The sequence below is a fragment of the Lingula anatina genome, chromosome 3 (assembly GCF_051362555.1).
Source record: "Lingula anatina isolate TDL-2025a chromosome 3, LinAna3.0, whole genome shotgun sequence".
NCBI classification, from domain to species: domain Eukaryota; kingdom Metazoa; phylum Brachiopoda; class Lingulata; order Lingulida; family Lingulidae; genus Lingula; species Lingula anatina.
The window spans coordinates 16509922-16654100 of record NC_141769.1 but is presented as its reverse complement, the minus strand read 5'-3'; the positions used below and the strand labels follow the sequence as shown (position 1 = coordinate 16654100).

At 36.9% G+C, this 144179-nt stretch overlaps 10 protein-coding genes across 20 annotated transcripts in view; 8 read left to right on the top strand and 2 right to left on the bottom strand.

Annotated features, from left to right (window-relative positions):
• Positions 1–14270, top strand: part of LOC106176399 (alpha-1,6-mannosyl-glycoprotein 4-beta-N-acetylglucosaminyltransferase) — a 14479-nt gene extending 209 nt beyond the window's left edge. The window contains exons 1-5 of one of the 7 annotated variants that reach the window (XR_015333421.1): positions 7392–7556; positions 9468–9636; positions 11168–11253; positions 11500–11587; positions 12459–14270. Coding sequence is in view for 2 of the 7 variants with exons in the window: in XM_024076703.2 (XP_023932471.2) it covers positions 10896–10926; positions 11168–11253; positions 11500–11587; positions 12459–13192 (939 nt within the window). In the remaining 5 variants the exon portion in view is untranslated. Of the gene's footprint in view, positions 1–7391; positions 7557–9338; positions 9637–10638; positions 10927–11167; positions 11254–11499; positions 11588–12458 lie in introns of those variants that run through there. The other 6 variants (XR_015333419.1, XR_015333420.1, XR_002886480.2 and 3 more) reach the window with 6 other exon arrangements.
• A 24723-nt stretch (positions 14271–38993) lies between these two features.
• Positions 38994–44501, top strand: LOC106159536 (uncharacterized). The gene is made up of 3 exons (XM_013535834.3): positions 38994–39078; positions 42084–42259; positions 43627–44501. Exons 1-3 carry the CDS (start codon positions 39055–39057, stop codon positions 43787–43789), a joined length of 363 nt encoding a protein of 120 aa, XP_013391288.2. The 5' UTR covers positions 38994–39054; the 3' UTR covers positions 43790–44501.
• A 2731-nt stretch (positions 44502–47232) lies between these two features.
• LOC106159552 (carbohydrate sulfotransferase 11) lies at positions 47233–57570 on the top strand. 2 transcript variants are annotated; one of them, XM_087008360.1, is made up of 6 exons: positions 47233–47325; positions 47464–47523; positions 47691–49148; positions 49385–49700; positions 50561–50700; positions 53559–57570. In XM_087008360.1, exons 4-6 carry the CDS (start codon positions 49592–49594, stop codon positions 54492–54494), a joined length of 1185 nt encoding a protein of 394 aa, XP_086864486.1. In that variant the 5' UTR covers positions 47233–47325; positions 47464–47523; positions 47691–49148; positions 49385–49591; the 3' UTR covers positions 54495–57570. The 2 variants fall into 2 exon arrangements, with proteins under 2 accessions (XP_086864486.1, XP_013391313.2); XM_013535859.3 differs by lacking the exon at positions 47691–49148 and having other exon boundaries at positions 47234–47325.
• A 200-nt stretch (positions 57571–57770) lies between these two features.
• Positions 57771–60879, bottom strand: LOC106176406 (uncharacterized). Its single transcript, XM_013535862.3, has 5 exons — positions 60699–60879; positions 59840–60042; positions 59415–59628; positions 59046–59248; positions 57771–58388 (listed from the first exon to the last, which is right to left on the bottom strand). Exons 1-5 carry the CDS (start codon positions 60751–60753, stop codon positions 57981–57983), a joined length of 1083 nt encoding a protein of 360 aa, XP_013391316.2. The 5' UTR covers positions 60754–60879; the 3' UTR covers positions 57771–57980.
• A 4056-nt stretch (positions 60880–64935) lies between these two features.
• LOC106159507 (tumor necrosis factor receptor superfamily member 16) lies at positions 64936–70785 on the top strand. The gene is made up of 4 exons (XM_087008361.1): positions 64936–65118; positions 66925–67282; positions 67507–67659; positions 68170–70785. Exons 1-4 carry the CDS (start codon positions 65077–65079, stop codon positions 68508–68510), a joined length of 894 nt encoding a protein of 297 aa, XP_086864487.1. The 5' UTR covers positions 64936–65076; the 3' UTR covers positions 68511–70785.
• Positions 70786–71299: 514 nt separating this feature from the next.
• LOC106159508 (uncharacterized) lies at positions 71300–81138 on the top strand. Its single transcript, XM_087008358.1, has 13 exons — positions 71300–71706; positions 72305–72572; positions 72926–73116; positions 73298–73405; positions 73689–73782; positions 74116–74165; positions 75696–75777; positions 76041–76126; positions 76373–76567; positions 76915–77010; positions 79803–80060; positions 80355–80440; positions 80557–81138. The coding sequence occupies exons 1-13, from the start codon at positions 71632–71634 to the stop codon at positions 80930–80932; spliced, it is 1965 nt and encodes a 654-aa protein (XP_086864484.1). The 5' UTR covers positions 71300–71631; the 3' UTR covers positions 80933–81138.
• LOC106159509 (uncharacterized) lies at positions 81037–90045 on the bottom strand. 2 transcript variants are annotated; one of them, XM_087008359.1, is made up of 11 exons: positions 89976–90045; positions 85466–85751; positions 84680–84876; positions 83963–84070; positions 83528–83621; positions 83085–83134; positions 82758–82839; positions 82386–82471; positions 82026–82220; positions 81730–81825; positions 81037–81419 (listed from the first exon to the last, which is right to left on the bottom strand). In XM_087008359.1, exons 1-11 carry the CDS (start codon positions 89988–89990, stop codon positions 81255–81257), a joined length of 1374 nt encoding a protein of 457 aa, XP_086864485.1. In that variant the 5' UTR covers positions 89991–90045; the 3' UTR covers positions 81037–81254. The 2 variants fall into 2 exon arrangements, with proteins under 2 accessions (XP_086864485.1, XP_023932481.2); XM_024076713.2 differs by lacking the exon at positions 89976–90045 and adding an exon at positions 87344–87941.
• A 4663-nt stretch (positions 90046–94708) lies between these two features.
• Positions 94709–123909, top strand: LOC106159510 (F-BAR and double SH3 domains protein 2). Of its 3 annotated transcripts, XM_087008646.1 has the most exons (21): positions 94710–94863; positions 94963–95060; positions 98523–98568; positions 103309–103397; positions 107543–107687; positions 108045–108181; positions 108895–108958; positions 109329–109457; positions 110255–110377; positions 110749–110844; positions 111605–111763; positions 112409–112492; positions 112950–113001; positions 113216–113331; positions 113906–114070; positions 114476–114559; positions 115079–115307; positions 115771–115964; positions 116325–116460; positions 119256–119504; positions 120819–123909. In XM_087008646.1, the coding sequence occupies exons 1-21, from the start codon at positions 94843–94845 to the stop codon at positions 120965–120967; spliced, it is 2565 nt and encodes an 854-aa protein (XP_086864772.1). In that variant the 5' UTR covers positions 94710–94842; the 3' UTR covers positions 120968–123909. The 3 variants fall into 3 exon arrangements, with proteins under 3 accessions (XP_086864771.1, XP_086864772.1, XP_086864773.1); XM_087008645.1 differs by lacking the exons at positions 119256–119504; positions 120819–123909 and adding an exon at positions 116858–119249 and having other exon boundaries at positions 94709–94863; XM_087008647.1 differs by lacking the exon at positions 119256–119504.
• A 1503-nt stretch (positions 123910–125412) lies between these two features.
• LOC106159512 (uncharacterized) lies at positions 125413–131165 on the top strand. The gene is made up of 2 exons (XM_013535812.2): positions 125413–126021; positions 126648–131165. Exons 1-2 carry the CDS (start codon positions 125613–125615, stop codon positions 128210–128212), a joined length of 1974 nt encoding a protein of 657 aa, XP_013391266.2. The 5' UTR covers positions 125413–125612; the 3' UTR covers positions 128213–131165.
• Positions 131166–133752: 2587 nt separating this feature from the next.
• On the top strand, positions 133753–135324 carry LOC106159513 (uncharacterized). The gene has a single exon (XM_013535813.2). It carries the CDS (start codon positions 133821–133823, stop codon positions 135312–135314), a length of 1494 nt encoding a protein of 497 aa, XP_013391267.2. The 5' UTR covers positions 133753–133820; the 3' UTR covers positions 135315–135324.
• The last annotated feature ends 8855 nt before the right edge of the window (positions 135325–144179 follow it).

Here is a 144179-nt window from a genome sequence, read left to right as displayed (position 1 = left end):
TGGCTTTGTACTGTAACGCATTTCGTGTTCTCCAGTAGTTGGGTGAACTCTGGTAGGTCTATATTAAATGCCTCCCTCTTTTCCCTTAACGTGATGCACAGCTGCACCGGCTGCACGTTGCTCGGTACTTATATTAAATGCACAACAGGTATACTGTTGAAAATAGGTACGAAATTTATGTGAGGGTCATCAGTTTGTTCTGATTGTATAGCAGTTGTCTCCCTGCTAAAGAAACTAGGCCATTGCAATGCATTATGATAAAAAGTTAGAAAGCGTACCAGCTAGAGACCGATGCAATAAATGAGTGCTGGTTAGCGAAGTGAGGGCACTTGTTGTCTTACTGTAAAGGATTATCATCCAGATACCGAAAATTAGGTTAATGATTCAATAATGTGTCTACCTTTGAGCTGATTATAAACAATATAATCCCCTCGAAAAAATAAAATATCGGTGTTTATATTCCTCATTGCATGTATCAGCATAGGCTTATATCGTCAATTTAACACCGTATTTTGGGGCGTACTGGTAACTTCATCCCTGAATAGGATTATACCACGATAATTGGCATCATTGATCACAAGTGCATAGGCTACAAACCAGTGCCATAATTTTGGTGTAAATGCCTGTTGTTGTGGAGCTATGAGCCCCTATTTACAGATTTTCATTAAACAAAGGCCTTATTTTGCTTTGTCAACAATCAATTCTGAACTAAGGCTTTTATGAAAAATCGCAGGCAGGGTTTTGGAGTTCTAAATGGTGTCATTAAATTGGTGTTAAAACAGTGTTCATGGGTGCTCAGGTGAGGGAGAAATTTGAGAAACTGATTTTTCCATTTTTACCCCAAAATTGCAATTATGACGTCACCCCTAAGATGACATTTGCTAATTTAGTCACTGAACACTGAAGATAAATCTGTTATCCAAAATGATGTTTGTAAGGCAGTAAATAAGGAGTTTTTGACAAAAGCTTACAATATCCTTAACAGCCATAAGTCACCCAGTTGGAGCTGGAACAAGTATCTTCTCAGGCCTAAAAATGTCAGCTGCATGTCACCTTGACAGAGTTTGTCACCTAAAGCTGCACAGGGATTATAACACAGACATCATGTATGTACATATTAGCCATACCCTGCGTCTGTCGTTGCCATGCAGTTTAACATGAGCAGAAAATTGTTTTATCTATTGTTTTGACTTTAATAAGTATTTATTGAATACAATTTGAGCTCGAAAATAAGCTTTTTCAAGGGCTTTGCTTTTTTTATGCTTTTTTCAGCATAGATGCAAGACAGATAACACATTGAGTGAAAATCTGTTGACCGATTGCCTTCAAAAGGACAGGAGCAATTGTTTTTTTTTTTTTTTTGGAAGTTATGCTTATTTTTTTTGTGAAGTGTTCAACTTTCACATTATGGCATTTTTGAGCTGTGGTTTTGAATTTCCATGGGCCTGAAGGCTATTGCTAGTAACATTTCCTGAATATCCATGAAATGTATATTATATATTTTTAAAATTTAGTGATTTTGCTTTTAAGCATTATGTTATATTGCATCAAAATTGAAGAAAATGCTGTTTTGGGCACTGCTGCTATAATGATCATTTAAGGAAAGCCATGTTAGACTGGGTTCCCATACCTAGATCGATCCATCTGGATCAATCTAGCTCCCTGGGGAGTCTCACTAATTGCTGTCAACTAACCGGCTTACACGTCTGTCACGCCTACTGAATCAGCTAGGGGATAAAGATTATTACCCCCTAACAGCTTTACTAGGCATGACAGACATTTAAGTCGGTCAGGTTGAAAGCAATTAAGTGAGACTCCCCAGGGAGATAGATCGATCCAAATATCTGTGGGAATGGTCCCTTACTTATGATGCTCTAACTTATAGAAAAGATTCATAGGACTGAAATACAGTATGAATTTGAAAACCAGCCTGATTGAATTCTTTTTCTAGAAGTATTGCAATTCTTGTGCAATGTTGATTTTAATTTAATGTTAATTTTTCAGATATTGGCATTTTCAAATTTTTTGTTAATTTTTTATTTTTCAAACACCGTTTTTAAGATGTGACTTTTAACTCCCATCCACCTGGATCTGTAGTACTTAGGAATATTGTCTGTATTTTAACATAAACAATAGTAATGGTGTTTATGCTGTTAAGCATTGTTTAATATTATTTTATGCACTGTCGTTATTATTCGCATATCACTTACATACAAAAAAGGCATAACTTCATCAAACCTGAAACGATCAAGCTTACTTTTATACTTGATCTGTATATCAGTCCTATGAATCAGTCCTACAAGTATTAAAGCAAAATATGACTGTGATTTCATGGTTTATGTATAATGGTGGATAAATTATGCTGAAAACAGCAAAAAAAAAAAAAACTGTATAACTTTTGAAAAAAATGGTCTTGATCTATATTTTATTTAGATTGATCCTAGAAGTGTGTTACCAGTGTTGCATATATGCTTTAAAAAAAGCAAAGCAAAAAAAAAAAAAAAAAAGGCATAACTTTTGAAAAAAAAAATGGCCCCATCGTGCTCATTTTCAAACTTGACCTATATTTTATGAAATTATGAGTATTCATCAGTTCTGTAAGTTTGAAGAGAAAAGGTAAAAATGGTTTTCCACGTGTCATGTTATCACTAGCAGTACATGGCAACTATAGACATAGCTGACAGCTATTTGTGTCTGTACTAGCTCATAAACAGTTGTGACATGTTACATTATTTATTATTTATGAGTAGAATAGTGATCAAAATCTTCACAACACTGGTACAATCATTCAAAACATGTAATAAAACTGATATATAATTAAAGGTGAAATGCAGCAAATAAGCACAGTTAGTATCATTTTATAAATATATGTATGGTTTTAGGGAAGTGTAATTAATAGGCCAGCAAAAAGTTTTTTCACAGTAGTATTTATATTTGTTATTATATCTATTTTAAAAAAGTAAATGAAAGTTTTGAGGTGCCTGCACTACGTGAACTTTGTACAGTACTATAGTATAAAGAAATGCCCACTTCATGTGAGTAGTAAATCAGGATCCCTGCGTAGAAAAAAATTGGAAAAATTATTTTGTTTTTGTTGCTTTAAAGAGCAATGAAAAACTTTAACCGAACAATGGAGATTGATAACAGATCAAAATGGAGAAATTTGTTCCTGGGAGCACTAATACAACATATAGTAATTATTCAATGGGATTTCTTTGAAATATTCAATTCAGACTTAACAAAATGAGTCAACTATTTGATGTGCTAAATTTTATTACCAGTTACATACACGCAATTTAGATTAGATATATTAATAGACTGATAAACAAAAATAAAAGATATTAAAAAAAATGTGGGGCCCTTTGTGTGATGACCATTATACTTTTCTTTAAATCCCTGTGACATTACATAAATGCAGCAATAAACGGAGGAAATTAAATCTCTTGTATGTACGTAATAGAAAATAACTTTTATGTTACCACGATTTTTGTTCGAAAAAGTGACATTCTGTTTCTGTATTAGAATAAGGGACACAGCCACCAGTCTTGTGCTTGACAAGCTGTAAAAATGCAATCAACAAGAATTTTCAAAATATGCAAAAAATATATATAACTAAAAATGGTACAATCAAATTTAAGTTCATCGTAAGGTAGGTCAAAGGTCAATTTCAAGGTCACAGTAAATTGCCAGTATATGACTTCTTATTCAAGTTCAATAGTAACTATGGACCTATCTCGCTAGTTTTGGAGATAAAAGGGAACCAAAATTTGAAAAGTTCAATTCATGATAAAAAGTAGGTCAAAGGTCAATTTCAAGGTCACACTTAGCTTGCCAGTATATGACTCCCTATTTAAGTTCAATAGTAACTATGAACCTATCTCGCTAGTTTTGGAGATAAAAGAGAACCAAAATTTGCAAAGTTCAATTCATGATAAAAAGTAGGTCAAAGGTCAATTTCAAGGTCACATTTAGCTTGCCAGTATATGACTTCCTATTCAAGTTCAATAGTAACTATGGACCTATCTCTGCCAGCTTTGGAGATAAAAGAGAAGCAAAATTTGCAAAGTTCAGTTCATGGTGAAAAGTAGGTCAAAGGTCAATTTTAAGGTCACATTTAGATTGCCAGTATATGACTTCCTATTCAAGTTCAATAGAAACTATGGACCTATCTCTGCCAGTTTTGGAGATAAAAGGGAACTAAAATTTGCAAAGTTCAACTCATGGTGAAAAGTAGGTCAAAGGTCAATTTCAAGGTCACATTTAGATTGCCAGTATATGACTTCCCATTCAAGTCCAATAGTAACTATGGACCTATCTCTGCCAGTTTTGGAGATAAAAGGGAAGCAAAATTTGCAAAGTTCAATTCATGATGAAAAGTAGGTCAAAGGTCAATTTCAAGGTCACATTTAGATTGCCAGTATATGACTTCCTATTCAAGTTCAATAGTAACTATGGACCTATCTCTGCCAGTTTTGGATATGAAAGGGAAGCAAAATATGCAAAGTTTAGTTCATGGTGAAAAGTAGTCAGGCGGCTCAGTTCAAATTTTATCCAGAATTGTGCAAAAGATGATAACAGCATGAAATTTTCCACGATGAATGACCATTGGGTGTTTGTCAACCCCCTGATCCAAAATAGATGAACACCCAATGGTTATTCATCGGGGAAAGTTTCATGCTTTTATCATCTATTGCACAATTCTGGAAAAAATTTGGACTGAGCCACCTGACTATACCGTACTGCACATTTTGCTTTCACCACCAATATGTACTTTTTGATAGCGTAACTCGAAAACCGTTTGGAATACAAAAAAACGAAGACCACCTCAGTGTTGGGCTTTACATGCTCTACAAAATGCAAAAAAGAATGGGTCTCTAGCATTAACGGTTCCCGAATTAGAGACAGTTTTCAGTTTCGGCATCTTATGGCCGTTACTCCAGTGAAAATGCACCGATTGACCCCAAATTCACGGAGATGAAAGATGACCTGAAGGGTAACACTTTCCAATAATATTATTGGTTAAGTCTGTGTGGTGTCTGAATAACAGGGCAAAAAAAAAATTTTTTTTCATAAAAAATATTATTTTTTTGAAAATTTTGGCCCGTTTGACCTTGAAGTAAAATCCAAGGGCATATTTGAAATCTACACATATGACTTTTGGAAAGCCGTCTGTAGAAATTTTTCCCATAACCCCTTCCGTAGGGTAGATAATTAGCATTTAATTTTGCCATTTTTGGACAAGGGTGCATTGCAATGAGTGCCACACCCAGACCCCAATACCGGCAAAGCCCAAATTTTACGTGGAACGAGCTGAGATTATAGGTGACCTAAATCCAAGAGATGGGTACGGGGGCCCTTACCGTCTAGGAGGATAAGCGGTAACGGTAGCCGTTCAACTCATGGTGAAAAGTAGGTCAAAGGTCAATTTCAAGGTCACATTTAGATTGCCAGTATATGACTTCCTATTCAACTTCAAAAGTAACTATGGACCTATCTCTGCCAGTTTTGGAGATAAAAGAGAAGCAAAATTTGCAAAGTTCAATTCATGATGAAAAGTAGGTCAAAGGTCAATTTCAAGGTCACAGTAGGATTGCCAGTATATGACTTCCTATTCAAGTTCAATAGTAACTATGGACCTATCTCTGCCAGTTTTGGAGATATAAGGGACTAAATGTTATAATTTTGGGGTTACCATAATTTGCCATAAATTTCCTACAGAAAAAATTAATTAAAATAAAGAAAAGGTCATTTTGGTCAAAATTCTTGAAATGGAAGGTACTCTGAAGTTCCAGAAGTTCAAATTTGATGAAATAATGTCATTTTTGACCACAAGTTGTCTGCTTTGCCAAGCCTTATGTTTTATTTTTCCAGAGTTCAAAATTTATTATCCATTACCGTACTGCACATTTTCCTTTCACCACCAATATGTACTTTTTGATACAGCATAACTGGGAATACAAAAAAACGAAGACCACCCCCAGTGTTGGGCTTTACATGCTCTACAAAATGCAAAAAAGAATGGGTCTCTAGCATTAACGGTTCCCGAATTAGAGACAGTTTTCAGTTTCGGTATCTTATGGCCGCTACTTCTGTGAAAATGCACCGATTGACCCCAAATTCAAGGAGATGAAAGATGACCTGAAGGGTAAAACTTCCGATAATATTATTGGTTAAGTCTGTGTGGTGTCTGAATAACAGGGCAAATAATTTTTTTTTCGTTAAAAAATTCATTTTTTTGAAAATTTTGGCCCGTTTGACCTTGAAATAAAGGTCAAAGGTCAAATCCAATGGCATATTTGAAATCTACACATATGACTTTTGGAAAGCCGTCTGTAGAAAATTTTCCCATAACCCCTTCCATAGGGTAGATAATTAGCACTTAATTTTGCCATTTTTGGACAAGGGTGCATTGCAATGAGTGCCACACCTAGACCCCAATACGGACAAAGCCCAAATTTTAGTTGAGATTATAGGTGACCTAAATCCAAGAGATGGGTATGGGGGCCCTTACCGTCTAGGAGGAAAAGCGGTAACGGTAACTTGTAGGCGGAGCCGGCGGAACGATCCGGTCAGGACTAAAACCATGTGTACCGCTAGCGCTAACGCTGGTGGTACAATGAATTGGTGGGCTTATTAACTCGTGGTCTGTATATAAACATCATTGTTCGGTATGATGTATTGATTTTTCTCTAAAGCGTCTAAGACCCCATTCCCATAGATTTTAGATCGATCTATCCCTGTTGGGAGTCTCACTAGATTGTTGTCAGCTTAGCGGGCTTAAGCGTCTGTCCCGCCTACTAAAAGCTGTAAGGGGGTTATTAACTATGGTGCGCGCTCGGCTGACTGCAATTTAGCGTGAAACCCCAGGGAGTTAGGTCAATCTAAATCTCTGGATCGATCTAAATCTCTGGGATGCACCCTAAGACTAACACATTTTTGCCCTTGTTTTCGGCAGGGATTCTGATTAATTACTAACTCGCTTACCAGCACTGGTTGAAAATTCCAGCGCCTCGTTACAAATGGGTACAGAAAGCGGCCACACATATGTTCACGAGGTACCCTTATCGTTAACTGAGGCAAACGTCATGGGTTTGTTTAAGACTATAATTCCTACAAAATATTGCAATAATCTGAGTTTCGCTGCCGTTTTGGTGAACTATATTCAGAGCATTTAAATATGTCTAACAAGTTATTGCTGTCCCGTCTAAGTTGTACGACGAAGTTGATCTTGTCGATTAGTCATTCGCTCATTTAGTGTTACCTTTATATCTCGATTTTATGCTGCCATATCTTCTCCGTGATTTCGGAGTAGACATAAATAGGACCACGCCCCAGCCAATCGGGCAGTTTTCACCTGATGTTTACCGCGTATTATGTCATCAAAAATGGGGCACTTAAAACGTCATTTGTAAGATGGCGGCAAGGTAAACAAACGCGACGAGCACTGCAACGAAGGGATTTTTGTCGATTAATGCAAGATATCGCCAGCCATATTATGTTTATGGGTAGTTTAACGGGATAATGTTCATGAGAATAGGCTTTGAGTCTGTATGAGGGTGAGTAAACATTTTCAGTTCGTGTATACAGGCTTAAATTGTTTCTCTCAAAAATATTTAAAATTAGGGAGGTTTCGCAAGCGGTGTTGATACGGTTACGGGAACGGATACCAGATATAGCGGCTGTATGATTTTTTTTCACTTTCTTTTCCCAATTTCCTATAGGATCCTATAGGACTTTTTCGTAAGGGGGCAACATCTAATCACCCTGAGCTTCAGAGACAACTTGACACTAACCTCTTCACTATAGCCTATCTTCATCGTGTCAAGTTACCTCTGACCACATTCGATTGCCTCCGCCGCCCGCCAATCAAATTTAAAGCCCGCACTCAATGACTCATTGAACGATCTAGCCAATGAACGCGAACGAGTCAAAGCGCGCTTTGTTCAAATCCGGACCAATCAAAGATAAGGCTGAATATCAGGGACTTGCCGTAACCTGTGGGCAGCACGCAAAATACATCATCCCTCAGTAGATAATTATGCAGGGCATCAAACTGCTCTGGTTTCAATTCCGATATACTCCATGCTTTCTTTGTGTACGGTTATGCACTCGGAACTACTCGGATGTCTCCGCACTCGACAATAACTATGTTGTTAGTATGGAGCTTGCGGAATCAGCCGAGGATTGCCGATTGACGGTCAACCAATCAGCGTTTTCACCAAACTTTGGTGAAAAATTTTGAAACATGGATTCGATTGGCTTATATAAACTAGGTCAAACTATTTTCGTCAGAGGTAACTTGACACGATGAAGATAGGCTAATAGTGAAGAGGTTAGTGTCAAGTTATCTCTGAAGCTCAGGGTGCATCTAATATACGTACAGAGAGATTGTATAAGTCTTCAGCAATTCATGCAACCCAAAATATAAGATACTTGTGGTCATACATCGTGTGAAATAGAAGTAAAACATATCCGTTTTTCAACGGGGCCGTAGCAATAGTCCAAAGGTTCAATAGTCCGAAGGTTCATTGGTCCGAATATTCACTATAGAACCTTCGGACCAATGAACCCTTGATTAAAAAAAAGATAAATGTGTTACCATTTTTCGGACCAATGAACCTTCGGACCAATGAACCTTCAGACTATCGAGACGCCCCCTTGTCAACTACGTATATGGATGTATATATCCCGCTCAACCACTACAGATTTGACGCTACAGGTTTCAATGCCGTCAAATATACACATAAACTGATGACGTATCCGTTTCCGTATGCATATCCGCACGGCTGCAAAACCTCTCTATTGGCAGCGATCTCAGCAATTTCAGCTACTACTACTACTGGTATAATTTTTTTGGAGTGTGCTTGTGCAAAGTACAAGGTTGAAAAAAATAGCATGTTAATATTCAGAGATGGCGGTTAGTGTATGTGGTGCCGTTGGCAGGGGGAGGGGGGGATTGGGAGAGGTGTAACAGCAGTGTGACTGAATTGCGCAATACAGTGCAATACACTTGAAAAAACAAGTCCAGTTGCAAGGAAACTAGTAGAAAGGGTAATTAAAAAATAGGTTGATATAAAAGCGAAATATATTACTTATTACTTAATGTCGTTGATACAATTTAACAAATCAACACGATTTTTTCTTCGTCGGGTCAGCTGCCATATGTTAGTGAGGGGCTCTTCTTGGCAGGTAATATTTCCAAGAAGTCACGGTGCTTTTGTAGTATTCCCCCCACCCTGTAACTTTCTGTAACTTTCACTTTTCAAACAGTTTTTTACATTTTCTTGTTCATCACATACTACAAAAGTGCCGAAGTCACATTATGATTTTTTCATCAGGTCATTCGATCCCTGCATTTATCTATTAGAAGGCAAAATCCAGGAGCCACAGGCCAAGCGATGTTATTCCGATGAAGGTCACTGCCTGTGGTGGAGTCTGCTAGAACATACCCTCTGTCTGTCTTCTAGCTAGAACATGTTCCTTGTCCAACGCATGCCTAAGAGTGCCGCAGAGTTACAAGAGCTACAAGAATCCTGCGTACCTTGAGCCATTAGAAGAGACATGAATCTGTCAAGAACCTGAAGAGATTCTGACTGGAAGCTGACACCCATGATTGTAGGCTTGCGTTTTCAAGAGGTGATGTTTTAGTTACCAATTAGGAGTCAGAAATTTTGGTTCCAGACGAGAATTCTGGAGAGTCCTAGGCAACTCACCGAGTGACTGGTAGAATCCCCCAGCATGCAGTGACCGGTAGAACCCCCCCAGCATGCAGTGACCATCTTGTGTGATGTACACAACCATGAGGACTGTGTGGCAGTCAGAATGAAATTAAATTCTAGACGGGCAGTGTCAGCAGATGTTCCCATGCATTATCTAGGTTTTCTTCCAGACCAGACGCTACCAAGAGTCCAGAGGCTACTAAAGATGTTTTCATTGAAACTAAAAACTAAACACTGGTCTAAGACTTTTAAAGAGATACTTAAAGTATAATGCTACCAAAATCAGAGACTGAGTATTAAAAAAGTGCTTGCTTAACTTAAGCTCATTGTAACATTATCTTTTTATTTTTCTTTTTGTTTTTAATAAAAATTTGAACACAAAACCACTCTTGTCATTAGTTTGGGAGATCAGCATCTGCCACCGTCCCGTATCACATAGTGTCTCCCCTCCTGGGCTCAGACGGTGCCAGAGAAGGCGTGAGTTTCAATATCAATTTGGGTAATTAGTGAACTCAACAGAATTATTTTCTATATAGTAAGGTTTATATTTATTATAACTGTAGATTTTCAAAATTAAAGCAATAATAACTCTTCGTTTCGGCCAAAAAATGAATTTTCCTGGAGTAAACAACAATTTACCCATGCTTACCAATGGTTAATGAATCCATTTTTACATTCAAAGTTAGTCCCTGGTTTTTTTCTAGAAAGTTTGGTTTTTTGTTAAAATCTCTTAAGAGATTTTAACAGAGTATAGACATCAATGGAGGTCACGTGGTCTAAAGACAAGTTCAAATATCAGAATAAAAGCTATAACTGCTGTTTTTGTGGTAAAACAGAATATATTATATTTCTATGAGTTATTCACAAGGTTTTTATTGTGAAATATAGGTCTCATATGAAGAGTTATTATCCCTTTAATCAAACTCATGGAAAGTATGTTTTCTCTTGCTCCCAATGTTTACACACATTACCTCACTTTCGAGAAATTGGAATTGCCAGTCAAAGAGTAAATGTTTGATGCCTATTTGCACTGCTTACACATATTCAGCGAATATTCTAAGCAGTCTATGTAAAGACTGATTTTATAGGGATTTTTTCTTGTGAAATGGAGCTCAGATGTTAAAGCCACTATTTGACAGAAACTAGGAGCCTCTTTCAGTAACAGTCTAAGGTAATATGACATATGTTGCTTCGACAGACAAAATCAGTTAGGTGACAACATGTTTCTTGACAAAAAAAAGGCCATCAAGCAAAATATTCAAAGTCCAAAACACAAATTTGAGAGATATGATGACTTATTAAGAAAAGTTTTGATGATAACCTAGCGTGTTTGTTTACACAGCAGTGCAGTTGGCCCCTGCTGTGCACATAATTTTTAGGTGCTCTAATAATTCTTTGTAGATTGATTATATTAATTAAATGTATAGATTTCATATTTATTTTTTCAGATGAATCAGAGTTTGCCGTAAGCATAAATGACCATCAGAGAGATTTTTCAACAACCATACAGAAGTTACACCAGAGAGAAAAACAGGTAAACAGGTGGTAAACTATTGACTTTTGTATGTCTGATGTAGTGGTACTTAAAGTACCAAGTCTACATTTGTCTTGTGATTTGTATAGGTCACTAGGAGTGAATTAATTGTGCATAAATTTCGAAATGATGTTTTGGATTTATTTAGTTATAACTCATTTGCAAGTAATATTGAAATAAACGCTTAATATATATATATATATATATATATATATATATATTTTTTTTTTTTTTTCATATAAATAGAACTCTGTGGATAACTTGATACATTCACGATGGAACGTCCTTGATCTTGGAAGTGTCCAAGTTGCAGGCAGATGGAGACAGAAAAGAGGTAATTTTCCTGAAAGTTAGAAAAGTAATATAATCTTCCTGCTGCAATTGCAACACCAAGTTGTCAGTGTGAAACAGAATAGTTGCAGTCGACAGTTTAGTTCTTTCATATCCTTTATTTACATCCTCCATAGTGAAACTATACTTACCGTATATTTCCTCGTGGGCTGTTAGTTATTCACTTGAATGGTATTTGCATCCTTTTGTCACTTTGGGAGCTTCTTCCGCTGACATTTTCAACTTATTAACTGTTGTGGGGCCGCTCTCTGGTGCTTCACTTATTTGAATGGTAATGTGTAGCATCTTCAAGGTTTAAATACGTGAACTAGCACCACTCCTTACACTCAGACTGTATGAGACTTTGCAAACACAATCTTTAGGTACAGCTTGAGTTGAGCAAGGTCCCCTTAAAATATTAAAAACTAAGGCTTCCTGCTTATGATTAGGAAAATTTGGGAGACACTTAAGTTTTGGGTGAAACACTTCATTGCTCAGTTCCTCAGAATGTTTTCCTGCCAGCTACTCTAATGGCTTCTGATGAAATCTAGGGCAAGCATTTACATGCCTGTAATTTGGACCAACGTGTGCAGTTCAGCAGAATTCGGTTTCATGCAGAAATGAGACAACGCTAAACTTAAGTCAGTGGTTTCATATCCTGAAACACCTGCATGTTAGGTCGTTAAAACACTCGGCTTTTCCACTACAGCAGTTCAATTTAACAGAAAACAAGACAAAAATTTTGGCATAATATTGCTTCAGGGACTTCGATACCATTTGAATCATATGTAATGGAAAATTTGTTTCCAAATATTCTTGTCATAATTGATTTTTGTGAAATCTGATGTTAACTTATTTGAACTGTAATCTTTCAGGTTTTCTCACCATTGGTATTCCATCTATCAAACGAGCACGGGGGGCTGAGTACCTGTTGCAGACTATACAATATATTGTCAGCAGGACAACACAAAAAGAGAAAGAGAGTATTGTTCTTCTGGTGTTTTTGGCTAATTTTGATACAGACTATAATGCTGCCGTTTTGAAAAATATCAGTGCCAGATATGGTGACTACATGAACAGTGGATTTATATTAGTTATGCAAGTTCCAGAGAAATATTACCCACCATTAACAAATTTAAAAAGGAATTATAATGATCCGCCAAATCAGGTTGCATGGAGATCAAAGCAAAATGTGGACTATGCGTTCATGTTTTTCTATGGAAGAAATATTTCAGAATACTACATTCAAATAGAGGACGATGTTATGCCAGCGTTTGGATTCGTGAAAGACATACGTGCCTTTATTCTGAAAAATTACAAAAACCCATGGGTTTGTTTAGAATTTTCTCTTCTCGGATTCATAGGAAAGCTTTTCAAGTCGGGTGTCCTAGATAAACTTGCAAGATATTTGATCTTATTTTATGACGAGCAACCATGTGATTGGCTAATTAATTATTTTCTAAGTTCAGTGACTCAAACAAGGCATATTTATAACAGGAAGTCACTTTTTCAGCATAAAGGAATTTGGTCTTCTTCCAGTGAAAAATCCAAGCAGGGACCTTTCAAGGCTTACGATATATATTTTAGAGAGGGAAAGTTAAACAATTAGTAAGAGTGGCTGAAACATGGGTATTCACAGCACATAATCAAAAATGCCCAACATGGAAGAATGTGACAATCAGCTTAGCCAATGAAGATCATTCTCCAAGACAACTAAGTTACATAAGTTCAGCAATTAATAAGAGTGGATGAAACAAGGGTATTCACAGCACATAATCAAAAATGCCCAACACGGAAGAATGTGACAATCAGCTTAGCCAATGAAGATCATTCGCCATGACAACTAAGTTACATATATGATTAAGGGACCATTCCCACAGATATTTGGCTTGGTCTAACTCCCTGGGGAGTTTCACTAAAATGCTATCAACTTGGCCAGCTCAAATACCTGTTACACCAAGTAAAGCTGTTAGGGGGTAATTACCTTACCCCCTAGCTGATTCGGTAGGCGTGACAGACATTTTAGCTGGTTAAGTTGATAACAATTTAGTGAGACTCCCCAGGGAGTTAGACCAATCCAGATGGATTGATCTAGGCATGGGAACCCAGCATATAAAAGCTTCGGTGAAGGTAATGCAAGGGATAATCAAAGTGATTTATTACAGGATGGTTTGGAAGAAGAGTGTCATACCTGTTAACAAAATTTTCTTTGTGGATATTTTTATTGGGTGCTATACAACTTTTGATAGCAACACAGAGAGATATTTACAATTTTGAGAGCTTTTTATATTTATATATATATACAAGGACTCTCTTTTGTAATCAATTCAGTTTTATTGAAGTATGATATAATGTAATTGAATGTATTTAATATGATTATAATGTTATATCTTCCATATTTTATTGCACCTTTTCAAGTGCCATAGGTTTACATAGCTCTTGTATTTATGTCAAATTATTCTATATATATTATTACACCTTTTAAAGTGCCATAGGTCTACACAGCTCAGTGGACCAATACATTTTTACATGTTATAGGAGGACAGATAGAAGTGTGACGCTATGTTATAGTGTAAGATTATTTGCATTGAATGACTTCCATCAGGAAGACATATATAAGTGTGTTGCTGCCGGTATGTTATAGTGTAAGATTTTTTGCATTAAATGACTTCCATATGCAATTTTCATTTTGATTTGATATCTTGATGTCTGAGATGTGGTGTTGTGTTACAGCTATGATCCTTAACAGTGTCTTATTTGCTCCCGGCGTCCCTTGTGCATTAAGTCAGAGACACCACGTGCACAGTTCATGGCGTGCTGTAGACGCGCCTCGAGGCAGCAAATAGTATGACTCGTAGAGAGACTTACGTGCACACGGGTGCGAATGCCGGAAGCAAAGGGCCCAGATGTGGTGTAACAACGTGGTGTGACCTTCGTTTACGTGTGGGAGAGATTCAACGTGTTTTGTTCGTTTCGTATGAAATAGATACAGCGCATGTCCGGGCACTTCGTTTGTCAACTTTGCAGCCCTTGCATGTTTAGTACTCTCTATCTACCCTCTACCAGGGCGACAGATTTATTTTCCACAGATATTCACAGATATGTCTCTAGATAAATAGACAGTCATTTTGGTCTGATGTCAGATTCAGCAAAAAGTGTCCACAATATTAACTGCGGCCCTGGTAGAGGGTACCCTCTATCAGGGTCACCGATTGATTTTTCACCAGATATTCACAGATATCTGTCTCTGGCTAATTCGTGACACAATTCTCCACTTTAACCCTGTTTTGAAATCTCAAGGGTAATTACAAGGTAGGTAATTATTGGCAGGGCACGCACTGCCAGTTCGCAAGAACCATCTGAATGCAAGCACGGCAGTTAATCCGCTCAGACCTTAATTGCTTGATTTGCTGTACTCGTTCTGGGTCGTCAATAAAACTAAAAAGCACAGAAAACTAAAAAACCACACAAAGCTACCATAATGAAAAAAGGAAAAATGTTAATATCGGATATAGAACCCTTTATCTGCATTAGAGGAAGTGTAAGGACGTCGACAACACAGCTATTTCTTTAACATTTAACTTGATGATAATATCCCAACAGAATAAAACTGAAACTTGCGAAAGAAACCTTATATTCTGCCCTTTAGACTAGATCAAGCCTTGATTACATTGGCCATGCGATGTACGTACCTGTACGTTGCACGCCCATGGACACTGCCCGTAAACCCTTTTTGTGCGGCTGGGCGGAGGCAGACGGTGGCCGTGACCTCCGTAGCCTCTACAATTTTGTCAAGCTGAAACTTTTGACAAATTTTGAAAATCGTTAGCCCATAGACCGCAGTATTACCGAAGATGAGATCACACATTTCCTGAAAGGGCATTGTTCGGAATCGGTGGACTTGCGGTGATCTTGATAATGTTTGAACCTTTGTTGGGCTCTTTTTTTCCATCTTTGGTGGTTTTTCACCTTGGCGGATCCAGGATTATTTGAAAGGGGGGGGGGGTCTGCGGATGCGAAGCCGACCCCCCCCCCCTCCACACACACACACTTGGCGTGGGGTTCGGGGCCCGCTGAACGGCCCATGGTGTTTTTGAGGGCGAACGATGCCATTTCAAGATATGGTACAGTTTAGAACTATGATTCAGCAAGCCAAAATTCTAACTTTAAGAGGGGACCAGAAATCGAAGGGGGGGGGGGGGGGGGGGCAAGACTTCTGACCCCCCCCCCCTTTAAATCCGCCCCTGTTTTAGTTAACAATAGTAAAGATGGGGCTGTGCCGACAACGTATCGATCTTCAAGGAAGCCGCATGGAAGGGTAGGGCAACTGCACTGAATTCATGATAGATCTCCATACGATCATTTTCCAACCGACAACTGGATAGTCCCTACATGACTTTAAGGGTAAATGGCACGGCATACACGCGAAATCCAAATGTAGCCACTTATGATGCAGAAAAAAATCGTATACGGTTTCACCGCACGGTGCCCCTGGCAAATGCACTGTAATAAAAGTTTTAGCGGCATAAGAACCTCACTTATCGTTGTTTTTAAAAAAATATTGTCTATGGTCACGTTTGTGGGGTTTACACTAATATTTGTAATTAAAATTGTTTGCCTATCTTCTTACTATATTACTATATAATGGTTATTGGGACGATGACTTCCTACCATGCTTTGTCAAAGTTACGGTTCCCAGTGCGGGGGGAGGGGGGGGGGGGTGCAGCACACGGCGGAGTTTTTTCAATACTTTCCATTTATCCTTTAATTTCACAGGGGACTTCATAAAAATATACAGAATTGAGGAAGAGGCAGGAAGGGTAGGGGTAGTTACATAAGAGTAGACAGCTTGGGTGATATCCCACAGGGTCCTCCTCTTCAACTTTATAGACTTTTCTAGAGGCCATATCGGAAACAATAATTTTGTAAGTTGCTACAATCGCCCCCAGTGCTCAGAGATTACTTTCCAGCCAGGATGTGCACGTGGGATTTTATGGACCAATCCCTTTCTTTATTGTGAGCAGCGATTGATAAACTCACGCGATACAAAATGACGAGTTAGTTGTTCTTCGTTTACAGCTCCATTTGGTGCCAAGTTGAATGATTTTTATAATAGCTTTGAAACGAGCGATTTTTCTAATCTAAGTTCATTACAAATATCGTATGAACGATAAAACATGAGACATAATAGCATTTAGAAGAGAGACTCGAAACCCGCACAGCTGCTGTGGTTGAAAAGAATATTTTAACTGCTGCAGTAGACTGAACCCGCAAACACCCAAGATCGATATTGTTCGTTTTTATATACAGACACTGTGAGAGTCTGCATAACTTGAATTACCCTTCAGATTTGACAACAGGGTCACAGTAGACAATGAATGTCATGAATAAGCCAGAGACATACCTGTGAATAATATCTACTGAAGAAAATCTGTGACCCAGTATTAATGAATAGATATCTGAATCTGGGTGCCGCGTCATTGCCTTTTCTGTTCAACACACTTATTGTCCATCCTATAACCGTATTTTTGATTTAGTTCAAACTTAATGAGTGGCTTTGGTAAACATGCTGGTTCCTATCGAAAATCAGGATGATCGAATCATAATTTTTGGCCTAGGTTACTAAATTTTGTGGTTTTTAAAGCAATTTTGGCAACGTTTGCCCAGAAAGAGACGAGCCGTATCTTCAATAAAATATATTATTTTTAAAAAGATATATTTTATTTGGGTAAGTTGGAAATTTTAAATCAGTAGAAATTCGAACATATCGTTGCATTTTGCAACTAATTCTGTTTTTCTTTTTGTTTTCAACCACGTCGTATCGTATATTTTTTGGAAAAATAATACTAGATGTGAAATTATTCAAGATAGATTTCAAGTTATGTATCCACTTCGTTTCCTGTCTATTTGAGAATTTTTGTACATAAGTTGTAAGAAATATATATACACCAAATGATACATTTCTTGTATTTTTAGAAATACCTAAATCTGTCCTACCCAATTCCCCATATACTGGTAGCATTGCTACATATAGTTATCAATATTTACCTTCTCTTTGATTGGTTAAGATTTCCATCGAAAGCAGCCATTAGTGTTTTGATACCAATGTGAATTCCACTCTAAATATTGCTGCTGTCAGTGCCCTTAGTCACTCTACGAGCGATACTATTTAATTGGGTGGTTTTTGTAGATGCTAGATGTAGAAGCATATCCGTAAGGGTAGTGAATTCTGTATCCTGGTGGTAATATATGGACATATCGGGCGTGGTCTCTGTGTAGTATATCAAACTGAGCACAGCTCTGTAAAAGTGTGCCGACCGTTTCGTATGCCACAATAATCTGTCTGGCAGTGTCTGTCTTTTTCGCGCCATTCTGGCACAGAGTCACTATGCTGTGAAGCATTGCTACACTCAGTGTACGCAACGCAAAATCGGACACTTTTATGGAAATTTTCAAATTCTTCTATGCAGGCGTTATCGAAATATGGAGACTTTTTGGACAGAACCATGCTTCCTCAAAGCCATGCTATGACCAGCCTAAAGTGCACTACCATATTACATGTAAATCACTGCATATTACGCAATGCAACAGTGCTACAGACATGCTGGTTAATTGATTGATAGTGACACACCTGACTTATTACTTTTTCATTCACATATCTTATGTGAGATCCGGGTTTGTTGAAAAAAAAAAGAATGCATTTTTATTTAGGCATACCTTTGAAACTGAAATATTATTCCACGTTAAATGTCAAGTCTGTATTTTTATCACATACATAATTGTCATTTAAATATGCATCACTTATAGCTTATGGCACCAATGCAATTAAATGGCTTACTGAGAGGTGAACACTATTTAAAAAGGTGTGGGCAGTGTGTGATTTTTATTCAATAGAGATAACTGCCACTCACAACACGAGCAGATTAATAACAGATGAACACTGCCATTGACCAGTTATTCACATATCACAATATGAACATCAGTGCCAAGCTCAATTGCGGAATTAAAGCAGGTGCTCGAAATATCAGTTTAAGATGTTTCTGTGATAGACGGTGTGCTGTCATTAAAATATATTGTCTTAATTAGAATGCCAGTCACTTCTAACACATAAACCTGCCGCTTTCAGTGAAGTCTGAACCACTTACTAAGTACATTTGCTCACGTATTCAACCACGCGAAAATATCACGCCAAATATCAGGCTCAGCTGCCGGGAAGGGTGACTGACTGAGTTGACAATGGACTGCCATTAACAAGATGCTATACTTAATTGGAATTTGCAGTCAAAATGTGACGTGACGCTACTTGAACTTCCGCGTACAATAACAGATTATATTTTTGTAACATGTACACATTCAGAACATTCTCCAAGCAGAGGATATCATGTCTTCGAATGCAAGTTTCATTTTGGAAATATTATAGAAATTATTAATTTCAAGACCCAGGGGCACAAATTTATAGAAGACGCAAACAACCGCCTATGGGATTGCGTGACCCTGACCTAAAGTTCTTGAACAATTTTTAACCTCAATCAAGGAAAAGCGTCAAACCGAAATAACGTCCTGTTAGAAGGAAGCCAATTCGACGTTAGCTCCAAGAAACTGCTGACAATATATACATTTTTCACTTTTATATTATAAATTTTCTGTGTGCTACGTTTGATAATCGATGTCAGCGTGTATAAAAATGATTGCACCTTTTCAATATCAATATATTAAAACCCCATATTTCACAACCTTACAGAACCATGTGCACATTCATTTGGCCGAAAACATTCAGTTGATCCGTAACACTCAAAAATGAAACCTCGTTTAAATATTGCATTGTCTTTGCAGACTTTATTGCTTTCCATTGATTCTATCGATGAAGAAAATCATAATCTTAAAATTTTCATTTTTTTTACAATTTCTTCATTTTGTCCACCAGTATTACAATTTTAATTAAAAGTTGTTTGGAATGCGACCTAAAAATTATCACTTTTCTGGTACACATATCTTTCCAGCATTGACTTGATTCAAAATTCCAATCATTACAGTACTAGGGGAAAAAGATCGAGTTGATATTGTAAATCCGTTTTGGAGTAAATTAGGTCAAAATTTTTATTATCAAATAAACAGTTTCACTAATCTGTATAATTACAAGCGTTTGTCATTATATTCGTTTTACTTAAGTGCGAACTCCCTTGACCATCCCCCCTAAATTGTAGCTTCATTCTATACCCTGTCTCAAATAATGCAATCAATCGGGCGACTTGCTCTAAACCAAGCTTGAGAGAAATATGGACCACGTGCTTTAAAATGTACTTAACCCTTAAATGGACTGAAATTATAATTGCATTGGAGCTGGATAATAGAAAGGGCAGAGTCTTACTGATGGTATTAAGGTGAGTTTCCAGGAACCTTTGAAATTCAGGGCGTTGAATGCGGCCTTAAATCATCTGGCAGAGACGAAGATTAAGAAACCTTGGGCAATCATTACTGAAGATTGCAATGTGCATCCCCGTGAGTGAAGACAGATGCAGCAGTTTATCGCCCCATAGAAATTAATTGACATTGCCAGATTTCGTTCCAGGTTCACTTTTATCTGTACAATTGACTTCCATGTGGATTGTTTAAATTTGATAAGAAATAAGCTGAAAATCAACGATTGAAAGTCTGAACTTCTAGTTATAACCCAGTCACACAACCAGAAAATATCAGAGAAAATTGGAATCAAATATTAGAGCCAGTATCATTAAGGCAAAGTCCCACGCAAAAAAGCGTTTTTATAGATAGGGCACTTCTCATGAACAAGCAATTTACTATGGCGTATGCAAGTTTGCAGTACATAACATTAAGAACTTTGGTGCAATTTGTAGTCACCTTTCAGAGTCTGCCACAGCTACTGTCATACATTCTTTGGTAACTTTTAAATTGGATTATCGCAACTCTCTTTAATATGGATGTCATAAGAAACAGATAAAAAATACAACATATACAGAACATTTCCGCTAGATTATTAACTCGTACGTCTATGGAAAATAACATCACACCAGTTTTAAAAGAAATGCACTGGCTGACACTCCAAGCAACGTTTTTATTCAATTTCCTAGTTTTTGTCTATGATGCCTTTGATAAAGTGGCATCGACTAACTTAAACGAACAAGTTGTTCACCATATTAATTCCTACCATACCATCTTCCTGGTCCACTGGTTGATTTTTCACTAGATATTCACAAATTACGTCTCTGGCTAAATATGGTCAATCTTTTAACTTCGACCCTGCTCTGAAATCTCTAGGTTCATTACATGGCTGGTTATTGTTCGCATAACTTCTCAGGAATTGCCACATTACTATGCACTACTAAGTCCCCCAGACAACAATCAAGACAGTTTATATTACTCTGAATTCTAATCACTTGCTCTTTTGCGACAGATGAGAATCAGAATCCCTTCTGAATAGCTTGTTACTTCATATTGAAGCTAACTGAGGAATCTTCTGTAAGAGCTCCCTGTAGAGCGGGTACAATGTCATCTACGCACGTGCAGATTTAATTGCTTCCATCTGGCCAAAAGGAACAGGGTGGCCTGTGGAAAATGTGCCTATAATATCTGCCGCCCTGGGAGAGGTAATTCAGGCCAGCACCTTGCCATCAGTAGCTCACCTGTTACTAAAACCTGAAAATGTGCGTCTAAAACTTAAAAGGGCATCTCTTTTAAGTCAGCTGGTCCAATGGAAGTGATAAGCTACCAAATGAAATCCCCTCAATTGAAGAAAGTGATAATTTTAAAAGGAGTTTAAAAAAATGTTTTATGGAAATTTCCATATTGATGATAGAATTGGTGTAATCTGAAAATTATGCCCTTTTTTCTATACAGTATCTCAATCTTACTAAATTATTCTTTTAATTTTTACAGATCTTGGTATTTGTGTTGTTAAGTACTTGTTTTTAGGTAATGTCTGCTGAACATTAACAATGGAGTTAAGAGTTAAAAAAAATATTATTTATCATTATCATTTATTATTTTGACATCTGCACTATTCGTCATCCTCGTCATCCTTTGGCCGTAGCGTTGCACTGGCGTATAGCATGGCGTGCTCTTTTATCTCCAGACATTGCTATTCTTCATCACTGCACCTAATAAGCACACAACACTTGCGAATCAAGGATTTTTGCCCTCTGTGTGTGTGTGGCTGGAGGGGGGGGGGGGGTATGGGCCTAAGATAATTACAAGGTATTTTCGCTCCCTTCAGCAGGTATAAAATCAATTCCGATGACAATTTTACTGCACTGTTTATGGCACAAGGACGGCAAATTGCTTTTTTTTTTATTCAGTCTCGTTTTGCTCCTTTTCTTTCTTTCTTCTTGCAAAGAAGGGGGTAGTAAGGGATACATGTAGGCCTACTTCCAAAACTAATCGGGAGTGTATGACTCGTTCTACTACCCCCCCCCCAAACACACACACACACACACACACACACACACACACACACACAGAACCCGACATTACAGCAGGAGATTATCAGCCTATATATCGGTAAAAGTTAATTGACAAAGCTGTTGAATAGCTTTTCTTCAATTTCACATTATCTGTACGATTTACGTCCATCTGGACAGTGTAAATCATTTTGACATTTGCACAATAAGTAGCCGACTCTAATCAGTAAACCGTCCACAGGCGCTATGCAACAACCTGGCAAGCGATCAATCATTTCTTATTTGTCATATTTTATCAGATAAAAATGGCTTTTCATACTCCCCCAATCGTGTCCGTTTGGCTTGTTTGTGTCAATCACCGACCTGACATATTGAATTGGATAGCGGGTCCTCAATGGATCTTTCTGGAGAGGCAACGGTCGACCTTCAGCTTTTTTGCTCAATTGTTTCATTTATATCCATTTCCTGTATAACCTGGAACTCAAGATTCGTTATGGAAGGTCGACACGATATTTCCTTGGTGTTAAAACCCGGTGTGCATGTAAGGCAGAAAAAAGTAAATAAATAAAAAGATTAAAACAATTTTATTTGGAAATCACTTAAAAGACAATCAAACTCGCCGCTCTCTAAAACAGAGAGGCACGTATCTATTTTACAGCACAAAATGTTCTCAATTCAAAAATCTGGACAAAGTAGACGTCATAATCTACAACCGCGTAGAGGAAATAGATAGGGGCATGCATGAGCGACAGACGCTTATCATGATTGTATGGGCTCAGCGTCCGGAATCGACGCCACAAAACAATGTCTACAGGAACACGCACCCTCTCGTTCCTAGATAAAATGAAACGATAATGACTGGGTTTTCTGTTTGGCCTCTCTGTTAATAATTGGCATGCAAAAGTAAGCTGCCATTATGCCAGTTACTGAAAAGGCTTATGTATCAGATGTTGTATTCGAGCTAAGTCATAACTCGTTAACTGTGATCCAGTTGACCTATTAATTGAAAGAACAACACTGTTGCTAATAAAATCCCTTACCAAGCTGGCATAATGGGGGTACCATTGTAATGCCGTAAGCGAAAGTTGCCCTGGAATATTGCATGTGTTAATGTCATCAAGTCATTTTGTAATATATGGTATGCCACAGCTTTGACCCTTTTTTCGAGAAGAACCAATTGGCTGACACCAATGGAACAAAAAGGCATCCAAACAGAGCAGCATCCAGCGGCCTCGATTTCTTGTTAATTTTCTTGAAACATCTTTTTGACATTAAAACGACGAATTCGCAGACTGCTGTCACATTGGTACAGTAGGAATTTGGATTCACTTGCGAAAACCACATTTTCCAATACTCAACTGTGAAGTTTCTATATTTCCTACGTTACCTAGCCCATCCTATTCACGCGATGCTTACTCTTAAAGGTTCATACGAACCGAGCATCGGTGGAGCGTGGATTCCCAGTAACACATGTAAACCACTTCTACTAGATTCTTATATGACTCAAATAAATTCGACATGCCAAGGGATAAACTGAATAGATCATTCGATCAACCATAAAAGACCTTTAGACTGCTCCTTTCTTTAAATTTTTGGTTGTAAATTTAACCTACTTTCGTGACCTACTTTCCTGCCCCATTGACATACAGCTTAGAATGCCAGCAGAAAAATCCGTTCAAACATCATTTTCGGGTAAAATTAAACAATGCCTTTTGGTAATTCTCTTAGTTATACTACTTGAAACTATATGCTGGCATTTGGTTGGTTTTTGTGACAAAAAATTGACTTTTTATGCATCTTTAAGTTATATTTCCTAACCATCCTTCCAGCCCTTTAGCCATGTTAGAAGAGTCTTCAGTTCAAAGTTTGGGGGAGCAAATGATGTGCCTCTAATTCAGTAGCAATGGCATTGTTGATGATGATGATGATGATGCGTCAGTACGGGCGTCAGTGGCACGGAGTCGACCTGTGGATTTGTCAGAAGCCACATTGTCGCTGACAGTTCTCCTCTGGACTACTCTAATAACAGCCTTTTAACGCCGCGCAAGCCGTCTGTCAATGTCGGATTTCTTGAGGCCATGTCATTGAATGCAACTATGTGGTCCCTTAGACCAATATCATCGGTCCTGGCATGGCTTCAGCTATAGTTTGGTGGAGGTCAGATTGCATCTTTATTGCAAGGCAAAAACACCCATTGTATAGCCAACATACCATCATTTATTCGCATATCACTCACACCCTTTTGAGTTAAAAACTTAAATTTGGAGCTGCCATCAGTTAACATGTTCTCATATTTGACCTAGGTATGTCAAATGGTCATTGATCACTGTGGGGAAGACAGAATCCAAAATTTCAACATAAATATAGCTTTAGAACGTAATACATTATAAAAAATCCTATTCTCGAGAGTGTGATAACCATTTTGAGCATCAGAGTGAATTTTCAACGAGTTTAGCTTTACGTGCATCTTTATTAAAAGGGGGCGATGACTATGAACAATAACCAGCGCATCTTTAGTGATATAATTAAATCAAACACAAAATTAGGCTTGTTTTGATAACCACATAAATCCTATAAAATTCCCGATTTTGCCTAGAAGACATTAAAAGCAGCTTTGTATCTCCCCTATTGTTTCCCATGAATTACAGTGAAATCCGATACAACAAATGGCGATCTCTGGAGACGTCAGTTTTTCTACATTATCGTTCTTTAGTTCAAATCAATAAGTTCAAGGCATGTGCAGAATTTCGGAAAAACCTAACTGGGGGGAGGGGGGGGGGGAAGGTGTGAGGGTGTTGACCTTTATTTTCACGTCGAACTATCATATGCCAACATTTCTTCCAATTTCAAAATACGTTTATTGAGGGACTTGCTTTACAGTACTTAAAGGACTATGTATACATTTTACAGTGATCAATGTACCAAGAACTGCAGCGTAATGTAAACGTCGGACTCTGTAATTTTAATGATTTACGATCAGCCACAGAAAACCCTATTACGCAAATGTTTCCGCACATGCCAAGCATAAAAAATCATTACATGCAAGGGTGCAACCGCTTACATTCCCTGAAACGCATACATATTATCACGTATACTACACTACCCAAATAAAAACTCAATATTGCAATATATATATATATATATATATATAAATATTCTTTTTTTTCATATATATATATATATATATATATATATATATATATATATATATATATATATGAATAAAAAGAAAAAAAGAAAAAATAAGGATTGGTCAGCCGAGAAAGGCTTTTTATTTTTTCAGATTTCCGGTCGTAAATTTGGCCTTATTTCCTTTAAGTCTGTAGAGCACAGATGGTAAGCCAAAAATATCTGCTCAAATATCATTCTACAAGAAATAATGAAATGAAACCCTAGCTGTGTTTTTCATAACTACATGATTGGATTTGTCACAATCACTGGCTTAAGATGTATCTTTAAACAATGAGGGACTCTGGCCCGTTAGGTTACTTGTGAGACGCTAAAATAAAACAGTTATAATAATGGCAGATTGAAAGATAAAGATGAGGCCACAACTGATTTCACTTAAATTGCAAAGAGTCTAAATGAAATCAACAGACAATAACTAAGATTGTTATTATAATGTGAATCTCAAAGCTCGACCGGGTTCTATGGTCCCATTCAGAGCAGGGGACTAACAGATCCACGGATCAAATATGGCTGACCCACTTGAATGCTCGTTGCGTAATCCCCGCTGGAAGTCTATTCAGTGTCTAATCTTAAATTAAGCGACAAGCTTTTTAGTTGGTCACCATATTTGATCTGCGGATCTGTTAGTCCACTGTCTGAATGAGCTCTATGTAGTACTTTCCAACCTTGGATTTGTTTATCTAATCTGAAATTAAAATGTCATACCGGGTGATGTTTTATTAAGTTTTTTATTGCTCTCTAGGTATACACAACCAGCCTTCAGACCATCAAAAATGTATGTTCACAATGTAGTGCTAAGGGACAAACAGGCAAGACATTATAGGAATAGAAGAGGGGGGGGGGTGAGGGGGGTCTGGGCTACGCTGTTGAACATTTGACATCTACAGGAGACAGCTGATACAAACGTCACGCCTATGAATGCCCTCACTATTGCCAATAATAACCAAAAACTTACATTGTTGAATCATGAGATGTCACTAAAATTATTACGTTCGACTTCGCACAAAGAATACAATAGTTACATATATGTCCAAACGGAACCCTTGGTAATTGTTTGAATAAAGTCCAATATGACTACCACTGTATACTGTCTTTTTTTTTTTTTTTTTTTTTGAAAGTCCTTGGGGTCGGTAAATGTGTTCCTGGACAGTTTATTTATCGGGGACATAAGAACAATTCCCCTTGCCAATGACCGAGAGATATTTTATCCTTAAATTTATTGTGGGCATACTACTGGAATATTTCGTTGGCTTGCAAAAAAAAAAAAAAAAAAAAAAAAAAAAAAAACTGAGGTCCGTTAGTTTCAGCACCACTTCAAGCGTTAAGTTGGCCCATTAAATAGTACCATTATGTGTGTAAAAAACGGTGAGTAAATTTGAGAGGAATTGGCATCAAGTCACCGCAGCGAACATTGCCGGCTTTCAAAATGCTTGACTCGTGGTGTATATATGTCTCAATGGGAATCTAAGCACAATATGTCTATTCGACAGATTTCTTAGCACTATCACAAACACCGCTACGATAGAAGGCCCTCAGTTGTATAATGATTCAATTAACATTGTGAAATTGTTGTAGTGCTTGGTTCTCCACCCGCGATTCACTTTGGATATCATCATGTGTCACCAATTTTCGGAGACAACGTCTCTTCATTCTGACAATAGCATTCCTGAAATCCCTGCAGCTTACAGCGTAAAGAACAACGTTGACGCAATGGTTAAGTTTACTCAAGAGCCACAATATCTCGCGCAAGTACAGCGGAATGGTGTATGTATTTTGGGCTGTTACACCGTTCAGAAAATCCACTATTCGAACTGGTCCTACAAGCAAAAGAAACGCTATAACGTTGCTCAGTAGCAGTATATGAGTGTTCCTGTACCTACCACTTAAATTACACGTTGACAATTTTTGGTGTCCCTTAGAAACTCGTCGGAGCTTGTAAATTATGGCAATGCAAAGCATTAGTAAGACCACCCACGTGATCAAGGCAGCAATCACTTGCGACTTGTCCGCCACCGTATAAACAGAAGAGACTTCTCTGCATTTGCCCCCTTCCGGTTTGAACATCCAAAACAAGTAAATGGTGCTTAAAAATGAAACGATGATGGCTACTGCGCTCAGAATCACGGCGTTTCGTCGAATGAAGATCCTTTGACCATGAAAAGGAAAATACACAACTGCAAATCGTTCAATGGTGACTAAAAGAATAAGGGCGTATGAAAGTGACACGGTGCCAGCATTCATCCAGTTTTGTAGGTTTTTAAATACGCATTTGCTGACCGTGTTTTTGTTTTCTCGAAAAAAAGGTGTATACAAGGCACAGAAGGATGTCATCTGTAACATTGCGCTCATGTCCGCTAGCGCCAAGAATAAAATGAATATGAATGTGGAGCGATGCCGGAGTTTTTTACTAGTTGCTATGACGACTGTTGTGAACACGTTCCCCAGGGTTGACAGCACCGTGAGGGAGTAAACACTGTCGCAGTAACAGTGCTCCAGAGTTGCCCAGCAATGCGTGCTCGAGTTGTTCATTTCTTAACAATTATTCTCAGCGTTTCTCTCTCGTAGTCTTCTCTTGAAGTAATGAACTGTAAGTTATGTAACTTCCTTCACATGTGGTGTATTCTCCTGATAGCCTACCTCTTATATTGGATTAAGTGGTTTCCCTCTTAGCCCAAGACATAGGGACTGAATATACAGTTCGGCTGGACGTAAGGCATACTACCAAGACAAGCGCATAGCCACTTTTCATATAGTCAGCAGATCCAAATGTACACGTATATACAAAATAGCATCGTATGCAATCCGTAGGAAAAGCAGTCATAAACCAAATCAAGTTGTCTATTTTTCCTGATGATCGTTCTACAAATACGCTTTCCATTAAAGTCTCTAGCTACTGCAAGAAAGCCTATGCCTCCGCTTCTACGAGTTCCTAATAATTACGATGGAATAGCGAAGCCTATAAAATATTGTGCCACTTACGTTGCCGCTAATCGATTATGTTGGTTGTGAACTATGATATTCCCGCATCACAACTCTCTCAGTACGTATTAATATTCTGTTATCTTAGTGCCTTAAGTATATGGTGGCCCGCACTTTGAAAACATCTCTCATACCTAACTAGTGCATTAGTGTAAAATGAACTGACGCATCTGGATACGTAATATGTATAGCTCTTGAAGAATGAATCCGATGGTTTTTCATTGTTCATGGCCTGGCACAGGAAATAATCGCGCAGACGTTTTACATGCGAGTCCCGACACGACTGGCATTTGGGAATCTCTAAAAATTTAATGTCGTAGCACAAAGATATCTCTCGTGTTCATTAACGTGCTTTTCATCTCTCACAGGGACCCGAAGTGACAAGATACATGTAGCTCATTTACTGGCTCAAGCTGAAAGACAAATAAAGATAAAATGACGCTTTTATTTAAAGCGATACATTTTTTCCTACGTGATGTTTTTAACCGGATTTTTCTTTCTTAATAAGTCAGAAGTAAACAAATGTTAAGCAAATGGGCAAAAAAATTTTGAATAGAAATTTAAAAAAAAATAAAATAAAAATGAAATGAAATGAAATCACATATAATAAAATAAGATGAAATTGAAAATAGATAAAGATGAAACGAAAAAGGAAAGACATCAAATAGAGACAACATCAAAATGATAAAGAACGTTGTGCAATCTGAGTTGTTGTGTTGCATGTCGTGCATGTCACCAACCGCGATAGTGTCGTGTATAAACGTACGTTGCACATCGGTAAGGATTGTCATAACAACCCTAACCACCTTTTACAAAAAACTTAAAGCTGCATAAAGTAAGATTTTCCCGGAAAAAAACTCCTACTTGACAAATTTTTCCTGGGGTTAACGGTATTATGTTCTTACTTACTATATTACCTTCTTTTCTGACTCTCGCCAAAAGTCTCTAAAATTCTGGGGGGATTAAAAAGTCCTAATTATATCCTGCCACCATTTTAAGTTCTGAAATCCGAGTTGCTCGAGCTTGAAAACTGTGTCAAAAAAAAAAAAAAAACTACTCAGTATGTGTTTGATGTACTACTTTGAGCTTGCAAATGATTTGCCTTTAAATATTAATTTGATATATCATATATCATATCTTGCCACTATTTCAGATTCTGATGCCCGGGTTGCTTGTCTTTCAAAACTGTGTCAAGACAATTGGCAGGCAGTGAGATATTAGGAAGAGACGCGCATTTACAATTATCGTCATCCACTAACTAATCTCACTTCATTAATTTCTTAAATATTCGACACCGTTATCATAAGGGACATTATTTATCTTTTAAAAATATTTTTGAGTTGCCTACGGTCCTACCTGACATAGGACTTAGTTTCCAAACACCTGACACACGTGATTATCTTTAGTTTGTGATGATTTCACAACTGCGGGATGCACAAAACATTCCAAAACCAAGAAAATGGGGAAACTTCTCCGTGACATTTCTAGTTTATTTTTCTAGAAATGTGAACGTTGTTTGGTTTTCACATAGGCCCCTATCTCCCCTGTGTACATTTTTGTTCCAATTCCCAGTGGTTTTAAGAAAGAAATGTATAAATAAATAGAGATGAAACGACATAAATAACGACTATGTGTTTGATGTACTACTTTGAGATTGCAAATGATTCGTCTTTAAATATTAATTTGATATATCATATATCATATCTTGCCACTATTTCAGATTCTGATGCCCGGGTTGCGTGTGCTTCAAAACTGTGTCAAGAGAATTAGCAGGTGGTGAGATGTTAGGAAGAGACGTGCATTTAAAATTACTGTCAACCACTAACTAATCTCACTTCACTAATTTCTTAAATATTCGACATCGTTATCATAAGGGACATTATTTATCTTTTAAAAATATTTTTGAGTTGCCTACGGTCCTACCTGACATAGGACTTCGTTTCCAAACACCTGACACACGTGATTATCTTTAGTTTGTGATGATATCACAACTGCAGGATGCACAAAACATTCCAAAACAAAGAAAATGGTGAAACCTCTCCGTGACATTATCATAAATAGGTTGCGAATCTGGCGTTTTTAAGTTACACAAACAGAGTTTCTCATATCAAATGATCAAAAACAAATGTCAAATTGTGTTACGTGTGCAAAACAACGTCAATATCAACTTTCGAATTTTTTATTACCAGAAATAATTCTGTATCGTGTCTGGGGTCTGATATGTGCGGCTTTCAGATAAACAGTTCGATAGCATTCCCTTTTATTTAATTGAAAATTGTGAAATGCCATTTGGAATTGTACAAAACAAATATCAATTAACCTGTGTGTTGCATTAGTTTTGTAAATGTAATACTCTTTGTTTAACCTTCCCTATATCCCCATTTCTGCAGGCTTCCACGGCCATATCTATGCTTTTATCGTCGATACGATAGATCAGGATGAAAACGCCTGTGCAGCGGTGTCGACTTTGTTGGAGACGACTAATACAGATTTCCTTAAATAATTTCAATCTAAGGTGATATATAGACCAAACAAAATTATTATCTTCATAGTATGTTTTATATTTATTATCAGTGAATATCCTAGAAACAAAGCATAAAGGCCAATGGTTCCATAAACTTAACAGAAAAAGACGATTCGTACTTTCTGAAATGTTGTCTAGCTTTACAGAAATCAAATGAGGAAACCAAAATAAAAACTTTATATCGTCTTTATGTCGTTCAAATGTTTTCATTACATACAATTAAAATTTTTGCGAAATTCAACTTCGCTAAATATGAACATTTTGCAACACGAAGCATTTTTTAGAATATAAGAGTTAATGGATTCCTTTGGGGCAGCATGTCCTGATGCACTGTTGTATGCTTCGAGTACATATACTACTACTTTCAGAGGGAATCCCCTTAAAATAGAATAGAAAAAGTTCATTCGACCGCATTGTTTTTATGCCAACTTATGGTTTTCTTTCTGTGTGAAATTGCGATCAATTATTAGTTAATAAATAAGCCTTGCACCTATTTTATTCTTGACAATGAGAAATGACCTTCATGCAACTGGGTGATACAACCCTCCTCAGCTCCGGTGATCCCCTGACACCTTACAAATGACAACAAATGAAGCAGTCAATGGTCAACCAACAAGAAAATGACGTTAAATTCCAAGAAAACCAAGAAAATTGTCTTTATCTTCTCAAAGCCAGGCCATCATCTTTCTCTAATATATATACCTGACAAAGAAACTGAAAGGATAAAATCTGCAGTCTTTTTAGGCCTTACAATTAGGCACGAATTAACTTGGGATTAACATGTTTTCCTGATCTACACTAAAGCTAGTCATCGGATACACTCAATTACTCTCCTCAAACGAGCTGTCATACCAGTGAATGAGTTACTGAGAATTTACATGGCAATAATAAGACCAACACTGGAGGATGCATGTTAGGTTTGGCACCCTAGCCTTACCAACGTTCTTAGTGATAAACTAAAATCTGCAGTTCTTGGAAATGTATTTCAGAATATAATAATATATAAATTATATATTAATATCCAATATGTCTTTCATACAATTACCATTTTTTAAAATATGATAAATGTAGCATCCAACTTTCGGTTGCAAATAATCATTATTATTATAAGTTATACTTTTTTTATGAGCCAGCAAAAATGCAAGGTGCGGTATACCAGAAGTAGGTCTTTCTGCGGTTGCCCAAACATTTGGTTCCTTTTTTGCTCACCTACTGCAATTGTGGAAGACTGCATTACTCTTGTCAGGGAATTATATCGATTCCCTGCTCTTTTAAAGCAATTTAATCAAATGTAATGACCATATACGATGATGGACAACCATTGCAACATTTTCAAAACAAAATGCCATTCAGACACCAACGATTAAAAAGAAAATGTTAAATATGAATCCAGAGAACTAAACCTACGGTAAATTGCATACAACTTCACCGTAGGCCTATTTTTCAGATATTTTATTCACAATTTTCTTCGCCCTCAGGTACATGGTGAAGAATAGCATGTAAAAAAAAAAAAAAAAAAAAAAAAAAAAAAAAAAAAAAAAAAAAAAAAAAAAAACATCTGTCAGCATTTAAAGCAGTCAATGTGGGTTAGACCAAATTTTGGCTTTTTTTTGTTTTGTACGCATTTGACATGAATGCGAGAATGGATACACCTAACTAGAATTTTCCAAAAAAAGGCACAAGTCCATTTTTTCGATTTTTCTTAGCAAACGGCGATGCCAGCATTGCTTTAGCGTCCGTGGTTTAACCTTTATTGAGCGGTTTCCAACGCCCCTTCACTGTCAAAACAAAGACTGCCTATAAGTGCTTCTTTTCCAATCTCTTGTCACTCTCCGGGTAGCACCGCGCTCGCCAGACGATTCCCGTGTCTCCATTTTGGTGCCTAAGGGCGCATTCCCATAGATTTTAGATCGATCTATCTCCGTGGGGAGTCTCACTAGATTAATGTCAGATAATCCGACTTAAATGTCCGTCCCGCCTACCACAAGCTGTAAGAGGGTAATTAACTTTCATGCCCGACCGGCTGACAGCTATTTAGCGTGAACCCCCTGGGAGTTAGGTCGATCTAGTTGGATCGATCTAATCACTGGGAATGGGGTCTAAGACCCCATTCCCACACCTAGAAAGATCTAGCGGGATCGACCAGGGGTTTCTCGCTAAATTACATTCAGATTAAGCGGCTCTGATGTCTCGGAATGGGGTCTAATAGTAATATTAGTAATATTTCATTCATAAGTAGATTGCGACACTTGACTAAAAAAAATCGCGTTTTGCAGGCCGTAAATGGAGGTGGAAGCCGACAAATATGGGCTTATGGGCAAATTTAAAATATAAAACTCGAAAATTGATCATTGAATTTTTGCCTTCTCAACGGTTTTGCTATGGGTTGGAGGCGGGGAGACCATCGGGAATAAGCGGCATCGCTTTTGAAGTGGGGTCGGCAATATTTATGACGTGGTTGGTGAAATAGTTTCTTTGCCTGTTATTGGTATACTATAAAAGTACAAAACATATAGTTTTAGGTTTAAATAAAATGTGTTTCTTTACAAATTAATCAGTTGTTTTTATTTGTATTATTTGGTATTTAGCTTTGGCATTGTGTGCTCGTTGTCGGGGTCGACTTTAGATCTATTACGTGGTTTGTTTTGTTATTCCTATGCCTGATATTGGTGTACTATAAAAACATACAGTTTAACCTGTAAATAGAAAGTGTTTATTTTACACATAAAGCAAATGTTTTATTTGCATGATTTGGTATTTGGTCCGGCTGTTGTCCGCTCGCGCTTTTATTTCCACAGAACTGCACTGCCTCTTTACTCCAAATTGAATTCAGGATTAAGTTTCTTCTTTGAAGTCAAAAATTACTTTGTTGGTATCAACGCCTTAAATAAATAAAAATCTTAAAAACATTATAAACGCATGGAGGCTGACGGTATCTTTACCCAGTAGCCATGTAGATCACTCCTTTCATTCATCAGTCTGAGACTGTGTATGACATTACTACAAAGTTTGAGAAAATTTCATATGAGATAAATGTGACGGACACACGTAGCCATTGTAAATGTCTTAAATGAATCTATCGTCTGTTGATTTCATTTCAAATCGTCACTTTTTAGAAATTATATTTTCCACTTATATTTCGGACTGAAATCACAAAACTGACGTTTTTGACTCTCATCAAATATTTTCCACTTATATTTCGGACTGAAATCACAAAACTGACGTTTTTGACTCTCATCAATTATGATGTGGTTGGTGTAATCGTTGATTTGCCTGATAATTGTGTACTATAAAAGCATGCAGTTTAACGTGTGGATACAACATGTTTTCTTTCGCATTAAACACGTTTTCATTGTATCATTTTGTTCTATTTGTCCTGGCCATTGTGTGAGCGCGCTTTATATACGCTGCTTCTTTATTACAAATTGAATTCAAGATTAAGTTTCGTCACTGAAGTCAAACGTGCGTTTCTTGGTGTCAACATTGTAAATGAATGAAACAAAAGTACATTGCGTTTTGCGTGGAGACTGACGGTATTATTGCCCAGTACCTATGTTGACCACACTCTCCATTCATCAGTCTGAGACTGCGTATGGCATTACTACAAAATTAGAGCGAATTTCACTTTAGGGCACATTCAAACTCTTCGCCATTTCTTCATATCTTATTTTTGTGAATTAAGAGAAAAATTAAGAAAGAGAAGCCGAGAAAAATAGATCCGTCGACTTATTTACACCCCGTTAGTGGCGTAACTAAGTCGTGCGGCGTACTTTCCACGTCTAAACCGAGTACAAAGGCAAAACGCCTATTGAGTTAACACCGTGAATCAAAATTTAAATATTATTATCCTTTTAGATTTTCTTGACGGAATATGGTGATTATAAAACACGGAGGAAAATGTTTTTGGGGGGACAAACAAAGACGGGAGACGCAGGATTGCGTGACCAAGTTGTCTTCATTTATTCTAAATTCAACTTCACTGTAGTTGATTCTATCCGAAATTGACAACTTAAAGAGGCCTTATATTACGATTGGTCTAAATGTCGACTAAAACCCATAATGATGGATTTCGGCTACAATTCAATTTTTCTCACTATGGTCCGATTAAGACGAACAGTGTCGGTCACAACGCACGCGCGCCTGAAGCACTGCTGTTGTGACGACGGCGAATTACAGTTTCAAACGTTTATTAACCATATCTTTCTTTTTTGTACATATACAGGGGAACTTATCCTCTAAAATTTTTATACTGATCACGCGAACTGCAAAAATTGTCTTGTTGTTCACCATTCTCTTATTATAGAATCTCTTGAAGCATATTTTCGAGTTTTCTAAAACCAAATATCCTAAACAAGTTTGTTGAGTCTTTTTTGTTAAGTCGAGCTAACCGTAGTTATCAAATATCATGGAAAATTACTTCTTGAATGTAGAAGAAAACAATCATTAAAAACCTTTGATTTCATTGACAATTTCTATTCTTGGATAATAAAGAGCAAATTTCGTACTAGTTGACACTTAACAAAATTAAGCTACTTGCACTTAGTAACTTTTCAACTTTTATACAATTGGAATCAGTTTACTTTAATTTATTTACAATTTTTGAATTCCAAACCATTAATTTTGTCCACAGAGCTCTTTCTCGTCACAATTAACCCTATTTCGAGTAGCCTTTGTTTCTTGCTTTTAATCCGTAACGACGAGTGACTCACTTAGCAATGGCGTTACCTGGTATTGAAGTGAACTCTGTATACAGAATACAGACAGCCACCAAGTAGCAGACACACGAAGGAAAAAAACCGAAAAAAAAAACGACGGATACCAAAAATGCTGAGTGGAAGTCAAAAAGATGTGCGTATAATTAAAATCTTAAGTGTAATATGGTAGTTTGTGTCCGCCTCTAATTTTGTTTAAAAGTTTGTAAAACTTTTTAAATCTTATTTTATTTTATTTTTTGTGAAGCATTTTTTCTCGCGCGGACTTGAAAAACATACAGGTAGGTAATATTTAGAAAGGAAACTTGAAATATTACGGACGAATCTATTTGTCGAATTTGTCGAAAAAAAAAAAAAAAAAAAAAAAAAAAAAAAAAAAAAAAAAAAAAACATCTGTCAGCATTTAAAGCAGTCAATGTGGGTTAGACCAAATTTTGGCTTTTTTTGTTTTGTACGCATTTGACATGAATGCGAGAATGGATACACGTAACTAGAATTTTCCAAAAAAAGGCACAAGTCCATTTTTTCGATTTTTCTTAGCAAACGGCGATGCCAGCATTGCTTTAGCGTCCGTGGTTTAACCTTTATTGAGCGGTTTCCAACGCCCCTTCACTGTCAAAACAAAGACTGCCTAAGTGCTTCTTTTCCAATGTCTTGTCACTCTCCGGGTAGCACCGCGCTCGCCAGACGATTCCCGTGTCTCCATTTTGGTGCCTAAGGGCGCATTCCCATAGATTTTAGATCGATCTATCTCCGTGGGGAGTCTCACTAGATTAATGTCAGATAATCCGACTTAAATGTCCGTCCCGCCTACCACAAGCTGTAAGAGGGTAATTAACTTTCATGCCCGACCGGCTGACAGCTATTTAGCGTGAACCCCCTGGGAGTTAGGTCGATCTAGTTGGATCGATCTAATCACTGGGAATGGGGTCTAAGACCCCATTCCCACACCTAGAAAGATCTAGCGGGATCGACCAGGGGTTTCTCGCTAAATTACATTCAGATTAAGCGGCTCTGATGTCTCGGAATGGGGTCTAATAGTAATATTAGTAATATTTCATTCATAAGTAGATTGCGACACTTGACTAAAGAAAATCGCGTTTTGCAGGCCGTAAATGGAGGTGGAAGCCGACAAATATGGGCTAATGGGCAAATTTAAAATATAAAACTCGAAAATTGATCATTGAATTTTTGCCTTCTCAACGGTTTTGCTATGGGTTGGAGGCGGGGAGACCATCGGGAATAAGCGGCATCGCTTTTGAAGTGGGGTCGGCAATATTTATGACGTGGTTGGTGAAATAGTTTCTTTGCCTGTTATTGGTATACTATAAAAGTACAAAACATATAGTTTTAGGTTTAAATAAAATGTGTTTCTTTACAAATTAATCAGTTGTTTTTATTTGTATTATTTGGTATTTAGCTTTGGCATTGTGTGCTCGTTGTCGGGGTCGACTTTAGATCTATTACGTGGTTTGTTTTGTTATTCCTATGCCTGATATTGGTGTACTATAAAAACATACAGTTTAACCTGTAAATAGAAAGTGTTTATTTTACACATAAAGCAAATGTTTTATTTGCATGATTTGGTATTTGGTCCGGCTGTTGTCCGCTCGCGCTTTTATTTCCACAGAACTGCACTGCCTCTTTATTCCAAATTGAATTCAGGATTAAGTTTCTTCTTTGAAGTCAAAAATTACTTTGTTGGTATCAACGCCTTAAATAAATAAAAATCTTAAAAACATTATAAACGCATGGAGGCTGACGGTATCTTTACCCAGTAGCCATGTAGATCACTCCTTTCATTCATCAGTCTGAGACTGTGTATGACATTACTACAAAGTTTGAGAAAATTTCATATGAGATAAATGTGACGGACACACGTAGCCATTGTAAATGTCTTAAATGAATCTATCGTCTGTTGATTTCATTTCAAATCGTCACTTTTTAGAAATTATATTTTCCACTTATATTTCGGACTGAAATCACAAAACTGACGTTTTTGACTCTCATCAAATATTTTCCACTTATATTTCGGACTGAAATCACAAAACTGACGTTTTTGACTCTCATCAATTATGATGTGGTTGGTGTAATCGTTGATTTGCCTGATAATTGTGTACTATAAAAGCATGCAGTTTAACGTGTGAATACAACACGTTTTCTTTCTCATTAAACACGTTTTCATTGTATCATTTTGTTCTATTTGTCCTGGCCATTGTGTGAGCGCGCTTTATATACGCTGCTTCTTTATTACAAATTGAATTCAAGATTAAGTTTCGTCACTGAAGTCAAACGTGCGTTTCTTGGTGTCAACATTGTAAATGAATGAAACAAAAGTACATTGCGTTTTGCGTGGAGACTGACGGTATTATTGCCCAGTACCTATGTTGGCCACACCCTCCATTCATCAGTCTGAGACTGTGTATGGCATTACTACAAAATTTGACCGAATTCCATGTTACACTTTAGGGCACACTCAAACTCTTCGCCATTTCTTCATATCTTATTTTTGTGAATTAATGAAAGAGAAGCCCAGAAAAATAGATCCGTCGACTTATTTACACCCCGTTAGTGGCGTAACCAAATCGTGCGGCGTACTTTCCACGCCTAAACCGACGCCCTGTACAAAGGCATAACGCCTATTGCCGTGAATCAAAACATCGTGAATCAGAACTGAAATATTATTATCTATTTAGATTTTCTTGACGGAATATGGTGATTATAAAACACGGAGGAAAATGTTTTTGGGGGGACAAACAAAGACGGGAGACGCAGACTTGCGTGACCAAGTTGTCTTCATTTATTCTTAATTCAACTTCACTGTAGTTGATTCTATCCGAAATTGACAACTTTAAGAGGCCTTATATTACGATTGGTCTAAAAATGTCGACTAAAAACCATAATGATGGATTTCGGCTACAATTTAATTTTTCTCACTATGGTCCGATTAAGACGAACTGTGTCGGTCACAACGCACGCGCGCCTAAAGCACTGCCGTTGGCAGTTTCAAACGTTTATTAACCATCTCTTTCTTTTTTGTACATATACAAGGGAACTTATCCTCTAAAAATCTTTATACTGATTACGCAAACTGCAAAATTGTATTTTTGTTCAACATTGTCTTATTATAGAATCTCTTGAAGCATATTTTCGAATGTTCTAAAACCAAATATCCTAAACAAGTTTGTTGAGTCTTTTTTTGTTAAGTCGAGCTAACCGTAGTTATCAATATCATGGAAAATTACTTCTTGAATGTAGAAGAAAACAACCATTACAAACCTTTGATTTTATTGACAATTTCTATTCTTGAATAATAAAGAGCAAATTTCGTACTAGTTGACACTAAACAAAATTAAGCTACTTGCACTTAGTAACTTTTCAACTTTTATACAATTGGAATCAGTTTACTTTAATTTATTTACAATTTTTGAATTCCAAACCATTAATTTTGACCACAGAGCTCTTTCTCGTCACAATTAACCCTATTTCGAGCAGCCTTTGTTTCTTGCTTTTAATCCGTAACGACGAGTGACTCACTTAGCAATGGCGTTACCTGGTATTGAAGTGAGCTCTGGATACAGAATACAGACAGCCACCAAGTAGCAGACACGCGAAGGAAAAAAACCGAAAAAAAAAACGACGGATACCAAAAATGCTGAGTGGAAGTCAAAAAGATGTGCGTATAATTAAATCTTAAGTGTAATATGGTAGTTTGTGTCCGCCACTAATTTTGTTTAAAAGTTTGTAAAGCTTTTTAAATCTTATTTTATTTTATTTTTTGTGAAGCATTTTTCTCGCGCGGACTTGAAAAACATACAGGTAGGTAATATTTAAAAAGGAAACTTGAAATCTATTTGTCGAAAATGGGAGCTCATCAAAACTGACTACTTATAACACCATATAGTAAAACAACAACAACAACAGCAACGAAGAAAAAATTTTTTTTTAAAGACGTAGACTCTAATGATTGAAAATTGGACCAGACTCACAACTTAGGCAAAATAGCGAGTTAAGTACAGAGTATCAGTCTAGTTAATATCTAGCATAGACATTAAGCGCCAAGTGTTGTCAGGACCGTGTCCTTTACATGCACCAGGGTCACAGTGTGATAACTGACACTAGATGTTTATATTGATGTAGCCTTTAGTAACCTAAAATACATTTTTGAATTCACTGCAACATCAAGAATGGATTGGCTACGTGTACCTACGATGTAGGTCTATGGGAACATGTTGGCAATTGCAACTAGCACGAAATCTCAGACATTAGCACTCTTGCGGCAGTTTAAATGGTTCATCTACCTATCACTACATGTACCCTCCATCAATGAAACTAAGAAGGCAATTGGCACATTTTCATGAATGAAATAACCACGTGTTCTACCGAAAGAAAAAAAGGAGAATTCTCCTAGATCGGGGGATTTTTAAACTATGAATCGTGAGACTCCCAACGAAATCGGGCGTGTGGACAAGTCTGAAATATGTTGTTCTTTCTAATTAGACTTGCTTGACGGAATATGACGAAATGTCTTAAACAACGTGAGGGGCACTACTTAATTATTCGTATTCGTGCGCATAGCGATGCCGCTTGACATACAATACACAAATACATAGTCTAGTACATGCAGTACATGTATGTTAAATATAGTTTCACCTAACGACATACTGTTACAACCCCTTTCGTTTAGGTTTGACTTAAAATATTTAATGCAGGGTTAACTTGAACACTAACTGTCAAAAACAACTGTAGGTGCTTAAAGTGATAATAACTCTTCGTTTCGGCCAAAAAATGAATTTTCCTGGAGTAAACAACAATTTTCCCATACTTACCAATGGTTAATGAATCCATTTTTACATTCAAAGTTAGTCCCTGGTTTTTTTCTAAAAAGTTTGGTTTTTTGTTAAAATCTCTTAAGAGATTTTAACAGAGTATAGCCATCAATGGAGGTCACGTGGTCTAAAGACAAGCTCAGATATCAGAATAATAGCTATAACTGCCGTTTTTGTGGGAAAACAGTATATATTATATTTTTATGAGTCACTCACAATGTTTTTATTGTGAAATACAGATTTCATACGAAGAGTTATTATCCCTTTAAGTATAATGACTGTTAAACAACTCTAACTACTAAGTAGGTGTCTTACACACTAGGGCTTAACTAAATGTTTTCTGAACAACAGATTCACTTTACTGACGAAATGTCTCTATGTAGCATGAAGTGAACAAAAAATCAGCACTTCACAAAATCTTTAAATCTTACTGGTGTTTTAGCTTCTCTAGATGACATTCTCAACTGAACTTGTGGCGCAGCACTGCCATGTGCTTTCACAGGACATTCATTTACTGATTCAGCTGGTAAATCACCTTTAACTACAGATCAACTTCATTTCTACTCATGAAATTTCCTGACATTGTGCTTGTTGACTTGTCAGACACGGTATTTGGCATAACATCAAATTTAACAGATTCTGACTCAACTTCTATCAGATATCTCGGCTTTCTTTGTCCAAAATGTGCCCATGATATTGGCACACTAAAATCGGCGAAATCCGGGCATAAGCATGCTCAGCACGTGTGCTATATTAATGGACAGTTTTTTTTTTGTTTTGGACGACAAAGATCGAACGCCTTTTAAAACCTATCAATGCCTGTATCCGCTCAGGGTGAAAAATGCATTAGAGAGGTTTAGCAGACGACGAACAACGAAGACGAAGGACGAAAATGTGCACTACGTCATCGCTTTATGCTCATCATAACCTCGTTTTTCGTAGTTTATTATGTCATTATAATACTAAGGAGTGGGTGACAAGGACCAGCTTTGAAAAAAAATAGACACAGGGTGGCCCAGATTCCGTGCTTTATATGGGTTTTTGATTACGACCATAAAGCCTTAAACATATGCACCCGTTCATTTTTATGTCTTCCTGTGACTTAAAAGAATCAACATCTTTTAAACGGAAGTCATCATTTTTCTATTGTTCTGTATCATATAAATATGCTGCTATCCCATCCTGTCCTTATCGGACTCGTGTCCTTCGATAATTGTTGGTCCTTATAACGCCTTCCCTTTTAGCAAGGTTGGGGGGGGGGGGGGTTTATCGTATTATCTTCGAAGCTGAAAAAGTCAAAAGCACTATCACGGAAGTCAAAATGAGTATTTGTGTGAGTGCCCATTTGTTTTTATAAACTGTTAAGTTTATAAATAGGAAGATATCAAGGTAGCTAGGTTACCGTGAATGCTGCATGCAAAAGCCCATCAAGTAAAGCCCTGCATAAATACAGAATACTTGACATCACCAGCGTCATTTTAAAATTTTGGATACTGATCCCTTGAAAATCTCACACTTAGCGAATTTTTCTTGGTTTCACGTTATTATTGGAAAAATTAATTCCTTAACCCAAATTTTACCATCGCTTAGAGCTCAGTTATCGTACTGACTCCCGTATTCCGCAATTAAAAGAAGAGGTTTATGTTATGTTACTTGACGTCCAATGGGTCTTTGTAACTTTAAATATAGGCGGGAAATACGACTTTAATGATTGAAATAAGATCAAATAGAGTTTTTGAATTTTATTTGATAAACAGATATAAAAACGTTGTATATTTATCATGAATAAATTTACAAACACTTTGACAATTAAATCTTAAAATCGGGCAATTTTCACATTTTGCTTTTACAGGGATTGTACTTCTTTACACTGCTAGTTGTGGCAGTAGCCATAGCTTCACCCGTGCGGCGACACACACACGTACTAAAGAATGGTTTTCATGAGCCAATAAATCCTAGAGACAATCTTGCCAACAACACGGAGACAAACTGCCCATGGTATATGATCTATGACGAAAAACATGGCAGGTATGTTTACCAACTTTTGCTCGATTTCATTCACAATCTCTCTCTCTCTCTCTCTCTCTCTCTCTCTCTCTCTCACACACACACACACACACACACACACGCACTCAGCCTTTACAAACAAACAAACAAACATACATACATACATACATATAAACATAAATACATACATACATGCATACATTTAGTCTAGTCAATAAAACGTGTAAACCCAACACGTTATGATAACGAAGGTTTTTTTGGTAATGTTATAATAACGTTCTGTTTTTGTAGGAAATATCTTTTAGTACTTTTATTTAGGATGGTTCGAAGATTGATATCCTCTTCTCTTGTTCCTGTTCCTGGTCGAAAACCACTTCGTTATCGTGCCACTTCTTGGTCAATTTTGTCTGGTATTCGCTGTTTGTATTACTTTCAGTAATAACTTTGTAATAAGACTTCTTAGGCTAACTGTTCTGAATTCAATGTTGGGCTTTCGGCTTCTTCGGAAGAGTTACAAATATTGAGTTCTTCATATCAGTTGGAATAGGGTAGGTAGTTCGAATTAGCATTTCACTGTAACTCACTGAATGCAATCTGGGCTCCGTATCTCGAAAGGATCGCGCATTGCAACCGTGCGCAAGCGTCTCGATTCCATAACTCGCCCATACTCGCCCTATATAATACATCGTAGCCTCTATGTGATATTGCTATTCGCAATACCCGATGCTTTCGAGATACAGGGGCCAGATCGACAGATGAACACTCCTCCTCTCGTTTTCAACGTACTCGAATAATTACCGGCTTCTCCGTATTGGACTCAACGTCAGGAGGAGACGTATTTTAAAATCTGTTAATCTAACTGCATTCAGCAAGAATCTCTACTGAGTTGGTTCGAACTACCGAGCACGATATCTTCATTGTGAACGCCTCCTCTGACTAATATATTTCAAACATAAAATTTGAAAATCACAACATAATGGAATCTAGAAATGGTAATCAAACAATGTTTTATTATCTGTAGTTCTTTACTCAAAAACAAATTAAAACCCTTAAAAAGTCTAGGTGACCATTCTCGGACCCTATCGTACTTACTGTGGATCGATCTATGTCCAAGGGGATTCTCGCTAAATGGCAATTAACTTAAGCGGCTTAGATGTCTGTCAGGCCTACTGAGGCTGCTACCGGTAGGGGGTAATTAAGACAGACATATAAGCCGCTTTAGCTGAAAGCAATTTAGGAAGAAACCCCTTGGAGATGGATCGATCCTGTTAGATCGATCTAGGTATGGGGACCCAGTCTAGGCTCCAACATAATCTTACTTGGTCATAGCCTAATTATACAAGCATTGCCTTCAATAACCGTTGACACGTCCGTTTGTATTTATACAGGCAACCCGAGATTTTACTGAGGGCACGTTGTCTCGCTGAACAATCGCTTGATGGACGCAGTAGATGCGAATACGTCAAATACAAGGTACAGGTGGACAACAAGTGGGTCAGCATAGAAGCGGGCTGCACGTGCGCCCCAGGGATTCCTTTTCGGTTGACGTAATGATAGATATCCAGGCGATAATGGCATTAGTTGTGGGTCAACTGGCGTCTAAGTTTGTGGAATAAGCAGCAGCAATATTCTGGAATCCAAGAAAGAAAAAAAGAAAGAAAGAGCTACATCAACAAAGACTGAATTTAATGATTGTGTTTCTCTAGCATACCGTGGGATTACAATGTATATGTATATCTTAATATAAAATTTAAATAAAAATCTTCAAATGAAATCGCCTGCAGCTGGTATCCACCTTGCAATTCCGCTTTATTGCGGCAAGTGTGCAAGGCACATTTCATTTATTAATCACATTTATTTAACTTTTTAATGAGATCTTTGATTTATCTTATAACAATTAAGTTTTAATGACACACAACGCGTTACTGTTTTATTATACATGTATTTGATATGATTTTGATATCTTTGTTTATAGACTGTTACAATAATATTAGTAAATACGCGTTCATACATATACTACTATAATAGTAAATATATTTTCTTATATACACTGTTTTCTATACGTTTTTTATATTTGAAAGACACTTATTTATATTTTTGTGTCCATGATAATTAATAAACATTATAGTATTGCTAAATTATATGAAACAAAGATGTGAATATGATGTTCAGTAATTCATTATTATTTAGGCCTATGACTGTTTTAGCTCTAGTTTTTTTATTTTCATAACAAATTTTGATGACATACAACATGTCGCTACCTTTTCTCATACGTATTGGATATGTTTTACTCTATTTTTGTGTTTTATAAACCTCTACATGATTTTATGTATTCATGTTTGATTTACACTTTAGTATAAATAAATCTGAAATTGCAAGACTAATATTCACTTATTCCATATTTTCTTTAAAATAAAATCTTTAGATATTAGTTAAAAAAACAGAAAAGGCATTTTTTGTAAATGAATTGTTTTGCTTAACCTGAGTACCATAGAAATATTAATTATCGCCATACGAAGTGATATGTTTAAAGGTGGATTTGCTTAATTTTCAAAAGAATGAGTAAAAATATGTCTGTCATCTGGTAGGATGAGAAACAATTTTTTGAAGTAATCACCTTGCGAAAGAGCTCAAGGTGAGACCTCAACGTCGGTTAGTCGTTGACTTTTTTCACGTAAGTTCCAAAATCGATTTATATATTCCCGTTTCAAAAGAATCTCAACACTAGATGGTGCCGATGGGTAGCCATCGCATATCCCAGCACTTCCCCATAGAGCAGCTCACTCCTAGGGACCACTTACCACACACGCACGTACACACACATCACTGCTTCACCCAAAGGTATTTAAAAATATGAATGTAAAAAAACTACAATGTTAAAAGAATTTAGAATCAACCAACCCCCAGGGACAGCCCAACCCCCTGTTGCACTAAAATTCAAAAGTGCCCATGCACATTTCTGAAGATGGGTATACTAATCACCAAAGTTTCAACTTCCTACCTGCAATGGTCTAGGAGAAAATAGCAGAAACTACAATGTGAAAAGAATTCAAAACCAACCACCCCCCGGGGACAGCCCAGCATCCTGTTGCACTAAAATTTCAAAGTGTATATCCACATCCCTGATGATAGATATTCCAATTCCCATAGTTTCAATTTTCTATCTCTGACGGTCAAGGAGTAGAAAGCAGAGATTACAATGTCATAACTATTTAGAATCAGTCACCCCTAGCGACAGCCCAATCCCCTGTTGCACTAAAATTCCAAAGTGCCCATGCACATCCCTGATGATGGGTAAACTATTCAACAAAGTTTCAACTTCCTAACTCGAATAGTCTAGGGCAGATGGCAGTATAATTACAATGTCTTAAGAGTTTAAATCAACCACTCCCAGGGTACAGCCCAACCCCCTGTGGCACTAAAATTCCAAAGTACCCATGCACATCCCTGATAATGGGTAAACTATTCACCAAAGTTTCAGCTTCCTAACTCTGATGGTCTAGGAGGAGATAGCAGAAATTTCAATGTTATAAGAATTTAGAATCAACCCCCCCCCCCGGGGACAGCCCAACGCCCTGTGGCACTAAAATTCAAATGTGCCCATGCACATCCCTGATGATGGATCTTCCAATTCCCATAGTTTCAATTTCCTATCTCTAACGGTCTAGGAGGAGATAGCAGAAATTATAATGTCATAAGAATTTTGAATCAACTACCCCTCCAGGGACAGCCTAACCCCCTGTTGCACTAAAATTCCAATGTGCCCATGCACATCCCTAAAGATGGGTCTACCAATTCCCAAAGTTTCATTTTCCTACCTGCAATAGTCTAGGAGGAGATAGCGGAAATTACTAACACACAGACGCACGGACGCACGGACGGGCGGGATAACATGATCCCCGCCTTTTGTCCCTCCAAAAAAAAAAAAAAAAAAATGCGGGGATAAAAACAAAAATGGCAAACCAAAATGTGTGGTACACGGATATCTGATACGTTGTGCTTGGGTTGCGTGCCATTGTTAACGCAGGCCAAGAAAGGGTAACACCGAAGATTGCAACAGTGCAAAAGAAATTTAAGATTACTTGTATGCTGTACGGTGTTTTGCTTCTAACAGCCATTCTGGTTTCACTTTTTTGAAGGGGGCATAATGAGAAACGCAAATGCGTGCTTCTATGGGCAATGGTAATCGCTAACGCATTGTTTTCTCGGGAAGAAAGCAATTTTCCCTACTCACGTAGCATAGGGGCTTTGTCCTCGAAACATATAAATCAATGAATCAGGTTATTAGTAATAATTTATTTCTGACGTATTGCGTTCAGCAGCGTATGATTTATTTCACAATCTGCTGCAGAGACCCAATATTTCTTAATAGCGAAAAAGATGGTGCTGGCACAAAGCGAGTGATAAATACCGTGGTTATGCTGGTTGAGCTATCAGCTGTGGTGCATGTACTGGTGTGTCACTACTTCTAAGCTCAACATAGAGATGATCAAAATATTGCATAGCGTCTGTATAAATAAGCAGAAAGAAACGAATTGCTCCACCTCAGATCAACTTAGGACAGAGATTTCATTAGGCCTACGTCATATATAAAACGAACAATCTTTGCCAGTTGTTTCTTGAACCCATTGCCAGCCTTCGTGAACTAATATGTAGTATTAATCTATTAAGTATTAATGTAACCCATGGATGCCATACATGTATATTTTCTGTATATTTCTGAAAACTAGAGAAGTTAGCAAATCTACTGCTACAATCAACATGCCAATGGCAAGGGTTTTACTGTATTTTGTAGAATATTGCCCAAATTAATTTCGTTCAGCTTTTGTTGAAGACACACTTGAATTATATGGGCGAAGTTGTTTCTTGAGTGATTGCTGCCCTGAGATGGCCTGAGGCACTGAGGGTTGTTTCTGTAGACTCGATCCTTCAGATAAAAAAAATTGTGGTTGAGGTCGGGCGAATGCAAAGACCACGCAGATTCGCGTTCGTGGCTGATGAGTCGGTGGTTAAACAAACGTCTGGTCCAGCCCCTTCAGAGAGAAGTTTGTCGAATGTTTGCCCGATGCTTCGTGCTGGTACCACTGGTAGGATTCTGTTTGCTTTGTCTATATTACTGTGTAATAGATAATTATAAGTTGAGATAATATGTTATGTGTTTAAGAAATTTCTAGTTTCGAGTTACTTTGTGTATTTGTTCTTATCGAATTGCCTCATCGTTTTAGCATACCGTGGCGTCTGTCAGTTTTAACGCTGGTCGGAGCACTGGGCTAGGTTAATATTGTGTGAGTATTTTCATTGTTATAAGCAAGTTTCTATATTACGTGCAACGCAGATTATTATATATTTATGTGAGTGTATTAGTTTTTTTTTACCTGTGTATATTTTGTGATTATGTTAGGCTTGGTGGGCTACTGTTATGTATAATCATTATTGTATTTATTTCTTTTAGACCACCGCTCCATTCCACTTCACTACACTGTACCATACTGTGGGTGGGTGGGTGGGTGGGGGGGGGGTGTTACAAAAGTATTGCACCATCTGTGTGAATAGTGCGCTACGTGACATGGGGGACCCAATCATAAAAAAATGAATTGCGGTTTATTGCTAGGGTAACCAATGATAAATTTCCATCCATGTGCAATATAAAGGTGTCATCAAGGGTGTAAGCCCCTTCTGGCACGGGCGGTACGAGCACGGGAAGTACAGGAGCTAGCTCACAAATGAAGCAAGGGTATAAATAGTTTCTATAAGGCGTTGGTTTAAATATCCCCCCCCCCCCCGCCCAGATAGCCGCCAGATATGGTGTGTCTGGTCAGACTGTATACAGGGTTTGTAGAAAAATGGAGAACACTGGTGATGCCCATAAGTCACTACGAAGTGGCCGCCCAAAAAAGACTACTGCCAGAGACAACAAGTGTCTTTTTCTACTGTCAAGACTTCAAATCAGCAGTGGTAATTTGAAGGTTGTGGTTATCAAAATAACTGTTCAAGGAAAGTTTCATGCTCCAGGAATTCACACCAGGGTTGCCATGTGAAAACCACTTATCAAATTGGTAAACGAACGAAGAAAAGTAACATGGGGTGCAAGAGTCGTTGCATGAACTCTAGGTCCATTTATGGCGTCATTTTGTATTTTCTGATGAGACAATATTCACCGTTAACAAAGTCAATAGACAAGTGAGAGTATGGAGGACATCATCCACTTCTTACAGCCTTAGGACATGCGTTTCTTTGCTGTACAGCTCACTTCAGTAATAGTTTGGGGATGCACTAGTTTTTACGGAATTGGTGAATGTAGCGTTGATGCATGGAGCGTTACATTGACAGTCTGGACCAGCACTTTTTACCATCGGTAGAAAACATATTTGGGAACAGGAATCATCAATGCATTTTCCACTATGGTAACGCTACATCCCACAGGGCCAGAGCTTTACCTAAATGATATCAACAGGGTAGACTGGCCTACCCAGTCACCAGACGCAAACCCTGTTGAAAACATGTGGAATGAAATTGGAAATCAAGTGGCAAAGGTCCTCTCCTTTACCAGAAACTCCCTAATCCAAAACGTCTGTAGAGCCTACGCCCACGTAGCCTACAGAAGATAACTGAACCGTTATCATTCTCTCTCCAGAATGATGGCGGCCATATTGAGATCACGTGGCTGTACCAAATAAATATTAACACTGGCGTGACATGCGTTATGTAAGGACAAAGCATTGGTCGTTAAACCTGTATTAAAGATAATAACTTGACAAAACCAGTTGTCAATAAAAAAAAACTAAATGAAAAAAATTAACAAACACAGCTGTTTTTCACTTTCAAACAAAATGGTGCACTTTTGTCACCCCCTGCACAGGTACGTTATATATGACATCGTCTTTGCGTCGTTATACCATTCTATAGCAGGGTAATTTTACTATGATTTGCGTGTGTTAATAAACCCTTTACAAACTCAGCTGACTTGCGGTGTATGTTAAAAATGAAGGTAGGGCATAAGCCACACCAATTAAATTTACAAAAATAGTGTATATCTGTCATTGGTGGTTGGATAAATAAATCATATGCAGTGCAGCTATATCCAACCTGTTATCTATGTATTATAAGCCATAGCGTCTGCTATGATGCTGGTATTGATAATTCCAGATATAAAGTCGAGTCGAACGTTCCCTAGCTTTGACTTGTGGAGCTACATCTATGACAGGAATAGGGTACTGAACTACATGTTCGCTATTTATCACCGTCTTGCATTTGACAGTCACACCTGACATAATATACGGGTATATGTATATATAACAGCGGCAAAGCCAATGTTGTCGTTCATAATGTTGTTTGGTGGGTCTTAGATTAAACATGACTCTGAAGCGTTATGCCGCTGTCCTGCGCCCACTGTTGAGGCCGTGCGTAATGGTCACACTGTGTTTTGTGGTCTACAGGCTGACCGGAACTCGACAAAGTGAAGGTGAGGACGAACATATGTACCTTTTGTAATAAGCGTGCCTGGGAATGGCCTTCGGCTTTTGATAATGAATCATTTCTGCATAACTGGGCATAAGAGCAGTCACATACTATGTGACTGGATTGCATGCCTGTTTCTGTTGCTAGTGCACATATGTAATAAGCTAGCTTATGTTTCTTCTGTATGTACAACACCACTGAGGATTAATTGTCATATAACATGATTTAACCTTAGCTAATTATTATAATGTCATTAAAAAATCTGTTGTCTTCACAACTATATTTCCATATAAAACAAAACCTTCACCGACAGATCATTGTATATATATTTCACGAATATTAAGTAAGAACTTCAGATTTTTACGCCTAAGCATCTAAATTATAGATGCAGGCAGCATCGCACCTCACGTAAATAAAATTAAACATCACCGTTGTTTATAGCATTCATAAGCTTAAAGGGATAACAACTCTTCGTATAAAATTTATATTGCACAATAAAAACATTGTAAACAACTCAAGGAAATATAATATATTCTATTTCACCACCAAAAATGGCAGTTAAAGCAATTATTCTAAAATCTATGCCTGTCGTCCGACCATGTGACCTCCATAGATGGCTATAATCTGCAATAATGTCTTCAGAGATCAATACAAAAAAAACCAAACTTTCTAGAAAAAAAAAACAGGGACTAAATTTGAATGTAGAAATGGATTCATTAACCATTGGTAAGAATGGGAAAATTGTTGTTATCCCCAGGAAAATTCATTATCTGGCCAAAATGAAGAGTTGTTATCCATTCAAGTGCAAGAAATATCTTCAGTCATCTCGTTATTCAAGCTGAGTATATATGGATTGATTTCCAGTGGTTTCTGATGTACACAGGCGGCAATACGACAGTCTAGGGAGTGATATTGTCTATCCCTACAAAGGCAGTATATTTGAACCTGACTACATGTACACTAATACCACACAATCATGGTTGCAGAGAGCAAATGATTTAAAGGTAACACTTGTTTCTGTTTTCACCCATGGAAAAGGGTTGTCTTATGAAGGGATAGGGCCTATTACTTTTTAATTTTCAATTGAATTTTTATGATAAAGGGAGTATTATATTTGAATTTTACTATTTTATATGTTGCTTTCTTGTTTCTTGATTTATTTACCAAAGAAATGTCACCCCTAACGCATTCATGTACGTGTATATTGCTTCAAGGGTACCCACAGATTTAATTTTACTTTTACGTAGCGACTAGGCAATAGATCATCTAAAAATTATGGATTTTCAAGAGATGTTGTTACACTGCTCCTGATAGGGTAAAATGTGCCCATGTGATCATGTAACCTTGGTAATTTAGATTTTAGCCAGGGAACCTGATTTAACTTTTTTTGTGAAACCGGGACCAGGAAACAACTTGAGCAGCGGCACCATTCTCATTTTAAAGCAGATTCAGCGTTGTCAGAAGGGATGAATGCGTAAAAGTCTGGAGAAAAGTTGTTGAGACCTATCTTCTCAATTATTATACATGTATGCATATAAACTTAATATATATAGGCATGTAATATATGTACATAGGCATTAACTTGCAATAAAGGGAACCGGAGAAGATCAGCATTGGTCAGAATTGTGCCGGAAGTGACGTGCAGTGGTGTTAGAAACGAAGCTGAGTGGTCATTTTAACATAGAGGTGAACGGCAGTGAAGACGGGTTGTCGGAGGAAAAAGAAGTTTTCTAAACAACATGGTAAGATAACTCTCTTTTTTTACGCATTTTGCGCAGAGAAAACTTGTAGAAATAATAAATGCATGATATGAAAACGTGACACGGAACTTGAAGGTGCAAAATCGTGCTTAATTTGCGGTCAACTTGTTTAGAAATAAATGCTGCGTCGACCGCCAGCGCGACAAAAAGCGTAAAGGGGAAATAATTCCCGGGAGTCTATAAATCGTTGTCATGTGGAAATTTGGCATTAATATAATCTGATATGTCCATATCTAAGTATTTTTGGGTGTTTTATGGTATGGGCTGCAATTACAACGATGTTTTAGAGGTCTTGAAGGACCTTGTGAAAACAAGGATGTAGTTCGTAACTAACAAGTGAAATGTACCGATCTCCGACTGCTGTGCACAGCTGTATCTTTTTTTCAATATATTGACGAATTTTTAGATCTTTATATGTCCATCTGGCATGAAATTCCACACACATGATCACACTGATATACCTTTTACACTGGGGAAGGCGCTAATCAGTGACAAATGCCAAGACAAAGGTGACATTCTGACAGCCTCTTATCTGAGTTAAAAATCACTGACAAAAGAGACTGGCAATCAATTTCCTCAGGCTGGCAATCATTAGCCTATAGAAATTGGTCATGTTACATCTTATCTACCTGTGAGAATCGTTTTACCAACTGAGTATTGCATAATAATGTCAATTATTAGTACTTTGAGCTAGTCTTAATTACCTGTCAGCTCACCTGAATTCTCTTTTTGTCTTTTGGGGAAGATCTTGTCAGTGAAATGTTTTATTTGTCCTGTGACAAAAATTCGTCAATATATTGAAAAAAAGATACAGCTGTGCACAGCAGTCGGAGATCGGTACATTTCACTTGTTAGTTACGAACTACTTCCTTGTTTTCACAAGGTCCTTCAAGACCTCTAAAACATCGTTGTAATTGCAGCCCATACCATAAAACACCCCAAAAATACTTAGATATGGACATATCGGATTATATTAATGCCAGATTTCCACATGGCAACGATTTACAGCCTCCCGGGAATTATTTTCCATTTACACTCTTTGCCGCAATGGCGGTCGATGCAGCATTCATTTTAAAACAAGTTGACCGCCAATTAAGCACGATTTTGCACCTTCAAGTTCCGTGTCACGTTTTCATATTATGCATTTATTATTTCTACAAGTTTTCTCTGCCCAAAATGCGTAAAGAAAAAGTGTTATCTTACCATGTTGTTTAGAAAACTTTTTTTTCCTCCGACAACCCGTCTTCACTGCCGTTCACCTCTATGTTAAAATGACCACTCAGCTTCGTTTCTAACACCACTGCACGTCACTTCCGGCACAATTCTGACCAATGCTGATCTTCTCCGGTTCCCTTTATTGGGTGCTGTGAAAACTACATTGGACAAACCGTAGACGCCTCCCGACACAGGTCGACAGACAGCAAATAAGACCAAAATATCAGTGCACATCTATCAGTGGCCATATTAGAGAATGCACTAGAAACAACAATAAGGACTTCATGGACTTAACTTAAGTTTCAAGGCGATCTGAGCCTATTGCCCACTTGGTAACGGGTTTTATGAACCGATACAACATTCGGCTCATGCCCAACCTGCCAAAAACCCTAATATGAACCCTATTAAAATTTCTGGGGCGAACTGATGAGTGCAGTATAAACGATCAGGCAAAAATTAAAAAAATTATAATAATTTTTGACAGTATGCTCCGTCGCTTAGTGGTCCTTTATTATGCACATAGGGTTAACACCCACTGTTGGTATAAATAATTGTATTGTATTTTTTAAATTAAATTATTATTGAAAGCTATTATAATCTTCCTTGGGTAATTATTAGCGTATTTGTTTAAGTAGAATCTGTATCCAAAAGAGGACAATTGCAGCGGCCATATTAAATAATCCATTCAGTACACAGGACGCATACAATAAAACCGTATTTGTTTTGTTTCTTTTGTATGTCTAGTTATTATACATTTTGCAGCTGTAATGATACAATTGTGCAAAAAATTTGACATGAAATTGGCAACAAAATTCATAAATTTTGTATGTTGCAACAATCATTTTGAGCAACTGTCAGATATATACATACTTATTCTTTACTTATAGTTGTCATCAAGGCAGGTGTCAGAACAATGGCTACAAAAGATGCACATAAGAAAGCAATATGTGAGAGATGTGTGCAGGAAGTTCAATTTGAGCCAAACTACCCTCTCAACCGACAGCTTATTAGTGGAGGCAAGAAGCAAACTTTTATACTGCAAGGTACCGAAAATTGCCAACACCAACTGGAAACGACTTTTGTTGGGGCTTGCCGGTGTCCTCAAATATAGTGATTTTGTTAGAGTAAAAGCAAAGACAATTCACTATGATCTTATACCGAAACATGTGAAATTACTTAAACAATATACGCTTATTGAACGTGAACACGTGTTGAAGAACTACACAAAGGTGATGTTTATCAGAAACCCTTTGGAACGGCTGCTTTCGGTATACAGGAATAAAATAGAAAGCAAACCATATGAACATCCAGAAATATTGTCACTTGTTGGGAACTTCGTGATGTCGCAATACCACGGCAAGAAACCTGGATTTCCTGTTCATATCAAACGTGCTAAAGACTCAGTCCAGGGCCGGATGCCATCCGGTGAAAACTTTGAAGCGGATCTGGATAACATCCCTAAATTATTTCCAGATGTAAAAATAACTTTTGAGGAATTTCTGAGATTTATTTTAGACAACCCTTTTAGATTTAACGCTCACTGGGCTCCATTCTACGTTATATGTACCCCTTGTACAATAGACTATGACTTCATCGGAGACTTTGGGACGCTAGTTGAGGACGCAGAAAACATATTGAAAGTACTAAATGCTGACCCAGAACTGAAATACCCGAGTCCAGAATTGGGTAAGATTCCCACAGCTTCTCTTATGGATGAATATTATGGTCACATTCCGAATGATATTATAGACAAAATTAAGACAATGTATGCCGTAGACTTACAGATGTCACTGTTAGTGTCGAAGAAAGGTGAAGTCTCCTGAATGACTCAGTACACCCAAAGCCAATATAGAGGTGCATTTCACACGCTGAAGTGTCAAAAAATTGTTGTATTCAATTTTTTAAAACATATATAGAACAAAAATCCACGACTGTCTTAATTTAAATTCAATTTTTTATTTTTACCATGTCTTTTACATTACTCAAGAGTCCGAAATGGACACGTATGTTTCAAAAACGTACGGTAACGTATGCTCCGGGTCATTTAATTTTAACTTTTATACCGCATTCCGATATATTTTGTAGTGGTTCAGTCATAGTAAATTAGACATGACGTAAGGATGATTTTATAAATATTTTAATGCTTATTTTATTGTCGGTAGGGTGTATTTCCCCCGTTTTTTAAATATTCAGTGACAAGCAAACTAAAGTTGCTAATAGACAATTAAATGCTCTATCGTTTACAACGTTATACTTGTAGGAGATAAATCAAAAACCAGACCCAGTGATGATTGAATTTTCAAAGTGAGTAAAACGAACGTTTCACAGTTGCACATTTTGCATTTGTGACAGTAACTTTTGTTCCTTTTGGGGGTTAGACGATTAATTATTTTTTATTATTCAAGGTTCCAGGAGAGTGAAACTTTGATACAAACTTCTTCGTTTGGGACCCTAAAATAATCAAACATAGTTTGCAATCTGAGCCTGTGACATCAATAGCACCTCTATATTGGTGAGTAATGACATTGTGCCGGCTAATTCATTAACCGTTATCTCAAATATACAAAAATGGCGAGAAGATTAACAAACCAGCTATTGTAAAGAAATTATCTGAGTATTAACTTATATTGTCCCAGATTTTACGACTCAAACAGTTAGCAATCTGCACTGGAGTAATGCGGATAGGTGATATTTAACTCAAGATAAAGGTGTCGTAGAACGCTTTCAGACTCTAGTACTTAACGTGGACTGAGTTAAAAGCAGTGGCTTAAACATTTAACCAACCTGTCCATTAGTCGTAAAAAGAGATATTTTGTCCAGCAAGTCAAAGAGCAAATAACACAGCAATATTTAGTAGTGAAAATGCGCTCAACCAAGAAAAAGCAAATTGCCATTTCATTTAAACACAGGGCTGAGCACTAACATCACTATACGCTAAATATTGACCAAGTTGATTTTGATATATTGATATATATTGTTGTGTTCTTAAAATGATCATGTAGCACTTGTGTGTAATTGATTGTTTACCTCAGAGCCACTTTAACGTAGAAAGTCAGAAACTGCGCAGCTGGAGATGATCAGCTGGATGTGGCTGGAAATGAACACTGTCAGTCACATAGTACAAGGCTAGAAATGTCCAGCTACAGGTGGCTCGAAATGACTGCTGGGGGGTCAAACAGTGCATGGCTGAAAATAGCCAACTGGAGACGGACAGAGAGTGCCGCAGAGGTGTATAAATTGGGGACGCACTCTCAGACTATGGAGAGTGAGTAGCAGTATTAGTATAAGAGCAGCATTAGATCACTATTAGCAGAGCACTGGCATCTTCAGACTTAGATTTAGAGCACCTACTTACTAGTCATTGGCTGTAACTTAGTTTCAATAAACAGAAAGTGAATTTGCAAGAAAAAGTTACGTCTTCCGCCTTGGTTTTTTTCGGGTGAAAAACGTAACAATATGATGTATCAACTATGATGTATACGGATTCCGCTAAGAAGACATGTACATTAAAAGATTAAAGAGTTAAAAGAGAAATCACAGTACAGTGGGAACAATGCAGGCCTGTGTGGTTTTTCTTCGATGATACAACTTTTAAGTTTAAACTTTTAAAAACCTTTAAGTTTTAACTTTAAAAAAAGCAAAACTCTTTGAAGGCGTGCATTTAGTCTCTAATAATTTATACTCTGTCAATATGAACAGGATCTACGCATCTTTTATTCTGCGGTTTTTCGTTGAAGCGAGATGGGATGGTTTCCAGTTTTTATGATCATAGTGAATAACATTTTATCACATAAACTTGGTTTGTTTACTTTCCATTACTTTTTATGTAGTCATAATTTAATACTGTTTATATCTCTTAGTCATTCTTGTCCGTAAACTTGAACATTTTATAGGCTTGGAATAAATAAATCTTTTATTATTTTGCGTATGTCATACTGCGAGGTCACATTTAAACACTTAAGTCACCTTGAGCAGCCTAGTCACGCTGTTGGCACGTTCGTGAGCAAAAAATACCACGATGCCAAGAACAAGTATTCCAGAAAGACGCGCTTTTTTGAAATCCATTCTTTTATTATCATATACTTACATATTTAACGGAGTGATAAAAAAGGACAGATAAACCTCCCCAACTAATGACTTTAACAATCCTAATGTACTAATATTAGACAATGAAATATCTCTTTTCGGACTACATACACATGATACTGCCCCTGACTTCCTTGCGATGACCATTTAAAGGCCTCATGGAATCACAATATATTTTGCGGTCAGCAACAGAAAACACCGTTTTCTACTGCACCAAGTACTTTACCAAATGAAACTTTTTGACATTTTTTGGGGAACATAGTTAACCTGGTATTAGCCATGAGATGCAGTTTAAATATTTATAAAAACATCCTTACGTCGTGTATAATTTACCATGATTAAGTCACTACAAAATATGTATAAAAATTTTAATTTAATTACCCGGAACATATGTTACATGTACCATACGTTGCCAGAACACACATGTATGTTACCATTTCGGCTTCTTTGCGTAATGTAAAGGTGCAATTTTAAAGCTATTGTTTTGCTGTCAGAGTGATTTAAAATTTTTCTTAATCTTTTGGCATGTTGGTTTTTTGAGTCGCATAAGAAACTATAGTAGAACTAGTGTATGCCTTACAGCTTGGACGAGTAAAAGGGATTGCATTTACAAGGAAACCCTTTTAATCTTTGTGTATTTAAATATTAAAATACAGGTATATCAAGTATTGCCCTTCGTTTGTTTGCCAGCCAAGAATATAATTGTTCAAAAATGGCACTGAAGAGCCAAGTAATTATCTAATTCTGACTATTCTTGGGGTTTCTGTCTTGTGTTATAATCATACTAAGTGTATTGCTGTCAACCCCCCCCCCCCCTCCAAAAAAAAAAAAAAAAAATATGTGTGAATTTCCCGTCAGACATACGAGATAATTGACACTGAGAGTTGGGATGCGGTAGCCGTCTAAAATATGAAAGTAGGTTTCACTTTTTTTCTTAAAATCGTCTCTGCTCGTTTTTATTTTAAAAAAAACTAGCGATAACAATAACATTTCTGCCCAATGAACAATGAGTATTGTCACAGTCATCAGTGATCTTGGTCACAATTTTATTGATATATTTCCGTTTCTTTAATTAATAAAAAAAGTCTGAAGGGCTTTTTCACTTTGATCATTCCGCCTTGTCCTGGCTCTTGTCTTTAAGTTTCTATTCCCGTAACTTTCACGTCTGTTTTTGTATTAACCAAACAAATCACTATACAAAAGACGCCTTAGATATACTCAATTTAAGCAGTCACGATAACAAAGAGGACCAAAGGCACAGTAACGCTCTTCAAACTCCAAGTTATGCCTCCCATGGCGCCAGAAGTGCCACCTAGTGTCGTCTGTTCAGCGGTGCTGTAAGTGTAAACAGACGCGTTCACCAAAGGCACAGTAAAGCTCTTCAAATTCCAAGTAATGCCTCCCATGGCACCAGAAGTGCCACCTAGTGTCGTCTGCTCAGCGGTGCTGTAAGTGCAAACAGACGCGTTCAATCCCTGGAAGAAAACACCTATTCCACCCAGTAGGTTTCTAGGGATGAATTCGGAGATGGCGAAACGACCGATGTCCGGACCGGCCTGGCATCCTTCTTCAGTACGGAAACCGCTGCACTGTCGTTGAATGGCCGTATAAGCAATAGTTTTACTCCTCTCCTGTAGTATCAAGTAATAGAATGTGTAAGAAAGATTTTAAATATCCATTTTTTTTTGCACAGGAATGAAAATGAATGTAAAAGATTGCATTCTAATAGTATTTGAAAACAAGTATATGAAATTATGTTTATAAACTGTATGGTAAAAGCATCATACAATATGGAAAAAGTAGATAAACTGTGACCAAGTAACGGTTCTACAATCTTCGGAGCTGAAGTTCACCTTTTACAACATGTCTTAAACGCCGTCTATTGTCAGATTACAATACTTTTATACACAGGAAGTATTACGTGACCATGGGCTTCTTTTGTCTTTCATTTTTATTTACAAAATAAAGCCTTTCGGTAAATTTGTTGTAAAAAAGTTCTGTCAGTTACAGGTTGAAAAAAAAGAGACGTGAACGGTGAGGGCGACGGCAAAGCTTGTTCTCTACAAGTGGCTTTCTTTACCAGTTGCTCTAATACTGGTAGTCCTTCGTTTCTACAGTATTGCGAGAGCTACAGAATACCCCTGGTAGTGGGGCATGGCCAGGCACTTACAGTGACTAAACACACACACGCACGCACGCACCCACGCGCGCACACACGCACACACCTCGCCCATGGGAAGAAAATGATGATGATACTTTTTGTATACTCTTGTCTTTTGCATACGTACTGTGGTAAAATTCACTTGTCCTGCTATCCGTACCACAAGGCAGGTTCCCCGGCAGTCTACGGCTGGTAATAGTTGGGGTCCCTCACCACACAATGGGTGATAGGTCGGATAGTGTTGTGGTTGAGCGTTTAAAGACCGATCCAGTTCAGGGTCACCGGAGACAAAATCCGCCTGAAAGCAGTTGGGACATTTGGTGGCAGGAACTGGAAAGAAGACCAGCGTCTTTTCATTAAATAATAACAATAAGGATAGTCATAAATTAAAGAAATAAGAGTAAACATTAATGAAATTAAAAAAGAATCATATGCGCTGCCCACTGCTACTAGAATCAAGAATCAGTATTGCTGAATCAGATTTGAGAAGATTTACCTTCAGGTAAGTTAGGAAAGTTCCTTGTGTCCCTGTTACAAAAATCGGTATTGCAGACACATTGTTTTCCGAAAACGGTCGCATTTGGGTTTACGAAGCCGATGCCAAGGCCCATTACTGCCTGTCCACCCTGAATATCCTTGCAACCTGTGTCAAGGCTCTTTACGGGATTACACGTGCGAGTAAAAAACTGGACTTCTATGTTGCTGGTATTCTATAATTAAACAGCATCGCTTATAAAAATGTAGACTGTAATTACGCATAAATATATAATGCCTTAATGTCACGACACACAAGAAGATATATGTGTTAAAAAGCAGATGTTATTAATAAGTTCATAAATCAGAAGCATCACATTAAGAATCATCTCTGATATAAGTATTAAATTCATAATAACAATAAAATGTACTTAAGAGTGACCGTACCAAGGTGGGAATGCCATACTTCATTGTGAAATTCGCCCGGACGCAGGAACCGGGGCAGTTGATAGTTGTTTGGACAGCGGTTGGATCGTCCTGGCATTGTTGGTTAAGCATATCACTATTGTTATAGACGAATTTAAAGGCATTCAAGGCAAATTCGTTGTCCGATTTGAAGGCAATACATGAGATGCATTGTATAGCGTCGCCTTGAAAAAAGAAAAGGGTGAAGAAATGATATCTTCATTTAATAAAATAAATGGCAAAAGGGAAAATAAATGGCAAAAGGGAAAAATGAAAGAAATAAAAATGACACAAACTATGAAACGTCAACAGACAAACAAAATTTTGTCCTCACATCAGAAATAAGGTCAGGAAGAGGAATCAGATGCTTGGTAGGCAAGCCTCCTCCAGTATCAGACCTTATATACAATATACACGCTACTTTAGATTTTCCTGGGCTCCTACAGGGTACATTTTCTTCTACATGTACATTGGAATTACATGTATTTATAACAAGAATAAGGAGATACCTTAACAGGGCAACCTTATGTAATACTGGGTCACATCTTTATCCGAATTTGATACCTCCTGTGCAAATATATAAGTTACTGAACTCAAACATGTTCCTAGAATTCCAGATTTTGTGTGTTGCAAGTCTGTTGACTGCTTTCTATTTACAACAAAACAAAACCGTTTGGAACAGTTTCCCTGGTTTACATAAAATACACGCATTTGCACGTAATTCATCACCCTGATTTGTCTACATTGTGCTATGAATGTTCATATTGTTTAACCAAGCTGGTGTTTTCAAATATTTATCCGTGTATGGAGAAAAGCTGAAGTTGGTTTTACCTTAACTTACCTGTGGCTAATGTTGATGAGAGAGAAAACAAAAGGTATAGACCGAACATCTTCATAATGAATAATGTATACTACTACATGCAAGTGGTAGAATCCGGTTCAAAGAGGGAACAGGTTCTTCGTTCTCAAGGTTATATATAAGTGTGTGGTAGGAAACGTTTGCGACCGTCGTAAAAACCACATCCTGAAGTATCCAATTTGCATGAAAACGGTTTCAACGAAACGAAAAGTGGGCACGGCAGGAGGGGAGGGGAGGGGGGCGCAGAAAAATTAATTTATGTTTGCCCATTTATAAAATTTATGTAGCTGACCTGGATGTACGTTTGGTGTGTTCATTACTTATATTGCTGGTATAGATAATGAGCTGTTTTCGTGCCCAAGGAAAATTCGTTGTCCGATTTAAAGAAAATACATGAAATGCATTGTATAGCGGCCCCTTGAAAAGAGAAAAGGGTGAAGAAATGATATCTTCATTTAATAAAATAAATGGGAAAAGGCAAAATAAATGACAAAAGGGAAAAATGAAAGAAATAAAAATGACACAAACTATGAAACTTCAACAGACAAACAACATTTTGTCCTCACATGAGAAATAAGGTCAGGAAGAGGAATCAGATACTACATGCAAGTGGTAGAATCCGGCTGAATGAGGGAACAGGTTCTTCGTTTTCAAGGTTATATATATAAGTGTGTGATAGCAAACGTTTGCGACCGTTGTAAAAACCACATCCTGAAGTATCCAATTTGCATGAAACCGGTTTCAACGAAACGAAAAGAGGGCACGGCAGGAGGGGGGGGGGCGTCGAAAAATTTATTTATGTTTGCCCATTTATAAAATTTATGTAGTTGACCCGGATGTACGTTTGGTGTGTTCTTTACTTATATTGCTGGTATAGGTAATGAGCTGTTTTCGTGCCCAGATATGTTTTTTTTACAAAGGAAAAAATACAGTACCGTGAGAATATTGAGACGATAAAACACCAGCATATCTGAATCCCTTAACGCGCACTATGGCAAACACTTTTATTTTACCAAAATAAATAAATAAATAAATAAATAAATAAATAAATAATAGTAAATGAAATAAGGTCAAGAACAAATACTCATAGTGATTTTCGATTATTTCTATATATCTTTCGTGTCTTAATGCGTGTAATACCCTTGTCATGCTGATAACTTTTTCTGTGCACTTTAACAAATCCGCCCCACATGCACTTTATCGTGATAAATATTGATTTTATTATAACCAGTCTTTAAATAAAGTAGGTCGTAGTCGTAGTTACACAATTTACGTAAGTAATTTTGTTCCGTTCCACTACAAGTTTGTCATAAACCACGTAACTGCTTTATTACATTTTGAGATGAGTCACTGCAACTTTGGCTGTGAAATACATCTTGAAAACTTTTTTCTGACACGGATTTGGTTTACCGCAGACGTGGTTTATTATAACCCGATGACTTCACAGGCTTTCTTCACACTGGTCTGAAGTCTTAGGTGTTACAGACCCGGAACCATCGTTAGATTAAATTTGAAATTTTAGAAGAAAATATTTTTTCACGGAGGCCAAATTGATTCATTTTTTTAAATACTTCTTAAAAATCCATTTAAGACATATGCTGATACTGAATGTTCTCCCACTGACAGTGGCGGATTTAGAGGGGAGGGGGGTCGGGGGTCCTGACCCCCCCTTCGGTTTCTGAAAAACATATCATACCAATATCTCCCTAATGAATTTAGAATATTTACTAGCTAAATTATACCTGTAGTTCTAAATCGTACCAAAGGTCACTGTTTGCTCTCCAAAACACCAAAAAAAGAGGCCTGTCGTTCCGGACCCGCCCTTCAAATAATCCTGGATCCGCCTCTGGAGTGTATGCACGCGCTTGTTCGTGCTTTTAAATCTTCATCACCACAGGAATAGCGATAATAATGCAATTTGAACTGGCATATAAATACAAATAAAGTAATAGTCATTTATGAAAATAACACCAACAATAGGCTACATGTTTTCTACAAACTGTACAGCGACATCTCTGCTCACATTCAGCTGCCATTTTTGATCTGTTAATTATATGAATCCATAAACCATGTAAAATGACCTTAACATACTACACCGGCTAACAATAATTTGCTCCAGTTAGAGATTCTAAACACAGATACTAATCGCCAGTCGCCTCTTCCTTCGTCCACTTTTGCTTCCACTGCAGAAACGATCCTGGTTTCTCAGCTTCAAGATCGGATCTGAAAAACGACACTAGTTTCTGGTCGTTAGAATCATTTGTGAAAAACGACAGTAGTTTCTGGTTACCAGAATTGTTTATTCTTATTGAATAAAAGTAAGGTTTGTCAACCATTCAACAAGGAACAGACCTGTGCGCTGTATCGGATCGGATGTGAAAAACGACACTAGTTTCTGGTTGCCAGAATCGTATTTGTAAAACGACACTAGTCTCTGGTTACCAGAATCGTTTTTTTAAGTAAAATAGATTCAAACACACAAGCGTTTGAATATACTAAAGAAGTTATTTAAAATTCAAGATATCGAAAGAGGTAGATCAATATTGTTAATGTCTTCTTGGAAGACCAAAAAATTGTCATTGATCCACTGCCTTCTCCGAAATGGAAAACGAAAATGAAACATTCTACTTTATATATTAATTTTGAACTAATAGGCCTATATATATTTTAGTCGATATACTTGCTGAGCGAAGTAAAAAAAACCTTTGTCACTGTGCCCCTCCTTCTAAGATCCTGGATCATTCAGACTGTTATTGATCCTTTTGTCGAAGTTTATTGTGTTTACTGTGCACACTCGTATGTGTTTTTTTTCGATAATGATGTTGATTTAGTATTCAGTTCTTTAATTAAGTAATTTCTTTCAAACTACATTACTTAAGACGTATCCTTCGATACGTGTTAATTACGTGGCCACATAATCGGACATTAATATGATTATTCATGCAGCTGTGGTGTCTTAGACCCCATTCCTGCAGACACAATCGGTCTACGTAGATCGATCCAACCCTGCGGTGACTCTCGTTGAGTGCAATCCGCTGAACTAAATGACACGCCGTAGGGGCCAATGCAATCACCAGCTTTTCTGTATTCTTCTCAACGCCAGGAGTGTCACTCAGTTAAGCTGATTGCACTCAGCGAGATTATCCGCAGAGTTTTACGTAGACCGATGCAGGGGGGGGGGATCCAGTTTTTTAGGAATCACTGGCCTTGGATGTGAAGGCGACCCTCGCCCCCTTGGCGTAGGGTCGGCTGGTCAAAATTCTATTTTTTCAGGAATTATGTTTTTTTCTTTCAGCCCCCCCCCCCTGACCACACCCCCTTCCCAAGTCCGCCACTGCCGATGGTGTCTAAGGGAATGACGCCTTTGGTTTGACAGACCAGCTCATTGTTAAATGGCATATTTTAATAAAAGACATGCATAGATTTTCACACCTTCTTAACAATTCTTTTCGATACATTTCGTATTTTACTTTAGATATCTCCATTTATATTGAATGTGCTTTTTTCGATTAACAAACTCGAGTGAGTCGCTTTCAATTTGGAACACACCTGTCCATGTCGCGGTGATTAAATAGGCCTGCCCTAAAATCTATTCACTTATAGTTTACAAGCATCCCATCTTGGTGAGCGGCAAAACCCCAAAAAGTGCATAAGTTTAGTGTCCCCTTTATACACAGACCTGAATTATCGGAGGGCAGAACAAATATTGGTGACATTGATTCAATCATACAGTGTACATTTGCTTTTCCAAATCGAAAGCGAAAATAATATATTACTAATTTGGCTGGGCGATGATTGTTAGTTTTGCTCCCATACCTCTCCCTACCCTCTACCCGGGCCGCAGTTATTATTGTCGACATATTTCCACAGTACAGAGATTAGCCATCTATTTAACCAGGGAAATATCCGTTAATATTTAGAGAACATTCAATCTGTGGCCCTGGTAGAGGGTAACCTGTCCCCATTAATTTTCAATTGCCTCATCAATGATAAACCCAATACTAGGGTCCAGGTGATGCCCGCATGTTGGTAACAAAACATGCCTGACATGACTTTATAAAACAAAACATCAATATGCCAAAATAAAGCCTACATACACACGGGGATATTGTACCATCTACCAGGGTCGCCTCAGCAAATATGTCCTCAATAATAACCGCGCCGCGGGAGAGGGCAGGGATATTTGGTTCTTCCAAGAACTGTAAACAGGTTTTGTTGAGTTTGATTATTGAAGAAAGTAGGTCAGAAGACGGTGGTATTGTACACCTAAGAGATAGGCCTACTAGCGGGCTACTAGCGGACTACACATCAAAAACAAATGTAGAGAGTGTTTCCTGCATACAAATGCAAATGTCTATGCATGTCACTGTTCGCAGGTTGTGCCATGAGGCTTATGTTTAAGGTAGGCCAAGCATACCTAGTTTTGGTTTACGATGCACATGTTACAAAAAAACGCGCAAACATCCATATTTGTTTACAAACGGTCGTAAACTGGGGCCTGGGTATCCCTGTCGTCCTGTGCATGGTAGATAACATTGCAGCTGTGGCTTTTGGCGCTCAGGCACCGTCTCTAGCCCACGTTCACTTGTGTTTGTCTATTGTTTCTTGTTCTCATGACATCATTTTAACCTGCATACATGTACACCTGTAGAGCCGCCTTTTGTAACCGAACGCATTTTGCAACCGGTTGCAAAATGCGTTCAGCCTGACCAGATTTAACGCACCTAGCCGAGGCAGCCCCGTCCCATTCCAATTCTACATCTACAGTACTTCAAACCGTTTCAGTGGCTTAGAAAAAAAAAAGGTGTTGCAAAATACGTTCTGGTTGCAAAATGCGTTTTTAAGATTTTCTTTGGTTGCAAAATGCGGCTCTACAACCCTGAATTTCGGATACGCAAGTTAAGTCTGTAAAGATAACTACACACACTTTCTGTCACCGTTACCATCTACCAGGGTAACAAAGTGTTTTTTAATACATGTAGGCCTACTCACAAATATGTTTTTTGACTGATATATTTTCCGTGAACTTTTCTGTACTGTGAAAATGTGCATATAATTTTACGATAGTTGCCTCCTGGTAAAATGTGCAGATTACGCCGTAGAGTGCGAATTCTGGAGAGACTTTAGCTTGGTACCGCTCTGATAGGGCACAACACTGGAGCATACTCCAATCCGTAGGGCTGATCCTGGGACTTCCCCTGAAGCGAACTTATGGCGTTCCACAACGAACCACTTGAGCCTTCTTTTACAACAGTAGGACAATATTGTAGGACGTCTGAGATACAGGGTAGCCTTTAGTGATGTCTGTTGCGGGTTCTATTCCAGTCGCGGATCGGGAGGTTGCCACAAAGCCTTCGTGGTCCCTTTTGTCATTTTCTTAAAAAATCTTTATTAATGCAGTGTACCTGTTTATGTTCTGTAGTATTTATACCTTTAATGTTATGGTTTAAAGGTAGCATGTAAACATTAAGTAGCATGTACACCTGAAAAACTAAATATAGATAGACTGCACCATCTCCAAGCATCCCAAAGATAAAAGTTTGATTATAAAGTAAATGATAGGCAAACCTTCCAAAAAGAAGTGCAACCACTGAAACGAAGCATGACCAGGCGATCTTTTGAACCCTGTGCCCTGAATATTTTTACTTCTACTAAACGAGCGAAGCGAAACTATGGGTGCTTTCCCAGAGATTTAGATCGATCTAGAGATTAAGATTTAGATCGACCTAACTCCCTGGGGGTTCATGCTAAATTGCAGTCAGCCGAGCGGGCACCATAGTTAATTACCCCCTTATAGCTTTTAGTAGGCTGGACAGACGCTTAAGCCGGCAGAGCTGACAGTAATCTAGTGAGACTCCCCACAGGTATAGATCGATCTAAAAATCTATGGAAATGGGGTGTAAATCTGTCCTCCTTGTGACTCCCTCCACACGCCCCTTAGCAAAATTACGGTTAATCGCTAGCGTATCCGGAGTTTTTCTATGCAATTTTTGCTGTAAATCTAACCGAGAAAAGAAATGTATAAGTCTAATGCTTACATTAAAAAAAATCACTATTTAAATTCCGAAAGTTGGTATACATGTACCCCGGTAGACCTTCGGGTTCTCGCGATTTTTTTTTACTTTTTACAGTATCCTACGCGTATTTTCCCTGTATTTCTGATATAAGCCTTGAATCTTAACCTCTTATGACCTCATTCTTTTATCAGGTTTTAGGATTACTGGTTCACGTAGTGATAATTGTGGTAATCTCGTGCACAGGGGACCTACTCAACACCACCGAACGAAAATGCGACTATTTTACGGAATATAAGGTCCAGCTCGAAAACGGAAGCGTAACTTGTGGAAGATGCAGGAAGTGTGACCACAGCAAAGGGGAGGGGACTATATTTGAGTGCCACAATTACACAGACACACTATGCGGCCCATGTAAAGACGGAGAAACGTATTCTTTGGAATATGATGAAGCAACTGTCTGCGATGAGTGTAAGAGTTGTGAGGAGGGACAAGAAGTGTTGGAAAACTGCACAAGGTTCAATGACATTAAGTGTGGAAAATGTTTACCAGGTACGGCCTTGTTCCATTTCATATGCTCCTCACATAGTGATGTTGATCGTTATTATGCTATCAGGGTCGATAAAAAGAAAAAAATGCATAGAATGCGCGGCGATGTATAAAGTTGTCGTGCCTGGATAGCTTTTTTGGTTTTAATATTTGATGCTTTGTACAGGTGTATGTTGATATAAGATTTATGTGATAATAATTACATTATATTTTACTGAATCACTCAGGTTACAGGTACGACGAAGTCACCGGGGACTGTATCCAGGTCGACACCGTCCAGGAAAAAGCAAAAACGTCACATGATGTATATGTATATGACGAGATTGACTTAATGACAGTGCCGATGAAAAGTAACGAGACTCCAAGTACCAGTGAATTTCGTAAGTTTCAACTCTTACAGAATTGCAAGCATTGTTCCCTTTGACATTTTAGTTACTGCCTTAGTTTTGTCTATGCATTGTCATCGTGAGGCATTTGTTCCCAAATGCATTATATTATGTTTTTCATGCTTGCTGTATCCAAAAGATTTGAGATGTAGGCCTACATGTAGAAGTGGTTAACTTCAATATGGGGCTAAAATTAAATGCTTTCTTGTAATTACTACATAAATATATGGGCTCTATTTTGGGCTCTATTTTGCGCCCCATGGTGACAAAATACTAGTATATCAAAACACTAAAAACACTGTGCCATGCAGATTATATAATAATGTTTCCGAACTTAAAACCAATACTGTCCAAGACAAAAAAAATCCCTGGATTGTATGCTATTTCTCTATCTTGACGAAGAAGGGGGGGGGGTCGTTATTATTCCCGGAGATGAGTTTGCCCTAGAATCATGATTATCACTGAAGGGTTCTAATTTTACATCCCCTCTACGTTATGTTTTAGCGAATGAAACACTCATGCAACCATATTCAAAGAATTCGACATCATCAGTCGGTATTTATATTGGTATATCGGTAACTGGTGCTCTGCTTTTAATTGGGATTGTAATTATGATTGCAATTTGGAGAAAAAAATCGCACAAGAAAAATGCTACCACAGAAGAAAGAAATTCTATGATATCACGTGAAGACAACGACGATAATCAGCCTCGTTCTGATACCTATGACAACGTCAGTTTCGACGCCAGCTCAACAATGGACACGACACGAAATAATCAAAACCCAGGCACAACGAGTGTGGACATCGAACGATCGATCGAGTCAACCGGCCTTGATAACCAGTAGGCTTCACTTCAGTATGATACTGACAACAGCAATTTTCTGCACACGTGACCACATCATTGCTATTGCGATTGTATACAGCAGTATGGAAATGCATAAGGACAGTTTTCAATAGGAGCGATACGCATGGAAAAGTTGTAATATCTTGTGTGTGTACTCCGTTTTCAAAAAGCACTAGCGGGTCGACAGCCAATGTTTAACGTCACACCATTATGTTTTTACCTATATGCATGGTTTAAATAATTAAGGACATTGTCACCCTTCGTACAAAACTCTTTATTTGTTGCCTTACATTCATTCATTTTGGTAATAAATAAATCATCAGTGTTCAGAGACTAAATTAATTAACATTTACACACATATCATCTTACTGGTAACATGATAATAGAGATTTAAGTGCCAATTTTTTGTGATAAAATCTTGTTCAGGGATGAAGTTACGCCCCATACCGATTGCTATCTCACCTCAAAATAAAAAGGTGTTCAGTTGGGGATTAAAGCTTTGAGTTGCCCATGTTTATGCATTGTAAAGAGAAATACATGTATAAAAGGCAATAGTCTATCATAAATGAAAATTATCAAACACAAGCCGAAATATTTTTATACCGTTAACTTACGGCCAATCTGGGCGAAGGCCTTTATCAGACTGATGTGAGTAGATTTTTGCTGACAGTAGTTGACAATTTTCGAGCCGTTTTTATTGTTTTAAATCAACACAAAGATAGGTGCATTATTAAATAATAAGATGCAGGAAAACCTCATTTTCGGTATCTGCATAATAGTAAAGGGTAGCAATATCCTCATGTGTAATGGAAAACAAATTATGACCACGACATTCCAAGAATTATTTTTATATGTTTACTCAAATGTATAAGGTTACATGTTTCAGACTATCGAAATTGGCGACAACACATGTATCTGCACATCTGTAAAGTTGAAACTAACTTTTACAGGCCCGTCGCCGACAATTTCAAAAGGGGGGTTCTTTTTCTGAAAAGGTAGTCTTTTCCAATAGAAAGTTCATGCACCTAGATCAAATTTTACCCAGAGTGGACCTTTTCCCAGCAAAAGGGGCGGTTCTTTCGAATCCCCCGAACCCCCCCCCCCCCGGCTACGGGCCTGAATTAAATAGTTATTACTTCAATGGTATACATTATATTTTAAATTGTATTGTATTTTGTTGTGTTGTGTTGTATTGTATTGTATTATATTTTTTAGATAATGCTGTATCATCAAAATAGTGTACAGTGGGATGAATATGCTTATAATGGCTTATAACCTAAAAGCAGTGTTTTACGGGTACTTTATGTTCTTTTATATTCTTATTCGTTTCACTTAATCGCATATAAATCATTTATTGTCTTATAACTCGCAACGAAAAAACCAACCACCGAATAAAATTCAAATCATTTTATTTCGTTTACCCTTGCTATGAGCTGTTGCATGCCTGTCTGCGTCGTAGAATGCGTACATACCACGCATTAACTGTACTTCACAAACTCTCAAACTATAACCAACTACCAACTTCTCATAACCAATACATCTGCTATTTTCTTTGTTGTACACATTAAATTTTTAACCACCTTTTATACAATTCAATAAAATCTTTCTTACCATTTTACCGGTTGCATTCTTATCTGTATTACCGAATGCATACATACCACGAATTAACTGTACATCAGAAACTATCACCTTCTACAGGCTTATCACTACTACCACCTCTTCTTTGTTACCTACATCCCGCTTGCACCTTTTACACTGTTGAAATTACACTCAGTAAATCATGAATACTGCAAAACGTATTCCCCTTTTGTAATGCACCGACTTATCGCAACTGGCCCCTCTTATACCTTCTCTTATTTACATTACTTCTCTGACCGGCTTATAATCTCTTCGTATGCTATCGATACTATTTCAAATATAATTTTGTCACATATTTGCGACTTACCTCACCAGTCCGACGCAGACGGCTGAAACAGTCTCGAATGAAAACTACTCGTCTCGCGATTCCTTATACTACTGCGCAATGCGCAATCTGCGCTTCTCAAATTCCCCATCCTTTGAACTCGTTTCCTCACCTGTCTTGCTTCTCTAATACATTTACGTTGACTAGTTAAACGATAATAAATTCATTTATCTTGTCTTGTTGTGTCTAACTTATATATTTGCCCTATGTATTGTTTGACTAAATTTTTAACGTATAATTAGTGTCTCTTAAAAATGAATGTACTTTATCAATTTTACCATTTGCGTGAATAAACTTCAGTTCTATAATGGAACCAAGCAGCACGCTTTAACCCTTATTTTAATCAGACCCCCTTTTTGAGGTATTTTTCTCTGGTGATAGTTTTGAAAGATAAAATTATAATACAAAAGTAAATTATTGTCTTTATTTTAACGTCAGTTGAACTTGAAGTATTTTTTATGTCAAAACACTTACCTATACAGCATCAATTAAGTTTAAATTATTTTGTCAGCTTTCCAACTCACGGGCACATTTCTGTCGTGATTCGTCATAATTGTGCTCTGGTATATGTACATGTATCGTTTTCCTTTATCATGAAACAAATGAAAGAAATAACCAAGATTTCAATGCCTTCAGCCATTTGGAAAACTTTGGGTTTATTCCAAGCAAGAATAAACTTCTAATTCTAAACTTGTTGAAGATAAACAAAATAAACAGAGAACCGGAAAATCGTTTTCACTCTAACTTTTGTGCTCAGAGAAAGGCCGGAACAATACAGTACAGATGTAACCCAGCATCAACAATAGAGACCGTGATGTACTGTATATTGGAGATTACATACAACCGTGTCCGCTCGTAAAGGACTTATAAACAGGCGCTGCGATTTTAGGCTGACAGACTTTTCAGTGAAATAAGATGAGTTATACTGAGAATATGACGGTAGAAGAAAAGTATTCGCTGTAATCTTAAGACTGGAAATATTTTCCTTAAATGATCGGCTAAATCAACGAGTCATAATGGATAACTGTTGAAGGGAATTTTACTCAACAACATGCGTTCCTTGGCCCTATCATAGGGACTGAGGACGCGATTTCACCGGCTGCTTTAAGATATATAAATAATAGATACAAATTCAGCAACTTGGGTAAAACAATTTAAAATGAACGTCAGTGCATTTATCAAAACTGGTGGTACTGATGGTGACGGAGAGGAGGAGGAGGACCCTGGATTACAGGTATGATATGTACTACTAGATACATGTTTTACCCAGGCCCGTAGCCCAGAGGTGGGGTTTGGGTGGGGGTGGGGGTGGGGAGCTTTGTAACCTCTACCAGGGCCGCTGTTATTATTTATGGACATTTTTGCTGAGGCGAATTGCCGTGAATTTAACCGGAGACATTTCTGTGTATATCTGGTGAAAAATCTTATCTGTGGCCCTGGTAATGGGTAGGGGCTTTGGAAGGTTTGAACCAACCGCCCTTTTTAGCAGGGAAAGGGTCCGCTCTTGGGTGAAATTTTGATGTTCGCATACCATGTTTTTGTTGGGGTGAATTTAACGAAATATAAATGCTACGTTATATATGTTACAGTGAATTTCGAAAGAGTTTTATGTGTGTGTTTTTGGGTTTAATTTAGGACGTTGATACAGCCTGCGTTGTAACAAGATGTGAATAACAGCACTTTTAAATGTGGGGGCACAGCAACATTGTGCAAGTCATTTTATATTAAAACCCAGGTTTGCATTTGTATTTCCAATATTTATCCATGAAAATAACAAGCGCACCGTGTTATTTGCTTTTCTTTTATTATTATCATTGTTTTTCTGTCCTAAGAAACCAAAAATCCCGTCCTCCAACGTCCAGAGAAGATGGACAAAGCTAAAGGGGTTCGCTCACGTCCAGTCTATGGCCAATCAGACTTTCTCCAAGCTGCGAGCGGAGGGCGGAGTCCGGGGGAAGGTGTCAGGGAAAAAAGTGATTCGGAAAAAGAAGCTCCTGGAGCAGGCGCAGAATGACAAGGACGATCAGCCCCACAATGCACTGCAACATGACGACGCACGAGACGACGAGGAGGAGAGCGGAGAGTTCGACTTCGATAAAGGTCTGTTTTTTAAATAAGCGAGATAAAAAGTGAAAAAGGCGTGTTTTATTATGTTTTTGCAATATCCCACCGTCTTATAAGTGTTTGGTTTTCAACGTTTATCTTAATGATGTGGTGACTTTAAGCCAGGTATTCAATTCGGTTAGCTTTTTTTTTTCTTTTTGCAATTTTGTGTTCTTTTGTGTCCGTTTGTGTTCTTGTTAAAGAACATACATGTACTGGTATCCAGGCCTAAACATGCTCTTCCTCCTACATGTAACAGAAACGGCATAGTGAAAAAGGTATAATGCAAAAATGCCCCAATACTTGGTCAAGATGCCCCTTTCATTTCTGTCTTTGTATCCCTCAATCAGACGACCAGGACAACGAAGACTCTGACGACGAAATGAACCACCCCGACGTGAAGGCGTACGTGGCGGCCTGTAGACAGACAGGTGTGAACCCAGCCAGGTCCGTGGTGAAAAGCGTCATCCACGACCAAGTGAAGATAGCGCGGAGACCCATGGGACCTTCAGAGACAAAAGCGTGTGTACTGGGTCTTGTGGTACGTAACGATTACTAAATTATAAATATCTGATAATTAAGTGGACGGCTTCACATGAAGCAGTTAAACTAGCATCTTTTATAGATATTGCACATCTTTAAATTTGCATATTTATCATTTCTATCTTTTCGCAGAAACAAGCATAGTTTTCTGTTTTACAGAAGTATTATTAATATTTCAGCGTAATTGTAACGTGAAGGTATTGGATCTTACCGGGAACAAAATGGGTGACGAGGGCGCTGTTTACGTGTCAGACTTACTGAGGGAGAACTACTACGTTACCAGTCTGGTGAGAATTAGAATAATTTCATTATAATCCAACTTTCATTAAGTAAATTTTGATTTTGTGAGTTCGAAAAAACTGTGTCATCTTCTTGCATATAAATATTAATACACTGTAAGCATTAGAGTTTTTAATTTTAGAACGTTGAGTTTTATTAAAATATTAAGAACAGCACGGCAGTACCAATAACCCGGTCTTAAGATAAATTGTCACGGTTATTGACTAAATATTGTTATATGATCAACCATTTCAAGCAGCATGTATACTATATTACTGTATTCCGTTCCAGACACTCGCTGAAAACAACATCACCCGCATTGGGTTAAAGGTATTGGCAGAAGAGGTTATCAATAGTCGCTATCTGAAGACGTTGGATCTCTCAGGTAAAATTACGATCAGTTTTATGTATTTTTTTATATATTTTGTTTTTGAGGTTATTCCTACTACAACATATGGAAAATCGAGTGAAAGACTGAAAACAAAATCTCGTACTAGTATACATGTAGTCTATCTGGTTTGAATGCTTATTATACATAAATTCGCATGTAGTTGTTGAATACATAGCAAAATTGGTGGGCTTATGTGACTTAAATAAGAATTGGACAATGTATTCGATGTCTTCTAGACCTATATCATACAATGCAAGCATTTAATATCATCTTATGGCAATTTTCCCTAAAGATACATGAACATGCATTTTCCATTTATAATTGTAGGCAACGGTTTCGGTGAAAATGATGCTCATCATATCGCAGAAATCTTAGAAGTAAGTATTAGCAAAAACGAGCTAGGCATTTTATGTACCAAACACATATCTTCCAAAGGGTCGGATCCAGGATGACGTAAAGGAGGAGTCCAGTTTTTTTAAAGAATGACAGGTCTCGTATGCGAAGCCGACCCTTGCCCCCTTGGTGTGGGTTTTTGTGTTTTGGAGGGCAAACTGTGTCATTTGGTGCAGTTTAGAACTATGATTCAGGTCTTCAGAATTCTAATATCAAGAGGGGATTATTGATGTGATTTTTGATTGATTGAACCCGAAAGGGTTGGGGGTTAACCCCCCTGCCCCCCCCCCCAAAAAAAAAAAAAAAAAAAAAAAAAAAAAAAAACGCCACTGATTTCCTTGGACTGTCGAGGTTCGTAAAGCCGAGAACTATACCTGTGAAGTTTTCATTACGCGTCCGTTTCTTTTCTTTTCTTTTTTCACATTTATATTTATATGAATCTATCTACTTATTTATCCATTCATTATTTTAAACCTGTTCAGTGCGTATATCGATAAATGTGTATTCCTTTTCGTATTAATGAAAATCATCGGAGAAAGACCAAAGTCAGAGAGAGGTCACACACTGCACCATACTTGTCTCTTTCTTTCTAGTTAACATTAAATTAATCCAAACTGGAAAATCAGAAAAAATAAGTCACACTTTTTGAGATTTTTTTGTCAATGCCCATTGGATTTTCTAACTTATATTTCAATGCCTATTTGGTTTTCTAAGTTTTGTTCCTACTCCTAGCTCTCGCCTAGGCTATTCCTAGGCTGATCTACACCTTAGCCTGATTTGACCTACACCTAGCCTTTCCTACACTTAACCTACTCCAGGCGTCTTCGTGTCTGTCGGCGTCGAAGAAGGCTTCGGAACCATATAGGTGCGCTACCCATTGCGCCACCGACGAGGACACGATGACAGCAGCATTTCTTGGCGTATTAACCTGTACTCTTTACCTTGAAATTAAAATATTTAAAACACACAATAATAAAAGAAAAACCACACGTTCAGCATGGGATTTGAACCCAGCACTTTCGGTGTGGAAATGCAACGTCCTTACCACTGTGCCATTAGGACCATTCGAGTAAAGAACGGTGTCTTGGACTGTATTCAATCTTCCCGTGTAGAAATTTCCAATTTTCTTAAATATGGGTCGTCTTTTTAGATGGTATAGAGGCAGAGTTGGGCTTTTTTTACGAACGTTAATAAAATCAACACTATGTGAAAGTGCATCGCCAACTACCTGAGTGACTTCTTAAAACATTTTTTTCCGAAACCAAAGGGGAGGGGGGGCTGGACCCCCCTGACCCCCATTTAAATCCGCCACTGTTCCATGGATTATATATATCTACATTTTCTTTCAGAAATTAAATGCTCTTGTACTTGTGTGTTAAACATTTAGTGGAATTTAGGGAACATCGATGGTTTTATTTAACATGTTATCGTAATGACATGTAACTGACATTTATTTGAGTTTTCGTGGAATCACCTAGTAATTGATGATACATCTAATGTGTCTATTTATTCAGAATAACCAGATCCTTAGGGAGCTGTATTTGTCACACAATGAATTCAGAGAACTTGGAGGGGAAATACTCTCTCCGGCTATAGGTATACTCTTACTTTGTGTTTTTAAAGCACTCTTAATGATAATCCACACTCAGACATTGCCATAAACCATACAAACTTAGTAGTAAATACCTGTACATGTACTGTATGACTCAACGTGTTTTAAACGGGATAGCTTAATCGTATTTAGTTTAAAAATGCATTGCGCCTTTCCAATCCGTTGTGTTTCTTATAACAACTTCTACATGAAAAATTAGAGGAATTCATAAACCGGTGAACGATTGAAAATGCGTTTTATATTTCAGCTAATAACGTGACACTAGAACTTCTGGATCTCAGCTGGAATCATCTACGACGAAAAGGTGCTGCGGCCATTGCTCAGGGTATCAAGGTCAGAGTTCCCTTTTTAGTTTCTAGATGTGTTCATAGCCGGAGCATAGAAGCCTCCGATAACACAGGCGCCTCTAGAACAATTTACAAAATTGAAGAACATCCAATAACTGTGTGACTCAATTGTAGCAGACCTTGTGGTCAGAGAGTAGGGCCATAGTTGGTGGGAATTGGTTTTTTATCTGCCCGGCCTGACTAACCAAATTGATTTAATGAAAAATTAATCAATACTTTTAAACTATTCCAGGAAAACATGGGTCTTAAAACTGTGAATTTAGCGTGGAACGGGTTCCATCTTATGGGGTGTAAGGCGTTGGCTGAGGCCCTAGAAGTGAATAAATCCTTAAAAACCCTGGACTTGACGTCCAACCGGATCGACCTAGACAGCTTAAAGGCACTGCTGAAAGGCTTAAAGCTCAACGAGGGACTGGAGACGTTGATTGTAAGCCGCAGATTATTATACACTATATATATATATTGGATTCTTGTATTATCGAGAAGATGATATTTGAAAACTTGGGATAAAATGTAATTGAGTAATTTATTTTTGCATGTAGCATCGTGTTTCTGTCGCGATTTTGTCAAAGCTGTACCTCTTAAGGTCATCTTTGCAAGTTTTTTTAGAATTTTTTTATTACGCACATGTGACTGCTGTGGTATCTTTCTGACATTGCTCAAAACATTGTATCGAAAACCACCTCGGAGTTGGGGTTGTTGCCTTGTTTTATAGATTAATAAATTAACCTAGCTAGGTTTTTCGTCAATTTTCTTTTTTAATCTTTTAATAAGATGCCTAAGAATACCATCGGGACGGAAGGAACTCTGGTCCTAGTGAAGGCTATAGAGGAATCCGACGTGACGACCATAAAACTAATAGACATACACGTAAGTGCAATCAACGTTTTGCTGCAGTCGCGTTTACAAATAACTTGAAACGGCAGAAGATAGTGCCAAACAACAGAATTAGCATTCCATAATATTGATAGAGTTACAATAGAAAATCAAATCAGTTTAACAGTATGAATGCTGTTTTTTATTGCGTTAGAGGAGATGTCAGAGTGTGTAAATTGTACGGTTGCGACAGTTAATCACAAATCACAGTGGGTCGATTTCTCATTCGTGGCTTTAGTACAGGTAATGGTCGTGATGAGGTCTAGTTCCCAAACAATATGTCTTGTATAGTAAATGTTGCGATTGAGACTAGACCTAGTTTATACAAGCCAAAATGCTGGTTTTAATTTATTCAGTCTTAGGTGAAAGCTCTTCTGTGAAATCGCCCCATTGTGTTACCTGTACTTGTATATTGATTGCACTAGCATTTTAGTGTATAAGGATGGAGCGTTTAGGCATATTAATTAAAACACAAACAATTCAATTTAAATGGTTGATTTTGAAAATGGATATGATATTGGAGAAATCAGTATATCACGATTTGGTAGGTAAGATGTATAGGACATGTTTAACTTCAATGGTATTGCCTACTAATCTTAATAGTAGGCCTATATGGCTGCGTTACTTTAATTCTCTCGACAACAGCGCTATTTGGCGATGTCATGTCTATGAGAAATGTCTTGCTATCGCAATAACTTGTTTTTCATTTCAGACCCAGCTTGTTACCCCAGAATTTCTTGCCGAGTATCGGGAATTAAAAAATAAGAGACAAAATTTTAAATTTCTTCACGGTCGCATATATGATCCAAGCAACCAATTGAAGCGACCAAAAACATCGTTCTTCTGAGAAAAATTCTTTGTAATTATATCATGAACAATGATTATGAATGACCGTCACTGCTTTTGCTTTTTGCCACAAACTATTAGATTTGATACATGTAGTACATATAGCGGTTTGATTTTATTTTTCATTCATTCGTATTGTGTGTCGCTTTTAGTTTATATTTATTTAACGAAGCCATTTTTGTTCCAAACTCAATAAAACCCACGATAATTTTCTATGTTTTATAGACGAATTATCGTTTATATCAAGTATATTTGCACTGTAGTAGAATCACGCTGAGCATATGTAGATGTAGCCATACATGCATACACAGTGCAGTTGCAGTAGAGATAAAAAGTGAAAAAAGTGCAGCCGATGCAATTGTCAAAGCCGAGGAAGAGTCAAGTGAAGCACATTGAGAGACTAACTGTTACGTAAACCAATGTCAACACGTATAGATGATAGGTAAACACATTTCAGGTAGGTTGCACTTAATTTCTATTTTTATGTTTTATGACAAATCAGAGGATAAACAAATATAATAAAAATTGGAGAATTTGATTTCCATTTAATGCAAAATACTGGGTTCTTCATTCCGCAACATTCAGAGACCGAAATATAAATATAAAAATGCAAATGCGCGTTTGACCTCTGATTTGTCTTGGTTTTAACGTCTGCGGTTTTTCGTTCAGTTTTTTCGTTCGTTCAGTTTTTTCATTTTGTTTGTTTAACAACTTTTACATGTAGATTATCGGCACATTAACGTTCACAGAGCATCACCGTTTTGCTGACGTCACGTGCAGATCAACATGGTGCTAACATCACGATATGATGGCGTCATGCAGAGGTGACGTCATCAACAAAATTGCATTAGTTTTGAAAGTTTTGGAAAATACCGTCTAAACATGTCTATTTTAGGAGCAGGCGAATTCTTTTGACCCAGTTTGCTCACACTAGTCGGGTACAAATGAATATTAGATTTTCCCACCTACGATAACAAAACTTTGATTTCGTTTTAGGAATCACTGGGTGTTTTAACCACTTCTAATTGGTCAGAAGGCTCCACGGATGTCAATTTCTACATACGTTTTTGTGCATGTATAAGTTTTAACTACCGGTAGTGTCACTTTTATGGATGCAACTACTTTCGTTCCATGTCCTGGAGTTAAATTCAGAATAACCTTTATTGCTGTGTGTTTCGGTAGCTGAATGTTTCAGGAGTACTTTTACCTCACTGTTTCAGCAAAGATGTACAGTAGTATTCCTAAACAATGAGAGGGCAGAGGTTTTTATCACAAGTTTAACTATATGACTTCATAGGTCGTTTTAACCTCGAGTGGTATACTTACCTGAACCTGTCCACTATGACGAATCCTAACATGTAAATACCCCAATGGAGTTCCCCCTCCCCTTTTCACAAGTTCTCCAGAAGTTCATTAGCCGTGCATGTCAAATAGCTCGGAAGCTCCGTTTGTGTGGCTCTCTTCCTTGCAGCCAGACTTTTAACTCTAAATACCTCAAAGTAGACCGGTGCAGACATACCAGCTATAAGTATACCGCTCCATGTGGGCCTAAGCAGTAATATGAATTTATGTTCTTATTCCGATCTTCCCAGTCTAGTAGCCGATTTCCACTCTTTGTCTTTGCTGGAATTTTCCAGAGCACTTAAAGAAATACTGCAAGTTTCAGGATATCAAATTCTTTGTTTTTTTGCAAATCTGATCGTCCTATACGGCAACTATCGAACGTCTCAGACATGGGATAAAAAGCAAGGAATGGCCATGGCATTTTTGACTATTGAAAGCTCTGTCCAGTTTCAAATATATATATATATATATATATATATATATATATATATATATATATATAACTTTCATTTTACCTCACATAAATTCATTACACCTTTGCCATAGAGAGTTGTTCAAAAGCCTTTGTAAAAACATATCATGTAAATCTTTTTCAGACACAGTGCGTTACACACTCGTTTATCGACATGCTTGTCGAGGCGCAGGACAAGAGAGAATTTCAAATCAAATATGGACAGCTGCTCAATCAAAAAGGTGAGGAAATATCAGAAGACGATTTGATGAACGAAGACCCCATGATGGTCCTCAACGAGTTCAGCCGGCAAAAGAAACTGCGCCTGGTCGACCTCTTTAAGCAGTTGGACAAAGATGGGAGCAATTCGCTAACTTTCCAAGAATTCGGCGAGGGATTGCTGGTTCGTATGCAGTATATTTCTATTTATTTTTTTATCTATTTCTTTCACACTGGATATCTTACTGTTTCTGCAATGGAAAATATGAAGACAGCGTATTTTTATAGTGATTCCCCGAATGTTCTATACTGCTTAGTTGGTTAATTTTCTGAGAGCAAACTTCACAGATTTAATTTGATTTGTTAGATAATATTCATTAATAGACATCTGTGACGTTTTGCTTCACTTCTTTTCTTTTTAGTTGTTGATATTTCATAATTATTTCTTTTTTCAAAAAGTTTTCATTGCCTTTTGTAGGCAGAGGGGATACCTTTGAGCAAGAAAGGGCTGGACAAACTGCTAAGAAAGCTAGACAAAGATGGCGACGGAGAGGTGGATTTTGGGTAGGTCATGTCCTTTACAGCAACAATCAAAGAAATATAAAATTTGCTTCTATCTCATTTTCACAGTGCTGCTTATTTTCTCAGGTTTGTTAATACACTTAAACGTTTATTTATAGGGAGCTAATGCAAGGACAAAAGGAGTTCACTAGAAAGCTATTAATGTTGAAACAAGCCAAGGACGAAAAATCAAAAGAAGAGATTGAAAGATTCCAGGAGCTCCAAAGGAAAGTTACGACTCTTTTACAAAAGCAAAAAACGCCAAGAGAAGAGAAAAAGTCAAAAGCACCAGCCCCAGTGAAACAGATAACTGCAGTTGTGACCGATATAGAGAACGCCACCCAAGAGGAAAAGAAGGTCGCTGCTACAGCCCTGAAGAATATGTTTCGTAAGAAAAAGACTGTTGAAAATGCTCTTCCAACCATAGCAGACGACAATACCAAAAACAACGGCGCGGAAGTGACAGAAACTGCAGATGCCAGCACGCAAAATTGAGTATTATCAACTGTTGTCAAGGTTACCCAGGGATGACACGAACGGTGTGGTGCACTGTTTAATAAATGTGGTTAGTTAATTACTAACCAAAACAATATAAAATGTGATTTTGTAGATGGTGTTTAATTGAAAATGGAATGACATATTCAATAGATGGATAACCTTTACCCTGTTTACCTATTTGAAAAACAAATAAAGAGAAAAATGAACGATTTAAAATGAGTACAAATTTTTAAAAATATTAATTATTATGCAGCCAAAACAGTCACGTATTCTAAGTAAGTCAATTTCAAATTTCAATTTTTTTAAAAGTAACATTGGATTATTTCGTATTGTCAACAGAATTCCCTACAGTGTTGTTTTGTGATAAATGATCAGATTTTTCACTTTTGTATAACACGTGGCCGTGGTGTATCTGTAACTGGGGAAGCTTAGTTTCCTGTAACTCTGTCAGCGTCTTCAGAAACGTTTCGTCAACAAACTGACTCTGAAAAATAATTAATAAGGGGACCAATTAAAAGTATTTCTGATTTAAATAGTAACAAGATAAGATTTATGTTGTTCTTCTTTGTTTCAATAAATACACTCAGCATAAAAATTGTGTATACTATAGTTCATAAACATGTTGTAAAGTGAATGAAGTAATGATTATATCAGGTATGTTCATCAATTTATCAAGCACACGTACCTGTGCGACCTGCAGAGAGAGAGAGAGAGATATGGAGAGAGAGAAAGAAAGAGACTTGCGAACTACTAATATACGGAAGATAAAAACAGCACGTGTGCACCATACTTACAGACACATCTATATTGGACAGCCTTGGATTTTCCATAGTGGTCAACTGTTTCAGAATGTCCATCATACCTTCTAAACCAACAGCATTTTCTCGAAGCTATAAATTGTAAAGAAGAAAAAGCAGTGCTGGTTGTTTACTAGAAGATGGTTAGTTTAAATTAACTCTCATTATGTTATAAATGTATAAATAAGCTTTTATCCGCTTTCAAATGAATTTCTCAGTTACCGTTAAATAAAAATCTACTCCAAATTTACAATGTTTTATTTAGCTTAAAATACGTGGCAGAAACTACTGACCTTCAACGTGATCAATGATTCGTTAGCTTTAAGTCCTTTGAGCAATAATTTAAGGCAAATTCTGTCGATCCTGTTGCAGGAAAGGTCTAGATTCTGTAGTGTAGTGTTGACGGCTAACGCCTTGGCCATTTCTTTAGATCCTTCCAAGTAGAATCCGTTCCATGAGACATCCAGGGTCCGAAGTCCGATGTTTTCCTGGAACAAATGAGACGGCGAAAAGTGGTCGCCGGTGTTACACTAAAAAAACTTACTGTATGGAGAAACCTTAAGAATCTGTCCTTATTACTATTGCTCTTATTACACATTAGCTAAAGAAAGGCCATAGCTCTACCATACATGCATGAAACTTTTCGGACTTACCGCTAGTCCCTTGCAAATGGCGACAGCTCCCTTCCGTCTAAGATGGTTCCAGCTCAGATCCAGTACCTCCAGTGTGTCATTATTACCTGGAAAAAGACCACTCACTCACTCACTCACTCACTTTATGTGCCTTATCCAGGCGGCACTTTCTGCGTAAGATTAATTAAATATTACAAACTTGGACATTGTTTATGAAATTCATGGAATGATTTCGCAATTGCACAGTGACAAATAACTTTGTATTTCATGCATGATTGCTACTAATAGGATACGATTGACTGAAGTCAACACGTATGGCAACAAAAGAAGTTTTTTTAAAATCTGAAGTTATATAGTGCAGCTATTCCTTGCTCTTCTTTATAGACATTTTACCTAAAGCCGGACCCAGAATCTGCCCGCCTCTCTCACGAAATGAGTTATGGCTGAGATTCAACTCTCGAAGAGTGCGGTTCACCTGTAGAGAAAGAAACATTTTAACATTAGATTGATTTTATGATGATTTCATTTCTTTCTGTCTCCCTTTCTTTCCTCCCTCTCTCTTTCTATTTTTGTCCTGTTTTCACTTTTCCTTTCATTTTTTCTTTCTATTTTCGTCCATCTGTGTGATATTTGTTTATTCATCCGCAGATTGACTATATCTTATTTTTTTATCAATTATCTATTTACTCCATTAAGGGAAAGTGAAATATGTATAATTACTTGTAGCATGTCTGCAAACAACCGGGCGCTGTCTTCCTGGAAATTATTACCTGGAAAATGTTTGCAAATTGTCCACATTTAAAGGTACACGTGTAAATCTTCTTTTTACACGTAATTAATCAACCAAATTCGTTTTCGTAAACTGCGATTCAGACATTCCTATCAAGCTCGGAGTTGGTGTTTTTTTTATAGAATGTTATTTTACGTAGTACACTTAACACATTTAGCAGAGTGGTGTGGCCTTTCATCTCGTGTGAGTCAGAATAATTATTTTAACTAATTATTAATTGTCGAAATGCTTTTCCAGACAACAGAACACGAGGAGTTCGCCTTGGAGCCCCCCTGCCTAAATAAATGTCGAACACCATGATAAACAATAAGGTCGTCTGCTTCCTGGCCAAGGTCTCAGTCTACCCTGGTGTGAACGGGTCTGTTATATTTACCTGCCAGGTCCAGCACGGTGATGGCAGTGTTATGTCGCAACATGGTGGTCAGGCACTCGGCTCCTCCGATCTCTAGGTTGTTCTCTCGTAATCTCTTTAAAAAATGAAATTTGGTTATCAGAGCAATATTTTGTTTCCTTGTGATCTCTGATGAAAAAATACAGATGAATGAAATTTTGTTAAGTTATAAAAGTAACAAACAATTTCAAGGTCATTTTCTCGTAATTTCTTTATAAAAAATTCAAAGACGAATACAATTTTAATCACAATCAAAATAAGTACGCTTTTTAAAAGAGGTGTCTCAACAATAGTAAATTTGTGTAGTTTTGCACAGTGCTTTTTATTGCGCTTCCATTCATCAGCCCTCTCTTAACCGAACAAATAACCACACGAAGTTCTCAAACAGACAACCCACATGCTATCACGTGTACGTACCAACTCGGTAAGATATCCATTTTCCAATATTAAATCCGCGATGTACCTTCCGCCTTCTTTGCAAATATGGTTACCCTCCAGGTCAAGTGATTTCACAGTCACGTTGTCCTAAAAAAGTGCTGGCGTTGTATTTTTATATTCTTTATAGGTGCCTCGATCAATGACGAAAAGCATGTTTCTTCTTAATTAATTTTTCTTTCAGATAATCTACTTATCACCATGAAACCAATTTAATCAATTTGATATCAAGATAAACCTAGAATTACCCGCCCCCAACCCTTGACTGCTGATGCGAATGAATACTAAACGAAACATAAAATCACCCAAAAGAAAGATCAGATGGTGCTTTTCATATTGACGGTTCTTTTCTACTCTAGACCTGAGCAATGACGTCAATTCTATGCAAAAATTCTCTGGACAAAGTACGCACAGTGGGTAAAGTACAGAAAAGTGCACAAAAATCCCAGAAAAAAATCTAAAAATATTTAGTGAAAAATCAATATGTGGTCGGAGTGGAGGGTTCGAGATACAGGGAAATAGGCATGGCGACAAATGATAGTTACATCCAATATAAACTTACCATTACCCTCTACCAGGGGGCCGATATTATAGGCATATATTCCACCATATAGTTAGATTGACCATATTTAGCCAGAGACATTATCTGTGAATATCTAGTGAAAAATCAATCAGTGGATCTGGTAGAGGGTAACTTACCACCAGGGCTACGCACAGGGCTTTCAGGCCATGGCTCCCCAGGGCTCTATTCCGTATTGTAATGTCCTCGCCGTCTATGGTCTTGAGGATCATCTTACACGGGGCCACGCGGAGGAGTTGACAGGCGTCCACATACGCTTTTTGATTCCGTGACAACTTCAGTGGCGGCGGTGGGATGACGTCTGGTTCGTCCTCTGCTACTCGAAAAAATGATATAATTTAAAGAATGATTACTCACTATGGTCCCAGCATGTAAAATAATTCATACAACCGTTACGCCAGACCTGCAAAAATAAGTAGCAAGAACGTCTCATCACGCCGAGAAAATTTCCCGAGAAAATTTTCCGTCCCACTTAAATAAAAGCTTTTTTATTTTTCTCTTTACTTGAAACACATCAATCCAACAGTGGAATCTTATGCCGTTCTGTCAAAACAACTTAACTTTATGGGTTGTTGACTTTGAAAGTTTCGATAAAATGAAATCGCCATTAAAGAATTATAAAACATCTAATTACTATATGCAGGGCCATGTGCAGTGGTATTTCTGATCACTCACTCACTCTCTCACTCTCTCTCTTTGAAACAACGTAAACCGACTACATGTGTCTCTTTAGTTCACTGAAAGTGTGTGATACACAACTTAAATTCAGGCAATACACAAAGCTTAATCGCACATTATACTTCTGAAAACCACTTGCACACGTGCCACCTGCATTGTAAAAATAATCACCACAACCACTAATGGACTTAAACGTTAAGAGGCAAGTTGTTCAAAAACCGATTTACCATCAAAATCGTACTCGACATCGAACATTTGCAAGTCTTTTTCGATGTCAATAAAGGTATATCGTGATCCCTTCTGAGTCGGCACGGCTGTCTGTCCGTCCACTGCATTCAGAACGTCTCCGCCATTGTTATCCAGGGATCCAGGGTCGTTTTGAGAGTGGCTTGCTCGGCAGACGACGCGTATTTTCCTGTCGATTCTTTTGGCGGACACTTTGTTTCGGACAACTGTCGGGATGTGTGGAAGTTCTCCTTTCTGCCAGGCAGCGGGGGTTATGAATTCTCTGTCCTGGAATTGAGAGTCTCGTGTAGATCTTTTTCAGTTAGACTTTTATACCAAACACCAGCATTTTTTTCAGGTGCAATTAAGTTTTCTCAATCATTAATTTAAATGATAAACGTTCTGCCAAGGAGGTTCGACTGCAAAAAATGGCTTTACATACATGTAGATATTTAAATCCCACATCAAGCCGTTTTTGCTTGATTTTTTGAAGATATTACATGCCTTACTGGTATTTTGATCTCAATAACAGACATAGGTTAAATAGTATTAGCAAATTCTCACATGATAACCTGCTTGTTAACCTTTTTTAAGGCTGTCTCCACTCATTTATAATCAATTTCTCAAAATGTGCTAAAATGTTAATTACTCTCCTTTAGCTTTTACAAAATGGGGCGTATGATTTGAAGGGCATTTGGCAAAGAGTACTTATTTGATTGTGTTTCGAGAACCACTCTTCTTTGTTATCAGAAGTGTACGTTATATATGTAACACCATCCAGAAGTTCATTTCCAACTCGGATATAAAAAACGGTTTTGTAATCTTTCTCTTTCAGGGCTGAAACTATTCAGTACGTGTTTTGCAGTGCCCCAATAAATCAAATCTGACGCTGAGGTTTGATCCTATCGGTTGAATTTTCTTTATCAGTTTATTAAATTGCATATTTATACAGAAAAGTCGTGTGATAAATGCTGGTGGTTTTTATTTTGAAATCTCCACCAAAACTGCTTTTATCTTTGACAAGTCACATGTAAACAAACTGTAAAAAGTTGTATTTATTTTTCATGTGAAACTGCAAAACTGGATTAACAGTCTACTTCTTTTCTGTGATATAACGCAAGGGACTATTCACTGAACCAGCCCATTAAATCTGATTTGCAGTAGCAGTACTATTACAGCGCCCGCCCTTTAAAATACTTGCAAGCTTCTAACAAATAACTCTGGGGTAAAGTGATACAGTTTTTAATAAAGCCCATACAAAATATGTCACTGATACGCGCCCCATTTGACCCAAGCTAGATATAAATCGTGTTGCTTGGCATTGAATTTCTTGTATATAGACATTGGTGGTAGGTCAGGCGTAAAACACATGCTCTATTTAACCCGGTTGCTAGGGACTCGATTTACACTGAAAAAAGTCAAGTGGGCCATCTGTCTCTGCACAAAGTTGTTTTCACAAAAATGTTTAATATTTTGCATGTTGTCGTCGCCTCAGGCAAGACGTAGAAAGCAAACCAAGTAAAGTAAACGAGCTGAGCGCTCAATCGAATTTTTTAGTTTTCCCCGTTCTGCTTGTTGAACTAAACCAGCGCCGCATTGGGAGCATTCAAGTAATGTATAATATGTCCTTCAATATGTCCTTCTACGTGTATTTAATTTTTTTTCCCGATGAATCACTCTTTGACAATTAAAAGTCATTTTGACTGAAAGACGAATCCATTGTTAACTGATATTTGCGATATTCTGCACACTTGATCTATCTTGCCAGGTACATATACACAGATGACTTCTCGACCCTCTCATAATTTACACACAAGGTCATCCACACATATATGTAGCTGTACGTATATTAACGGTGTGATTTAATCACAAGGTCTTACCTCATAATCAAGGGACATCACTTACAACAGCTGCTGCTCTTCTGTGGATGCTGTTTCCTACTGCTGTCACGATACTCTGCTTAAATCTTTTTCTTCCTTTCACAACTGAACACTTTATTTTGCCCACTTTAGTAGCTCAAGTTTGTCGTTATTCCAAATAGAAATCTTGCCGTGAAAAGCGTATCCTTGAGCATAATATAATATCAATATTGTCATTGATTTAGTACGCTCACAAATAATCTCTCCATTCCGGCAGTGTCTCTCGGTTGCTCACACTGCTCAGTGGATTGCCCTATATCTCAGTATAACTGTCGAACTCGACCCCGACCAGCTAAAATGATATAAACATCTGAGCAGATTAGCTTAGTGACTTTAAAATGAGACCAGTCTTAAAACGCGTCCTATAGATTGTCTCGGATACAATCCAGTGTCATCTCTTTAAAGGGACGTTTTCAATATTTGCTTCGCCTTGTAACCTATACGGATTTGTTTGTTTGATACTCAGTGTACAAAATGTCCTCTTCTGCCACTTACGAATTTAATATTTAATCCGTAAAGCCTCGAGAGAAACAAGTACGAGTGGTTCCTCGCTTTACATATGTTGAGCTGCTTTTCAAGCAACTTTTCATTTCTTATATTTGCTCTAGTTAAGTGCGGGGCGGAGATTAGATGTGCTGTTAGGGACTTTTCAAGGCATTGTAGACAGTACTAGGTTGGCTGGGGCCGGCGCGGACGCGGGCGCGGGCGCGCGCGAGCGCCGGGGGTGGTGTGTGGGGGGTATTGCATATCATAATACGTGTATCTATAACAGCGCGAAATAACTTTAAGGCTCGAGATGATGATAATAATATGAATACATAAAATAACATATCTTGTCGACCTGACCTTTAACACGTAATCTTAGGATTCGGTGCTTGTACATTAGGCCTACAGTATTTGTGTGCCCCAGGGTAGTGCTGATAATGAAGTTTTTTTCGTTTCTCATTTATATTTAATCCAATTTAATTTAGTGCTCTTCTGTAGATACGTATAAGGCTTGAAAGATGTGACAGTAATTTTGGAAAGCACTTTGCAAGGCTTGGATGTGATTTCACATTTTGGGGTAAGGCCTTTTTTTTGCTCGAAGAGATTTTTGCTCGAAAAATTCACACATTGTCAAAATCACTGTACACCTGCAACTTCTGATAGCAATAATACCTGAGTACTGTTCTTTAAACACCTATCGGATTTGGAATTACACATATCATGGGCATTAAGTCTGGGATTTTACCGGTAGGACCCTATTACCTCAGTACCAACAATTCGCCCCACGTATTCACCGATGATATAATCTAATTCCTCATCAAATTCTTTTTTAATTAGACTGTGGACACGGTATTACTTCAGTTACGTACATATTAAATACATATCTCAGTTGTCACACTGTCTTGTCTTTATCAGTTGAGGTGTAACTCACCCGATCTCTTTACCTTAAAGATTACTCCGTCACCTAATTAAATTCCTTGTCGTAAATGTGAGCTTAATAGACAAGTAGTCACGTCAGTGGTGTCTCGTGTTTGTTTGTAGATATATCAGTGTTTTTATGTAGTTAGGAGGCCATTAAAAGAGAGTCAGCGATAGAAAAAGTCAAGTAAACGTTGGACTGATACGCGTTAAAATAAGCAAAGGAGCTGGAGTGTGTTGGAGTTTTTTAGCCCCCCCCCCCTTTTATCAACCACGTGAATCATAAGAGAAGGAAGAAGGGGATTGAGGGGAATCCCTTTACCACAATTTCTTTTCAGTGATCCCCCCATCAAAAATTACCTTTAACTTTCTAAGCGCCTGATAAAACATGATTTGGGGGGGGGGGGATACAAAAACGACTCCTCACAACTTCGTTTTTTTCTCTAGTTACGTGTAGGGCAAGATATCAGAGGCAATGTAAAAAGAGAGGTTGTAAGTGCTGAACTGTCCAGCAGTATGAAACTTTTTCTTTCATTCTGAAAAAGGAAATGAGCAGCATGCTATAGCCTTGCACCATTAAAAACATGCTAGGATTCATTACAGATTTCCGAATTCTTTCTTATTTTTCTACATTGGGTCACGTATATGCTATATATATATATATATATATATATATATATATATATATATATATATATATATATATATATATACTTTGAGTCTTTGTTTTTTGAGTTTTTGTTTTTTATTATGTAGATCATTCTTACATATACAATAATTTAATTGATTCTCATGTATTTTTTCAATGTCCAACAGTATGTACATGTACGCTATTACGTAGAACTTCAACCTTTCGGTGGTAATTTTGAATCCATTATTGGAGACTAGCTATCTATTTCCGATTTCCACATTGGTTTGTGTCGTTTTGTAAATGACACGATGTAGAACTGTTCAGTCAAATATAAATCACATTGGTTATATTATAATTATATTAATTCAGCCAATGTATCTGCCTGGCTTATTCCTCTCTCGCCAGTAAAAAGCACTCCTGTGAGGAGTTCTCTAAAAGCACAAGTCTCTGTGAACGTAGTCAGGCCTGTGAGCGTGATTTACCTGACATTAACTATTAATTAACACATAAAAGATATTGCAACCATACGTATTATTTTAAGAATCGGCACATACGTACCATTAGTCCATCCATTCTATGTTGCCGTCATGTTATGGATTTTACGTCTCGGTAACGCGAGCTGTATGGTTAAATGCACACCTTATTGCGACTTTAACCTAACAAAACGATCAATGATTTACTTTGGAAACACCATTTATTTTCCAGGTATTTTCTGTGTGATTATGTAAATATTCTTCAATATAACATTGAACGGTTTTCCCTTGACGCGTCTCTTGTGTTGGAAGAGCCTGAAGAGGAAAAAGGAGTTGGCATCGCTCTATGTTGTTGCCTCAGCTAAAAGGCTCGTATTTTCTGCATACCCAGTAGACTCTACTATCGATTTCCTTTGTTTTATTCGTCATCAAAATGATAATTCCCTATTGTTTATTGCATAATAATCGATATATATAGGTCTATGATATTTGAGTCATTATCACGTTAACAGGAGTGAAATGTTGTGATTTCATATAATAGGGCCTATTAATAAAACGACGCATTATGATTCATTATATGTGGTTTCTTTCATAGGCTCTATAAACTACTGTAAAATGCATCCTAATTTGCATTACTTAATTGGAAGACACGAATAAAACTAATTATTATGATATGCACCTCCTTTCCCTCAAAAGGCACTTTTAAAAAAGTTTTTTGGGGGGGGGTTATAATTTGCAATAGAGTTATATCTTAAATGAAAGGGGTTTGGTAAAATACTCGTAAAATAAGTTGGACTGTAATTGTCAACCCTTCTTACATAGTAGGTATTACACCTTTCGTATGCTAAGTCTCTGATACCTGGGGAGCCGTACTGGAATTTTAGATAAATACACACATTTCGAAACCGAATAATTGCAAAATTCAATAACCGCATTCAGAACAAACACAATTTTTTGCAGTATGTTATGTTTCAGTGTTAATTCCACGTGTGTATTAAAGTCGCAGTTATATAGAGGGGACTAATGGCATGTCAGCTTTCATGCAGACACTTACAGTCACACCGAGTCAACACACAGAATGTATGCAGTCTTCATTAAGTAAATAAAATTCTACCAAGGTTTATTTAGTTAAAGATTTAATACCAGAAATGAATATATAATGATTATTCAAACGCACGCTCTCTATGCTCAGGTCTGATATATGGCGATTCTCTCTCTCTCTCTCTCTCTCTCTCTCTCTCTCTCAAAGTCACACACAAATCACAATTAAAGAAATCAAAATTAAAAATGTAAACACTTAAAGGCAAGCAGCGCGAAATTATATTTCTTTCACGCCGAGTCCCACCTAGGAGTGAATTTCCCGACATTGTTGTACTGATATGATATGAGAGCTATTAAGTCATGAAGCATATTTACCAATTTATGCACCAGTAGGCCCTACAAGGAGTGGGGGACCTATAATATGAATTTGAAAGTTAATAATAATAATAATAATAATAATAATAATAATAATAATAATGATAATAATAATAATAATAATAATAATCTAGAAACATGAAAAACGAAATAGTTACATGTGTATCAATGAAACAATCAAAAAATATATAGTAAATATACATAAATTACATGCCTGTGTCATGCTCCACACAACTTAAAAATGCCAAAATTGAATTTCTTCCTTAGAATTTACAAAAGAGATGGGCGTAACACAGTTATTGAGAGGAGATGTTATAGAATACGGGCACAAATGAGAAAAGAGGGAGAGAGAAACTACGTGATGGAGCTTGGTTGTACATGTAATATCCTGCTAACATTGAACAGATTGTGCTAGATGAGATTAATGTGGATATTGCGCAATCATCATCTCAATGATATAACAAGCGTCAACAGTTTAAGATATCTGTTACAAAAGTGTCTACATGCGACAAATAAAATATTACTGAAATGAACGAAGCCATCAATTACGGTAAATAGCGCTCTTAAAGTTAAATGTATATAGAATATAAAACAAAAACAACAAATCCTGTCGAGATGAAAAGGCTGTCCAGGAATGGATCCCTCATGAATCAAAAATATCTTTTAAAATTTTAACATTAAAATGTTAATAGATAAATCTAGCCAGTGGCGATTTTAAGGGGGTTTCTGAAAAAAAATGATGTTTTAAGAAGTCACTCAGGTAGTTGGCGATGCAGTTCCACATAGTGTTGATTTTACTAACGTTCATAAAAAGTCCAATATAACCACTCTTCATTTCTGCGATCTAAAAATTCGACCCATATTTAAGAAAATTGGACATGTCTACACGGGGAGATTGAAAACAGGCCAAGATACCATTCTATAGTCCACTAAACGTAAAATCGGTGATGGCACAGTGGTAAGGACGTAGGGTCTTCAAGCTTAAAGTGTCGGGTTCAAATCCCACACTTGATGTGTGGTTTACTTTTATTATTGTGTTTTAAAAATATTTTAACTTCAAGACAAAGAGTACAGGTAAATACACCAGGTAATACTGTCATTAGTGTGTCGTCGTCGGTGGCGCAATTGGTAGCGCACGTGGTTCCGAAGCATTCTTCGATACCGACGGAGACACGAAGTCGCCTGGAGTAGGTTAGGTGTAGGCCAGGCTAGGTGTAAGTTAGACCAGGCAAAGGTGTAGGTTAGCCTAGGAGTAGCCTAGGAGTCATTATGAGCTAGGATAAGGAATATAATTTAAAAATCCAAATAGGCATTGAAAAATAAGTTAGAAAATCCAATAGGTATTTAAGAATCAAATGAATAAGTTGTGTTGTGAAAGAAAGTTATTTTTAATTTTTTTTCTGACATATCCTATGATGTGCTTTAATTTAAGTGTCAACTAGCAGGATAGAGTGCATACTACAGTCGTTTTTTAAAGCAAATATTAATAATAAAAACAGACACAGTCAATAAAATATTAACAAGTGAAGTCATTTAGAAGACGTTTGATATATTAAGAAAGCATTGATCGATCGTCAAAAACATCTCAGTAGATGTTTTAAAAAGTCTTTCAGGTAGTTGGCGATGCAGTTCCACATAGTGTTGATTTTGCTAAAGTTCATAAAAAGTCTAATGTAACCACTCTTCACTTCTGCTATCTAAAAAGCCGACCCACGTTTAGGAAAATTTGAAAGCTCTGTGAGGGGGATAGTGAGTACAGGTTAAGGTACTATTCTACACCAACCTCAACATAACACCGTTGACGGCACAGCGGTTAAAGTCGTGGAAGTAAGTGTTTGATGGTAGCGGGTTCGATACCAGCATAACAGCTGCATTTTCTTTTTCAAAAACGTTTAAAATATTTGAACTTCAAGACAAAGAGTACAGGTAAATACACCAGGTAATGCATTGATCACTGTGTCGTCGTCGGTGGCGCAATTGGTAGCGCACGTGGTTCCGAAGCACTCTTCGATACCGACGAAGGCACGAAGACGCCTGGAGTAGGCTAGGTGTAGGTTAGACCAGGCAAAGGTGTAGGTTAGCCTAGGAATAACCTAGGAGTGTGATTATGAGCTAGAAGTAGGAATATAACTTAGAAATCCAAATAGGCATTGAAAAATAAGTTAGAAAATCCGATAGGTATTTAAGAACTAAATAAATAAGAAAGCAAGACACTTTTAATTTTTTTCTGACATTTCCTATGTTGTGCTAGGATTAGTCATAGGCTTCGTTCACATGCAATGTCTATTTTCTATTTTCTATTTTCTATTTTCGGTATGTCTTATGATCACGGTCTGTGCACTGAATATCCCGCCGCGTAATTACTGGCAGCGCGAGCCAGTTACTTATAGTAACTTATAGTAACTGGCTCGCGCTGCCAGTAATTACGCCGCGGGATATTCAGTGCACAGACCGTGATCATAAGACATACCGAAAATAGAAAATAGAAAATAGACATTGCATGTGAACGAAGCCATAGTGTCAACTAGCAGGATAGAGTGCATACTACAGCTGTTTTTTAATTTCTTACGGGGAAGTTTGAAAGAAAAAAACACGTTGACTGAAAGTGTGACAACATTAAATTATGGGCCGTGGCTTTTTTTTACACCTGCAGTTACCGACCTATAATGGTTTGTCTCTTACATATCCCATGTTTATTTCTAAAAAGTGTTTTCATAAAAACAAATATTAATAATAAAAACAGATACAGTCAATCAAATACTAACAAGTGAAGTCATTTAGAAGACGTTTGATATACAGTACATGTATTAAGAAGGCACTGATCGATCGTCAGAAACATATCTCAGCATCTTAGTAAATAATGTTTTCAGAAGTCACCCAGTTAGTTGGTGATGCAGTTCCACAGTGTTGATTTTACTTACTCTTTGACGTCAAGAACCCCACTGACCCCCTTCTTAATCCGCCACTGATGATATAATTTCATTATATAGAATAAAAAATATAAAAATATATAAAAATTATATCATTATATAATAAACAATATATATTATAATAAAAGAAAAAATAGAATGAAATAAAATAGAACGATGACTGTGTTTGCTATAAGAGAAAAATATACCCTTGGACACAATTTAAGCTAACATTTGTTTGTTTGTTTATTTGTTTGTTTGTTCGTTTAGCGTTAACAATTTTTTACAAGTTGAGATAAAAACCGGTCTTGTCTTGTTTGACCTTTGCCATTCCATTCACCATATAGCACCCTTCGCAAAAAGCTTACAAGCTACACAAAGACATATATTCATAAGCCAATGACGTAATAGCTCTAAACACACCTGTAGTATTATTATAACAACTGAAATTTGCCCGATAAAAACCTCGGGATATCATTTACAACGCATTTATGCAAATGCAGCACCGGAATTTCCGAGGTCGCTCCAGAGGGTGTGACGTCAGCGGAAATACCCGACCACAACTAATACACTGCCATGGCGGCCTTGAGTTGAGCAATACCGACCTGACACGGATATTTTCACAAAATGCAACCGCCACCAAGAAAGGTAAGTGAATTTTATGCACTCTATGCATTAAAAATCTTACAGATAAGTCCACTAGAAGTTTTCGAGGTGTTTCGCTGATCCGATCGTCTGCTGTTGTAGGTGAAATCCACTGTCCAACTCAAGAACGTACAGAATGAACAAGTGACAAAACTTCAAGCCAAGCACCAGGCCGAAGTTGACCTGCTGGAAGATTTAAGGTAAGAAGGCTGTTAATTATGAATTCATAGGAGAAGGAAAGAACCACGTGTGCAGATGGCATATACCATAAGATTACATTGAGAGACTATTCTGATTCACACGAGATCCACACTTCTAACTACAGTAAGTGGCAGTAGGGCAGGGGGCGGTGTCTGTAATTGGCTCTTACGCTGAAATCCCTCTCCGGAGATTTTGATATTTTTTGTAATCGTATGATATGACTGCACGTACTGGAATAGGCATGAGTGGAATTTGAAAGATGCCAATTTTCATCGCATAGCAGGTGACACAAAATCTTGATGGGTACATTTCAATGTGTCAGTCATACACCTAGTAAGAGTACTGTATACTCAGTATATTAATGACAATTTCTCTTGGCATTTTAAGATATCATAATGTTTTTTAATGACATTTTTTATTCGCAGACATAACATATCCTTTAATTTGATAATCAGTTATGCAGGGAATTCTGTGACAAACCAGAATTTATTTCCTTGACGACACAAAAAACTAAAAATAATAAATATTATGATCGGCATCAAGAAAGCTTAATCTTGGAATGGGGTTTGTGAGGAGAGGGGGATATAATTTTGGGTAGATTTCCTCCCTTGCAAGTGATAGAGAAAGTCCAGAGAATTACTGACTTTTATATGAAATAATCAAAACAATTAATGGAAATGGGAGATTTCCATCCTGTTTAGGTTTTTGTTTCTATTCTGGGATAACATAATTTAGATTTTACTTCAAATTGGGATTCATCAGTATGGAAAGTAATCAGATTGCTACCATATTTTTCAATCAAAATAATGCCTAGAATCTGGCAAGCTTTCAAGACCACAGTGCAATGAATTAGTTAATAAGACTATGCCTCCTTCTTATCTGATTTATTATCAAAGTGAGCAAACACGTTAAGGGTTAGATAAGGGCTCTGCTTCTGTGGTGGCAAGGGTTGAAGAGGAATCAAGCATGTTTTGCCTCCCTCTTTTACATTAATAGTGGCATTATTTAAAGAATTACTGGAGGATCAGAACATGAAGTTTAGTCTGCATACTTGCACTCTTGAAATTTTATTAAAAATACTTTTTTATTTATATTTGCTACAACACTGTTTTAGGAAATGCTAATTTATAGGAGTACATGAGAAGGATTACTGAAAATATATAAGGATTAGTAGTATGTGTATTAGGAATGTGCAATATTATATAAGTTGTTTATTGCTGCTAAAAATAAAAATTATAATAATTATTTAAATGTTGAATAATTATATAAATTAAAAGGAAAAACCTAGACCTATATATAGATCTACACTAATTTCAACATTATGATATTACTGTTCTCAAGACTTGTTGCCAACCATCAACTGTCGCACAACAATCTGCCTTCTTGGCGTCCACTTTACTAATGAGGTATTCCTGTTCTCTAATTGATTTTATTGTGTTTGTGTAAGGATAATAACTCTCAGAATAATCAAAGTGGCAAATGAGGAGCAATCTGTGCACAAATTCAAGCTAATGTTGTTTTAATGGACAGTTGGGTGTTCCTCTTTTAAGCAACTAAAAACTACTTATATATTCTGCTCATTTGGATATTGCACACAGTACATCATTCCCTATTATATAAATATGGATTGATTTTACCAGACTATTATTTGACGATATTCCAAAGAGGAAAAATAGTGCTTTCATAAAAAAATTGATACCTGCACAGATTTTGTATGATGTTATTTAAATTACAACTGTCACGTCGTTTGCACCTGTTTTTGTCTCAGGTTAAGATAATGTCGGACATATCTGTACATATCTGAAGTTTTTATATATAATCATTAAGCACTGTTACTTGGCAGGGAAGGTAGCAGGTGGTGGTATAATGGTATGCAAAATCTCCCATCTGTTCTCAGATGAATTAAAAGCAAAGTTGCAGTTGTTGTGACATGGAGATTATTTAAAAGATATAGGACTAGTATGTTCCATAAGGATGTCAGATGCCTTGTGTTTTCTGAACTTGGAGTTTTATTTGTATTTCAAGTAAAGTTATTGTTGTGGTTGTCAGGAAAAACTTTTTTCTGAAATAAGCTCATTACGCAGAATTTCCTTATAATAATTTTAAGGAAGTCAGGGGCGGATCCAGAGATATTTTCTGACAGTCTTCCAAATTATCTTTGTTGATCCATCCACCATTTTTGACCGTCTTCCGACAGAAAAAATGAAATACCCATCAATGTAAACTTGAAAATCTGACCGTCTTCCGGAAGACCCAGAAGACCGCCTAAATCCGCCCCTGGAAGTAGTGACAAAACATTGTTTTGGAGAGTCACATGTATAAGTTTTTGTTTAAACTCACAGAGAAATCGTTATAGTACCAGTGGTGTGTAAATTAGATGTATGTTTTTGTGCAGAATGACAAATTTGTTTATAACAAGGCCGATAAAAAAGCGTTGACATTTCTGATGGGAATTTGAATTCTATAAATGGCCCCTCAAAAAGATTAGTATAGCCCTTGCTAGTTTAGTGCACATAACTGCACCGGAAATATCCTTAGACCCAAGATTAAGTCTACATACAAAGTCAATACCCAAGTCATCTGAATATACATGGTCATTCAAAACTGTATGTTTCATCATGGTCCCCTTCTGGGATTATTAATGGCACTCTTTCAAGGAAGTTTCGCAATGAATCTTTTCTCAATCAATGAATCTTGGTATACTCATGCTATTTCTCTTATTGATTGAAGAATTCTTGTGCTCTATTTTTCAGAAACTTTAGATAGATGATTTCAGGCTCTGGAAGTTTTGGATAAAAGTATACGTAGTAGTTGCATGCACTTAGGTTATTCTGTGATTTTATTTTGACAAAGTAAAAGAACACAGCTGAAATATGAAAATTCCAGTTTTCTTTGTCTCATCATGTGGTAGTATTTTGTTAAATACATGTATTTAAAATAGTGATGTTTACTGTAACTCAGTTCTGCATCTCTCTTAGATTTTACCAAAAATGTATTAAATGTCCTTAGGAAAAATGTACTGTATAAGAATAAAAAAATGAAAATTAAGCCCTTAAATCCCCACATTTTGAGACTCAGACTGGTAGCATGATCTGATCTACAGTGAATTCTGGATCGTCTGGTGCCACATCTGGTAGTTGGGTAGACCTGAGTATGATGGCTAACATGCAGGGGGGGACTATCAAAAGGTTTTGAGCCTCACATAGAAATTATATAGCAATATATTGGGATTTATGTGTTTTTATGGGGCTTGAATCGCCAGCCCAAAGTTTTTTTTCATCCTGGGGAAAAAAGCTAAAATTGTTGAGGTTTAGGTAGTCTTTGTTTATTATAAACTTTGTCATACATATCTCATACACTGTATGTACATACAATCCTTATAATTGATATTTTATAAGGTTTTTCTCTGAAATTGATTGAAGAGCCAATTCTGTTTATTAATTCATTATTTATGTTTCCAGGAATTTTTCCAAGCAGAGATCAGTCATAGAAAAGGACTATGCTCAGGTAGGTTTTTATTTTAACTACAGGTAATAAGTAATCAGTAATTATTCAGCACAGATCCATGTCAAAGCTCAGGTGATCCATTTGGTGTTCAATCAGTGACCAGTAGATAATCCTTGCAAAGTCCAAGCCAGCCATGGCACCTAGCAACTTCTTGTCACATCAAAAAAAAAAAAAAAAAAAAAAAAAATATATATATATATATATATATATATATATATATATATATATATATATATATATATATATATATATACTAATATGCACATTGCCAAGCTTGACAATATATGAAAATAAATAAACTGATTATTTGCTGCATTGCAACTAAGTATCATCATCATGGCAATTTGATTGTCAGAAGCCTCTAATGCAACCCTGGGTAATTTTCTTCTTATAAAGTGCATGCCTCAATTATTTTTTCTCTACCAGAAGATGAATGAACTTCCTTATCATGGAAATCAAGCCTCTACTATAGTACATTCATCAGCTGTGAAGTATGCAGCTTCCATTGCATATTTGTAAGCTGAAAGAATAGAAAAGATAAGGAAGTTAACAATTTGGAAAAAAAGGGTTTATTTATTGCAAATTAAAGTAACCTGATAAAGAAATGACCATGCAAGATGAAAATGAAATGCACATGATACATGCTTTTAAAAAAGAGAAAATACAAAAAAAAAAAAAGGAAAATTGCAGTGATGTGTGAACACTTTCGAAAACGACCACTGACAATGAAAGTGAATGTTGTGCTTGACATGCTCTACTTAATGCAAAAATAAGATGTCTCTAGCTTTTACGGTTTCAGAACTAGAGAAAATTATCCGTTTCAGCATCTTATGGCTGCTTCTCCTGTGAAAATGCCCCAATTGAGCCCCAGAAAGTTTGGTCACATTCTTGTTCAGATACCTCTTGAGAGAAAAAAGGAAGTGATATGATGAAATTTGCCACCTATCAAGTGCTAAAAGACAAATTTGAAAGCAAACAAACATATAGACTGTCTGACATACATGTATGTAAAAAACTCTGTTTTGAAAAAATGAAATTATAAACATACAGCAAAAAACATTTACACCAACCACAAGAGAATGTGTGGGTAAATTTTATTGATATATTTGACCTTTGGGGAAGCATCCATCTGCTAACTTGGCAGTTGTATTGATCCTTAAACTAAGACTATCAATACTACATTAAATTTTATAGTGCTGGCAGTATAGGATAATACTACAGTAACTGAAGAGAGGGAACTTCCTGCATGTTTACCTCCTGTGGGTTGCCTTGTGGTACACAAGGGAAGTATCAGCTGGAAGGCTGTTTTCAGAGAAGCTAAAAAGTTTAAAAAAGAACCTAAAGAGACTGCTCTCACATCACATCACACCTCTCGTGTCACACTGTATATTTCTTTCCATTTAGTTTCTGTGCTCTTCTATGCACATAAACACACACACACACACATCCCAGTGCCACACACATACCTACATGCACATGTAAAGGCACGTGCATGTTTACTTGTACACACTTGCATGCACATACACACATCATCTACAGCACACTTTCATGCACACTCAGGCCTACCCAACTACCAGACTCGGCACCTATGGATCCTGAATTAACCGGTATATCGGACCACGCTACCCGTTTTCAAGATGTGTGTCAGATCGCATTTCGGAGTATCATACCCCAGAACAAATTTTGTAGCACGACTGCGGGCTCATCCACGCTCGGCTGAACAACCTTAAACTGTACTCTTACTTTAGAGTACTCTATTTTATTGTCTCTATGGGGATATATGGGGACTTTACGACATTTGGTTTGAATGTTTTAACCACTTTTGATAGGGCTTTTTTGCGTTGTATTAGATTAATGTGGCAGTCTAAGGTTCATCTAGGTGGCTTTCAAAATTATGCACCCGGTTTTAAAATCATATAGCGATTTTACGACAATCGTTTACTATCCAATCAAGGTGACAGCCGAACATGCCAGGGCTCATCCTGTCGGTGTTCTGGCTGATACTCCGAAATGCGATCTGACACACACCTTGAAAACGGGTAGCGTGGTCCGATATACCGGTTAATTCAGGATCCTTAGGTGCCGAGTCTGGTAGTTGGGTAGGCCTGACACTTTTGCATGTAGATAAACCTACACAAGCACACACTTTTGCACATGCATCTATAGATATACTTGGTTCACTTGAATGCACTTCAGTTTCACATAACACTTGCACCTATGCATACTTTCACATGTATGTATACAAATGCACATTTACATCCAATAGAGCCAAATGCTAAGAAACTCTTGCAGAGCATGCATACTTGGTTATTAGAGTACTCATTAATCTGCTCCCTGTCCTCTAGCACCCATACACCCCAGTGTGACACATGTTACACATAGCTTAAATAGAGGTACATAATGGTATGTCTGACAGGTAGAAGTCACAGTAAAGGTATGTCATCTGAGAGTATATTCATAGCACAAATTCCTGTACTAGTATATCACAGTGGCTATACTAGTAGTACTAGTACATGAGTCATTGGACAATAGGAGGATACAGACTGTCTTGTTGTGCTCTAGTTATTGCAGCATGAGGAAATGTGGTGTAGTTAATAAATATGTGGTTGTCCTTGACTGTATTCAATTTGATAATGTAAAGCTATGTGGTATAATATCCTTGGCTGTTTTCACTCTGGGACTTCAACAGAAAGGGGGTCTAAAGTCTAGTTATAATATTGTAGCATGATATGAGGCTGTATTCAGGACTTACGTAGAGTGAGGATCTCTATCTCACCCTGTTTTCCTTAGGTAGACTCTAGGGAGGACGTAGTATGTCAAAAGTGTTAAAAAAACTGCCAAAGAGACTGCTGTAGCCCAGTTTCTTTTTTTATTTGTCTTTTTCAAAATTTCACATATGCCTGCATATTGCCTTCTTTGAAAACGGTAAACATTCGCCTTTGGACATAAGTATGAATTATGAAAGAAATCATTATAATATGGCATTTATCAATGAAATACTATTATATATGCTGCCCCTTTTAACAATCTGGGTGAAAATTTGGGAAATCCAAATCAGAAGGACTGCAATGGTAAGGTTTTGAAAGCAAAGTACAATATAGAAATGTGAGGCATTTTGTGTAAACACATTTTCAACAGGTGTGTTTACATGGCATACCTTGCATTTGAAGACCTGTTATAAACCACGAAAACATCACACACTGTGAATTCAGTTTCACACATGTTAAATATTCAGGCCAGTAATGTTATCCTTCTATTTGACATGTCTCTCTTTATATAGTCCTAGAATGAAGGAAGATGGAGGGGGGGGGGGGGGGGGGGAGAGAATTTGAGAGCCAGGTGTGCCTAAATTTAGTCATATTTCAGATGTACATCTATTTAAATTAATAATGATGAAGTGAAATTAATATGACATGTGCAGATAATTTTAAAAGATATGAACTAAAATTTTTTTAATGAATAAAATTGGTCCCCTCACACTTCACTCCAAGTTTTCCTCGTGGTTTATTATTATAATTATGGATTTATATAACGGATGTCTTTATAGTTTATCTTGGCTGTTCATAATGTCATCAAGATTTACATGTATTGCGTACACACCTAATACGCCACGTGTATTGACAGTTAACATGACCTTCAACTGATAAGACAAGACCATTCCTGGAAAACTAGTCCTACCTGTCCTCCTACTGATAAGACAAGACCATTCCTGGAAAACGAGTCCTACCTGTCCTCTAACTTAAAGAACAGAAGACCATTTCTGGAAAACTTGTACTACCTGTCACCTTATGGTGCATTCACAAAGAAATTATAGTACATGTAGTAATACTATATTAGGTAGTTTGAACTAACTCCGCAGCTGTATCTATAGCTGAATACAATCAGATTAACATGCTACTTCTTGTTTCCAATGTATTCATATTATCACCTGTTTAGTTGTAGTTGTATCTACTTAACGGCAGGAAGGGGCTTGTTAAGCTGTTTATCAGATTGCACAAAGTGAAAGCCCCAGACACAAACCCACACACACACACACACACACACACACACACACACTTTACTACCCATCAGTAGTAATTTAAAACAGAAATTAGGAACTAAAAGCAAAATTACTATTCTGAATCAGTTTTTCTTTTTAAATGAAGTGGGAAATTGCTATCTGTTTGGTGGATATGATTAATCACATGACAAATATTTCAATTTCTTAAGATTAACTGTGATTCTCTCCGAAGATGAAAACGTGCCCATTTATCCCGAGCTCATATTTTCTTAGTTGAGATATCAGTGTACATGATTTGTATAATGGTATGCTGTGCTCTGTTGCTTATTTAGCAATACAGTATCATATGGAGCTATGAAATTTTGTATGAGTATATTTACAAGAACATATTTTTGGGATAAATAACATTGAAAGTTGAAATGATTTATGCTGTGGTATATGTCACCAGAGGTTTTAGTTTAATTCCCCTAAAATAACCTCTTAATGTTGGTGTCAGTCAGGCACATCAGATTTAATGCGTTTAGGTTTATACTGAGTAATCAACAGTTTGCATTGAATATGAAGCCTCACTTAAAATAAATGTGGTGTTTTAATTTGCTTCTTGTTTTAATGTAACTGTCATTATTGCTCAGGTTGGCTGTAAATTACTAGACTAAGTACGTATATTCCTTTGATGTCTCTGTGCCATAGCTGGTTGTTTAAGAAGTATTTAAAAAAATTATTTTCTTTTTTGTCCACAGGCTTTATCCAAACTTGCCACCCAATATTTAACTAAAAAAGATTTCCCAGCTCCCCCTGAGGCTCATGGTGAAGATGGAAAGGAATACAAGTAAGTACATAGATGAATTTAACTTAAATTTTGTGAGAGTTACTTAAATTTATAAATTTTTAAATAAAGAGTTTATATGTTCAGAAAATATATATATGAATGATCACTGTGCTGGCACGTAATAAGCCTACTCTGTTTCTTAAATTTAATACATACATACTGCGCTGTTTGATCAAATTGTGCTTGCCTCCTGCAAGACATAATAAGTTGTTCGCATAGGAATTTCAAAGAAATTACAGAATAACTTGTATCGTTAATGTCATTGTGTTAATTCTTTGAAATTCCTGCAAGTCTTTCATTCTGACTAACAGACTGAGTATGAGTGATTACGTAGGGAATTGCAATAGATTTCTTATTGTGGTAAACACATATATATCCCTGACATTGCATGAGAAACAAGTTTGCTGCTTCGCTTTGTGAAAAAAAATCACAGTGTATTTGCTTTATGTATTCAATCTCAGCATGAATTGTCAGCAGAATTCTAAATTGCACATGGCTTAATATGATCATGCAGTGTTTTCTGAATGCACCGTGGTACTCTACCTGTTCTCACCAGATCTAAGTTGGATCAAAAATAGTTGGTCACCCTTTAATTTATTTACATTACCATTTTGAAAATTAGAGCATTGACATATCTCAGTTTACATAAATTTGTTCCATTTTTGAATGAAATTTTGGTTAACTTGAACAGCACTAGCTCTGAGTTCACAGGTGTCAGTAATATAAGGGACAAGCCAGTTCATTCAAGGGTTGTACGATCTTACTAGCTTTAGTAGGCTAGAGCGTATGCCCTAAATAGGCTTGTGAAGATGGTTTATTAGCTAAGTGGTATTTTTTGTCTGACATTAAGTGAGTCTTATGCACCCTGAGTTTTAGAAGACGGTGGAAACTCAACTCTGTACTAGTAATATAATTTAGCATGTCGGTTCCAATATCTGTTCCATTGCTAGTTTTATAGATGTGAGTTTCCAGTGAACTCCGAAAATCAGGGTCTGCTAGCTGATGTGATATCAGACATGAAGCGTTTTGCATTGATGGTGTTCAGAGTAGCACCCTGAGATTGTGGTTAATCTGTACACTAGGCTAATAGACCATGGAATGCAATCACATTGTGTGCTGGTGGGAAATGGAGCTTCTTTCAGCAGCCCGAAACCCAGGGTGTCAGACCTGAGACCCATACTATGCAAGAGACCAGTTTCACATAAAAGAACTTTAGACTGCAAAATAATTGTCTTAACTTTTAGACCAAAGATCTAGTCTACTTTAGTTCAAAATATATTCTCAGTCAGGTCTATATAGATAAAGTAAGCACTAGAATTGGTCGGAAAGATTCCAATTTTTCTTTAATTATAAAACTTGCACAAAAATCTGTGTAGTAGTAGTACGAGTTGTAGTACTCTCAATTTATTTTGGGTCAGACTACTAGTATAAGAGTTTGGTTTACATGTTAAGAACAATTTTGGAACCGTACTAAAACAGGGCTCTGGAGTGTTCCTTGGATGTACATTGTTTTGGTATGTTATTTTTCTCTGTATAAGGAGAATGCTTCTTTGTTAGCTTGAAAATATCAATGCTACTAATCTCAATATAATCTTTTTATGCTTAGGATAAGCCATGGAAGGTAAAATATATGCACAGCTTTATATCTGTTAATAGGGATTTTGTTTTTAGATATTTTTTTAATGTTTATTGTTGATGTATGAAGATTTTTCTGATTTTTAATTTTTTTTTTTTTTTTTTTTTTGTAGCTGTTGTTGCCTCTTATGAGTTACAATCAGCGAGAAAATGTCAACTGCTTAATTTTGAAGCATTAACTTTAAGCTTTAGCATGCAGGTTTTTCTCATTTAACTAACCCGTTATTATTTTGTATAATTTGTAATTGCTATTATATAAGCAAGCCCCTGCCATTGCATTTTGTAATTTCCTCACTTTATATATATTTTTTAATTTAATATTTTTGTGCATGTTTTCTTTAATTGAAAAAGCAATAGGAGATATGTTGCCACTAGTATTTCTCTCTGAATTTGTTTTTGTTTGTGAAGTTTAAGTTCAATTTCAGATAATAATATTTGTGACAGATATTGAACTTTGGTGTACACATTTCAGTAGTTGCATAATCATGTCATTTAAATAATTTGAAGAAGGAATATTTTGCCTTCAGTTTTAAGCTGATCAGATTGGTTAAAAGCAAAAGTTATCTTGGTGTTCGCCTAGCTCAAGTATTTACATATAGACACAGCAAAACTGGTAGACACTTGACTAGGTCTGTCTGAATAATTTCTCTTCATCTTGAAGACTTCATTGATCAAGCTGTTGTTTTGCATCATATAGCTAACTTACAGGCTATATTGCTGTGTCTTTCTGCATATATAGTCCTGAAGCATGTGATTGAAATTGAGCTAATAGAAGGGTCATGGCCAAAATCGAATCACACTCTTGGTCAAAATCAATGTCACTCTGGGATGAAGTTGCTCTTCTATCAGATTATTTATTATGCTTTCCTTGATAGTGATCTGTACATGCACTTGGGGAATGGGAGAGAGATCCTACTCTCTGTACACAATTAAATTCCTGCATGGTTTACAGGTAACCTGGTGACACAAATTTATTGTGGATTAGTTTGACTGGAATTTTTTCTGAGCACGGCCTTTTTTTTTAAAAAAAATTTTAAGACTTAAATAGTCACAATAAATGTTCATAATTAGCAGGCATTACTTTTGGATTCTTATATATGCATATCAAGTGCAGTAATCACTCCTCTTTCTTATGCTGTCTCTTACTATGACACACTTAAAAGATGTTAGATAGCAACATATATACTCATTAATATACTGGTTAATAGACCTAAGCAGGTAAAATAAGAATTAAAAGCTAGATGAGAGTCTAAAACATTTCGTGTAAGTCATTAATTATACTTAGTACATGGCTTTTGGTTAGACTTCACTTGCCTGAAGGTGCAGATGTGCGTTAATATCAAATACGAAAATTTTTTTTATAAGATTTGAGTTTTAACTCAATATTACAGCTTAACATTTGTAAAACAATCCTTGTTTGTTCCAAGCATCAAAACTGAGGCAAATTTACAACAACCTTTGCTCCTTGGTATCTGAAAGAGTGTCTGATATAAGGCAAATGATATTATTACTCACTAGAAAGCTTTCTAAAGTGGAGACTTGGCAAGAAAAGGCAATTACTGAAAAGAATAAAAAAGAATGAATATTTTCTTAATTAATAGAAGATTTGGTTGAAATTGTAATCATACACTTCTTTCCCTCCTGAATAACTGTCTGTTCTCAGAAATTTCATCAAATTGGGTGAAGAACAATTTGAGATATATTGTCCCCTTACAAACAAGTACACACTGTCAGGCAATCCAAAAGACGATGAAAACATAATCTCCTTTATTGGCTATGGGAGTCATCGTCTTGGAATCCGGCGTGCGCTCGTTGTCTTTACAACTAGTAATTGCCTGCAGCGTCCTGGGAATCTGGCCAATCGATTCCGTCTTTAAATTAAGACATTGACCACTCATGTGCACTGAATTGAGTGGCCATCACCTCGGGAGTGATTTTAATTTTGATACACATCCAGGGAAATTAGGGTCATTTTACTTAACATTGGTGGTACCCTGAGATTCCCTCACTTAAAAGTAGGATAGGAAGAGTATTGTTTATTGTGAGCAAAATTAGTCTCAATTCTGCTTTCCTCAGGGTGATTCATTCATGGGTTTAGTACTATTATTTTGTGGATAATAAAGTACTTTGAAAAGTTTGTAATGGGGGTAATATTGAGAAATGTTCCTATGGATTCAATCAGAAAGTTTCAAAAAAGAGATGATGTGTAATGTGCCATTCTTACTCCTTTATTGTGTATTGTGTTAAATGCCATTCCAAATCACAAGTTATTTAAAACATTGGATGTTTTTATTTGCTCATATTTTTTTACAAGAATGTACTTGCACTTAACATGCATTCATTTCAATATGACACTGGTGAAAGTGTATTTAGGAAGCAATCACACAGTATTAATTGATCACCTGATCACAAGTTACAAGTAAACCATTTTTACAGTCAAAAAAAGTGCTTGTCTGAGAGCATGTCTTATAACTACATTATTCACATTGCCTATGATCTATGTGTTCTAGGACAGTGTCTTCTGTTTGGAGAAGTCTACTGGAAGAAATGGAGAGGATGGCCCAGAAGAGACTCAAGGCATCAGATATCTACATGCAGCAAGTTTCAGAGCCTGCTAAGAATGCCAAAAATACAAAAATGACCCTGCTTAAAAAGGTAACATGATGTGATATATATGTATCAATATTACTCTGACTCTTGATCATGAATTCTTTCTCTTTCTCTGATTAATGTCAGCAATATTAACAATTTGTCATCATCATCATTATCATCATCATCATCATCTTTATTTGGCTTTTGTAGTGATTCAAAATGTATTTGGGTGCTCTGTGTCTCACATTTTGTATTTTTACTGTACATGTTCAACATATGCTGATGTGAAAAAAATAAAGAAATTAATAATATATGCCGATGTGAAAAAATTAAGAAGTTAATATTATTAATAATAATAATAATAATAATAATAATAATAATAATAATAATATAAAGCAATTGTGTTTTGTTTTTTCCTAGGTCATTGATAACTTACAGCTTTTACAAAAAGAAGTAACTCAGACTGTGCAAGAAATGGCAAAGACTCAGAAAATCTATTCAGATGAAGAGCACTTAGCACACGATGCCAGACAGAAGGCAGCAGAAGCAGAAGAAAAGTATTGACATTTTGGAATATCAATTTGCTGTAGAGGATTTGAAATGTTTTGACAGCCAAGAGGAAAACAATTTTTATAGAAATGTTTTAAGATGATTCTAGCTAGTACTCTGGGATATAGGTTTTTACTGATGGCTTTTATATTTAATTGTTTGAAATGGAAATTATTGATAGTTGATGTTTTATTGCCAATTTACTAATGCTGGGTTTTCACGTCTGTCTTGAAATCATCTCTATAATCAGAACACACTAATTAGGGATAAGTGGTTTTTAACTCACTTTAATTCACTTAGGAGTAGGATGATTTAGAAAGCTCTGAGTAATTTACTGGTAATTATTTGAACAAATTGATTTGGTTGAAAAATCCATTGTATTAGCCATAGTAAAGTTATTTTACACTTCAGTGGTCCAAGTAATTTTGCAGGTTATTTTATATTTTCTTTAAGTGTAGTATATGAAGGCATGTGTCTTGGAAAAATTGTTTAAAGATAAAGCTTATTAACTTTGAGTGATGAGATTAATGCATTATTATAAGTTATTATAAATTATAGCACGTGTATTTCTTGGACTTATAGATAGAGTACATTGTCAAATAGCATATACTTATAACAGTGATCTTTGAGGAATTTTGTGAAAAAATGTCAATTGTTGATATGAAAATGCTATTAATAATTGTTGAATTATGGTATTTAATAGATTGTTTTTTTACTTTAGATTAAAAAGGAAATCCACTGGTCTTTTTCAATCCCTTGCAAGTCTTCAGAAAAACAGTGCCAAAGTGAGTTGACATTTTTGTGAAGTAATGATTAATATACAATATTTAATGGACCAACACAATATTTAGGTTATAATGATAGGATAATTTGGCTTGTCAATACTTGGATGTTTTCTGTGATTTAATGCTTTTGTTCTGATGAAAAGGGTAATATTCTTTTCCAATATTTGCTTATGATTTATTTATTTGATTTTATATTGATTTGGTTTTGTTACTGCCAGAACAAACTCTAGATGTTTAAATAAACATGACATTTACAACAAAAGCATGTAAACAATGTACATTTCTCTCAATTTCAACAGTTAAGTTAGTGGAATATATTACGAATATTTATGAGTAAATTCAATAATACCTCTTGATGAAATTTTTTCAGTTTTCTACCCGGAAAGAATCCTGCGAGGTGAAGTCAACATCGGCAAGGAACGAGTATGTTCTCAACATGGTGGCTGCCAATGCTCACCAGATCCGCTACTACAGCACAGATCTGCCAGCTTTGATGAAGGTGAGGCTCTGGTTGTATTCACACCAGGACCAAGCTAGACTTAGAATTGACTAGATGACGTCAGTTTATGACCAGATGTTTTATGTGGGGTTCGCAATTCCAGTTGCAAGCTAGACACAATATTGTTGACACAGTCTAAGTTGAACTTGTAAATTTTGCCTTGATACATGTTTTGTAACCTAAACCTAAAATTGGGTCTGTTTTCATGAAATAACTTAAGTTAAAACCGTTAATCAGTGATAGTATTACTGTCACAGCTTACAGCTATACTGATGGCAGATCTCTTCATTGTCATTATATTCTATATATTTGATGTGTTTACTTCATCCTTGGTGGTGCAACCAGGAAAAATGATTAATAGTTGTTCTGATCAATTATGTATGTTTTGGTTAAATTGTTTTTGCCATAAAATGTGTCACAGTTGCAGTGAAATATTAATGGCTTTGTTAAGTGTAATGAACAGATATCAGTGATGTTTGATATGCCTTTTGTCAGAATGAAAGCTTGAGGATTAGAGTAATATTATATTGGCCTTCTTTATATCAACTGTAAGTTGACAGCAAGATATTATTTATTATGTATGATATTGTTATGAAGACAAACCTTTGAACTATTCACATCCAATTCAACTAAAACCCAGACTGAAAGGTGTGTGTACATTAAAGATGGGCTAGCCTTTCCTAGTACATTCTGTCTCAGCTCTTAACAAATTCCTGTATGGCATTTTCTTGTCTTTTTTTCCCACCTCAGCCATCTTTGCAAAATCCTCTATGGTGTTTTGTCCTCTTTTTATTCAGCAACTAGATGGCGACTCCTACGAGAAGTTTCAGGAGTTTGTGACAATCCTTGGCAAGACGGAGCTGGACTGTGTCACAGCAGCACATGAGAGTCTCAATAAGATTTTAACAGATGCAGCTTTGGTAAGGAATAAAGTAGAAGTCTGACTCTGCAATGTTTGTACTGACCAATTTTGTTTTATGAGCTTCAAAATTAAAATTTTGGTCTGGTGTCCAGTAAAGAATATTATTAACTGTGCTACGAAGTCTGCGTAACAATGATCATAATTTCTTTAAACAACAGTTGAACTCAGAGGTCAGTCATTGTTTGAAGACACTTACACTGTTATTGTAACCTCATTTCCAGATTTTTGCTTTGACAAGAAAAAATAAACTTAACTACATTTATAAGTTAATAATTGTTATTATAAAAGCAATCAGTATTTATAAGCATGATCACAATCAGTGGTTCTGAAATGTTTTATTATGGTTATACATATATGACATTGTTTCAGGTGAGCCGCCAATATAGTCTTCAGTGTTTTCTCCGGGACCACTTAGTCTTCACAGAACTTGTGCAATATCAGTTTGAGGCCTGTGACAATGATCAAGTAAGTCGACCTTTATATGTGTTTTGCATTATAATGTAAAATTATATAATTTATCAGTATATCAATCACTGACAGACGTGATTGGGGGGAGGGGGGGATGTCTGTTGTCAAAGCACTGACACATACCAAGGTAATTTCTAACTAAATTTGAATGAAATCGGTTAATTGTTCTATCTAGTCTAAGAACAGGATACAGCTTGTTCAAAAAATTTGATGAATGTGATGGAGGAATTTTGAAAAGTACATGTAAGTTTGGTTTTTTGTCAAAAAGCATTTTCATGTCCAATGGTAATCCATATAATATCTTTACTAGTAAAAAGTTTGACGGGCATTAATGTTTGTTAGCAATGACTGTGATTATTGTTTATTTTTAAAACTTATGACAGAAATATATTTCTAATTTTCATTTCATATACTAGCTGGATAGATTTTAATCATTATGATAACTATCAATGTCATAGTCATCATCATCATCACTATTATCCTCTTTCTCCTCCTCATTGCAGGGGGGGACCCAGAGATATTTTCTGACAGTTTTTCAAATTATCTTTGTTTAACCATCCTCCACTTTTGACCATCTTCCGACAGAAAACAGTAGATGCCTGTCAGTGTAAACTGAAAAAATTCTGACTGTCTTCCGGAAGGCTCAGATAAGGCTTCCATCTGCTCCTGCATTATTATTATTATTATTATTATTATTATTATTATTATTATTATTATTATTATTATTATTATTATTATTCTCTCCCTTTCCCCACAGATCCACAGTGTTACAAGTGCCAATGGTGCTGAGCATCAGTTGAATAAAGAAGCCAGGAAGTGGGCCACCAAGGTTGCCAGGGAGAACAAGGTCATCAAGGACACCAACAAGACCCTGGACCAGCTGAGGTCAGGGTTACCAGGAGACAGAACTTCCAGGGTGAGGGGCAGCTGTGGCACTGTATGATAGTCTGTGACAGAATTTTTGCTGGTCTTTTGTGATGTCAGTTTCTACAGTCATGAAATTTTTTCAGCTATTGGGTGGATTTCTGACTTTTAGGAGCCAAAAATATCATTTTTGAGATAGTTGTGGGAGTCTACCTGGACCCCACATCAAATTTTCAGGCATTTTCACTAAATGGCAAGTTCATCCTTGTTCTAACAATCTGCTAGCCCAAATGCAGAGATGGTGGCCAGTAACTGATAATTTCAACAAAATCTTTTTGGCCCTTGATGACACATGGCATGGGGCATTTGATAACATCACAGACCGCTGTATTGTGCTATGCTTGAGTTATGGTATGCAGTGTTTATTTTCTACAACTAAAATGTAATGCTTAATTTAATTCAAACTTATGCGTGACTAAGTACAATACCAAATGACAAACATCCTAAAATACAATTAGCACTTCATGCAAAGTAACAATGTTTTCATCTGCAGTTGAAGACAACATTTCTAAACAACAAAATATTTAAGATTCCAATTGGATGTTGGCAGCAAAATGTAACACTCCAGTCTGGAAATATTAGAAGTTTCTGTGTCAAATTATTATCTTTACAATTAAAGTTTTTTTTTTCACTGCAGAGTTCCAACACTTCAGGAGATACGCCAGGGCAGGACCCTGAGACCAAGATGGAGGAGTTACGAGAAACCATCAGGAAGGCCGAGGTAATATTATATCCCAGTGAAGCCTGTGTGGTAGTTTACAAGTCATAATCTGTTGTCTAGCTGAGAGATTATTCTTGAGATTCTTGAAGATTCTGTATATACATCTTAGTTTAAGAGTGCTCTTTGTTGTCTCTGTTTTCATTCTTGCATGACTGTTTTACTGTTGTGGTTTTCAAATGGAAGTAGATTAATTTATGTGTTATTTGCATTAATGTAAGTCATTTGCAGTATTCATACTAAACAGATGTGATACTGTATGGCATTTGTTTAGCATTCCAAGTGTATTGGTTTTCTTTATTAGAGTTTCAGTTTGATATTATGGAGTGAAATGTGAAGTATTCTCATTGCTTTTATTTAAAATGCTTCATGTTTTATTCACAAACTTTAGTTTATATCATTAAAATTGATTTCAATTAAAGTCATCGTTTTGAACATTGGCATTCCTATTTTTTTTCAGACCAGCAAAATGAAGGCAGAGGCCAGGCTGGAGGTTTTGAGGACAGCTGGCAGTAAGTTGTGGTTTATGTTGTTTATTTGTTTAATATCAGTACTTGAGTTTAAATTCCAGATTTTAGACAGCAATCCATTTTTAGCAAGTTTCAAGTTAAGTGGAATATTGGGCACAGTATTATTTATTAGTCGTTCATAATACTTATTAGTTCACAGTCACTAATAATATAAATTGATAGATAAAACAAATTAATAAAAAGTTTCCCTTTTCAGTTGATGTGGATGGCTGGTTAGCAAGTGCAAACAAGGACCTTCTTGCTCCTAAACCAGATGGTGATACCACAAGTTTATCCAGTAGTCAAATGTCTTTTACTACAGAGAGCTCAGGGGTAGGTGGCCTCAGTACAGTAATTATTCTGAAAGTTCAAACACACCTGGTAGTCAGGTGTCCTTTATGACAGAGGTATTATCAGTATGATACTTCCTTATTAAATTCAGAGACAGTTCATACTGTATTATAAAACATTTTCCTAAAATGCTTAGTTGGATTCTTGTCAAACTATGTCTTTTTAGTAATTAAAATGGTGCATTTAGAAATATTTGGATATTAGATTTTATGTGAATTTTTCTAGTAATTTAATAATAAGATGAAAAGGGCGTCAGTCTGGTATTACATCGTCGACTGTTACACTTTATATGTATAATGAGAGGCTATGTCTGAACACAAAATACCAGAGGTCAAAATAAGTGGTTTATAAAAATCTAAGGCTGAGAATTTTATGTTTTTACAGTTTGGATGGAAAGGGATCATAACAGCTAAAATAGTTATGCATTGGATGTGAGGGGAGCCTTTTTAATTTCACTATGTTAATGGTAGTAAATTTGAAGCAGTTGGTGGGTGTTTGTGTCTGGATGAGTGTGTGTGTCAAAAAACAATTTATATTAAATAATTGTCAACTTCAGGAGCACTCTGGTGGAATGGTGAATGGCACTCACTATAGAGAAGATGACGATGACTTTGACAACTCCTTTGACACATCCGCCAATGCCACAATGATTCAGACATCAGCAAGGAGAACTTTGGAAGCTGGCTTCCCCAAACATTGTCTTGCTTTATATGATTTTCAGGTAAGATTGGAAAGAATATTTGACATTGAAATTGTGCAATGAGGGCTTAAGGCTTCATTGTTGAGATTATTACCTTTATGATGGCTTGGAGTTTTTAAAGGGATGTTAAAAGGATTTGCAAACCTCATCATCATGATCATTCCTTGCCATATTGTAGAATGGCAGCTGCAGCAACTGTTATACTTTTCATAGCATTTTGCCCTTATTAAAGTTCCATTGTTATCAATTTTAACTGTTAATTTAATTTATGTTTAAAACTAAATATAAAAATATATTCAAATTTTATTTATTTATATATTTATTTATTTATTTATTTATTTATTTGTATAAATTATGATGCAGCATGAATATCATAACAAAGCTGAATGAGAAAGTTTGGTATTTGATCATATGAATTCTTTTCAGGCAACTAACACAGATGAACTTAGCATAGTTGCTGATGAGCAGCTGGAGGTGATAGCTGATGGAGATGGAGATGGTTGGGTGCAGGTGAGAGGGGTTTTCTTTTGGACAAATTGTGCCCCCCCCCCCCCCCCCCCCCTTTCTTGTCAGTAAGAACAAAATGTCCTCCTGTGTTATATAACTTTTTTGGGTCACCTGATTGTAAGCAAAAGGCAGAATGATATGAAACTTTGACAGCCCACTCTGTGAAGTAACAAATAGTGATAATAGTTTGAAATGGTGATGGTTGAAAATTTAAAGTTAAAATGGTGTGACTTTTGGCAGCTAGAGTCAATGAATTCTGGCATTGGAATCTTGGGGATGACTCATTTTGAAGCCAGCCATGTGTCAGAATCCTAACAACAATTGTCTCATATATCCCAAAACTCCATCCAAGTGAAAAATGTCTCTAACACATTTAATAGTGCATTTCATGCATCTACTTTGTTTTCACATCAGGCTGATAAGCATTTTTGTTTCTTGCAGCATAGTAAAGTGTTTCGTTATGTGATATCATTCATCATTTTGCAAGATTTCACATTTCAAGTCATATATTTTACCACACAGGCACAGAATTCCAGTGGTGAAATTGGCTTGGTACCAGAAAACTACCTACACTACACTGAGTATTCAGAAACCAGTCACCCAGAACATGGCTACTATGCAGAAGAGGATGATGTAGCAACGCCAACTGCAGAGCCGGAGAGTGCAATCCACCATGAACCCCAGGAGTCGTACAGCTCTTCTGAAGTGGAGATTCAGCAAACAGTCACGCAGCACAATTATGGCATGGATGGTAAAACTGAAAAATTGACAAAAAAATTAAAATTAAAAATAGACTATTAATTGTTGAAAAGAGTTTGATTTTGCTGAAGGGAATTTCATATATATATGTTTTGAATGATGTTTTGCATTTGGTGAAATTTATCAAAGGAACATTTATACAAATTATGTAATGTGTTGTAAAGTTACTGTTATGATCTGCCTGGTGGTTCATAGCCAGGAGGGGATGATCTTTATAGTTTGCAAACTTTTTATATATCAGACCATGTACTCTGAGCAGTTTCAGACAGTGTATCTTAAACCTTTTATATTAAAATTTAGAAAAATATAAAAGAAAGGTAAATATGTTGGATTTTAAAGAAAAATATTTGTTTTGCTGTACAAAGGTCTTATATCATTGTGTGCTTTTGAATGTGTTATAAACTTTCAATGGGAATTATTCATTAGTTTATGAACTTTGACCACCTTTTTTTCAGATGGGATGTGGGCCAAGGCTCTGTATGACTATGAGGCCACCAACGAGGAGGAACTAACATTTTTTGAAGGCCAAATCATCAGAATTTTACGCAAGGATGAAAATGGCGTGGACGATGGCTGGTGGGAGGGTGAACTGAACGGGGTAGTAGGGGTGTTCCCCTCTCTTGTAGTGGAAGAACTAGAACCTGGCAAGGTAATATTAACAATGTTTAATATATTTTATATCAGTCTGAAGCCTAAATTTTTTAGCCCACTGATCATTCAAACAAGCAGAGCACGGAAAACTTTTTGTCCTAATAGAAATTTACAAGCCCAAAAATAAAATTTGTTCATCATGGAAGATTAATCTAAAACAATCACGTCTAAAATTTTCCACTTGTTCAATTAATATTTATTTAGCAACAGTGGCTTTGAAAAAAAATCTACTGGCCCACATTTAATAGTAGTATTTATTTAACAACAGTGGCTTTGAAAAAAATCTACTGGCCCACACTTAATCTACTATTACAATTACATTGTATCAGTAATTGACATTAAGTTTATTCTGTCACAGGTGCCCCTACACGAACACACTGTCCCCACTGTGTGCGCCCCAGCTCCACCAGCAGTGACAATAACACAGCCATCACCAGACACAGAGGTCAAGCCAGCACTGAGTAATAAACCAGAAATACCCAAAAAACCACCAGGTAGAGTAAAGCATGATATTCTTGCTTGTGTTTATTGTCTATTGAGTAGTGAGTAAAAGGAGATAGAAGTTTACATTGCTTGTGTTTGTGTTCCCTAGATTCATTGCATTTTTTAATTCTGTCAATTTGTTGAAGTTACTTTATATCTGGTAATGGTATTTTGATAAGTGATTCTAGTTACTGGGATAGCATTGAGAAGAGATAGTAATTTATGTGCTCTACTGTAACTCTCAATCTGAAAGTGTTATAAAAGAATAGATTATTTAATTTTTGGCATTTTTCCATTGGCAGATTGAAAATTTGCATATTTTTCCAGGCCACAAAACAAAAATTTTTACATTTCATGTATTAGCTTTTAAGTGCTGATTGTGCTAAATGTGTGTATATGCTGTTTCAGGATTGGCTAGATACTCAAATATCCCCACCAAATCTGAGCTAGCTCAGGTTTCCAAAACAGTAACTGCTTCTTCAACAAAACTAACCCGCTCTTCAGTTTCTGGAGGCCCGGTCAGCCCTACCTCCCCGACCAAGCTTACTGACTCTTTCTCTGGGGCATCTTTAGCTCATATTTCACAGTTAATATCTGCTTCTACAGCACAACAAAGAAACTTTTCATATTCAGGTAGCCCCAATAAAACTACCTCACAGACATCCTCTGGTAGTTATGGACAAACTTCAGTTTCAGGTAATTCTAAGAAACCCCCCGCATCAAATGAACAAAGCCAAAGTGGTTCAGTTTCAAGATATTCAGGTAATCCTATGGCATTCAAGGCTACCCGGCAGTGGCATTCAGTGTCAAGCCCACCTCAAAGTCCCACTGCCCAAACTCCCAGGAAAAGCTTACCAGAGTCTTTGCTGACTCAGCTTTCAGAATCTTTGGCTAAATCTAATTTAAAACCAATGCCAACATCTCAGTCTGTGGTGAACACCAACAACCAATCAGAAAGAGTCACATCAACCAGCCAATCACATTCACCAAACTATACTCAGAAGAGTTATTATGCAAATGTACCATCCGCTGCCGACATAGCATGTATTGAAGAAATTGTGACAGCATCATCTGATGCTACAAAACTTAAGCACTCATCAGTGTCTTCAAATCCCAGGAGCCCCAAAGTCAAAAGTTGCCCAACCAGTCCCAAAAGTCCAACAAAGTTTTCTCAGTCAGCTTACTTAATAAATAATGCATCGGCAGGGGCAGAGGTGGCAGAAGTTGTTACTGCAGATTTCACTGTAGGTGGCGCCCCTCAGATAACACGCACCCAGTATCAAAGTACTGATGAGTTAAACAGACCCAGAAAGTTTAGCAGAACAAATAGTGTCACTGCTTCCAGCAAAGAAACATCTGTTTAATATCTTTATCTATATATGTGCCTTCTACATGTATTAGTATAGCTTCTTGTTGAAAAAGAAAAAAAATATTATTCTTGTAAGTACAAACATTTGTCAAATTAATGATATGCTACAGTCTTATTTCAATCAATTTTATATAAGGCTGTCTGTAAACATATCACATTTTGTTGTTTAACATATGCACTTACCAGATGTTTCCAAATTATTCTACAGAACTTATTATCCGTTTTAACATAGTAACACTGAGCAACAAAATATATTTTACTCTTTGCACCCTTTTCATGTCCTATTTTAATCCATCCCTTTATAAATAAATATTAGGACATTTAAGGTTTGAATTTAGGTGTTTGAACAATATTCATGTAATGGAATAACAACCACAAAATCTTCATAAGTTTTCAAAAAAAAAAAAAAATTTTTTTTCATAAAGAACCTCTGACTATTTTTGTTATGAACAGTATACATTGCATTACCAGCACATATTTCAGTATTTGCAACATTTTGTATGTAGGTAATAATAATAATATGAATAATTTACATTTACTGTATGATAATAAGACGAGGTTGATCAAAAATTAGATAATTTATTCTAGTAACTCAAATACACATATTATCAGTAATTATATTTCAGTGCAATCTCACTGTATACCACATATGTGAGTAGTTCATGGTATCAGTGGTGCCTCTGGTCCTGAAAAGTTTATATCTCAGTTTCCTTCATGACCTGACCTCTAACAAGTATGTTTCTCATCAGTTTTCAGATACTTTTTTTTTCACATTTACTGATACTCTGGTCACAAATCACTTAGGAATACATTTATGGTTTTGTAAATCTGAGCATATATTTGCGTAAATAATTGCTTTTTTGAGAAAGCAAAAGTAAAAGGTATTTGGATTTGTTTACTTACATATAACACCCTGATATGTTGATCTTAGAATACTGACAATTTTTTTTTTTTTTTTTTTTTGTATATTTGAAGACATGAACCCTATAAACACTGATAAGATGAAAATATCTATAAACTTTAATATTTCACATGGGAAAGGTGAAATGTTTTCATTTAATTCTATTTTTCTTATTTGGTTTTTAGGCAAAGATAGATAAAGGGGCTTTTTGAAATTCGTGTTACAGGGTTTTGCACATGCGTTTTGTCTTAATGTATATATCATTCAACAGATGTAAACATGAAAATAATATAAATACAAAGTAGAAATATAACACCTGGTTTGGGATAGTGGTTTAATTTTTAAAATAGTTTTTTTCTGGTGTTAAAAGTTCAATGTTTTTTAGTTTAACATATTAGATTAGGTAATGTACATGTATAACATGTTTAGTAGTTTACATTCTAGTAGATTTTGTTTACTCATCTGTGTGGTTGCTTTTAAGTTGCATCTTTGTCTTTGGGTGTCTGTTAGCATATACCTAGCTTTACTTATACTAGATCCCACTGACCTTGACCCTGACCTTGAGTATGATCCTGACCTTGACCTAGAAAATGACACAGTGGAGTCTGAACCAATCGTTGAGCAAACTAGAGGGCCATCCTGCCCAGATTTGCATCACCTTGACGATGAGCATGTCAATCAGGTGGTTCGTAGAGCATCTTTGCCCGCCCATCTGTCAGAGCTGAACCATGATTGGTCCACAGAGGTGGCTCATGATTGGTCAATTGTTGACAGTGAGGAAACAGGTGAATGTGCCATAGTCATGCAAACTTGTTGCTCTTAGGGAATATAGGGAATTGTTTAAATATTAAGTTATCCTAAGACATTACATGGTGACAGTTAGTTTAATTTTAAAGAGGATGTATTTTAGTCTCAGTGTTTCATGTGTAACAACTTAGTATTGTGTCTTTGATTCCCATAACATCCTTTTTGATTCCTATGCTGTGAATAGTGATTTGATATAGTCAATTTAGAACATATCTGCACTTTTTCATTTTTTAAAATGAAATGAGTTATAATTCAGTTCAGGTTGATTTGGCCTGAACAGACTAAACTGAAAGCAAAATTAAACTGTTAATAAGGATGTGGTTTATAAATTTGTTATGCATTCCTTGCAATCAGTAGTTAGAATAAATGAACTTTTTCCTGTATCCTACAGTAACTTTGAATCCAAGATTTCTTATCATTAAGCACTATTTGCTGATAGCAAAAATCATCACACCCAACCAGTTATATGTAACTAATATGCACATAATTATAACCATGTTCAAACAATGCACTTCTGTAATCACTTTATTTTCTTTCAATGAAAACAGAATTGTAGCCAAGGTCTAAACCTTAGCTATCCCCTCCACAAACAATCCAATTATTGTAAACTCAAATATTGAAATAAAATCTGTGAAAATAAAAAATGGTCAATATTAAAAAAAAAATAAGATGCACATTAATAATATGCACAATAAGTATACTGTAGGCAGTAGTCAGAATGCCTTGCTCTCACAAATAACCCATTTCTTTTCAGTGTTACAACTGTTTACAATTGTGCACTCTTTTATTATAATATCATTCTGCATTATCCTCCCAGCTCTGATTTCACTGGTTATTGCATGCTTGTCTCTGGAACAATTTCCTCTGCTTTCCTGCACATGCCACGCACATGAAGGGATCTCCACCAGGGATTATCATCATCATTTTATATATATATATATATATATATATATATATATATATATATATATATATATATATATTAGAGAAGGATGAAAAACGGTCATTATATTGTATAATTGAACAAATTTTGGTCTTCTCAATTCTTTTATTGAACAATGATCTTTATAATTCACTTATTTTATTTCCTTTGTAAGTGGAGTTGCAGCTAGTTAGGAAGGATGTCCTGCACTTATACACATATACACTTATACACACTACAGCTATTCAGTGATGATATCATTATCCTTTCCTCTACTACAGTAGATGTACTTTCAAACTTAATATTTACAAAAACAGCAACTTAAAGCATGGTCTGCTATTAACTCATGTCTGTATGTCCTCTCTTACAGAAGAACTAGACACAAACAAGGAGATGGACTCTTCCAGACATTATGACTTTCCACCCGATGAAAATGTGGGAGAATCAAACACCAAATGCTACTATGATTTCCCCCCAGATGAGGGTGGAGAGGAGGAGGAAGAAGTGTCCATGGTATGAGAATTGGAAGGGATTTCTCATTTGAAAATAATAAATATCACAGCACAATAAGAGACCACTCTCAGACTGGTGGGACAGTACAGTTACAAAGCAGTATTCCACTAGATGAGATCTGGGGGTAAATGTGAAATCTGAGCATTAAACATACGTCACTGAGAAAAATGAGAACAGACATCAACTGAACATCTCAGCTGCCAGTGGGGACAAATTTACTTCAACAAGAACTGGAAAATCTGGATTGTGAGATAAAAGGAAAGCCTACATGAACTTACATGTATGTGGTCTTCGTATTGGCTTTTATGATGATAGATTAAATCAAATATAATACAGGAAACTGTGCAATAATACCAAATTTTCTTAAACTGAATATGGTTACAAATTGGCTACAGATGCTAGCCTTTTGATGGACGTTTTGTGTAACATTTACACCCTTTATAATAACACTGTCTGAATTCCACCCAAAATTTTTTGTGGATTAGTATATATATATATATACATGTATATGTGTGTGCTAGACCATGTGACCATATTTTTAAAAGGGAGGACCAAATTAACCACTGAAAACTTACATTGGACTTATTTTGGCACATACATTTTTCTCCAGATTCCGAAATTGCATGTGTAAAATGAAACCCCAAATGTTATTTTAAAATGTTAAAACATTTTTTTTTTTGTTATTATGTTGATCAACAGAAAGATGATATTTTAGATTGGCCCCAGACTTACATATAGGTGATGAGTTTTTGGCTGTATCAGCCACTTTGGAACACATTATATTTAACTTATCCTTGATGGTAAAAAGATTATGATCACAACAACATTGAATGTTTTAGGTCTGTTAATTATGGTATCTGTACAAACCAAGAATATTATAGTTGGTATTACAGTATTACAAAGACTTCAAGTGTTACTAAAGGCTTCTAATATTCCAGACACTAAAAAAGTTTAAATGTTAAAGAAGTACACTGTTAATAGTGAACATCTAAACTACTCCTAGTACTTAAGCTATGTGAGAAAAACACAGTTTTTTTTGGAAAAACTTGCTTGTATCTGAGAGACCAAACTACATCCTTCCTATCAACACAACTGTTCACTTGGACTTCTTTTCTAAGCATTTGTATTTCTAACGTAATGGTCCTGAAATTCCAATGTGCTTTAACCCTGGTCCTCTTTCCAAAACATAATATTACTGTTCTTCTGAAAAAAATTGTTCTGCTTATTGCATGGATTCCAAAAGCACTTGGACAGCATTAAATGTATGACCATGCATTTTAGAATGCTGTATGCAACTTCTATAGCTATAGCTGTTTTTATCAATTTGTATTGACACGGAGGATTTATACGCTTCACTACTTAAACTACCACTCGTTTGAGCTTTCAGTTGTACTTTCCTTGCACCCAATACTGTGGATAAAAGAAAGTAACATTTACAGTGTTTCAAATAGAATGTGTAATATTGTCAATACATGTCGAGTAGCTTGGAGTGCCTGTACATGTAAGCCTTGGATATAAGATGCAGTCCATCTTTTTAATTTGTAAAAAAAAAATGATAAATAAATAAAATAAAATAAAATATGGCCATTATCCATTAGGGACAATAATTGCATTTGTCTTATAGTCCAACATTATTTTCCAGCCTGATTCCACTCCACTGTCATAAAGATTTTCATAAATTAATTGAAAGATACTATTAGTTAACCTTGAGCTGTAGTAGCTTAAACTATTTCTGCATTTGCATGATTTGGATTGGAAATCAAAATTTCTTATTTTGTATTTGTGCAATAACACATCAAATACTCAATGAGACATAGATTTACTATGAAGTGAACAAATGAGATCTGTTTTTCCTGTTTTTTTTTTTTTTAACACATTATTATCACATTAGACATACATCAGTTTGTTTCTAATTACTGATTTACATATTACAATTAATTAGGCCATTCAGAGAGATCCCTGAATTTTGATAAACTATATAGTATTGTAACTGTTAAGTTTAATTTGCCATGAAAGAGAATTATATGTACTGGTATATATATACATTCCCTTATGTATACATGTACTACTTACATAGTAGTATAAATTATATACCAGTATGTATAAGCATAACATTAATTTCCTATCATTCATTTTGTATGTGTTCAAAGCAGATAATGCAGGCTGCCTGGGTTTTATAGATGAATATACGAACTGTTTTGTTGAGTTTGTAGGGTACACCTCATTGTGTAAAACATTGGTGGTCGTGTAGACAAGCTTCCTTTTACGCTTTGTTACATGTTACTTAAATTTTCTCCTTGAGATGGTCCAACCTTTTGGGAGTCTTGGCAAATGGTAGTTCTCATAGATATGCTGTCGAACTTTGTAAATGTAATAATTTTAATTATTTATATGAACAATAATTAATGATTTTAATAATTTATACGACTTAAAAGTCAACCATCGGACTTTTGGATTTTCATAATTAATTTGATACTTGACCTCTTAGTTGTGATTTGGGTTATATGCTTCCGTAATGACCTAAAACTGGTGGAGATTTTATTGTTCTGATTTTGAGTGTCACACCCGTGTGTTCTGTGGCGCTTCTAAACACGTCGAAGTGGTGAGATTTGTTGTTTCAGTAATCGGAAATTTCCCCCCTATTTGCCATGATTTGTGAAGTTATGGTGATGTGATGTATCTCAAGTACTGTGACAATGTATTTGATAGTATAATGTGATTGTTCTTTGGCATATTCACAGAATGATTAAGTAAATAGTACTCTGATATGTAATGACTGTTTACTCTACTATTTAGAACGCTGTTGTGTTCGTTAATGTTATCTCGTGGTCTGGGCAAGATGTTGTGTTTGGGTCTTGGCATCCTAAATGGACAGTGGATTTAATTTGGGCAATATCAACAATGTACATATATGATAACGTCAGAGAAATAAAATGATATAACTGAAATTTTCTTTTTCACGGTTTCATCTGTAATAGGACACAATGATCGTTAGACTTTCACTCAGCAAAAATAAACTTTCCTGCAAATTTCAGTAATGTCAGCATGTGGCTCTTATAACCACGTACTGCACTCATAGCCTGCTATACGGCGATAAAAATGAGCATTGCACCTTTATACATGAAATATTCTGGAAATATTTACAACTTGTAACCATAAACTATGGTATAGCTGCTGAGCTATGCAATGCTGCAAATTTAGCATGAATCTGAAGGATCATAAATGTAAAATTAAAATCGTAGCACATCGGTCCATTCGTTACCAATCCAATTTACGGTTTCTGGCAATTGCTGAGCAAGAAAGATACATGCAGAGGTGCACGCGCGCTTGGCTGTCACCTTGATGGTTAGAGAACTTAAAACCCTATAAAACGACTAAAGATTACCACGCGTGCCTACTATCAGGAAAAAAAGGAAAGAAAGAAATGAACAAAGAAACAAAGATGGCAATCAAAATCGATGTATTATTTTAAGAAGAGCATCATAAAAGTGACGTAGATACTCCGTTAAGTCTACTAAATAATGACAACTTTCACGCTTGGCATGTCACATAAAAACGACTTTAGAATATCAAACTAGGTTACCATAGTGAAACAAAATCGATTTATTATTCACCACAGTCTACAAAATAATGACAGATTCGGAAACAAAAACTCCAAACACGCCAGATTGCAATTCAAATAAAAGAAAAACGGACATCAAATTGCTGTCAAAATAAGCACGTCTACATCTTAATATACCAGCTAGGTCCCAGCGTCCGATATACGTTGGGTATGATGCCACCACGAAATTTGTCGTAAAAGTTGAATCGAGCGCCATCAGCTACATTCACCTGTACAAAACTTATTCAAATCGAGTCAAATGTTTTAATGTGATAGTTTAACATACAATGCATATAATATAATACTAAGTACGTCCACTTTGGGGTTGACTACATTTACTCTTACAACTTATTATGTACTATTGCAGTGTTATATTACAGATATTTCCTAATTTTCTTTACGGCCCCAGCCGTGTACTGTACCTGGTGTACTGCAACCAAACCCAGTATTCTTTTGTGTCCAAACCCATAATATAAAGGAACAGTTCATTTCTTTTTTTTTTTCAATACCACATTGTTAATTACAATATAATTTTTGGATTAAGTTATTCAGTGACTGGGCATAATGGCAGGCTTTGTTTGTATTACAATAAAAAGGCTAAGCTGACAAAGGGTTACCTTTTTTCAATGGAACTAAGGACGCGTAGTCGAGGCATTTTCCCTTTGAGTAATGGCGGCTTTAAAGTAGTCTACATTTAAACAGATTCAACGCGGAGGTAAGTATCTAAGAGAGCACTGACATCATGGTGGTAATACAGCATATCAAATATAAACCACAGAACCCTCATAAGGTACTCACGTGATGTTAGGAAAAACTCGGCCGCAGGAGGACATTTGAAAGTTGTCCGGAATTTTTTTCTCTTAGACATTATTGCGCCTCACTTGTATGGATCGGGTATCATACATGAAGGCTTATAGTTGATGATTACAACTGTAATTGTAAAGAAATCGGCACAATTTAATATCTAGACATTAAAAAAAGCATTTTATTTGCATGCGGAGTCACCTTCATTGCTGCTTTTAGAAAAGAAATTTGACTCGATACTCATCCATGTATTCAATCAATGTTTTTTCCAGATGCTTTATTTATAAGTCGGTGCACGGAACGTACCTTCTTAATATTCTTCCATGTCTGAATTATACATATTCAGTATTTACCATGAATGAAGACCAAAAGAAGAGGATCAGGCAGCAATATGTCTACCTGGTCAAGAACCTGACAGACCCGAGGAGTACAGGGCTGGTTGAACACCTGTACCAAGATGGCGTCATTGAGGAGAGGGATCGCCAGATCGTGGAGAATAAACCAGCGACAAAAGACGCCATCAAACATCTGCTAGATGCCGTGATGAACTCACCGCATCAGGATGCATTTGAATGTTTTGTCAAACTTTTAGACGACTATGGGCAAGAATACCTTGCCAATGTTTTAAGACAAAGTGCCAGTTCTGATGGAGCAGGTAAAAATACTTAACAATTGTATTTCGGTGATTAGGTGAGACTTTATTAATTGATGAGTTAACGTCCCTGTTAGTGAGACATCATATATTCTTAACTGTGAAAAATCCATGTGCATATTGTAGGATCCCTCTTGGTTTAAATAAACTGTCCGTTTCGAGACATTACAAATTCAACATAAAAATACTAATATAAGCGATAAGTTTCTTTTCAAATTTTCATAGACTGCACGTGAAATGACAGATGAAATAAAATGAATTCATTTTGTCAGTTAGAATATCGCCTATTTCCCTTTTTCATTGAAATTGAAATAAAACAATGATTACTCGTGCTAGTATGCATTTAGGACAAACGGGGGAAAATCGGATCACAGTGTCAAGATAACGAACCAATAATCCAGAATAACGACAACATTTTATTTTGCTCCCATTGTTATTTTGTCAGTATCACCTATGATTGAATAAAAATTTGGTCTTGTTCATTGCAAATTGAATTGGAAGCATACGCAAAGTCACTGTTTATTCAAATTTATTGATTTACATTGCTAACATGTAAGATTTGTTAGCATTAACAAGGGTATGATATATTTATTTATTTATTTATTTATTTATTTATTTATTTATTTTAGGGCAATGTGACGTGTGTCCAGAAGACGGTAAATCCCCTGCTATCTCCGTGTGTTTGGACTGTAACGAGTTCATGTGTTCTACGTGTGCCGGCTGTCATAGGAGAACAAGGGTCTTGAAAGGCCACACACTAAAGGAATTAACATCTTCTCTTTTAGAAAAATGTCAGGTACATCCATCCCTTTATCTTAAATCCTACTGTCCCCAATGTGACGCCTTCATCTGTGAGAGATGCATGGTGGACACACACAAAGGACACATCGACGCTTGGAAAGACGCTATAACAGTGGCCGAAGATTTGAAATGTAAAATGAATGAGATTATGGATAAAATAAAAAATATTATTCTCCACAAATCTGTGATAGAAAGAGAAGAACAGAAAAGGCTTTTCGACTTGGACAAGCAAAGGCAACGCGTTAAATATGCTATTGAGAAACGTGAAGACGAAATTTGCAAGCTGGCGAAAGCTTGTGCTGAAAAGGCCAAAGAAGATGTGGACAAAGCATATTTCGACGTAAAGAGTCGACTGCAAACAGCCAATAAAATAGAATCCCTCGAAAAACAACTGAAATTTTACGAAAGTTTGATTAACAATGCTTCCGTCTCTAGTGTAATTAAACATCAAGCAGAATGGATGACTTTATTGAAGAAAACTTTGGAGACACATTCCCCCACCTATCCTGTGTCCACGCTAAGATTTCAGACCACCAGTTGGGCAGAAACAACTATACAGCAGGCAATGGGTGAGGTTGTTATAGGAGACATCACGCCGACTTTGATCACACAACACCAACTACAGCGTTCCGAGGATCCAGAGGAGTTCCCCATAGTTCTGGACAGCATGCCTGATGGTGACGTCGTGGTGGGGATTACGTGTAAAGCTGACAAAACCAAGCGTCGTATCATTATCTGTTCCTCCACAGGGGACATCAAGAAGGATATCAAGGTGAAGGATCTTTTCGGACTGACAGGACTACGCGACGGTACAATAGCAGCAACTGTAAGGCACGGCAAAACACAGGAAGTGAGGATATATACTAAAGACGGTGTTGTCAAGTCATCGTTCAAGTGCAGCACAGCTGGTCGTATTACAGTGAACCACGAAGGTCACTTGATCGTGATGGATGATAGCTTGCGTAAAGCAGACAAGGTAATGGTATATCGTACAGACGGAAGACTGATCAGATCATTCAGTGATACCTCAACAAACCCAGTAAACTATAGCAAGTACATAACAACCACACCCAGTGGTGACATCATAGTGTCAGATCCCAATGACTGCTGTATACGCGTCTATACACCTGAAGGTCAGCTACAGTACACGTACGGTGGGATGGATGTCATGAAATGTTCACACGGTGCCTGCGTGGATGAGGATGGAACCATATTTATCTCCGACTTCCTTGCTGATAACATCCACCAGGTGTCTTCTTATGGGCAGTTCATACGCTATGTGCTGACAGCCAAGGATGCACTGTGTAGTCCCACGGATGTGTGTATCAACCAGGAAGGTCACTTCGTGGTACTTCAACAGGACGGATGGATCAAGACATACAATTATAAATAACGATTTATGATTTTGTTCACCAATTCCTGGTCTCTGGTCAAAATGTCACTTCGGGTAAAGTTTTGATATAAAAGCATGTACATGTATCAAAGATAACGTTTACATATCTGAGCAAATGAATATCACATATGGAGGCAATCGAACTTAAATATCATATTTGTATAATTATATATTATCAAGGAGAACTGTTGCCTAATCAAGACTACAGTTGTGTTAAACCAAATAATTTATAAGGCATGTCGACCGACCCTTCATCAAACGGATCAGACAACCGTACATTCATGACTGACCAAGCGATAGTCTCTTCAGGAACTGGTTTCTTTTTTAAGAGATATGAATGCGTCGAAACGCGAGAGGCATTTTTGTATACTAGTTTATGTAGAGTGTACCTGTATGTGGATCTTGGCTTAGTTGCTGCAGAAATAATAAGATGAAGCCCATCTTTCTTGATATCTTGGTACGGCAGAGGTACATGTCTGTACCAAAATGTATGTACATATAATTGACGCTGTAAATAAACATTCTTTAATCTAATGTAATCATTTTCTTTTACATGACTCACTTTATGCTAGTATATAACAATACCAGTGTAACAAGCTATCATTTATATGTCTGTGTCTTGACAAAAAAGGACATATTCCAATTCTTTCAATTAGGGGTCATGACAATTATTTTAAAAAGGTGTTATTAATTAAGGAATTCTAAATTTTTAGTCTTTTAGGCCCTATTCAGAATAGGGGACTAATTAGTCCGAGGTCCTTATATGACCGACCCACTTATATTTATTCGGGATATCTATTCATTGTCTTAAAGCGGGTTAGACGGCAAGCTTTGCAGTGGGTAGCCATATTTGACCCTATTCTGAATGGGGCCTTACCACTACAAGTTAAGCATCGACGGCGCCATAGCCCTCAGCAGAATGTCCGTGTCAACAGTAAGACTTTCTTTATTGAAGAATATGTACTTTTTGGCCTTAAGTTCAGCATCGCGCAGGCTCTGACTTTGATCTTTTTTATGTAGCATTGGTATGGCTAATGTAGTTGAAGTCTGAAAATTTAATTTCAAATTATTGAAAATAAGACATCAGTTACATCAAGGAGTTATAACAGACTCCTTGGTTACATGTATATTTTGATGTGTTATGTAAGGTAAGTTTGTATTTCTTTGTCAAATAAACTGATATCCCAACTTTCTCATTCGGTTTTTATATAGACACTTTGTATGAATAGAATAGATAATAGGCAGCACATCTGGTCGTATTACATTGACCCACGAGGGTCACCTGTTCGCGATGGATGCTAGCAAAGACACGTGTGTGATAATGGTATATCGTACTGACAGTACACAGATTACAGTCTACAATGACACCTCAGCAAAACCAGTAGAATTCGGCGAGTACATAGCAACCACACCCAGTGGTGATGCCATACTGTAGTGTCAGATCCCAATGACTGCTGTATACGTGTCTACACACCTGAAGGTCGGCTACGGAAAAGTTTACACGAAAAGTTTACACGGTGTCTGTGTGGATGAAGGTAGAACCATATTTATCTCCAACCTCGAAGGAAAGAGGTCCAACAGACTACACGGGATGAGCTGAAGCAGGCGATTTTGTCGAGATGTGGGTTAATCTGAGCCAACAAACTACAGAAAACTCATATATTCAGTACCTCGAAGAAAAGATGATGGCATCAGGGTTAGTGGCAGATACCCGAGATGATTACTCCGGGATTAAATACCTAACAATACAGCATTGCATTTGGGTTATTCTGGCATTCTTCCCTAACCCCCGCCCTTGAACATGGTATTTGCTATCTGTACAAATTACCGATAATTTACCAAATTTGTAATTGATCACCAGAGGGAACCCAAACGAAAACAAAATCCTCAAATATACTGTATTTTGAAGGTAGAACATGACACACAAGTATATATTACATGCAAGAGCAGCCAGTCTGCAACAATCACTTCTATGGAGACTTGTCTTGCAGAGATTCGAGAATGGATGAAAGTGAACATGTTGGCTTAAAATGATAGTAAGACTGAGTTGATATGGTTTACATCAAGGTTCAAGGCAAATAGAAAAAATGTAGCAAATGCCAACATTTGCATAGATGTTCTTATAAAACCATCTAGTTCTGTAAAAGATCTGGGAGTTACCCTCGATGAAAATGGCACTATGGGCAAGCGTGTATCTGAAGTGTGTAAATCAGCATCTTATGCACTATGGCGCATTGGAAAAATAAGGAAAGTTTTAGATAACAAAACCACTGAAAAATTAGTACATGCATTTATATCATCTAGATTAGATTACTGCAATAGTCTCCTCTTTGGTATTTGTGACTATCAGATTAAAAAGTTACAAGTTATTCAAAACTCAGCTGCAAGACTGGTTTGTCAAATTAAGTACAATAGTACACACCATATCACTCCCATTCTGAAAGAATTACACTGGCTGCCTGTGAAGCAGAGGATTGATTTTAAAATACTTTGTATTATTTTTAAGGCGATCCATTCACAAGGACCATTATATTTATCTGATCTTATCTGTTTTAACTTACCACGGCGGTCCACACGTTTTAATACTGAGAATGATTTTATTTTAGAACATTCTGTTTTAGAGAAGGGGTGCCTCAAAAGTTATGGAGATCGTGCTTTTATAATCTACGCCCCAAAAGTGTGGAATGGTCTACCAAATTTTATTAGAAAAACAGAAGACTTTGACAATTTTAAATCTCTTTTAAAGACCCACATTTTTAATTCTGTCTATATCTCTTAGATTTTTTCTTTTTTTTTAAATATATATATGTATTTTAATAAGATGATTTTTAGTAGTGTAAATTTTGAATGGTTTCCATTTTTTAAATGATTTTAGTATATTAGCCATTATTGTAAGGCGCCTTGAGATAGAATGTAAGGCGCCATATAAGAATCTTATTATTATTATTATTATTATTATTATTATTATTATTATTAACATGCAATCATAATAAAACACTAACGTGCTGCTTGTAAGTTACATTTTTCTTAGTTTGAACTTACTGAATTCGTAGATGCAATATTTTAAAAAATATTCCATCATTTTTAGAATCCTTCGTGGAAGTAAAACGACTAGAATATGGTGTATTTATTGAGTAAAATAGCTTAAACTTTTCATTACATGTCGGTTATATGGGGTATGTGCCGACAGTCCAAAGGTTTTAAAATCCACGCGGTTCTAGTCGCCGATTAACTCAAACCCCAATTTGAAATCAGCTGCTGGCAACGTTTCTCGGAAAAATGATAATAAAAGTCACTTAGTGACGGTGTTGAACGTTAGAATAACGTTCTTTATAACGTTTTCCGATGGTCTAAACCTGTGGTAACGTCATCAAAACGTTCTACATGTATGTTAGCTGGGTACATAGTTATTTTCTGCTTAAAGATTGTAGTACCTTTGAAGGCTGCATGTGTTGCCTTGTTATTCAATAAAGTCGATATCAGTTTACGACATTACAAAAGGCAATACGCCACACCTATAAAGGATATCAATACCCTTTGCAGTAACATAGAGAGTGAAAGAGCAAAACTGATGTAAGGATCAATTTGTCAAGCTGCCGAAAGAAATTTAACGGCTTGACTAAATGTCAATTCACTGAGTTTGTGCCTATATGTTTTAGCGTATATCAAGTGAACGACGGTGAGTTTTCTTCTCATATATTTTTACGATTTTCAAAGTTCCCACATACATGCATATATATATTTTCGACTTCTGTGGTAAATGTATTTCAAGCAATATTCAAGTCGAGGTAGAATACGTAGCGCTTTATCGATTTTTATTTTAAGTGTGTTATGTACAGTAGAAAAGGAAGAGATTCGTGTGTTTTATCCCATCCCATAGTATAAAACACAGCGAGAATACACTTTAATATCTCATTCATGTACATGTGCTCCATCCTGCGTCTCTGATAAAACCCCTCTCTCTCTCTCTCTCTCCACTGCAACTACAGAGACTCGCCATTAACAGCAACCCAAAGTTCAGGATACACACTGGTATATACATAAATGGCTCCTCTAAGCGTGTTTGATAATGAATTGTCCACCCCGTACTCTCTGCCAGAGGACCTTCTTACTACTACAAAATTGGAATAAATACTTTGTCCAATTTTATAACAGAAGGAGTCTAGTAGAAACGCCGAATGTTTGTTTCTCAGTTGTTTGTTATCCAACTGAAATGTGTGCTGTTTTAAGTAAATGCTATGCAATTGTCCTTTATGTAAATTTCAGACTCGCTATGAATGAAGACCAAAAAAAGAGGATCAGGCAGCAATATGTCTACCTGGTCAACAACCTGACAGACCCGAGGAGTACAGGGCTGGTTGAACACCTGTACCAAGATGGCGTGATTGAGGAGAGGGATCGCCAGATTGTGGAGAGTAAACCAGCGACAAAAGACGCCATAAAACATCTGCTAGATGCCGTGATGAACTCACAACAAAATGGTGCATTTGATTGCTTCCTCAAACTTTTAAACGAATATGGACAAGACTACCTGGTGAATGTTTTAAAACAAAGTGCAAGTTCTGATGAAATAGGTAAGCCTAATAACAATTGCATTTCAGTGTGATTTGATTCTTTGATGTCTTTGCTTACTTAGACTTCTTCGTCGATTGGGTTTACAGAGAAGGCAAACACCTCTAAGGGGCCATTCCCAGACCCTCTCGTACTAACTGTGGGTTGATCTATCTCCGGGGTTTCTCGCTTAATTGCTTTGAGCTTAAGCGGCTTAGATGTCTGACACGCCTACTGATGCTGCTAAACAATAGTTAATTATCCCCTAAAAGCTTCAGTAAGCGTGCCAGACATCTAAGCCGCTTAAGCTGAAAGCAATTTAGCGAGAACCCTCTCGGAGATGGATCGATCCTGTTAGATCGTTCTATTTATGGGAACCCAGTCTAATTCTCTTTCTCTCTCTATTGATGCTGTGCCTATGGTTTTCCAGCTAGGCTAGCCTTGTCTTCATTTCTTCCTTGATAGTTCCCCTCCACTTCCCTTGGGCCTGCCACGCTTTCTGCTTCCAGTTTGTGTCCATTTTACAACCCTTCTTGGTATACTGCCCAACTATCCTCTTAAAGTGGCCCAAATACCTCGCCTCCCTTTTATTTCCAATTTCCAGGTTGATGTCCTAAATACCTTTCTGCGACCTCTTGGTTGCTGATTTTCCACAAACTCTATGCAAAACAAGTAATACAATATAAGCCCTTCGCAGCAGTACAATATCACCCTTGGCCTTTTTCCTTTTTTTCGTAGAAAAAATGGTCACTCGTTTAATACTATTGTTTGTTGACGCAGTGAGCAAACATGCATAGTGTTCTAGTAACCCAATCCATTCATAAAAGAGGGGCGACGTTATAAAAAGTGACCAGTTAAGTTGTTAAGAAGTGTTATTTTTGGTAACGTCCCATTCTTTCTGAGCTGAACTGTAACATCAGTTTGATACATTGCCAACGTATAAGATTTGTAAGCATTACCAAACTCGTTATTTATTCCAATTCTAGGGTTGTGTGACGTGTGTCCAGAAGACAGTAAATCCCCTGCTATCTCCGTCTGTGTGGACTGCAACGAACGCATGTGTTCTGCGTGTGCTGGCTATCATAGGAGGACAAGGGTCTCAAAGGAGCACACACTGAAAGACTTGACACCTGTCCTCACAGACAAATGTCAGGTACACCCATCACTTTATCTTAAATATTACTGTCCCCAATGTGACGCCCTGATCTGCGAGCAATGCAAGGTGGATACACACAAAGGACACGCAGACGCTTGGAAAGACGCTATAACAGCGGCCGAGGATTTAAAATTGAAAGTGAACGAAATTATTGATGATATCAAAAATATCACTCTCAACAAATATTTGATAGAAAAAGAAGAACAGAAACAGCTAGCCGACTTGGACAAGCAAAGACAACGAGTTAAACAAGCTGTTGAGACACGAGAAGACGAACTTTACAAGCTGGTGAAAGGCTGTGCTGAAAAAGTCAAGGAAGATGTGGACAAAGCATATTTCGACATAAAACTTCAGTTGCAGACCGCCAATAAAATAGCATCTCTCGAAAAACAACTCAAAGCTTACGAGAGTATGGTGAACGACGCTTCTATCTCTAGTTTAGTTAAACATCACTTGGAATGGGAGACATCGCTGAAGGAAATAATGGAGACACATTCCCCCACCTGTCCTGTGCCCACGCTAAGATTTCAAACCACCACTTGGGCAGAAACAGCCATACAGAAGGCAATGGGTGAGGTTGTTACAGGCGACATCACGCCGACTTTGATCACACAACATCAACTTCAGTGTTCAAAGGATCCAGAAGAGTTCCCCATAGTTCTGGACAGCATGCCTGGTGGTGATGTCGTGGTGGCGACGGGGTGTGCAGCTGATACAACCAAGCATCGTATCATCATATGTTCCTCCACAGGGGTCATCAAGAACGAGATCAATGTTACGGGGCTGTATGGACTGACAGGACTACGTGACGGTACAATAGCAGCCAGTGTTATTGACGGCAGCACACAGGAAGTGAGGATATATACTACAGACGGTGCTGTCAAGTCATTGTTCAAGTGCAGCAAACCCGGTCGTATTACAGTGAATCACGAAGGTAATTTGGTCGTGATGGATGCTAACTCAGACACATGTGATAAGGTAATGTTATACCGTACTGATGGTACACAGATAAGAGTATTCACTGACACCTCTGCGAAACCAGTAAAACGCACCAAGTATATAACAACCACACCCAGTGGTGACGTCATAGTGTCAGATCCCAATGACTGCTGTATACGTGTCTACACACCTGAAGGTCAGCTACAGTACACATACGGTGGGGAGGGCGTCATGAAGAGTTCGGATGGTGTCTGTGTGGATGAAAATGGAACCATTTTTATCTCCGACTTTCTTGCTAACAACATCCACCAGGTGTCTCATGCTGGACAGTTCATGCGAGATGTGCTGACAGACAAGGATGGACTGTGGGGACCCCTGGACGTGTGTATAAGCCAGGAAGGTCACCTCGTGGTAGCGCAAGTGGACGGATGGATGAAGACATACAAGAATAAGTAGCGATATGTGGTTTTATAAAACCACATATCGCTACTTATTCTTGTTGTAATATTCACTGACTAATATGTGTGTAATACCCCATGAAGTGGCATATAATGGGTCTTTTTTCATCACAGGCCAGAAATTGGTAAATATATTTACCAATTTCTGGCCTGTGATGAAAAAATTAGTCAGTGAATATTACAACGTGATATCATATGGATGTTTTATCGTAGTTACATAGGTTTTCAGAGGCTCATGGCGACAACGCACTTGCTCACTGTTCTCGTCCGGTGACTGATTTGTTGCAGAAACGCTTTGTTCTGAGGATGAAGCAACCTTCCCTGAGCCCTGATTCTAACCTTAATGAGCACTGCGTCATAAATTGGAGTTACCAATGCAGGAAAGATTCAACCTCCCAACAATCTGGATCAATTCCGTCAAGCTTTTTGGGTTGAATTTTCCACAAAAAGAATTATTGCATTTGTTAAAGGTATGCCGCACCGAATTCAAAAGATAATTGCAATACGCGGTAACACAGTATTAGACACTTGACCTTTAACGAGCACATGCTGTTGCTAAGTGTGTGTAAATTTGGCAGTGTAGTTATAATTTTAGGGACATTTTTTGCCTGTGTTAATTTGGAAATCAGATTTGAGGGGGTGCATAAATCGTATAAAATATATCTTCGGCGGTATTTTGTATTTTTTGTTCCACGAGTCATGTTATACATGTATTAGACATGGTATATGAAATGAAAAACACTGTTCTAAATGATTTACAGTTGTGAGGTGATCTTTGTAAACAAAAACTAGCTTACCTATATCCCTGTTATTTGTCAAAAGGCGACATATTCCAGTTGTTTTATTGCTAGCGGCGGTATATTTTTGTCTCACTTCACCAATATTAGATTAGATTTCAGAAGACATGCAAAGCAAAGACCAAATGGAAGAAGAATGGCAGAAAAAATTTACTCTACTCTAATGAAAGATTTCGAAAAAACGCCCTTTATGTACAGGAGGCGTAAAAAATTATTACGTTAACGATATCATAATATTAATTTTATGCACACAGAAATGAAATTAAGACCTCCTATATTTAACAATTCAGACTTTTTGGACTAAGTTTAGCATCGTCCAGGCTCTAACGTACTTGGTTCTTTTGGTGTCATCTGTCAGCTCATCAGTGTCAGTGGTGTGAATGTCACAGTGAAAGAACGAAATAAATAATTGAAATGATAACTATATTTTGATGTGTTAAGAAGTTTAGTTCGTATCTCTTTATCAACTTAACTGTTTGTTCAACTCGGGGTTATTTTTGAAATATGCAGAGGTTGTTTAACTGGGACGTTAAAATCGCTCACAAACAAATATTGATGATATATATATGATATAATATGTTAAATAAAGCAAGAGAGAGAGAGAAGGAAGAGGCGTGTGTAGCGAGGTATCCACAGCACTGCCTTGGCCGTTGATAAAGACGGTTAGCGAGAGACCAATGTGGTAGAGAAGCCAGTTTGTCACAATTATCACATTTCATTCTATAGCGAAACTGTTAGTGGTGAAGTTGCGTAGTCTATTCCCCCAAGAAGTTCTTGAATTTGATCTCCCCTTTGTGAAAGAATTATCCCTGAGCAATGGACAATGTTAACTTCTGCCCAGGTCGGTGTCTGGTTTGTGTCCTCAGACATGATAAGGACGGGAGTGTTTATGTACCTTTTATCAAAGTACCACATTGCTCTTTGGAAGTATACGTTCTGTTTGGTACCACGTAGCCATATTCCATCCACCAGTCACTGATGTCATCTCCCCTTCGTACAGTGAAAACTGTGGATAATTCAGGGCTGGATCCAGGATTATTTGAAAGGGCGTCCGCGACAGGGGCAAATCCAGGATTATTGGAAGAGGGGGCGGGGTCCGCGGATGCAAAGCAGACCCCGTCCCAACCTCTTTTGGCGTGGGGTGCAGGGACCTGTGAAGGGTACCGAAAATATAACGTATTTAAGAGGGCGAAAGGTTCCATTTGGTACAGTTTAGAACTATGATTCAGCTAGTCTAAGTTCTAATTTAAAAAAAAAAAAAAACTGAGGGTGCTTGACTTACTCCCCCAAATCCGCCACTGTACTTTGATGCTTTCTTTCCAGTTAATTCCGATTACCAAAGAGCATCATTCCAATGCATGCATATATTAGACTCGTTATGTTCCTAACACATGCAGTAAAATTAGTATATTTGGCGTGTAACAAGGTGTATTTTATAATCTTGTCATTTTGTTTGAAAAAGTTATTCTTTGGGAAAAGGATAATCATAATAAAAAGGATGTTTAATAAAGCACTGGGTAAAAGAGACGTATTAAACGGTAAAAAACTCTGAAGCACAAAAATCTGAATATTTACTGTAGCTAGCAAATAAAAACATTTTGTCGTATAAATGATATTAATTCTGAAGGTATGAAGATAAAAAATAATTATTGAATGTTTTGTTTAATTAGAGACGCGACGTTTGGGAGGTCTATCTAAGAAGCTACGTTTTTATAACTATTTGAATCTAAGTGTGTTGCATTCTACACGTATCCTAATTTCTATCTAATATTAGTGTGTGAGTAAGGTGTTAGTGGGTTAGCTAGGGGAGAAAGATTAGCGTTGAGACAGAAATGGCGACAGGTCAGTTTCGAACCAAGGACTCTTGAGACGAATTAGTAGGCGCTAACAGAAAGCAACCTCATTCGTTGGCATACTTATCTGGACGCTTTATATTTTAACTTGCACATTTTAAGGCAGTCACAGGAACGTTAATGAACAAGACAGTTGTCCCCTACTTAAGATGGCCCTGTGGTAGGGTCAACTGAATGCAAGACAAAGGACCCTGGATCGCAAGTCGGCCAGGCAACCGCTTTTTTTTTCTAATCTTTCCAGTTTTGCTATGACTTTTTTATAGGCCTACCCCCTTTTTACCAAAAATAGATTAACCCCATACAACCCGTTTATGCTTATTAAACATCCAATCGCTACCTTTTCAAAATATATAGAATCTCAAATGAAAGTTGAAATTGATTCGAATTCAGGTAAAAAACAATCATATACTCATCCAAAATTAAAGAAAAGATCACCGCCAAAACCGTCCTTTTCATATTTTTTCGGGTAATGATATGCTTGTGTTTTTCCTTCTCTGAATTTATTCAGCTCGACTTACTGAGTTGACTGGGTGCCACTGTAATGGATTGCAATGTAACCTAGGACACTGAAGTTAGTGTCTAGTTTCCAGTTTCGTTTTTCAAAAACGGACCTGTCAACTAATAACTAATTACTAGTGTCGTTTTTAAAATAAACGACGAGATAAAACTGGACAGAGGAAGTGGCGACAGGCGATTAGCGTCAACTCTAACCAGGAAATCTTCCCCGTGGAAGCCGGGCACGGTGTTACGGTGCCTATAGTCTCCCCGTCGTGCACAGAGACCGTGACAACCGCCCATCGATGTGTACGGTTCGCAGGAAGCCTTCACCTCCAAAACCATGCTGAATTTTACCGTCTCTCTCCGCCGTACGGCGAGGCCGAAAAGGCCACCGCTCGTTGTCTGCAAATACATACCTAGGGATGTTATATGACCGTGGCGATATGATGATCACTGAAGCCTGTCCACTTAGCCAAGCTTCAGTGAAGATCAAGGGCAACCTCGAGCCGCTACACAAAAATGTCTCGCTTCACTCGGCATTTCTGCGTAGCGTCTCTCGGAAAACTCGGATTTAACCTCGATTTAGTCTAGAATTTCACGACTACATCTTGGTTAAATCAGTCGAGGTCTCTTAAATGCTGAAAGCCAAAGGCAGAGTGATCATGTGATCTTCTTGGCATCAAGAGAATATGCACGTTGCTTACGTTATACCAGGGGGTGGAAACGCGCTACTTATATGATTATGACGAGCCTAACCGTCAGCACCGGATATTAGTTTGTGACCTTGAGGGGCAGTTAGGCTTGGTCTTTGCAGCACGTGCGAAAAGTAGTCGATCTACCACACCTGGGTCTTTTGTTTTGGACAACTGTTCACTCGTCAACGAGGGGCTTGTTCAAGACTACAGACTGCTATCTACTAGTACTACCAGTGGCTTCATTAGTAACGTTCCCACAATACATGGTTTTCTGTCTGTGCGTACATACCCTGAATTTGGTTAGCCTCACTGACGAGAACGATGGACGTTTCTTACCCCTCTCTAGGATTACCCCTGGTTATACACCTACCAGTAGACAAATTTAAAATCTCTCACACTCTTAAAAAATTAGCATTAACTTTTCACGTTTAACAATTATTATTTATCATTTTATTACACTAATCCATATCATATGGGTATGGTTTGAAAACGGGAATTAGTTTACATTTAAGCCACACGTGTATTCAAATTATTTGTAAATATTACTTTTTAACGAGATTTGTGTTATTTACCTTTTGTTTTTAAGCTGTTCATTCTTCCTCTTTATCAGATATATCGGTAAAAATCAAATGTATTCCCCCTTTGAACTTGTAATAACATGTAGCACATGAATACTCTGAAAACCAGCATATGTATATTCCGAAACCGCCTCGTAGTAAAAGATGTCACCAAAACGTAGAGTTATTACTCCCGTGGACTTGAAATAAACATCCGTTTGGTTTTGACTATATTCCGTAACCGCCTCGTCGTCAGAAATAACAATAAAAAACTAGAATTATTACTCCCGTGAACTTGTAATAAACATCTGTCAATTTAGACTATATTCCGAATTGCCTCGTTGTCAGAAATATCTCCAAAAAGTAAATTTCTTTCTCCTTTGCACTTGTGAAGAATTAGTTTGACTATATTCCGGTCCGACGCTCCTTTTTATCAGAAATGTCACTAAAAAGTAGAGGTTTTGCCTCGGGACCTTTTTTCCGCAGCAGTCCCACCTAGGTGTGGCTCAGCTGAGACGCACATGGTCAGTGTCGACGGTTGATTAAATACTTTTCAGGCCAGTTGAACGTCCACGAAAAGTATTTAGCAAAAATTGACCAAATTGGTCAGACATTACGTAAGAATTTGGCGGGAGATGACTAGCGCACGTGGAAGAGTTTATTCCGTATAACATCTCTAGAGCGTGATATAGGATCACTTTATTCGGTTTTAGGGGTGTTTCAAGATGAAATGACTGTATTTTTTCTCGGTATGTATGTCAAATAATACACTGTCACCCTCTCGCGATATATGCCATGAACACCTCTCGCTGACGCTCGAGGTGTTCTGGCATATATCGCTCGGGTGACAGTGTATTATCTCACACATAAATGTCCTAGGCCGGAGATTTAAAGTCCCTGGTTGTCTTGCCATGCTGTAGAGTGGGCCAAGTTTGAATTTATTTTAATATTTCAAAAACGATTCTGGCTAACAGAGACAGGTGTCGCTTTACGAAAACATATCTGTGAATATCTGTGGATAATCAATCTGTCGCCCTGGTAGAAGATAAGTGTAAATGTTAATCTGACTGGCAGTTTTCCTAGTAATCCTGTCTGATTGGCACCCCTTGAATAACAATCAAATTAGGAGAAACTTAAGCAGCCGTTTTTAAGCGGATATGTTTGCTTTACCTTTAAAACACGGTCATGCTATACATGCAAGGGTTCAAATGAAAACAATTTCATTACTTTGCCCATAATCTAAATACTGTTTCTTAGTTCTTTTTCAACGGGTATCCAAAGGCTTTTAGGTAAGAGTGACGTAGCCACATTGTCAACACTCCGATTAACTAGATTCCTAGGAAGCCAAATTAATCAAAGACAAACTACAGATGTACGTACAAGTAGGCGACTGACGTCAAGTACAGTGATTACCAGATCTTTTTGCTAGGCAAGACTGTCAAACTTCCACATAGGCCTACCTAGTTTTATAATCCCCAAAAATTATATCTCTACATTTCTGCATTTGTGGTGCTTTTAGAATAGGACTATAGAGTTGCTCGCTTTTTAATTTTATTGCTACCGCTCAACAGGAATGTTCTAATTATTAAAAAAATATGACTGAAAAATTACAGAACAGTGTATCTGTAGAATTCACATATCCCCATGGAAAAAGATCGAGTAATTGCCATAGCCTCAGATTGAGTTGTACCGCCTATCATAATATTACAATAAATACATGTATATGTACATGCTAAATTAATGTTTAGAAAGTTTCTGGCGTAGAGAGACTAAATGTAACTGAACATGAATTCAGTGTTCAATAGACTTACATGTAGTACTGTTTTTATTTAATAAATATCAACATTTTCTTATCCTGCTGGACAATTTTCTTATCCTGCTTGGCAAGTGAGATAAAAGGTTCCAAATCTCAACATCTACTTATCTATATACAGTGTTACAAACAAAATCCAATAAAGATTCACTTTTAAGTCATCTAAAAGACTCAACACGTTTTACCTCGTAGAAATATACACTGATGCTCATAAGTTAAGCAACACTTTCTAATTTCTCAAATTTTTCAGCAACCAAGCTTTTTATTGAGGCAAAGTTTGTACAGTAGCTAGACATGTCTCTCGTTCTTACTTTGAACTAGTGGGCCGTGACATTTGAGAAATTTTTACTGCTGGACAGGGTAGAATATGCAATAGGGGTGCCACTTGCGAAAAACACAGTTTGGGCATGCCATGCGGAGCTTCCAGTTTGGCTAGTTTCATGGGCACAATTGGTTAAATTGTACCAACCAATGGTTAGAAGAAGACTCAAGGAGGTAATCAGATGGCAAATTATAGAAAGCCATCGTGCTGGGGTGCCAGAGAGATAAATTGCAAGGGAACAGAGAGTGGCACCAAGTCAAGTGTCCAAGCTGGTAGCAAAATGGCGCCAAACTCGTCATGTATTGAACAAGCCTCTTTCTGGTAGACCAAGATAAACCGACGCAAGAGTTAGAAAACGTTTGGTTCGACTACGCCACCAGAACCGGTTCATGTCGGCCAAACAACTGAGAAACATCTGGCCTGGATTAGGAAGAGCTTGAGTCAGTAGGCAGAAAGTCAACAGGCATCTTTTAGAAGCTGAACTTCTATTTAAAGACCTCGTTAAAAGCCACCGTCGACCAAAAGACACAGGGAGATAAGTTTGGCAGAAGCCAGATGCCGAGAAAGATGGAATCTCAGGACTGGGTGAAGGGTCCTGTGGACTGACGAGAGCAGATTCACTTTGATGTATGCAGATGGTCGGCTAGGAGTCTGGAGAGGTCCAAACCAAGCGTTGGCGGAGTATCCGTCATAGTATGGTGCGCTTTCTCATATGGTGAACAATTGCCACTGTACGTCATGCAAGGGAGATACACTAGTCAACGATACAGAGACGAAATACCATTGGGGCGCATGCAATCACACATTCAAGCAAATCCAGGAAGAAATATCATTTTGGTGCAGGACAATTCGCTCATCCATCAAGCACGGTCCGTGCAAATCGCGCTGCAACAGCATGGTATCCCAAATTTGGATTGCCCTGCCTATGCCCATTTATGTGGTGTATTTCATTAACAGAAATATTCAATTTGAATAGGTTGTTAATAAAATATGAAAGAATTATGCATAATTCCACTAACAAATTAAATAATGATCATGATAGAAGAAACTTTTGAAAAAATGTGGCTGTTGCTTAACTTATGAGCATCAGTGTATATCAAAAGTAGAAAACAGATGAAATCACAAGCATTAAGTACTATCACTTGGATATTAGACAGAAAAATGGATCGATGCATTCAAAAGCCAAATTCATTTTGCGGTCTTGGCATGAACGACCCTGAACTCTTCGTCGCATTTCACCTAATTATTGCTTTGAATAACCGTCATATTATGGTTTCATAATGCATGGAAAAATTGTCCTCAAAACGTTAGGTTGTTCTTGTTGTTAAAATCTAAATAAAACTATCAACTTTTAAAATGGGATTTGCAAAGGTGGAGGTTCCGAATGTAGATTCTTTGCGATTACTTTATTCGGGAGACATGTCAAACAACACCAGTAGGAATAAAGTTTTGCTTCATATTTCTTTTTCAGATATACATGTACCATTGATTATAAAAATAATAATGTACAACTTCGACAAAAAAGAATATCATTATCACCCCCTTTCAGTAAATATACACAAAAAGCCAGAAAATCAGTGTTGTGGGGAGAGCATTAGATAATTTTGGATTCAAATTCGGGTGTTCTCTAAACTAAAGGCTTCCCTGGTCTTAGAAATGTTGTTCTGCTTTGTGCCGAGAATTGTAAACATAAAACCTATGTCGATCCTTTGGCCAGCGCTTGACGCATGTTCTCCGCAGTGGTGGAGCTATCTGTTGTCATTTATCTTTGCTATTTCGTAAGGTAATTACCTACACTTTCCAAACGCTTAACTTAATCAAATGCTTTAGATTAAAAATAATTTTGTTATCCACAAAATATTACTTAGAAGCAATCCAACTTGTCGAGACTATTGAATCAGAGTTTTATAATTGCTTACAAAACGATATTCAAGTGAAATGGTTAAGTTATTTTGTATGAATTTAACGAGTAATTGCTGCAATTCAATAGTTCAATTTGGTTGCCTGACAAACCAATTTGGGAGCTGTCAAAACGTATGCAGTAGAATTAGTGCTACTCCAATGTCCAGAAGTGGTGTCATTCTAAGGGTCAATATTACTGATGAGAGTTACTGGACAGAAACTTTTGTCGTCCCTCTTTTATCACATAGCATTGGCAAGAACCCTTTATTACCCTTTTTCTTCTTGAAGTGGCCAACTGAGGCAGATCTTCAGAGGCCAAGTTTGTTGCGTGCTTTGCGACTTCGACAGAACGCTGAGGACTGCTTTGTCGCGAACTGCGTGATATTAAGAAACCTGATAGGCCTCGAAGATAATCTTTCTTCTATT

What these genes read in the sequence shown, in the direction of transcription:
- LOC106176406 (XM_013535862.3), bottom strand. Translation starts at nt 60,753, where the DNA reads ATGAAGATGTTCGGTCTATACCTTTTGTTTTCTCTCTCATCAACATTA. An exon ending in CTCATCAACATTAGCCACAG is followed by an intron (nt 60,043 to 60,698) that starts GTAAGTTAAGGT and finishes TCTTTTTTCAAG; the next exon opens with GCGACGCTATACAATGCATC. An exon ending in CTTTCCTAACTTACCTGAAG is followed by an intron (nt 59,249 to 59,414) that starts GTAAATCTTCTC and finishes TCTTCTTTCCAG; the next exon opens with TTCCTGCCACCAAATGTCCC.
- LOC106159510 (XM_087008645.1), top strand. Translation starts at nt 94,843, where the DNA reads ATGCAACCGCCACCAAGAAAG. An exon ending in GACCTGCTGGAAGATTTAAG is followed by an intron (nt 95,061 to 98,522) that starts GTAAGAAGGCTG and finishes TTATGTTTCCAG; the next exon opens with GAATTTTTCCAAGCAGAGAT. An exon ending in AATACCCAAAAAACCACCAG is followed by an intron (nt 116,461 to 116,857) that starts GTAGAGTAAAGC and finishes ATGCTGTTTCAG; the next exon opens with GATTGGCTAGATACTCAAAT.
- LOC106159536 (XM_013535834.3), top strand. Translation starts at nt 39,055, where the DNA reads ATGCTGAGTGGAAGTCAAAAAGAT. An exon ending in TGAGTGGAAGTCAAAAAGAT is followed by an intron (nt 39,079 to 42,083) that starts GTGCGTATAATT and finishes TTGCTTTTACAG; the next exon opens with GGATTGTACTTCTTTACACT. An exon ending in TATGACGAAAAACATGGCAG is followed by an intron (nt 42,260 to 43,626) that starts GTATGTTTACCA and finishes GTATTTATACAG; the next exon opens with GCAACCCGAGATTTTACTGA.
- LOC106159507 (XM_087008361.1), top strand. Translation starts at nt 65,077, where the DNA reads ATGTCACTGTTCGCAGGTTGTGCCATGAGGCTTATGTTTAAG. An exon ending in GTGTGGAAAATGTTTACCAG is followed by an intron (nt 67,283 to 67,506) that starts GTACGGCCTTGT and finishes TGAATCACTCAG; the next exon opens with GTTACAGGTACGACGAAGTC. An exon ending in TCCAAGTACCAGTGAATTTC is followed by an intron (nt 67,660 to 68,169) that starts GTAAGTTTCAAC and finishes GTTATGTTTTAG; the next exon opens with CGAATGAAACACTCATGCAA.
- LOC106159509 (XM_024076713.2), bottom strand. An exon ending in ATGGATATCTTACCGAGTTG is followed by an intron (nt 83,622 to 83,962) that starts GTACGTACACGT and finishes CATTTTTTAAAG; the next exon opens with AGATTACGAGAGAACAACCT. An exon ending in CCATTTGCAAGGGACTAGCG is followed by an intron (nt 82,221 to 82,385) that starts GTAAGTCCGAAA and finishes CATTTGTTCCAG; the next exon opens with GAAAACATCGGACTTCGGAC.
- LOC106159508 (XM_087008358.1), top strand. Translation starts at nt 71,632, where the DNA reads ATGAACGTCAGTGCATTTATCAAAACTGGTGGTACTGATGGTGACGGA. An exon ending in AGGGACTGGAGACGTTGATT is followed by an intron (nt 76,568 to 76,914) that starts GTAAGCCGCAGA and finishes TCTTTTAATAAG; the next exon opens with ATGCCTAAGAATACCATCGG. An exon ending in GACGGAGAGGTGGATTTTGG is followed by an intron (nt 80,441 to 80,556) that starts GTAGGTCATGTC and finishes GTTTATTTATAG; the next exon opens with GGAGCTAATGCAAGGACAAA.
- LOC106159513 (XM_013535813.2), top strand. Translation starts at nt 133,821, where the DNA reads ATGTGTTCTGCGTGTGCTGGCTATCATAGGAGGACAAGGGTCTCAAAG.
- LOC106159512 (XM_013535812.2), top strand. Translation starts at nt 125,613, where the DNA reads ATGTATTCAATCAATGTTTTTTCCAGATGCTTTATTTATAAGTCGGTG. An exon ending in TGCCAGTTCTGATGGAGCAG is followed by an intron (nt 126,022 to 126,647) that starts GTAAAAATACTT and finishes TATTTATTTTAG; the next exon opens with GGCAATGTGACGTGTGTCCA.
- LOC106159552 (XM_087008360.1), top strand. Translation starts at nt 49,592, where the DNA reads ATGACTCTGAAGCGTTATGCCGCTGTCCTGCGCCCACTGTTGAGGCCG. An exon ending in CGGAACTCGACAAAGTGAAG is followed by an intron (nt 49,701 to 50,560) that starts GTGAGGACGAAC and finishes ATTGATTTCCAG; the next exon opens with TGGTTTCTGATGTACACAGG. An exon ending in AGAGAGCAAATGATTTAAAG is followed by an intron (nt 50,701 to 53,558) that starts GTAACACTTGTT and finishes CTTTACTTATAG; the next exon opens with TTGTCATCAAGGCAGGTGTC.